General features: G+C 40.9%; 1 protein-coding gene and 2 pseudogenes across 3 annotated transcripts; 2 read left to right on the forward strand and 1 right to left on the reverse strand.

Moving 5' to 3' along the window:
- The first annotated feature begins 1,388 nt into the window (after positions 1-1,388).
- On the forward strand, positions 1,389-107,642 carry CMTM8 (CKLF like MARVEL transmembrane domain containing 8). Of its 3 annotated transcripts, none has more exons than XM_037846554.1 (4): positions 1,408-1,995; positions 94,532-94,705; positions 105,902-106,018; positions 107,213-107,642. In XM_037846554.1, exons 1-4 carry the CDS (start codon positions 1,849-1,851, stop codon positions 107,294-107,296), a joined length of 522 nt encoding a protein of 173 aa, XP_037702482.1. In that variant the 5' UTR covers positions 1,408-1,848; the 3' UTR covers positions 107,297-107,642. The 3 variants fall into 3 exon arrangements, with proteins under 3 accessions (XP_037702490.1, XP_037702482.1, XP_037702472.1); XM_037846544.1 differs by lacking the exon at positions 1,408-1,995 and adding an exon at positions 83,480-83,737; XM_037846562.1 differs by lacking the exon at positions 94,532-94,705 and having other exon boundaries at positions 1,389-1,995.
- On the reverse strand, positions 39,768-50,033 carry LOC119510092 (annotated as a pseudogene).
- LOC119542068 lies at positions 95,559-96,874 on the forward strand (annotated as a pseudogene).
- Positions 107,643-121,353: the final 13,711 nt, after the last annotated feature.

The raw sequence follows: 121,353 nt of genomic DNA on the forward strand, positions 1-121,353 counted from the left end.
GGGGTATGGGAGGTGATTAAATTGACAACTTGTAGTTCTGACAAGTTCCCAGGTGCTGCTGATGCTTCTGGTCCAGAGACCACACTTTAACAACCATTGCTTTAGGGGAAAGTGCTATACTTCTATTTTTATTGTATTTCCCCACATGTCCCAGATATTTATCAAAGACTCACTGACGGAATTTCTCCAAATCTTCACCTGTTGAAGCCTTAGCTTTTAGTCTTGTGGTTCTGCCAGCTAGGCCATAGGCTTAAAAGAAACTAATTTCTTGTTTTATTTTATTAGCTTGTATTTTTTTTTTTTTTTTTCACTCTCTTCCCAGCTCAGCTGGAAGGATGCTGTGGATAAAATGTCCCTTCTGATCTCTTTTTTAACTTGTCTTGGAGCAAATCAGTGGGAATGCCTTAGCTATGACCCCAAAGCAACCCTCTATTTGTGGCTAAGAATTATTTCCTTTTCCTTTGGTGGTTTTCAGATAAAATATAAACTTTCTTACTCCCCTTTTGCAAAACAGAAGGAGGGCCCACCCAGGGATGACCTTTTTTGGTGAAAGGTCGCTCTATCAATTCCCCCAATTTACAGATGGCACCACTGAGGCCCAGAGAGGGGGAGCCACTTGCTCACAGGCATAAAGCTGGTAAGTGCAAGAGCTTATGACTGAGCTCAGCCTAACTTGACCTTATAACAAGCTGCCTCAGTAAATTAGGCTCCCCCATCCTAGGAAACACAACTTTCATGCCATGAGCTTCACTTGGCACAATTCACACCTTTCAAGTTTTTGTTTTTTGTTTTTTGTTTTTTTTTGCAAACATTGTCTTCCCAAGATGACAGGACGGTCACACTGATTCATGTTGCTGAGTAACCTCCTTCCCATCTCCCGCCTAGGTGCCGTCACCCAGGCTCCACAGTTCCCCGCGCCAGAGCCGCTGAGGGCGCCTGAAAGCGTCTCGCCCTCAAAGCCAAGCGATTAAGTTGGTTCCTCAAATTGTTCCCAACAGGAGGGACAGGAAATAACGCCGGAGTCACAGCGGTAGCGGGAGGGGAAGAAGGACAAGCCGCCTCCCGGAGAGTCCTGGCGGCCTCGCATCGATCCCGGGTCTAAGGTCCGGCCGGGTAGTAATTCCAAACTCTCTGTCCCCCCGTCAAGTCACTACTCCACCCTCTGCCCATGTCGTCACTCAGTGGGCTGAGTTCTATAGCCACCGTGCGCCTTCAGACCTCGGCTTCCTTAAGGGTCCCCCTATGGCCGCTGCCCCCGCCCCCGCCAGGTGGAAGGAGACAGGTCAGCTGTGACTGCACGCCCGAGCGAGGCGGGGCCTGAAGCAAACGGGGGTGAGGGCTGGGAGAAGGTGGAGCAGGTGGCCAGAACCCCTGCGCCCTCTCCGGGCGGCCCGCCAGGCTACTCGCCCCGCGACCCTGGGCGCTATCTGCAGCCCTCTCAATTGCACAGTCTCGGACAACAGGTGAAAAAGCCGCGGCATCGCGGCGCCTCCGCGGGGCGGGCTCTCTCCTGCCCGCCTCCCGCCCGCCCCTCTCCACGCCCCCTCCCCTCCTCCGGGCCTCTGCTGCTGTCCTCGGCCGCCGGACGGCCTCCGGTCTTTCTGTCTCCTTTTCTTGGCCCCCAGCGTCAGCCCCGGAGCCCGCGCGCCGAGAGCCGGGGGCGCCGCGCACTCGCGGGACACGCGCGGCGGCTGGACTAGCCCCAGCGGGCGCCCCCTGAACGCCTCCTTCCCCGCTCCGGCCGCGTTCCCCGCCCCCTCGCCGGTGTCCGGGGTGCTCAGGGCCGCGCGTCTACCCGGGACGCGCTGGGGATCCCTTGGAAGGGGCCAGCCCTGCCGGGGCGCGACGATGGAGGATCCGCAGCGCTCCCGTTCGCACACCGTCACCACCACCGCCAGCTCCTTTGCCGAGAACTTCTCCACCACCAGCAGCAGCTTCGCCTACGACCGGGAGTTCCTCCGCACTCTGCCAGGTCTCCTCATCGTGGCCGAGATCGTGAGTGACCAGCGGGCGGGGAGGCCGGGGGCGCAGATGGATCCGGCGCCGGTGCATCCGCCGTGCTCCTTGGGATGGAGCCAGCTACTGGAAACAGAGAGCTTAATCTCTCCTTCTTACCAAAGTCCAAAGCTCAGAGACCCCCTCTCCTAACGAGGTCCAGCCACCCTGTTGTCTTGGGCTCTGCTGGGGGCCGTAACCCTCAGGAGAAACCCACCTTGGAGGCAGGGTGGTTGGTAGCCACTGAGTTTGTGTTGGTGAGTGTCAGGGACACCGGTGGCCTCTCTCACCTGATCTCCATGTGGGCCCCTAGAGTGGCCTCCTCTCTGGAAGCAAAGCTTTCCTAAGAGGTGGGGAGGAGTGTGCCTCTTCTTTTTCCTATTTATCTCCCTGGTACTAAAATTGAGGTGAGTCTGCAGGAAAAGTTCTCTGAATAAGGTCTCTGAGGGCCTCATCCTCTTTGGAGACCAAAAGGTCTCTGGCCTGGTGCTGTGCATATCCTGATTTAGGCCTCAGAACATTCCTGGAGGAGGCAGGGCATGTGCATTCTCCTCTCCATGGTAAAACATAGAGTCTGAGAGCTTAAATGATCTCCCTAAAAGTCCCAGCCAGTCCTTCATGGCTGAGACTTGCAAACAGCTAGTGGTATCCACTGTTTATTGAGCCTTCACCTAGTGCCAGGGTCTTGTCAAGCCCTTTAGATGCCTTCACGCCCTCAGATAATCAGCACAACCCTCCCCTGTGAAGGCAGCTTCAATTATTATCCCCGTTTTACATGTGAAGAAACTAAGGCATAGAGAAGGGAAGTAAGTCACAGCTGTGGGTGGTGGATCTGGAATTTATACCCAGGTATGCCTGTCTCCAGGGCCTTGCTCTCAACTGCTAAGGGGCATCCCTTCCAGTTGTCTAACCAGTGCTCCTTCTGCTGTATCTCATGTACTCTTCTTTAAACATTTGTGGAATTGAAATCTAGTCTCTATGGGGCGTTGAGAATGGGAACCTCCATGATGCAGAAGTGGCTGATAATTCAGGCAATTCCTTTGAGAAACCTTCAGCAAAACCTGTGTACATTAAGTAGTTTTCTTGCTCCTCAGAGTCTCAGACCCCACTGAATCAGTCCCCAGATGGTTCATGTGCACATGAGGTTCACTTAGTCCATCCCCCAGCTGGTTCCCTCAGTTGGTACTGAGGACTGCAGGAGAAGTTGATGCTGGGCCAGGAGACCCAATGAAAAGCTGAAGTTACTGGAACCGCTTTGCAGGGCCTGATCTCGGGAGCTCAACAAATATTTGCTGTGTGAGTGAAGGAGTTGGCAGACTGTCCTGTTCCTGCAGAGTAAACTGAAAGTAAAATGACAGAGATGGAACTTCTACTGTGGGTGGGACTGGACCAGACATGAAGTAGAATGTCTCTTCTTTTCTGATTTATGATCAATATGCTCTACGTTAAATCTTTTCAGAGAATAGACAAGTGGAGGAAGAAAATGTAATCCCACATTCCCATCCCTAGAAATAACCACAGTTGACATATTGGCATGTGTCTTTATGGATTTCAATAATTTTTTTTTTTAAAACATGGAAAGACGTGTAAGCAAAATCACCCTTATCACTCACTACTTTAGCTGAGTTTTTATTTTTGACCAAAGCAGTATATGCACGTTTTAAAAGAGTCAGATAGTCCTACCGACAGAAATGTTTCCTCCCACCATCTCCATACCCAGAGGTACACGTTCAAATCTCTTTAAGAGCTCTAAATAACATACTTACATTGCTATTTTAAAATTATTTTTCAGTTGTAGGCATTAGCCCTCCTGGACCATCTCTTCTCCATCCCCAATTTTACATATACTCTTCCTATCTCCCAGTACATCATAAGGTGATCTGGGTTAGATCAGTAGAGTGTTGTCCTTATGGCTCTGTAAAAATTGTTCATAGATGAGATAGAGGTCTATGAGAGCTTTTCCTCTACTGACCAATTTCTTGTTATCTCTGGAGTTAGTAGTTCTCTCTTTTCCATTTCCTTAGTTCTCTAGAGATTAGTCACTAATTCAACCACAGTTGTAGAAATTTCCTCTCGGGAGGCTGCAAGACATAGGCTGTTCAGTCGTGGTCATCCTTGTGACCAGCCCTCCTTGGGAGTCCTCTGACCTGCTGTCTCCTGACCTGGTTGCCTGGGGCACAGCTGACCACCTGGGGCCTCCTGCCCCACTACTCTGGAGATTCTCTTCCCTTCTTTACATTGGATCCCCTCTTCCCACTTCCAGTGTCCTTCTGTCTTGCCTTACTCCCAGTGGGGAGACGCAAAGCCTCCAGTAGCTTCCTGAGAAAGGATGCACGTGTAAATTGGTACTTTACATCTTAGAAAATTCTGAGTTTACAATTTCACATAATTAATAATTTTGGTTGGGTAAGGAATGTTAGATTGGCAGTGTTTTTCTTCAGAATTTTGAAAATGTTCCCCTGTTATCCTTTAGCTATTTCCATTCTTGATTTATTTTTAAAATTTTTCTGGAAGTCTGTAGAATCTTCTGTCTCCCCAGAGACCTGAACTGCCACAGTGATATATCGTAATATGAGTCTTTTTTCTTCCACTAGACTGGGGATCTGGTTTGTTCTCTCAATCAGGAAATCTCATGTATGTTTAACGGGATTTTCTTGAATGTGATTTTTGTTTTTCTGTTTTCTCAGTTCTTTTGGAAACTCCTTTGTGCTTTTTTTTTATGCATACATTTTCTTTGTTGATGATTTTTCTTACGTGTGTCCCTTCTGTAAGAACAGGGTTATAACCTGTTTTCACTTACTTTATCATGAACATTTTTCAGAGTCTCCTATATCTTGCATTCTTATAGTTTTTCATCATAAGCAAGTACCATACGTGCTTGGTTTCCTCAGTCTTCTATTTTAAAACAAGCACGTTTCCAGGTTTTACTAGTATAGTGAAGTGCCATTCCAATCTTCCTTCTTTGTTCATCTTCCACATTTGTCCATTGATTTTCTGGAGGAGAAGTTCCTTAAAGTGGAATTGTTGAGTCAAAGAATATGCAAATTTAAGGGTTTTGGTACATATCTGAAATTATCCTCCCCCAAAATTCTATTGATTTAAACTGTCATCTGCTGTTTAAGTGTGAGTTTATTTAAACTAAAAACACTTTTTTATAATTAGAACTCTTAAAATTCAAAATCTTTAGGATCACCTTAACTGATAACACTGTTTTTTGATTTTAAGATACTTTTTCATTCATGTTTTAGTATCTGAAATCAGATGCAGCTTATAATGAATGGTTTCTTAGAGGTAATGAAATAGGTTACCACTGATTCTCTATTTGGGGGTGAAGGATTCAAACTACTGTTCTCCCAACCCTGAAATGAAGATACATCTCCCCTCACCCACCCACCCATTCTGCCCCCAGAAAAATGCTTTCAGTTTTGTAAAAGCAAAATCCTGAAATAGAATTACTAAGAGCCCTTTTTCCTACATGAGCTTGGATAAAAGGAAATAATACAGAGAACAAAACATGATGCTTCCCCAAATCACTAGTCAAAATTGCTTGTCCTGGTTTTCTCACAGGGGTAAGAGGGTAGCAGTTATGCCTACTAAAACTGTCTAGGCTTTGCCAGTGTAATATCGTGTTAAACCAAATCATAGTAGTTTCCTTCCTTTTAAAGTTTTACAACAAGCTAGAAGCAATCCAGTACTTGACCTGTGCACTGTAGGATGCTGTGATCTCATAACTATTACAAGTACTTGAAGAATAAAAGTGATTTGTAAGAAGCTGAGTTAATTGCGTCCTTCCTGTTTGGCGACTTCAAAATGAATTATAGCATCCGTGTAATAATGTTCGGTCATTTTTCATTTACTTACTGTGTCATGAACATAGTTTGTTGGTGAAGTTCAAATAGGTTTACTGAGAGCTAGAACCTAAATTATTCTATTCTGCTGAGTTCTTTTTAAAAATAGTGAACATAGTTTCCTTTTCATAAATGCAATAAACTATAAAAAATTAGAAAAATGCAGGTAAGGCAAAAGCTGTAACTCTAGCCCCGACAGTGCCTCCTAGCAGGCATGAAACACTCAATGTCTGGAAATGGGTAGGGTTTAAAATTTTTTTTGGTTATTGTAGACGCTGGGGCGTCAACTGTTGTTTGCGGCCCCAACTGTTGTTTGCGGCCCTGGGCCAGGGATGCTAAATGTCCTGAAATGCATGCGATGGTCCCGAACAATGAAGAATTGCTGCGCCAATTACCAATAGCACCCCTCCCTCTTCAGGAACTCTGAGACAACCACTGTTTACCTGTTGGAGCAAATTGTTCCAGAATTTCTTAAGTAGTTATATATATTTTATCTGTAATTTTTTAAAAAGTTTGGTCACTTATAAACTACTCTTTGGGTTAGTGCTATGACCCTCTCTGCTGGATGTCTTCCATTTGTCCCTGCAGATCCACTCTCCACGTTCCTCTACCCTGCTCTTTACCCCGGGGGCTGATCTACAGGGACTGTCCCAATGGTGGGCACCAGCAGGAGGTGGCAGGGTGAGAGGGGAGTGCGTTTTGGGCATTCGTGCCTGGGATTCGTCCCTGATGGGTCTCAGCTGCTGACAGCCCTTTCCACACAGATACTGTCTCTGGCTCTGCTAACTGTTCCCCCTCCTGCTTACTAGGGCCGGGGCACTGCACTAATCCCATGTGGTTTTCCTGCATCCTGCTTTATAAATAACATCCTTTATTAAACTCTACTCAGATTATCCGGTCTGAATGTTCTGGGTTTCCTGCTGAAACCTGATATTTCACCTTTCTTCATCAATGTTTAATTTCTTATGATATACTTAATGGCCATATAGTATTCCCTAAATATCCAGGCACCTACTGTTCAACCTGTTTATTTCCTTCTTTTAACAAGGTTGTATCAAACATTCTTTAAGCTCAATCTTCCTGGATGTTCTTTCATATTTTCTAAGGACAAGCTCTTAGACTTGAGTAATAGGGTACATGCATCTTCTTTAAATTCAGGTCCATTGAGGTAAACAGTAAAATTAACTCTTTTTAGTGTAGAGTTCTATGAGTTTTGGCATATATGTTTTTTAAACAGGTTTATTGAGATATAGTTCACATACCACACAGTTTTACTATATTCTCAAACAAACATCACCACTATCTAATTCCAGAACATTTTCATCACCCCCAAAAGAAACCCATACTCATTACCAGTCACTTCCCATTTCCCTCTCCCTAAGCTCTTGGCAACCACTAATCTGCTTTTTGTCTCTATAGTGTTGCCTATTCTGGACATTTCTCTTTAAAGGGAATCCTACAATATGTGGTCCTTTGAATCTGGCTTATTTCACTTGGCATAATGTTTTCAAGGGTCATCCATGCGATAGCATATCTCAATACTTTATTCCTTTTATTGCCAGATAACATTGCATTGTATGGATGTATTACATTTTATTTATTCATCAGTTGATGGACATTTGGTTTTTTCTACTTTTTGGCTATTATAAATAATGCTGCTCTGAATCTTTGTGAACAAGTTTTTGTGTGGATATATTTTTAGTTCACTTCAGTGTTTATCGAGGAATGGGATTGCTGGATCATATGGTTAACTTTATGTTTAATATTTTGAGGAACTGCCAGACTATTTTCTAGAGTGATTACACCATTTTACATTTCCACCAACAGCGTAAGGTTTCCAATTTCTCCATATCCTCACCAAGACTTGTTATCATCTGTGTTTTTGATTCTAGCAATCCTAGTGGGTGTGAAGTGGTATTTCATTGTGGTTTTGGTTTGCAGTTTATTAATGATGAATCTGTCAAGCATCTTTTCATGTGCTTATTGGCCATTTGTGTATCTTCTTTGGGGAAGTGTCAGTTCAAATGCTTTGCCTAATTAAAAATTAGATTAGTTTTCCTTTATGATTGTAAGAGACATTAATATAGTCTAGATACAAGTCACTTATCAGATGTGATTTATAAATGTATTTCTCCAATTCTGTGGGTTGTCTTGTCCCTTTCTTAATGGTGTCCTTTGAAGTTTTTGATTTTGATGAAGTCCAAATTAGGTATTCTTGAATTTTGTTAATTGTACTTTTGGTGTCATATCTAAGAAAGCTTTGCCTGGTCCAGCATCATGAAGATTTAAGCCTGTGTTTTCTTCTAGAAAGAGTTTTATAGTTTTAGCTTTACATTTAGGCCTATGATTCTTTTTTAGTTAATTTTTGTGTATGGTGTGAAGCAGAGGTCCAGCTTCATTCTTTTGTCCCAACATCATTTGTTGACAAGACTTTTTCTCCCATTGAATTGTGTTGGCACCCTTGTAGAAAATCAGCTGATTATAGATGTAAGGGTTTATTTCTGGACTCAATTGTATTCCACTGATCTGTATGTCTGTCATTATGTACACATTTTAACACTGCTTTGAATACTGTAAATTTGTAGTAAATTTTGAAATTGGAAGTGAGAGTCTTCTAACGTTCTTCTTCTTTTGCAGATTCTTTTAGCTATTCTGGGTCCCTCACATTTCCATATAAATTTTAAGATTAGCTTGTCAATTTCTGCCAAAGATGCAGCTGGAACTTCTATATGAATTACATTGAATCGGTAGATCAATTTGAGGAGTATTACCATCTGTGGTAGCTTGGAGTTATGTACCCCAGAAAAACATGTTCCTAATGTTAATCCATTCCTATGGGTGTTGAACCCATTGTAAGCAGGAACTTTTGATGAGGTTACTTCAGTTAAGGTGTGGTCCAGCTGACTCAAGATGGTCTTAATCCTACTACTGGAGGCCTTATAGAGAAGGTCATAAAGGGAGAAGCTACAGGAACAACAAGAAGCTAGAAGTCAACAGAACCTGGAAGAGAAAGGAGAAGACGCATCCATGCACTGCCATGTGATGGAAAAGTCAAGGACCAAGGAACACTGCAGCCAGTCTTCTGGGAGAAAGTGTTGCCTTGCTGACATCTCAATTTTGGACTTCTCCAAGCCTCAAAACCGTGAGCCAATAAATCCCCAATGTTTAAGCCAACCTACTCTATAGTATTTGTTTTAGCAACTGGAAAACTGAAATACCACCTAAACAGCATTGTCTTTCAATCCATGAACATAATTATCTTTCCATTTATTTAGGCCTTCTTTAATTTCTTGCAATAATGTTCTATAGTTTTCAGCATTTGTGGTCTTGTACTTGTTTTGTCAAGTTTATTCCTGAGGGTTTTATTCTTTTTGATACTATTGTAAATGGAATTTTTTTTTTAATTTCATTTTTAGATTGCATGTTGCCAACACATAGAAATCTAATTGAGTTTTGCACATTGCTCTTGTATCCTACAACCTTGCTAAACTTGTTTATTAGTTCTGATGGATTTATATGTGTGTTGTTTGGCATATGTGCTTTTCAAGGCTTTTGATATTACTGCCAATTTATACAGAAAAGTTTGTACCAGTTTGCATTTCTCTAGTGGTGTTTCAGTGTGTAATCGCGTTTGTTTCTGCAAATACTTACCACCACTTTCTTTTAATTATCTGCCAATGTGACTGGAATGGGCGATATTAAAAATAATTAAAAACCAGTTTGGCATGGGCACCCACCAGTTGGAGAGGACACCAGCTATGAACAATGTTCAGGAGAGCCCTGGACATGTGAAAAAGAGCAAATGGTTTTTTTTTGTTTTTGTTTTTGTTTTTTTTAATCTTCATTTTATTGAGATATATTCACATACCACGCAGTCATACAAAACAAATCGTACATTCAATTGTTCACAGTACCATTACATAGTTGTACATTCATCACCTAAATCAATCCCTGACACCTTCATTAGCACACACACACAAATAACAAGAATAATAATTAGAGTGAAAAAGAGCAATTGAAGTAAAAAAGAACACTGGGTACCTTTGTCTGTTTGTTTGTTTGTTTCCTTCCCCTATTTTTCTACTCATCCATCCATAAACTAGACAAAGTGGAGTGTGGTCCTTATGGCTTTCCCAATTCCATTGTCACCCCTCATAAGCTACATTTTTATACAATTGTCTTCGAGATTCATGGGTTCTGGGTTGTAGTTTGATAGTTACAGGTATCCACCACCAGCTACCCCAATTCTTTAGAACCTAAAAAGGGTTGTCTAAAGTGTGCATAAGAGTGCCCACCAGAGTGACCTCTCGGCTCCTTTGGGAATCTCTCTGCCACTGAAGCTTATTTCATTTCCTTTCACATCCCCCTTTTGGTCAAGAAGATGTTCTCCATCCTACGATGCCAGGTCTCCATTCCTCCCCGGGAGTCATATTCCATGTTGCCAGGGAGATTCACTCCCCTGGGTGTCTAGAGCAAATGGTTTTTATTCACATTTCTGTAATTATTAAAGTTGAACATGTCAAATAGGCTTTTAGCTATTTATTCCTTCTTTTTGGTAATTGCCTGTTTTTTTCTTCCCTCTACCTATTTAAAAAATGGGGCTTTTTCTTTCTTTTAAAAATATTTTAAAGATATAGAAGGGAAAAACACTTGAATGAAAATTACCCCCAGGAGGAGAATAAGATTGGAGTGGGAGGTATGTTTGAATGGGAATGTGCACCTTGTAACATCATATATTTTGATATAGTTAAAATTTTTATTATAAGGATGTATTTATGAATTGATGTAATTAAAGAAGCTTGTAGCAAAGCAATGTGTTCATTGTAAGAATAAATTTCAGGTTATTTTTATAGATAGTGAAAACTGAAAGTCTCCACCTACCATCTCCTTCACTCCATCCCACATCTTCCCACCTAATGTAGCTACCACTCATTTTCTTTTCAGACCTTTTTAAATATATATGTGAATACAGACAGAGTTTACTACACATGTATGTGAATGACATTATGTGTATTCTACAAATATCTTTATATTTTTCCATATTTTTATTATTGATTTATATGTTTTTTTATATTATGGGTATTAATTTTCTCATGCCACATGTTATAAATCATGCCACTTTTCATTAAAAGATATTTCTAAGTTTTATGAAATCCAAACTGTTATCTTTTCTTATTAAGCCTTCTGGACTCTAGCTTGCTTAAACAGGGATTCCTCACCCTAAGATTATGCAAATATTTGAAGAAAATATCAGGGAATTTTTTCAGAGGGATGAGAATATTTACTTTCATAAGCGGTAAGAAGTTTTTGTGTGTGTATGGTTATAAGGCAAGGATGTAATTTCACTTTTTTTCCAAATGGATATCCAGTTGTCTCACCATTAATCATATTATATTTCTATATATTCATAATGATTTCATGACCCTATTCTGTTCTATTCTCGAGTTGATTCCAGACCCTTTTAATTTCTATAGCTCATAGTGCCTTTTAATATCTAGTAGTGTAAGTATTACAAATTTCTCTATTTCTTTGCTGTTTTCAAACATTTACACTTACAGGTGATTTTTAGAACCAGTGTTCTTTAAATCCCGTTACAACTTTTATTGAAATTGCATTTGATTGATAAATGAATTGGAAGAGATAACTTTATAATATTGAATCTGACCATCAAGGAATAGTGTATCTGTATTTGTTCAGATCATTTTATGCTCTTAAAGTTCTAAGTTTTTCCAGATGAGTCTTGTGCATTTCTTATTAGGTTTAAAAGTCTTTTTAAATTTTTGACAAATGGGATTTGTCAAAAATGAATTGCATTTATCAATTTCTGATTTGTGGTTTATAAGAAAGCTGTTAATTTTCTTATTTTGATCTTGTTTGTAGCCATCTTATTTGACTTATTAGTTCTAATTGTTTTTATTTGTTTTCGACTTTATAAGTAAACTGTAGTAATATTATGACCAATGATGGTTTTCTTTTCTTTTTTATAATTACACTTTTTTCCCCATGATTGCACAGGTAGGACTGCCAGTATGAGTATCCTTGGCTGGCTCATAACTAATTAGAATGTTTCCAACGTTTTAATGATAATACAGGGTGAAGCGTGTAGTCTGTTAGATATTCTTTATTGAATCAATTAGTGGAAATTAACCCTGCACCCATCTTAGTAAGGAATGAGTGTTGAATTTAGGAGATAAGATTGTGGGTCACAGTTTTTGAGGTGATCATATGGTTTTTGTTTCTCTCAGTGTGCTAATAGAGTGAGTTTACATTAGAAAATCTAATGTTGAGTCGTTCTTGCACTCTTGGGATAAACTCTACTTTGTTATAATGTGTTTATTCTTTTAATAAGCTATTAGATTAAAAAATCTGTTTTGTATTCTTGGATTTGATTTGTTAATATCACATTTGGGGTTTCTGCTTCTTTGCTTATATGTAAAACCAGCCTTTTAATTTCTGTGTTCTGTTTTGCCTCATTTTAATATTACTATAACTGCTTTTTGGGTTAGCATTTGTCTGGTATATTCTTGTCCCTCCTTTCTTTTTGACCTTTCCCTGTCATTTTTTATAGGTACATCTTATATAGCTAGATTTTATCTCTATATGTAGTTTAATAGCCTGTCTTTTAATATGGGAATTTGACACATTCATATTGATTCTGCTAACTTACTTACAATTCTTAGTTTTCCTTATTTTTTTCTAGTTTTTGAAAGTTATATGTTTTATTTCCATTTTGTTCGTTGTTACTTTAAAAGTTATATCCAAAATATTTAAACTTACATCTTTCTAACTATCCAGGGAACTAATCAAGATGTATAATCACATAATTTCATTCAAAGGATAATGCTTTCCACCTTACTTATTCCTAGCCATGTGCCTTGTGCTATTAGCCATTTTTTTTTCTGGATTACCTATTTTTAAATAGCTTTATTGAGATATAATTCACATTAAAGTGTACAATGTAGTATTTTTTAATAATTTTACAGAGTTGTGCAGCTGTTACCACAGTACTTTTAAGACATTTTCATCCCTCCGGAAAGAAAAAACCCCCTACCGTTAGAAGTCACCCTCCATTTCCCTCGCTCTCCCTAGCTCTAGGCAACCACTAATCTACTTTCTGTTACTATGGGCTTGCCTACTCTTGAACATTTTGTATAAATGGAATTCTACAATATGTGACCTTTTGTGTATGGCTTCTTCACTTAGCATAATGTTTTCAGGCATCCGTATTGTAGCATGTATCCGTACTTCATTTCTTTTTATTGCCAAGTAATATTCCATTGTATGGCTATACCACATTTCATTTGTTCATCAGTTGATGCACATTTGGGTTGTTGTCACTTTTTGGCTATTGTGAATAATGCTACTATGAACCTTTGCATGCAAGTTTTTACATGGTCATATGTTTTCATTTCTCTTTCATATATACCTAGGAGTGGAATTACTGGATCATGTGGTAACTCTATGTTTAATCTTTTAAGGAACTGCCAGACTGTTTTCCAAAGTCACTGTACCATTTTACCATTACCTTTTTTTAATGCAATTTTATTGAGATACAATCACATAACATACAGTCATTCAAAGTGTACCATCAGTTGTTCACAGTATCGTCATATAGTTGTGCTTTCATCACCACAGCCAAACTTTGAACATTTTCATCACTCCAAAAAATAAAATTAAAATTGAAATAAAAAAAGAACATCCAAAACCTCCCATTTCCCTCCTTCCCCCATTGTTCATTACTTTCTTGAAATACAGTTTAATTGGGATATATTCACACATCCTACAGCCATCCACAGTGTATAATCAGTTATTCACAGCACCATCATACAGTTGTGCATTCATCACCAGAATCCATTTTTGAACCTCTTCCTTACTCCAAAATAAAAATAAAAGCAAAAAAGAGCACCTAAATCTCTTCATCCTCTCCATCCCACCCTATTCTTTGTCTAATTTTTGTCCTCATTTTTCCACTCATCTGTCCATGCACTGGCTAAAGGGAATGCGAGCCACAAGGTTTTTACAGTCACACACTCACACTATGCAGTTTTCATAGTTATACAATCGTCTTCAAGAATCAAGGTCACTGGGTTGCAGTTTGATGGCTTCAGGTGTTTTCCTCTAGCCATTCCAACACACTAAAGACTAAGAGGTGATATCTGTATAGCACACAGGAATACCCTCCAGAGTGACCTCTCGACTCCATTTGACATCTCTCAGCCGCTGGAACCTTATTTTGTTTCATCTCTCTTCCCCCTTTTGGTCAAGAAGATCCTCTCAATCCCACAGTGCTAGGTCCAGGCTCATCTCCAGGAGTCATTTCCTGCATTGCCAGGGAGATTTACACCCCTGGGAATCACGTCCCATGTAAGGGGGAGGGCAGTGAGTTCACCTGCCAAGAGGGCTTAGAGTACAGTTACTTTTTAAAAAATGTTTTCTTAGGAATCATTTCTTGGCAGTTGTCTTAACCTTCCCAGACATATACAGAACAATTATTTAGACTTAACTACAAGTGTAACTTTTTTCACACTATTATTTTTTGTATCCTTTGTTATTTCCTTCCTTGATTTGTATTTCATTTCCTGGAGTACCCCTTGAGCAATTCTTTTAGAAAGCGTTTGAAGGTGATAAACCTTTTAAATCCTTGCACTTCCAGTAACATCTTTATTTCACCTTCATACTTGAATAATTTGGTTGATATGAAATTGTAGGCCTTACAGTTTCCCTTCATTAGATCTTAAAGTTATTGCTTCATTGTTTCTAGCACCTAATGTTAATGAGAGACCTGATGGTGTGGTAGTCCATAGACAGGCTTGTTAGGTTCCGTCCCTCCCAGGCTTTGCAGATATGTGGCTGTGTATTCTCACAGACTTAGTTGCAGCACAACCTTGTATAATTGATGCCTTTGCCCTATTAAATAACCCATGATAATATAGAAAGATGGCACTGGTGGTGAAGCAAGAAATTGTAGGTGGAATGTAGTTATTATATCTGGGTGAAATGGCATGGAAAAGGCAGTTTTGCAACCGTATGAAGTAGTTATGTTGGAATTTCAGGTTCATGTGGTTGGAGTAAAGGAAGATAATTAAACTCCCAGTTGGAGTTTCCTGAGTCCTGGTAGGTTCTGTCTCTGGGCAGGCAGAATGTTCTCACCCCAGCCTGGGAGGAATCAGGGCCTGAAGCCCTCTTTCTCAGGTCAGCCTTGGCCTGACATCCCCTGGTGTTCCCTGATGAGAATATGTCCTTTGCATCTGTGGCAGTAAATTGTAACTTCTGTGATAGTTTCACTAGGCCTCAAATCCATGTCTCTTTGGGAATCAGGTTCTCGTTTCCTTTTAGGTAACCAAATAACTTTTTCTCCCTAGAAGCTTTTGAAATTTTCTCCCAATCTTTGGGGATCATAAACTTCTCCACTGTGTGTCTAGAAGGGCATCTCTTTATTCATCTTCCTCAGCCCTCTTTAGGCACTTTATAACTAAGATTCAAATCTGTCTTCAAGAACACAGGGAAAATTCTCTTATTTCCTGCATCTCTTCCTTCTGTTTTTGCTCTCAAGAAATCTTTATTCATTCCAGGAGAGATTAAACTATCTTCCGTATCTCTTAACTTTCCTTTTATAGTTTGCATGTCTTTGTTCTTTTTAGTTCTAGAGAAATTCCATTTCATGGCCAAATTGAGATTTTCAGTTGAGTATGTTCTGCCCTTCAGCCCATCTGTTGAAGTTTTATTTTGGCATTGATGGTTTTAATTCCCAACAATTTGACACTCTTTTTACTCTGTAGTCTGATACCTCCCTTTTTTTTTTAAATTTAGGAATATTGGGTATATTTAAGCTTCTTGGCTTACTGAGCAAACACTTCTGCTTGTTGAGCCTGTTGCTCCTCACCTGGCTGTTTTTCTCATGCTTATCGGTCTGTGATTTTAGATGAGTGTATTGAGGGGTTAGAGACTGTTTGCACAGCTTAAATGAGAATCCCTGTGCCAGTGTGACAGGTTTTTGTCACATGACCTGCATCTGATGGTTTTTCAGGGGAAGGAAAATTTTAAGAGGGTGAGGGGGGACATTGGGTATAGTATAGCTACATGGGCTTTCCTGTGAGGTGTGCAAACAGCTTATTCAAACATCTGGAAGTCTTGCTTTGTTCTGGGGGCTATTTTTGGATGTAACTGCTGGTAGGAGTGGGGGATGGTGGTGCTGATTATCTTTGCAGCTTCTATGGAGCTAGGGACGGGACACTGGGATTTCAGTTATAGCTACCGCAGAAAAACCAGATGCCTCTTTGGCTGTGACTAGCAATGGGAGCTGCAAAAGCCGCTGACGCATGTCCTCTGCCCCCATGATATGTCTTCTGCTTTGTTAGTTTTGCACAGGTGTGTCTGCCAAAACTAAGTCATATGTGTAATCTGGGTTGTGGTCTTTGGCTTTCCAGCCTCTAGTGGGCAATAGAAGTAAGGTATGCTGCAAGGGGATTTGAGTGTCACCAAGTGGATCCACACGTAGTATATACTGCATCCTCTTTCACTGGGTTCTGTCTAGGTTGCTGTGTTGGAGTTGGAAGACTTTCTTGGATTTTTTTGTGCTTAGGACATTCTCAGGGCTTGTCTTCCAGTTAATAAAGTTGGGCATTTGATTTCTAACTGTATGATCTTGCACAACTAACCTAATATTTCCTGAACTTCTGTCTGTAATAATGAGAAGGATGATAGTGACTTCACAGGTTAGTGGGAGATAAAGTGAGTTAAAATATGTGTTAACCTTGTCCCAGAGGTAAATATTAGTTTATTTCTGTGGTAGATAACTTTCCTCCAAGCTTCCCTCAGTGGGTCCTGGCTTTGTAGATTAATCCCAAATGGGGCTTCATTTGGTACAAGTGAGTAGCCACATCTCAACTTAATGAGGCTCCACACACCCAGCGGTGAGTGTGGGCATGCAATTCACCTCTTTGGTGTTTATTAGGGTTGGGATTAGGATCATACTTTTGACTAAAGAAAGCTTAAAAACTACATTGAGAACAACGAAGTTCTGCTTGTTTTAACTTTAGAACGTTGAGTTCATTCTGACTTTTTGACACTCTAGTAGAGGGATCTAGCTACAACTCTGACTGGGGCCAGCTTTGTAAGTGCAATGGAAAGACCTCATCGATTTGTGTTCCTGTGTAAACTTTATGAAAGAAGGTCTAAAAAGCCAGGGGGTGGGTAACTTTTCCTGAGGTCTGAATTGAATGGCCTGAGTTGGAAAACATGCAAAGCTCTGAGCATGCTCTTTATTTTCCCTGGCCCTTTCCTTCATCTATCCAAAATCTAATTATAAGAAATGCCATTTTCTGTGAGAAAAAGAATTCAGAGGAGAAAGAGATCTTTATTTTTTATTTGTAATCTGCCTTGTTTCCAGAAAGGATTTGAAGCAGGACAGAAATCTTTCAATTGAGGATTTAAAGGTTGCAACAAGAAATCTATATCAGTCAAGGACTGACACGCATCAAAGATCACTGTAGAAAAACTTCATGTGAAGCACTAAACCTTGAGCAGCCTTGAAGTGGCATTCTTGAATAAGATTCTTTAGACAGAATGGAACGGTTGTATTGACAGACACCACTATGTCAGTCAAAAGGAGAAAATATGGTGGATTCGTCAGCTGATCTTCCTTCAACTTTAGTTTTAATTTAGGAAAAAAAAGGTCTGTGTGCTTTGAGGCTCTGGATTTCTTCTGATCTCACAGGCCCAGAAATTTCCTTAGAGGTGGAAATGTTTGAGGAGATCCATAATAGCAATGTTTAATATTGTACTAGCTTATACTTTGGAAATTATGTATGTTTCCCTTAACTGTGACATGAATCTTGAGTGATTTTCCTTTTTATGTTTCTAATCACAAGCTTCTGTTCTTACTGCCCTGGGAAGCTAACATTGGAGATTGGAGTTTTTACCTCCTTTTACTTGATGAAGTTGATTTGGTGAAAGGTGGAAGACCAAAGCTGAGTTAGCTAAGTCACTGTACTACCAGGCTGGCGTAGCTGCTAGACTGTGGAATGAGAGCTCAGAAGGGAGTTCTTGCTTGTTCCTGAGGTCTTGAGGTGCTTGGAAAGGTTAGACCATATTCATTTAGTTGCTGATTTGCATAATTGAGAACTAGGGGGTGTCTTCTGCAGACTTGTACCTCCAAAAATAAAATTGCTTCTTTTTTTAATGGAAACTTTTTTGGTGTGAAATAACAGACAGTATTAAAATCTGTATATGGTTTAAATAATAGTTAAAACAAGTAACCACAAGCCAACCAATGATCTTAAGAAATAGGACATTGCCATATCTTAGAGGGCAGTTGTATACCCAGCTTTCTTTCCCAGAGGTAACCACTGTCTAGTTTTTGTTATTCATTCTCTTGTTTTTCATTAAGTCTGTCTATCTATCTGTCATTTATCTCTCATCAATCAAATATATCTAATATATTCAATGTTCTATAAAGTTCAAAATGAACTGGATATTATTTAGCCTTGGCTCATTTTGAACTTTATAGAATATAGACTCACACTATGTTTTTTTTGGGGACTTGTTATTTTCACTCATCATCAAGAGTTTTCCATGCTGATGCATGTAGCTCTTGCTCATTAATTTGTAAAATTGTGTAAGTATTCCATTATGTGAATGTACCATAATTTGCCCCTTCTATATTAATGGCCACCTCTGTTGCCTTCTTTTGGACTGGTTAATTTTTCCTTTTTATTTGCTCATTCTTTTTTTTTCTCCTGTTTGGAAGTCACACTCTGTCTAATCTTTTAGTGGATTCCCTAGCAATTTTAACATGCATACTTTGTCTGTTATGCAGGTTCAAATTAATCTGTATTTTTATCCTGCTCCTATACAAAAACAAAGCCCTCAGAACTCTAACTCAGATGACATACCTCACAATTTATAGTATTTTCCAGTCGTTTAGCTCTATCCTGTTATACTCCCACAAGTAGGCTTTGTAATTGTTTTATTCGATCAGTGAGTTCACTTTACCCACAATCTACACAGTTCCCCAATGTCATTGCTCATCATTCCTTCTTACATCTCAGACCTTTCACCAGTTTTTGTCTTTCTGAAAATATTTTTCTTTCTCATTCTTGAAAGATAATTATACAGGTTATAGAATCCTAAATTGACAGTGACTTTTGTCTTGGAATATTGAAGGTATCATTCTTCTGTCTTCTGGTTTCCATGGTTGCTGTTGAAGTTGGCGAAGTGTGAATTGTCATTCTTTTTATTTTGGATGCTTTTAAAATGCACTTTGTATTTGTATTCAGCAATTTCATTATGATGTGTCTCTTTGTGGATTTCTTTTTATTTATCCCTGGATTTGGTTTAGCGTCTTGGATCTAATACTTGATCTTTCAACAATATTGGGAGTTTCTTAGCTATTATCTCTTGATTTGTTGGAAATATTGTCTCTTTCCCATTTTATTTCATCTCCTGAAACGCTGATTAAATTTGTGTTAGATCCTCAGATTCTATCCTCCGTGTCTTTTAAATTGATAATTTATAATTATCAATTTACAAATTGAATTACATATTGTATATTATATAATTATATTTTAAAAAAATTTATAATGTTCCTGGGCTACGTTTTATTCCTTCATTCAGTCAGTCATATATTTAGGTTATACTTTCCATTTCAGCAATTCTTTCTTTTTTCTTTTCTTTTTTTTTTAATTAGAAAAGTTGTGGTTTTACAGAGCAATCATGCATAAAACACAGGATTCCCATATACCACCCTATTATTAACATCTTGCATTGGTGTGGTACATTTGTTAAAATTGACAAAGGCACATTTTTATAATTTTACTATTAACTGTAGTCCATGATTTGACTTAGGATTCACTGTGTAGTGCAGTTTCATGGATTTAAAAAAAAAAATCATTCTATTTCCATATATACAACCTAACATTTCTCGTTTTAACCACATTCAGACATATATTTCAGTGCTCATAATTACATTCATAATGTTGTGCTACCATCACCACCATCCATTACCAAAACATTTCCATCATTCCAGATAAGAGCTCTGTACATTTTAAGCCTTTACTCCCTACTCCCTATCCCAACTCTGTCCTCTGGTAACCTATATTTTAAATTCTGACTCATGACTCTATGGGTTTGCTTATTCTAATTATTTCATATCAATGAGACTATAAAATATTTGGCCTTTTTTTGTCTGGCTTGTTTCTAACACAACAGAGTGTCTTCAGGGTTCTTCAGTGATTTCATGTGTATCACAACTTCATTTCTTTTATGGCTAAATAATATTCATTGTTTGCATATAACATATTTTGTTTATCCATTCGTCGTTTGATGGACTTAGTTTGCTTCTGTCTTTTGGCAGTTGTCAATAATGTCATTGTGAACATCAGTGTGCAAATTTGCTGTTTGATTCCCTGCTTTTGATTCTGAAGAACTGCCAAATTGTCTTCCACAGTGGTTGTAACATCTTATGTTCTCACCAGCAATGAATGAGGATTCCTATTTCTCCACATCCTCACCAACACTTATTATTTTCCATTTTTTTAATAGCAGCCATTCCAGTGGATGTGAAATGGTAGCTCATTGTGGTTTTTATTTGCATTTTCCTGATGGCTAACGATGTTGAGCAGCTTTTCATGTGCTTCTTGGCCATTCGTGTATCTTCTTTGGAGAGATATCTATCAAGACTTTTGTCTATTTGTTAATTGGATTGATTAACTTTTTGTTGTTAAGTTGAAGGATTTCTTTATATATTCTTATATTAGACCTTTATTGGATATGTGATTTTAAAATGTTTTCTCCCATGTAATTCTTTAGTTGTTTAATCCATCCATTGAATATTTAATTTCAGTTCTTATGTTTCTAGAAATTCTTTGTTTCAGATCTATTGTGCTCTTCAAAGCCTCCTTTGCTTATTTTCAAATTCTTTTTTGTTCTGAAACATATTAAGCCTACTTATTTTATACTTGATTTGAAATGACAATATCTGAAGTCTCTGAGACTCTGACTCTAACTTCTGTTTGTCCTGGCTTCCATTAGTGGTAACTTGTTTTTTGTGTGGTGCTGGTGGTTTTTGACTGTGAGCTTTTTATTTTCCATGACCCTGACCTGTGACAGTACTTGAGGCCTAGGTAAAAGATAGACCTTCCCAAAGAGGATTTATATTTGCTTCTGCCACTTGCCTGGAATCTCTACCAATGTAGGATCTCTTTAAACTAAATCATCCGCGTGATTTTTCACACTACGTGGATTCAGATCCAAGCCAAATGAGAAAATGAGTGGCTGCAGATTGAAAGGGAGATTCTCATCCCCCATTGCCAAGAATGAGACAGCTAAGTTGTCTTGCTGTTCCCTCTGGGCAGTGAGTTTATTTCTTATCTTCCCTCAGATGGAGAGTTTGGTTATTTGAGACCCCAGCTTTACGTGAGAGGTGTCCTGTTAGACTCTTCACTTTGGGTGGGCTTTTGGCTAATTTCACCATAGGGCATCAAGATAGAAGCTGGGCAAAAGACTTGAGTAGACATTTCTCCAAAGAAGATATGCAAATGATCAGTAAAGCACATGAAAAGACACTCAATATCGTTAGCCATCAGAGAAATGCAACTCGGAAGCACAGTGAGATACCAGTTCACACCCGTTAACTCGAATCAAAAAGTCTGATAACAAGAAGTCTTAGCAAGGATGTGGAGAAGTGAGAACCCTTGTATACTGCTGGTGCAAACATAAAATGGTGCAGTCACTTTGGAGAAGAATCTGACAGTTCCTCAAAATGTTAAACATAGAGTTACCATATGGCCTAGCAATTCTATTCTTAGGTATATTTAGAAGAGAATTGAAAATATATGTGAATATTTATAGCAGCTTTATTTGTAGTATCCAAAAGACGAGAACAACCCAAATGTCCATCAATGGATGAATGGATCAAAAAAATGTAGTATATCCATACAATGGAATAGAATTTGACCATAAAAGGGAATGAAGTACTGACACATGCCACAACATGGATGAGCCTTGAAAACATTATACTAAGTGAGATAAGCCAGACGCAAAAGATCACATATTGTAGGATTCCATTTACATGAAATGTCCAGAATAGGCAAGTCCACAGAAACAGAAAACAGATTAGCAGTTGCCAGGGGGTAGGGTAGGGGCAATAGGAATAAGTGCTAATGGGTAGAGTGTTTCTTTTTGGGATGATGAAAATGTTCTGAAGTTAGATGGTGATGATGGTTGTGCAGCTCTATGAATATACTAAAAATGACTGAATTGTACACTTTAAAAGGATGAGCTTTATGGTATATGAATTATATTTTAATTAAGCTGTTTTTTTTTAAATATGGAATCTCAAGATCCCCACCGTTCACCATACTCTTAGTGTGGAAACAGGCTTTGCCATTCGAGAACTCCCCAGGATTCCTGTTTTATTTCATTTGGCCTCTTAGGATTCCTTCCTTTCATGTTAGCTCTGCAATGTGTTTTAAAATGTTTTATATTTTATCTATACTTGTTTCATTTGGGAGGATACCCAATCCATCATACTACCAGAAATGGGAGGCAGAATCCCTTTAATTTTAAAGACATTCAAGTTCTTAAGAAAAATTGCAAGGACAGTATAAATGAACTTTCTTATCCCTTCACTGTGATTTCTCAAGTGTAAATATCCTGTCTCATTCTCTCTCTCTCTCTCTCCCTCTCTCTCTCTCTCTCTCTCTCTCTCTCTGTCCCTACCCTCTTTCTCAATATCTATCTGTCAACTTAATATTTTTGCTGAATCATTGGAGAGTAGGTTGCAGACATCATGACCCAAGATACCCCAAATATTTGAGCATGCATATTTTAGTGCATGCATAACCATGGGTAACTATCAAGTTCAGCAAATTTAGCCTTGATACTAATGTATACTCCATACTTAAATTTCACCAATAATACCCCCCTCCTGGGTTTGCTGAAATAATTAAATAAAAATTCATGGGAAATTGTTGAGCAGAGTACCTGGCACATAGTAAGAACTCATAGCTTGTTTTAGAGGGAGTTCATGGACCCAAGCCTCTATGGGACTTCCCTATACCTTGAGGTATTGGTGAAATTGCTCAGAATCTCAGTCTTTCTATGTGAGGAGCCTAAAGGCATCCCATACCCTTCCTTTAATTCCCAAAGAGCCAGTGTTCTCTTGGCTTATCTGCCTTTTCATTCACCTCCCCTTTCCCTTCGCTATTGCTCACCTCCATATGAAGCCCACTCACCGCAGGGTTAAGTTGATTTTAGATATTGACTAGTAATGGGGGCAGAGAGTCTTGGTGAGTGCGAGCCTACCTCCCAGTCCACCCTCACCCTGGATTACCCATCCTCCTCCTCAGATCCTCTCTCTCTATGCACAGAAACTCTATCCAACGCCTACCTCCAAACTTGTATATCTCAACCCAGTGAGGAGCCACAGAACAAAGGCTCTTCAGTGAACCAGGAGCCATGCTCCCCAGAAGGCAGATGGCATTTAAATAGGAATTTATTTTTCTATAATACAATTGTTTTTATTCTGTTACTGGTGCTGCTTGTGCAACAGTGATACCTTGGAATTTCTCTTATCTCTGTATTGGCTTGAGAGGATACCACGTGGGTGGTTTGAACCTGTATCAGCAATATACCTGGATGAAGGTGCTGCCCTGTTGGTAGCTGAAATAATTGCCTGTGGCTAACCGGAGACCTGTGCCGAGGCATTTTACCTGGATTCTGGGGAAGAAAGATGGGCTCAGCTGAAGTTATGTCACATAGGACCTTTGTTCTTCAGAAGTGAATCTTTGCTGGGGCCCTGCCCTGTGCCAGTGTCACTTAGCTTGTTTTCTTGTAACCAGTCTCATCAGTTGGGTCCCACAAAATGAGCGTGGGATGATGCACCTGCCTTGTCTTCTTTAAGGCACCTCCTACTCCTTCAAGGAGCTGTCTGTCCAGGTGAACTTGTTTGGTTAGCTTCCAGAACTTTCATATGGAACTGAGGCATGCCTTTTTCCCCTCGGATTTTTAAATATATGGATAACATTATACTACTGTCCAGCCCTATCTCCTGAGAAATTCTTTAATCTTGGAAGAAGAGTGGGGGAAGTGGGGTGGGAGAGAAGGGGACAGTGCTCACCCCCGGTAAGGTCATTGGTATTTAGGCCCCGGGCAGTGGAGCCAAAGACTGGTTAGACCTCATGGTTGTTGCTGCTGCTGATTTTCAAGCTTGGTTAACCAGTCCGCCAGGGAATGGAGCTGCCTGGGGGATTGTATTTGAGTGTGATAAGAGTTTGCACAGCTGTTTTATGTTGCCCAAACTTGCAGGGCTTTGATTTATACTCAAAAATAAATTTTTAATAATTTACCAAGAGATTAGAACTAGTAAAAAATACCAGGAACTTTTATCATCCTGAATTATGCTATTTGTTCTAACGAAGTCTTTGTTTCAGTGAAGCCTATGAAAAAGAAAGCTGACTGACCCCCAGACTAGTTTTGTTGGCCTGCATGGTGTTGAAAATCAGAATTAGTTGCCAATATGAAAGGTCAGGAGATGCTACAAGAAAATCTAGATTTTTAGATTTCTTTTTGAAAAATTGGACACATGTACAACACTGGGTCCATGATCCCTCGCAGTAATAATCCTTTGGAGCCAAGAAGTGGCTCCCTCTTCATGTAAAGTGTGGGTCAAGCTGCATGTTATTATGACAAAGCCCAAATTAAGTGGCTTAAATGAGGTGGAAACTTAAATTTTTTCTCATTCGACAGCCCGAACGCTAATTGCCCAGGGCAGATGTGATGGCTCCACAGTGTCTGAGTTCCAGGCTTCTTCTGTCTTGTTTCTCTTCTGTCCTCTACAGTGGGTTCCATCTTGTGGCCCAAGATGCTGGTATCTCCCACGATGACATCTGCTCCAGCCTACAGCAGAAAGGGAGAAGGGGCAATGGAAGATGCACGCTTTCCCTTTAAAGGCCCGACATGGAAGTTACATGTTTTTTTTCCTCTCACATCCCATTCACCAGAATGTGATGGTGTGGCCACATCTTAGCTGCACATGAGGCTGGAGAAATGTGGTCTCCATCCACGTAACCAAGTATATAGCTAAAATCCAGTTTTTATTAAAGGGAGAAGGTAAGAGTGGACAGTTAGTGTTCTGTTCTGCAACCGGCCATGTGCTCACCTGTTTGCTGCAAGTTCGGCTCTCTCTGGTCTCCCCACCACAGAAGCCATGAGTTATGGCCATTCATTGCCTTTTACCTGATCTGTTTCAGTTATTTATCTTACCTTTTATTCTCACCTGCTTGGTAGACATCTGAGGTTGCATTCTCTGCTCTGGCCTGATAATTTCTTTCAACACACCTTCATGTTTTTATACTTGCTGTTGTTGCCTCTACTTAGAATTTCCTTCTCTCCCTTTTGGCCTGGCAAGCTCCCTCTCAGGATAACTCAGCCTTCTCCGTCCTTTCTCATATTTGGTTCTCTTTGTTCCATCCTAATACATAAATTGTTAATTTTAGTAAGCCTTTGGTTTATTTACGTTTATGGCCGTAAAACCTGGCACAACAGTTGGGATATAATAGACCAACAATTGGTACCATTTACTGAGTGCTTGCTCAGAGAAAAACACTTTCTAGAACTTTTATAAAAGTTTTAAATGCCCCACTGTGAATTAGGTCATGTATTAGTCACAGCCTTTCCAATTTTAGATGATGGAGACTTGACTCAAACTGACTTAAGCAACAACAAAAATGAGAAGCACTTTTTGGCTCATATATCCAAGAAGTCCAGATGTGGGTTTAGCTTCAGGTAAGGTTGGAACCAGGAGCTAAAATGATATCAGAACTCAGTCTCTCTCCGTCTCTTGGCTATGCTTCTTGTGTGTGGACTTCATTCTTAGGAAGTCTTTCTTTACATGGTGACAAAGATACTACCCACCATTCTGCATTATCCTTACAGTTTCTTATTCCAGAAAAAAAAGAGAACATGAATCTATTTCTTCATAATGGCAACCAAATATTGGAGAAAGTTCCTGATTACCTGGCTTGGGTTTTGTCTTGGTCTGCCAGGGCTTTTTTGACAAATACCCCAGGCTGGTTGCCTTAAACAACAGGAACTTTTTGTCTCATGGTTTTGGATGCTAGAAGTCCAATCTCAAGATCTCAACAAGCCATATTTTCTCTGGAAATTTGTAGCATTCTGGCACTGGCTTGCCGCAATCCTTGGGGTTCTTGACGTGCTTCTCCGCCTCTGTCACAGGGTGATCTGTCTCCTTGGTCTCTTCCTGTGGCTTCCTCTGACTGCCTGCATCTGAATTCCCTCTGCCTTAAGAGGATGCCCCAACCTGATTCAATTTGGCCTCATCTACGTAGGATCTTAGAAGATCCTATTCACAGTAAGTCCACACCTTAACTAATAGTAACATCTTCAAAGGGCCTATTTACAAATGGGTTCACACCCACAGGACTGGGGCTTTGGACTTCAACGTGTCTTCTGTGGGGAACATGATTCAACCCCCAAAAGGTCTTATGGCCAACCCTGGTTCAGTCAGTGCAGCCAGGGGATGCAGTGCTCGGGTTACCAGGTCATTTGTCCACTTCTGGCACCAGGGGTGGAGTCACCCTGTTTCAGATTACATTGAAGAGAAGGTAGGTCTCAAAGGAGATGTAAAACAAACCAAACACACACACACACACAAAACCCAAAAAAACCCTGTGCCTACTGTATTTGGAGCTATCCTAACTACATTTTACAGGTAAGGTGACTGAGACCGAAAAGTCACAGTGACCTAAGGTCACAGGTAGTGCCCAGTATCTCTTGAGCTCTACCTGGGTGGCTAGTATTCTGCTGTTACTATGGGAACCGCGATAGGAATTGGGCATGGCTGTGCCTTCAGGAGTCAACATCTTGCGTTTTGTAGAGAGAGATGAGGCTCCCACTCATAGTTGGGGTAAGTCAAGTGACTATGACAGAGTAGAGGAGGCAGCGTCCTTCCTGGTACGAGCTAGAGCCTGTGGAACGTTCTGGGGGAGTTTACCAGGTGCTCCTGTTCATGGGCGCTTGTTGGCATTCTGGGCCGGAGAGTTGTCTGCTGTGTGGGACTGTCTCCTGCGTGGCTGCATGTTGACACCAAAACCATCTTCCACATGTTTCATCCACCACCTCCAGCTCCACTCCTCACCCCCCAGAGCCACTGGCCAAGGGATCAGGAAGGCTCTGAGCAGGAGTCACAGAAGACATGATCAATAGTGAAGAAACAAGTTATTCCACACAGAGACTTGAATAAACTGCTAGTTTTTGTCAGAAAACAATGCTCTAAGCATGTCAAGGTGCCTTTGGTATCTTTTCTGAAACTTTGTAAATATTCATTGGGTGTTTAATTTTTTGCTCACTTCGTTCTGAAAAGGATTTAAAGTAGCTTTATGAGTATATATAAACCCATAGATGAACACACAGTTAAATGAAAGTTAAAATTAAAAAAAAAAAAGAAAGAAAGAAATCTGGCCTGAAAGAAGAGGAGGAAGCAGGTAAATTAGCCTGAGGGTTAAGGCAGGGTTTGTGAAGGAGAATGAGGCAGCCCCAGGCTTTCTGCGAACCAAGTGTGGAGGGAAGGGTGGGGGCATGGAGAGTTCCTTCTGCACACAGCTGTCGTACACCTTGTACCATTATTCCTATATTTTTTCCTCTTTAGTCATCGCTTTGTGTTCTTTTTTGAAAAATCCAAGTAATTGATATATAACATCATTATTAAAGTGTACATATTACTTTCGGTAAACATTCTCGATAGTTCAAGGCTTTTCTGTCACCAGCCTGTGATCCCAGCCCACAGAGGGCATCAGCTGTGTCTGTTCGTCTTTGTACTCCAGTACCTGGAAGATAGAAGGGGCTCAAATGTTTTATTGTTCTCCTTCCTGGAAAGCAAGAAGCCTGTCAATTATTTGGGTTGTTGTGTGGTTTTTTGTGTGTTTTTTGGATTTTTTTTGTTTTTTTTGTTTTTTTGTTTTTCCTGGTTCTATTTTGAGAGTTCTCTCAGGTAGGCAGTTTTATCAGGAATGTTGAGCCATGTCATGGGATTTGTTCCCAAGAAAACTTGGGAGAAATGCAGACACAGGATTCGTGTGGTGAGGAACGTTGAAGGCATCGAAGGGCAATTTGATGGAGGAGAATGTTGGAGGCTGCAGCTAATATAATCAAGGCATGCATCGCACAGTCCTCTGACCCTATCTGAGAATTCAACTCAGAATCCTTAGGGAGGGCAAATAACAGTCCCTATATATTATTCTTCCAGGGGGACATGCTGAAATAGTTTGGTTTGAGACAATGTGATGAAGCAGTTAAAAGCAGGAACTTTGTGTAGAATTATACACAAAGACATACCAAGAAAAGAAATGAGTATATGCAGAAGTGTGTGAAATCCATAGACTAGTTAAGTGCATTGTGCCAATATCAGGTTCCTGGTTTTGATAGAGAACTATAGTTATGTAAGATACCACTATTGGGGAAAGCTGGGTAATGGGTACAGAAGACCTCTCTGTGTGGTTTTTGCAACTTCTCATGAGTCTATAATTCAAAATGAGAAAGTTTTCAAAAAGAAAGAAAAAGCATTGGCAGCAGAGCTAGATTCACTCCCATCCTATCCTATGCTGAGTGATGGCTTTGTTCTCTTAGCACTTACCACAATCAGTAAGTACGTATTGACTTCTTCCCCTTCTCCCCCATGGGAGTATAAACTCCTGGAAGGCAAAAACCATTTATGGCATCACTGCTAAATCCCCAGCACCCAGCACAGTGCCTGGCACTTTTCTTTAATTTTACTCAAGTGTTTGAATAAAGGAATAATTGTGGGCACAGGTGACTTAAATTCTCTAAGGCAGTTGGTTGTATCCGTTTTACAACGAGGATAATGGACGTTGTGAGACTTTGGGAGAATTAAATGTATGTAATGTACCTAGAGTTCAGGGCATGGTAGAGAGCAAAGACTCAACTCCAGGGGTCTACAAATGTTTCCTGTAAAGGTTCAGATAGTAAATATTTTAGGCTTTTTGGGCCAAAGTCCACAATGTAACTCTGCCCTTGAAGCATGAAGGCTGCCGTAGGCAATACGTAAACGAATGAGTGTGGCTTTGTTCCAATGGAATTTTATTTATGAGCACTGAAATTTGAATTTCATATAATATCTGCATTAAGCAATGTTATTAAAATTTTTTTCAGCTATTTAAATATACAAAAGCCATTCTTCGCTTGCGAGCTATGCAAAAATAGGTAGTGGACTAGATTTGGGCCCTGGGCCACAGTTGGCTCACTACAGTAGGCACTGTTGTGGAGCTAGATGCTTAGATGGCCACGTTAACGTTCCCCCAGGAAAGGACATCTGTGTAATGGGTTCCTTCTCTGGGCTGGAGGAAGGGTGCCCTGTGGCCTAAGTAAACCCAACCTGGATTATCCTCGGGAAGCTTTGTAGGAACAGCTCCATTTCCGGTGTCAAGATAGAAGATTGAATCCTGTTATCTAAGAAATGCAGTTTTATTTCTCTCAGCTCTAGGTCTCTTTTGTAGAGTGTTCAGGAACAAAAATAAGGGAAACCAGACAGCTTAAGAGAAATCTTACGTGCTTTATTTAATAGCCATGAGTCATCTGGAATAGTGTCTGGAATGAACATATACTTTTCATTAGTAGAATGCACTAAAAGAGGTGGATTTGCCAGTCCAGTGGTCTCCAAGTGAGTGTGTCTGGTGGATAGGTCAGAAAGATTTGGGTTGAAACCCTGTGACCTTGGGCAGGTCACTTAACCTCTCTGAAACTCAGTTTCGTCTGCTTTAAAATTGAAATGGTGTTATACAGTGAAATCCTGCGTGTGGCTACATAGCATCTTTTTTGGGGGGTTAGGTAATATCTGTTAAATTCCTTTTTCTTTTTAAAGTAGCTAGATCAGCCTAGTACATTAAAAGGTTGCTTTGAGGACTAAAACAAAGCAATATATTAAGACACCTAGCACTTAACTACCATTTTCATTGGATGCCTTCTCTAAAATTTGAACCTGGATGAGGTAAGAGAGTTCCCCACTAGAATGGAGTAAGTCAGATTGTTTCCATTCTTTTATGCACACACACACACACACACACACACACACACATAGCCATTCAGTTCTCTCAACTTAGTTTTTCCTCAGTTTTTCATCTTTATCAGGATAAGCATGTGACAAAGTCATAAATTTAAGTTTTTCAAAATTTTACTTAAGTTTTGTTCCTAACCCAGGTTGGGAACCAGTGTAATAATGCCTTTACTCTTGTTATGAAACACTTCAGCTGTTAATACTACGAATATTGTTACTAGGTGAATTCTTTTCTCAATATTCAGATATATTTTAGCATATAGATTGATTACATGAAGTCCACTAGTAAAGTTTCACATTTTGCCTTTATGTGTGATAGGAATACAAGAATGTGCCAATTCAGAGTTAAGTTAAATTAGAACTTTAGATTTGGGGAAATAAAGCTTGTGCCAGTTTGGATATATTATGTCCCCCCCAAAAAGCCATGTTCTTTAATGCAATCTTGTGGGAGCAGATTTATTAGTCTTTTGATTAGGTTAGAAGCTTTCAATTGAGTGCTTCCATATGGAGATGTGACTTACCCAACTGTGGGTGATACTTTTGATTAGATTATTTCCAAGGAGGTGTGGCCCCGCCCATTCAGGGTGTGTCTTGATTAGTTCACTGGAGTATTTAAGAGAGAAGCTAAGAGCTGACACAGACAGATGCTTGCTGACGCTTGGAGATGCTTGGAGATGCAGACAGAAGGACGTCTGAAGATGCTAAGTTAATAGAAACCCAGAATTATTTTGGAAAATGCCATTTTGAAATGCAACCCAGGAGCAAAGGACCAGCAGACACCAGCCATGTGCCTTTCTAGCTGACAGAGGTGTTCCTGATGCCATCAGCCATTCTTCAGTGAAGGTATCCTCTTCTTGATGCCTTAATTTGGACACTTTTATGGCCACAGAACTGTAAATTTGCAACTTAATAAATCCCCTTTATAAAAGCCAATCCATTTCTGGTATTTTGCATAATGGCAGCATTAGCAAACAGGAACAAAGCTTTAGTAGAATGATTAGAGTATTTATAAATGCCTTTTGGGAGACTTTTAAAAGTTGATTACTTACAACTCTTTGTTGCTCAGATGTGGCCCTCTCTCTCTCTAACTGAGTCATCTCGACAGGTGAACTCGCTGCCCTCCACCCTACGTGGGACCCGACTCCCAGGGTTGTAAATCTCCCTGGCAACGCAGAATATGACTCCCGGGGATGAATGTGGACCCAGCATCGTGGGACTGAGAGTATCTTCTTGACCAGAAGGGGGATGCAAAATGAGACGAAATAGTTTCAGTGGCTGAGAGATTTCAAATGGAGTCGAGAGGTCACTCTGGTGGACATTCTTATTCACTATATAGATAACACATCTTAGGTTTTAATGTATTGGAATAGCTAGAAGTAAATACCTGAAACTACCAAACTCCAACCCAGCAGTCTGGACTCCTGAAGACAATTATATAATAATGTAGATTACAAGGGGTGACAGTGTGATTGTGAAGACCTTGTGGATCACACCCCCTTTATCTAGCATATGGATGAGTAGAAAAATGGGGATAAAAACTAAAGGACAAATGGGGTGGGATGGGGGGATGATTTGGGTGTTCTTTTTTCACTTTTATTTTTTATTCTTGTTCTGGTTCTTTCTGATGTAAGGAAAATGTTCAGAGATAGATTGTGGTGATGAACACGTAACTATGTTATCATACTGTGGACAGTGGATTGAATACCATGGATGATTGTATGGTGTGTGTGAATGTATCTCAATAAAACTGAATTTAATTAAAAAAAAAAGTTGATTACTTAGGTTGAGTATATGGTTCTAGAATAAAAAAAATTTTTTAAGTTCATTGAGCTAATTGTAAACATTTAAAACAGCAGCTAAATAGATGTCAATTTGTTGAAGAATGGATAATGACATATCTCCCATAAGAAATTGAAATTTGCGTTCAATAAACATTATAATAATACATTCTTTTAAAAAAGTTGATTTGATTAACAGAATCATAATAAATATTTTAGAAACTTATTCTTTGAATAAATAACAATCCAGGTAATATTATGTATTTCCTAAACCTTGTAGAAATGGCCAAATCAAGAAAAAGATGGCAGAAGAGATGTTGAGTCAGACTTTAGTTGCGAATGAAGGAGATATGAAAATTATCTACGGGCATTTGGTAGGATTAACCATTTGGGGAAAACCACTAGAGAATCTCAGATTTCGAAGAACATTCATTTGCCAGCTGTCCCTCATAGAGCAGTGTTCTATACTGAAGTATGTCAGTGAAGGGAATGCTCTGTCCATGCCTATTTGAAAATGTATTTATGAAATCCTAAATTAGACAGGTTTTATTGCAGATCATAAAACTAAGGTTCCAGAAGGTTAAGTTACTTGCCAGCTGTCAGGTAGCTAGATTTGGGATCTGAACTCAGATGACCCAACTCTATAACCCATGGCCTTTTACAGCTTCACTTTGTTTCTGTGTCTTCAGGACTGTGCAAAAACAGCACAACAAATAGGTGACAGGTTTTTGCACTCAAAAATCCTAAAATTTAGTGGGAACTGACTCTCATGGTTGACAGTAACTAGATGAAAATATAGTCAATTCTAAAGCATTCTTTTGAATTCCAATGGGTTATCTCATTTGAATGTCCTGTAACTGTGAATTAGCTGAGGCAGGTTCATTAGCTCATCTTAGTAGTGAGGAAACCAAGACCTACCTAAGATCACACCAGCAAGGACAAAGCCGGAGTCCTGATTCTTTGTCTCTTTTGTTTTCTTTTCTATCAGAAGTCACAAAGTCCAATGTATACAGGAGCCAGCAGGCAATGTAAATGAACAAAGGAGGCTGATCATAAGGCAACTGGGAGCAGTGGGTCTGTGGTGAACCAGAGATCGCAACTGCCATCTAATGGGGCACTCCGGCTTGGCTATAGCCGATTGAAGGGTCCCATGATGGTAGATCTGATTTTTCAGAGAAGAAATAAATCTGAGTTTTAATATAAAATCTCTTCAATAACCTTCTCTTAAATTCTCAAAACAACATATTGAGTGTGAGCGTGTGATTGTGAGGGCACTGTGGCTCACATTCCCTTTACCCAGTGTATGGACAGATGAGTGGAAAAATGGTGACAGGGAGTGGATGAATGGTGGGGGGAGGGTGTGTGTGGGATGTTTTGGGTGTTTTACTTTTATTTTTATTCTTATTTTTATTTTTTTGAAGTAATGGAAAATGTTCAAAAATTGATTGTAGTCTTGGGTGCACAACTATGTGATTGTGCTGTGAACAGTTGTACACTTTGGATAATTGTATGGTGTGTGAATATATTTCAATAAAATTGCATTAAAAAAAAGCCAAAACATGTTGACCCATATCATCTGCACTGAACAGAATTGGCCATCGGGCCTCAAGTTTGAGAATAAACTCTGCTATATACTGTATATTGACCTCTAAGACAAATTCTGGTGGCGTTTCCTCAAATGAGTGGGAAGTCAGGGAGCTTCAGAGAGTAATGGTGTCAGGGAAGGCTTCCTTTCTGGAGGAGGTGGGCTATGAAAGGGGTCTTTAAAGATGGGTAGTAGAAAAGAGGGGAGCAGTCCTTCCAAGCGAACAGGGGTGATAAGAGAGGAGGGAGAGAATGTACAAAATATTAGCTAAAGTAATAATGCCAGCAGAGGTAGCAATATGCTGTTAATGGTGTTTTGGCAGCAAGATAAGCCAGTCCAACTAAAATGGATGCATAGAAAATGTGGTACCATCCACCAAACACCTTCAGCCGACATCACACTGGTGATGAAAGTTTGGAAGCATTGTCTTCTAAGATCAAGAACACAAGGGTGCTCACCATCACCAAGTATACTCATCATAGAACTAGAGGCCCTAACCAGTGCTGTAAGACAAGAAAAAGAAACAAGAAGAATAAGGATTGGAAAGAAACCAAACTGTCATTATTCATTGTCAATATTATTGTCTCCCAAGAAAATCCACTATAATCTATAAATTTGTTTAGAATTACAGTTCTCAACAAGGTTACTAGGTAAGATCATAATATAAATGTCAGTTGCATTTTTGTACACAAGCAGCTTTCAAATATAATTTTAACTATGTACATAATTATATATAATATAAATTATATATATAATTTTAATTATATTTATGACCTTTATGGAGAAAAACTATGAAACTTCACTAGAAGGTAAACATATAAATAAATAGAAAGCTATACCATGTTAATGAATGGGATGCATCAGTATTCTAAAGACATCAATTCTCTCCCAAATTAATAAATTCAATATAATTGTGATAAATATAATTATAATCCATATAGAAAAAATCAATATAATTATAATCTATAACACAACAATTCTGTGTGGGTATGTTTAATGTTTGTATAAAATGCTATAAGCAAATTCCAGACATTCTGAATTTGCTCAGGGGCTGCTAGGTGATTTCTGGGCAGGTGTTTGTGTTAGTTTGCAGTCACCTTGGTGCTGAGTATGGTAATTTGCCATGGACTAATGACAAAAGACTGACTATATAAGTGTCTGGGTAGACTAAGTATAGGCCAAATAATGTCACAGCCCAGTAAGAACTTGTGGCAACTAGAATAAAATGGTTAAAGAATTGCATTGTCACACAGGATATGTTAGATGATGTGGGTGTGGTAAACCCAAAAGAAGCTACCCGGCTGCTGTGGGAACCATATTTGAGTTGTAAGCAGTGTCCAGTTTCATCAAAATAATTTAACTTGTTGATTTGAATTTCATTGGGTTTGTGGTTTTGTGCTCTATTTAATTTGCAGATTTGGTTTGGTTTTACTGGTTTGAAGGAACTGTAAATAAAAGATGTATGTTCAGTTTTCTGTTTGTTTATATTGGCATTGTATGACTTAGCCATCACTGGGGATTGCTTTTAAGAACAATTTTCCCTTTAAAGAGACCCATACTTTATTCAAGATTGAGAAATACTGCAGGCGGCCATTAGAAGTGTGAGTAGGTGTGGGCTCTGATGTCATTTTTATGTTCAAGGTCATTCCACCAGCAGTTCACAGGATAAATGTAACATGAGAGGTAGAGTTTGAGTAGAGATTAATATTTATTAAAGGTCAGTTGTTGCCCAGTCATTAGCCATTTCACTTAATCCCCTCAAAACAACCCTGTGAGTTAATTTTCCCTCATCTTAGAAGAGAACGCTTCTCAATTTTCATCACATGTGTGACATTAGCTGGAGGTATTTGCTGGATGGTCCCACATTTTCTATGCATCCATTTTACAGATGAGGAAGCTGAGGCTCAGAAAAGTTAGGTAACTTATCCAAAGCCACAGAGCTGGAAAGTGAAGCAGGTTGGATGTCAGTTTAGACTGCATTCTACCAAGCGATAAAACAGGTACGAGCTGGTAGCCATGCTGGGATAGTCACAGCTGGATACAGAGAAGGGAGTGAATCTGTAAATCTTATTTCTTGAATTGTCCCTTTCCCATCAGATGGCCTGAAGTGTGTGGCACCTGCCTGGTGTATAGGATGAGTTAAGCCAGCAGCCTGGGCTCTCTAAGGCCTGGGCCCCAAACCCTGCTCCTTAAACCCGATTTCTTTTGTGTGAATTTATTGTTAGAGGTGGGAAGGCTTTTGCTCTGTGTACAGCTTCTGCCTGTATTACTCTTGTTTTTTATTACCAGGTGATTGAACATGGATGTAAATTTTTTCTTAGACTTTGAAAAACAAGTTAAGATTATTTCTACTTACATCCTTCCAATATATCTATAGTTGTAATTCTCTCCTATCCAGATTAACTTGTGGTTTGGGTTTTAATAATCTAATCTGGAAAGAGAATATTTCATGTCTTTCCAGGTGATTAACTAGAAAACACAGAACATTCATGAGCCAAGGTTTGTGTGGGATGGAAATGCCTATCTCCCACGTTCGCTCCACTTCATTTTGGATTGTGAAACCCTCATTGTGTAGGGTAGTTTGAAAATGGACTTGCGTTTTCGATTTTGAAGAGACCTTGAGCTCATCTCATATAGATGCGTCATTTCACAGCTGAGAAAACTGGAGTCTGGAGACAGGGACTCATTGTGAGCTCCTAACAGAGTTGGGCCCAGAGCCTGGTTGGATCCTGTGTATATGTTGCTATTTTGTGTTTCTCTTTCCTTAATTAAACTTAATTTATGAATAGACATATACTAGGTTGTATACCTGCATGGTTCAAAAGTCAAATTATGGGAAAGCTGTACACAGAAATCTTGCTGCCCCCTGTTCTCCTTCCCCCTGCCATGACGCCCCACCTCCTATAGGTGACAACTTTAGGTTTCTTGTTTATCCTTCTGTTGTTTCTTGAGGCCCAGGTTTCTTTACCTTGGCTCTGTTGACATTTTGGGTTGGATAATTCTTTGTTGTGGGGCCTGACTTGTGCATTGTGGGATGTTTAGCGGCATTCCTGACCTCTGCTCATTGGATGCCAGTAGCATCCCCCACCCCAAATTATGACGATCAAAAATATCACTAGACAGTGGCAAATGTCCCCTGGGAGACAAAATTGCCGCCAGGTAAGAACCACCACTTTATGCAAACAGTAGCAAATGTAAACATGTATTTTTATTTTCTGCCCCTTTCTTACTAACATAGTAGCAAACTATATACAGAGTTCCTTTTCCTTTTTTTTTTATTGTCATGTGTGTAGATAGCCTAGAGTTCTCTGGATGTCATCCCCACATTGGCACCTGTGTAGGTTTCCATGTGAGGAGGCACCATGGTTGATTCAACCAGCCCGTCTTTGCGGGGCACTTGTTTCTAACCTGCTGCTATTAAACTGTGCCTCAGTGAGAACCTCATTCGTGGGTCATTCTTCCTTGTGCAGGTATATCTGTGGGATAGATCATGGGGCTGCTGGATCAAGGGTAAATACCTCTCATTTTGGTGGCTATTGCCAGATTCTCCTCCACGAAGCCCATGCCCTTGACACCCCCGCCAGCGATATCTGAGAAGCCTGTTTCCCCGTGGTCTCACCAAGTGTTAGGAAACTTGGATTCTTGCCAATCCTATAGGGGCTAAATGCCTCATGTTTCCTAACAGAATAACATACCCTTTATTAAAATATTCCTTTTCATCTTGAACAAGCAGTCAAGTGCAGCACAGCCTTGTCTGCCTGTCCCTGAGTGGCAGGTGCCGCCAGCTGGTCTGCTGCAGCCTTCCCCGCGCTCTGCCTTCCGCCCGCGGTGCTCCTCCCCTTGCCCCACATGCTGAAATCTCCCTGCCCTTGGAGGCTTTCAAATGCCATCTCCTCTGAGAAACCTTTCCCGATTCTGCTGCACACCCCCCTTGCTACTCACTTCTTCCTCCTTTGCATTTCCTCTTGCTTACTGCACACTGCTTTTTGTTGTTGCCAGTCGTGGAGTTGTCTCGTTGCCAGGAGCTAGGTGGGTGTTTGGAGTCTGACAGGTCTGGTTTTGAATTCCAGCTTTGCTTCTTACCATCTGCAGGTCCATGGTCAAATTCCTTAACCTCTCTGAGACTCAGTTTGTGAAATAGGGACAATATTTCCCTCATAGGATTATAAGAAAAAGAATAAAGGCAAGAACCGACATGAAGTGTGCAGCAGCTGATAGGCATTTAATAAATATCAGCCCCTTGTGGACAGATCACTCCATTTGTTTTCTGCAGCATCTCTCATGTTCCCTTGCACACACTAAATAAAGGTATCATTTCCATTCTTTAAAAATCAAAGCTGTTTCTATAAAGTTTATGGTGATTTATTCAGCAAGTATTTGAGCACCTACTCTGTTCCCAGCAATGATCTAAGAACTGAGGATTTAGCATGAAAAGTGACAAAATCCTTGTCCCTATAGAGCTTGCATGCAGTAGGGGTGGCACAATTCTAGGAGTGAACAATAGGGTAGTAAGTACAGATTTATGTATCTCATCTCTGAAATCCCTGTAGCACCATCTTTTTTGTTAATTGTTTTAAGCATTATTTATTTTTTCTTTATTACACTGTAAGTTTCTCAGGGGCAGGAATGATGACTACTTTTTGTGGAATCTCCTCAAAGCCTAGTGAGATGCAAGAAACCCAAATCCAAATCTACCATCCACTTCAGCCCCTCAGAAGTTTCTCACAGCCTTTGGTGTAAGGTCCAGCCTCCTTCCGTGGCCTGCAAGGCCCTGTGTGGTCTGGACCCTGCCTTTCTCTCTGGCCTCATCTCTTGCCTGTCAGTCTACCCACCCCAACACCCTACGCTCCAGCTGCACTGGACCTCCTGGTTCTAAAACGCCCTGAGCTATCTCGTCGCTGCTTCTTTGCACATGCTGTTCCATCTGCCTGGAATGTTTTCCTTGCTTACCTCACCTGGCTATTATCTGTACATGTTCTTGGTCCCTCTTAGGTATCATTTCCTTCAGGAGGCCATTCTTGATCTCCCCAACCCTGGTCTGAGTCATGGACCTCGCCTCTGAGCTTCAGTAACAATCAGTACTTCCTTCTCTTCAGACTTCTACCACGTTAAATTTAAATGGTGGTTTATTTATCTGAATCTCCCTAATAGTTAAGCCCCCCTAGGAGTAGGGACATTGCTCATTTCATCTAGTGATGTATCTGCAAGGAGTACCTGGCATGCTGGGTGATCAATAAGTTTTTTTTTTTTATTTCCAATTGCTTTTATTATTATTGCATATATAGTGTGTGGTACTTATTAGTACTATCCATTGATAATTCTGGTTTTCCTTGTGGATGCACGACTGCATTGTATTTCCAAAACTCTAGAAGTTAGGTGTAGCCATGTGAATTGCTTTAGTCAAGAAAATGTGATAGGAAATAATGAATGCTACCTTCATGTGGAAGCTTTGGGGGCTAATGCATGATTGGAAATGCTTGCCTTTCCCTCTGCCATGGTGGCTGCTTGGTCAACCTGGTTCCCTTAATGAGGACAACATTGGGCAGAGCCTCCAACCAGCCACCATATGATGGTCAGATCAATAAGTATTTGCTGGATAGATGGATGAATGGATTCACATATGGCAGATGGATAGTTGAAGCACAGAATGCTTCATGGGTGCATGTTCTGACTTGGCTTTATATTCATGCTAGCCCAAGTGGAAACTGTGTCCCTTGTAGGAACCTGGTTTTCCTTTGCTGCACCCTCTAGACAGGCAACAGGTTCTGCTGGCCCCATCACTGGCCTGATGACCCTGGAGATATCACTTACTCATATGAAGCATCCTTTAAATGACCCACTGGGGCTGCAGGGTTGCTTCACTCTGGGGGCTTTGTTGACATTGTATTCCAAGGGACTGGCATCTCTTAGAGTTAAATGTGCCTGTGCTGTTTCAGATGTTCTACCTGCTCTGAGGTTCCATGGGTGGGGCCCCTTGCCTTTCACACCCAGATCTTTCTCAGGAAGAGCAGTGCCTAATTCATCACGGAGAAAAGAAGTTTGTATGGGTGTGCCGTGCATGTGTGTGCACATGTGTGCAGTACACGTGTGCATGTGTGTGCGTGTGTTTTGTCGATGCTTGGCCTAGCCAGTACAGGGCAGCAGGGCCACCTGCCACAATGCCCACCTTTAATCGTTTTAATAATTATTCATGAGGATTCCTTTTCAACTCCCGTGTGTTTGCTCCCAAAAGATGGTAGTTTTTCTGGAAGATTGTGGTCTGGTCACTGAACAGATAGAGTAAGTCCCCTTTACTCCCACCATGTGTGTTAAAGTAAAAAGATGGAAAAGAGAAAATTGCCCTCTGGTTTTTTTGTTTGTTTGTTTGTTTTCCCCACACATTATCTTATTTATTCAGATAGCAGCCTGATCACACATGGTCCAAGAACACTCAAATAATAAACCAAATATAATCAGATGGTAAAGATTTGTCTTCAAACATCATATCCAATGATGCCACATTTGCCTATAATCTTGCTGATATAAAACCACATCCACACCTCAGTGGCCACCAAACCATTCAGCAGAGCTTCCTTAACTGTGAGCTGTTTGAAGCTACCAGTTTGAGCACTATTGACAATTTTTTTAGGCTCTGAATAGCTGTGGGGATCTCAGCAGGGGTTGGAGGAACCAGCTCAACTTTGGCGTAATGCCAAAATGTGGCTAGTCAAGGCTTCAAGTAAGTCACAGCAGCATTGACCAGCACTGCGGCCTTCCCCGTGAGGTTTCGGACAAACTGGGCCACGACTCTAGGATGGAAAGTCTGTTGGCCCCAACAGCCCACTGAATGTCACCTCCAGGAAGCCCTCTGGTTTTGGGTGTCATACCATTTCCTCACCTTGAATCCACATAAACTGTACTTAAACTTTTAACTGGGCCATTCTCTTCTATGAACCAACATTTGTGACTAAAATTCACCTTATTTATGTTTGGTGGATATGGAGTATGTGTAAATTAAAAAAAAACAAAACACCTTGTGGAATAAAATGGTTGCTTTACACTGAGAATGCTGTCTCTAGTAACAGTCCTATTTCTTGCTGGGGTGAGTGAACATTTCAGGTTGCTGTGTCTGTCTGAAATCCCAGTAGCTGGGCTTACTGAAACCCGAGAGTGTCATCATAGCATCTTGTGCAACACATTGATGGTGAAAGATAACAATTTATTCTATTGTTCACCAGCCTTATCTGGAGGAACATTTAATTATCAGCTGTAGGAAAAATAAAGTTAAGGAAAAAAAAACTGAAGGAGATTTGACAGTTTAAAATAAAGGCCTGTATGTGGGAAAATAAGGTTCTGTGTGGGAAGGATTTGAGGAAACGGTTTGGGTACTAATTTAAGAACTTGAAGTGTTTGTTTATGAGAAATCTCTGAATAAGAATAACAATTTAAAAAATCAAAGTTGATGGGAAACTCAAGGACAAAGGTAAAGAAGTGAGAATTGTGTTCTCCAGTAGGTTTCAAGGTCATTAGCAGTGTTCATTGCTCATAGAAGTCCAACAAAATCTGTACGTAATTCTGTAGCTAAAAGCTTTCTAGGAACATTTGAAGATGTAAAATATTTTTTTAAAATGCTATAAAATATGACTATTTTGGCTTTCTGAAATCTTGCCTTCTCTTCATCAGATTTCAGAATAAGAACTGTAGGTCTGTTTCCAGGGAGACGCTGGATAGGTATTATCCCTACACGCAACTTCTGCTTATTAAATTAAAACAAACCTGATTTCATAGTTCATTTGGTTTTTTCTCATCCAGCCCCACATCAAATTCTTAGTTTAAAACCCTCTTGGGTTCACACCTGTAGAGTCCTGATGAATTCATATAAAGAACTGTTCTTGTACCTAGAGCCTTATTGTCATGCACTGTGAGATGAGAGGATGCTAAGACGTCATTTAACTATTTCTCCCTTCTACCTCTCATTTTAGGAGAAGAAGAATTTAAAAGTGAGAATTGGTTTGGATCAATGAAACATTGGCTTTGGTTACTCTAATCCATAGACATGCTAGAAAGTACTTTGGTTTAACCATAGGAATGCCAGAATTCTAGCTCAGCTATCCCAACACCAGAGTTAGGCTTTCTTTCTATAAGGGCAGTTGACTTAAGGGGGAAACATAATGAACTGGTAGAAAATCACTTTTAAGGAAAAAAAATCTAAAACTTAGAAATAAGGCAAAAAACATTTCTGACTGTCTTTCCAATGTCCTACTAGAACATTGACAGACAAGTCCACCAAAAGTCATCTGTTATTCTAGGGCAGAAGTTGGCAATTTTTTTTTTCTATAAAGTGCTAAATGGTAAACATTTTAGGCTTTATAGGCAATATGATCTCTGTGATAACTGCTTAACTCTGCCTTTGTAGTGTGACAGCAGGCGTAAGATAATATGTAAATGAATGTGTGTGACTATGTGCCAATAAAACTTTGTTTTTGGATACTGAAATTTGAATTTTATGTAATTTTCGTGTGTCATATGAAATATTCTTTTGGTTTAGTTCAACCATTTAGAAATGTAAAAACCATCCTTCACTCGTGATCCCTTCGAAACAGGTGGTGGAGATTAATAAATTGGAAATGACTTTTGCCCAGTAAAGATGCAGATGCTTTCTCTCAGGCAGAGAAGGACCATGGAGGATACTGTTTTATGCCCTGTAGGACGTTTAACCAGTTTTGTATCTCAGTTTGCAGTCTTATTCCGGCATTATTTTTTCTACAGTTTCCATTTCCCCCCTGTATTTTTTTGTACCCTCCTTTGAATCACCTTTGTCATCCAGCTGGTTCCTGCATCAGTAAATTAAATAAATCTTTGACACGTGCTCACTCTCTATTGATGAGAGACAAGTGTTTAACTTTCTGAAAATTATACTTGGACAGCCAAGTATATTAAAAATATGAGACTTTTAAAATAGCATAAATTTATGTCTGGTTTTTAAAACCAAGAACAGGGAAATTCAATAAGCATTTAACAGAATGATAAGAGATTTACACCTTGTCATTCCATCCTGCTGGCTGAGCCAGGAAATGGTCAAGGGAGAGTGAAGTGAGTGAAGAGGGGCTCTTGGCTGTGTCTGCTGAGCCTCAGTTGAGGTGCGTGCAGTTTTTTGCTACTTCAGTGGGGAAACTGCACTGAGGGGTCCTGAAATCTCAGAATGTTTTCCAAGGATGATTTTGGTTTCCATCCAGAAGTTCTTATCATTGGTGGTATTTTGAAAGAAAGAGAGAGAAAAATTATTTTTTTCGGAAGGCATTCATGTGGAGAAGGCACATGTTGTCACAGAGAACACTGGACTGGGCATGCAGGGGTTCCCAGTTTTGAATCTGTGACCAACTAGCCAGGTAACTTTGGGCAAATCACAGTACTTTTGTTTTTGCAAATGGTAAAGTGAAAAGCTCAGACTCTACAGTCATGAATTGTCTTTCTGGGGCTGAAAATTTTATAAGGAAAGTAGATTCAAATTCCTTTTTGTGGAAATAAGAGTGTTCACTGATTCCTGATTATTTTTTTCTAAATAAGATGAGCATGGTCTGTGTTCAGAAGCTAATATTTCCCCCAGATTTTCATGCCTGTCTTATTTAAAAGCTAAAATACCACTTTTGTATTAATCCTTATTTGGAACAAATAGCTGTGATAGAAAAATATAAAGTGGAATTGTGTGCCTTTGTTTTCCATTCAGTTTGTGGTGCCAGGTGCATTTCACGGGAGCTTTCTGTTCCCTATACCTTAGGGTCACTTCCCTGTTCAAAGCTGAGAGTACAGATTTCGTTGACTAAAGGAACATGGGATGAACCGAGGCTTCTAAAAGGTGGTTGGGAGAAACCAAGATGGCGGCTAGGTGAGACAGGGCTAAGGAACACCTCCATGGAAAACACTAGATAAGGACCAGAGAGTGACCCAGAATACCGGTTACAGCGATGTGCAGCTGGACGAGATCTGCTAGTTCCCAGGGGCCGTATACTTGGTGAAACTGAGAGTCTGCGTTCTGAAATGAGTGAGTAAGCTGGCTGGAAGTCCCGCAGCCGTGCAGGGATCCGGGCAAGCCAGGGTTTGGCATCTGGAGACCAACAGGCTCTTTTAATAAAAAAAAAAAAAAGATAAAAGGGGAAAAGCCAGGAGCAGCTGCAGGTGCGATCATGGGAAACACGCAGTAAAACACAGCAAGAGGGGGCTGGGCTGGCCTCTTGGTGTCTGGCCTGGAAGATAGCCCGCTGCAGATATCCCTGGGGCCGGGGAAACGGAGCGGAGAGCCAGAAGCCGAAAGAATCCCCGTGGCTAGCAGCTCGCTCACGGGAGGGCTGGATAAACTCCTGCCTGGGGCCGTGCCCACAGCCCAGAGCCCCGCCAGTTGTCCCGGAGCTGGGAAGGAGGAACTGTGCGAGGATAGGGGTGTGGAGACGCCCCGTTCAGCCATTTTTGCATAAGGCTGAAAGCGAGACGGCTCGGCCCGGCGGCCTGGGGCTTCCCTTGAGGGACAGCGCGCGCTGATGACGTAGCACAGCATTACCTCAGCAGAGGTCCTGGAGGATCGCGGCTGGGCGGGGGGGACCTGCTCGGAGATCCCAGAGACACTACGCCAAGGCCGGTGGTTTGTGGGACATCTAGAGAGAGGGGCTGGGGCTGAAATGAAATGAAGGCTTGGACTCTTGCGGTGGCCTTGAATCTCTGGGAACCAGGGGGTTTTGAATATTGAGGCTTTTCTTGCTCCCTGACCACCCGTACAAGTGCCCCGCATTCAGGGCGGACAGCTCCAGCAACACACCCAGGCTGTGTTCTCCGGCTGGACCCCACAAGAATCGTTTCCCCATATAATGCGGGGACAAGGTGGAGAACTGACTTGAGAGGTATAGGTGACTCACAGACACCATCTGCTGGTTAGTTAGAGAAAGTGTATGTCACCAAACAGTGTTTCTGAAAAATTAGATAGGTTTTTTTTTTTTTTTTACAAATTAAAAGAACCCTGTTGAGCAGAGCAAATGCCAAGAGGCCAAAAACAACAGAAAATCTCAATGCATATGATAAAACCAGACAATACAGAGAATCCAACTCCAAACACACAAATCACGTTATCAGAAAAAACGAAGTTCCTCGCAGAATTAATCAAAGAAACACAATCAAGGAACGAAAGCATGGCAAAGGATTTAAAGGACATCAAGAAGACCATGGCCCAGGATATAAGCTACATAAAGAAGACCCTAGAAGAGCATAAAGAAGACATTGCAAGGCTAAAAAAAAAAATAGAAGTTCTTATGAAAATAAAAGAAACTGTTGGCCAAATTAAAAAGACTCTGGATATTCACAATACAAGACTAGAGGAAGCTGAACAACACCTCAGTGTCCTAGAAGTCCACAGAACAGAAAATGAAAGAACAAAAGCAAGAATGGAGGAAAAAATAAAAAAAATCAAAATGGATCTCAGGGAAACAATAGATAAAATAAAACGTCCAAACTTAAGACTCATTGATGTCCCAGAAGGGGAAAAGAAGGGTAAAGGTCTAGAAAGAGTATTCAAAGAAATTGTTGGGGAAAACTTCCCCAACCTTCTACACAATATAAATACACAAAGCATAAATGCCCAGCGAACTCCAAATAGAATAAATCCAAACAAACCCACTCCAAGACATATTCTGATCAGACTCTCAAATACTGAAGAGAAGGAGCAAGTTCTGAAAGCAGCAAGAGAAAAGCAATTCACCACATACAAAGGAAACAACATAAGACTAAGTTGTGACTACTCAGTGGCCACTATGGAGGTGAGGAGGCAGTGGCATGACATATTTAAAATTCTGAGAGAAAAAAATTTCCAACCAAGAACACTTTATCCAGCAAAACTCTCCTTCAAATTCGAGGGAGAGCTTAAATTTTTCACAAACAAATCCTGAGAGACTTTGCCAATAAAAGACCTGCCCTACTTCAGATTCTAAAGGGAACCCTACCAACAGAGAAACAACAGAAAGAAGAAAGAGATATAGAGAATTTTAACAGAAATATATAGTACCTTACATCCCAAAGCACCAGGACACTCATTTTTCTCTAGTGATCATGGATCTTTCTCCAGAAGGGACCATAAACTGGGACATAAAACAAGCCTCAAGATATTAAAAAAAAAAAAAAATGAATATACTCAAAGCACATTCTCCAACCACAATGGAATACAAATAGAAGTCAATAATTTTTGAACTGTAACTCCATTATTTACTTCCTACATGATATAAATTACACAAACCCTAATGACAAATCAGTGGTTTTGAACTCAATGTAAAATACGTGATTTTAGACAACTATATAAAGGTAGGGGAATGGAGAAGTATAGGAATATAGTTTATGTGTCCTATTGAAGTGGAGGTGGTATCAAAGAAAAACAAGATTGTTATGGATATAAGAGGTTAATTTTAACCCCCACAGCAAACACAAAGAAACTATCAGAGAATGTAACCATAGAGATGAATTGTAGAGTTCGGGTTAAGAGAAATGGGGGACAGTGCAATGGGGAGTTAAGAAATGAGGGTGGAGTTGCTGTTTGAGGTGAAGGGAAATTTCTAGTAATGGACGGTGGGAAAGAGCATTACAACATTCTAAAGGTGATTAATCCCACTAATGGAAGGCTAGGGAGGGGGTAGAATGGGAAGATTTAGGCTGTATATATGTTCCCACAACTGAAAAAAAAAAAAAAAAGACTGCCAAGGATGAACTTGGATGGAATTAGAGGAGAGAGGACAGGTGGCTCAAAGGGACACAGTTGAGACATAAGGTAAAGGAAATATAGAATGTAAGCTTTGTATCATTGTTGAATCTGTTGTACTTCTTAGCTGCGCTTAATGGGATTGCATAAAAGAATGTTCTTGTTCATGGGAAGTGTATACGTGAATTATAGTGTATGTTCAAGGGTGTGTGCAGCTAGCTCTCATATGTTCAGAAGACAGAGCAATAGATGATGGATGATAGATAGGGAGGGAGGGAAAGAAACAGTGATGTGACAGCATGTTAAGGTTGGTGGATTGAGCTATCAGGGGAGGGGGGTCAGGGTATGATGGAATTCTGTGTATGGGATTAGTATTGTTTTTACAACTGTTCCTATAACTTTGAATTTATTTCAAAATAAAAAAAAAATTTTTTTTAAAAATGGTGTTTGGCACTGAACTGAGGCCTCAGAAAGGTGGCTGGCAACCCGACAAGCCAGAACAATAGAAGAGATGGAAATGGAAGATAAGGAATCAGAGGCCCTTTTGAATTTGAAAGTACACTTGCTTGAAATTCTCTGGGTAGTTCAGGCCCAGACAAGAGATTACAGCAAATATCATAAGGCTTGGTCCTTCACCTTTTGGGGCAGGTCAGTGATCTGTCAAGGACCTGAGGAAAGCTAAGGTCCCTCTCATAGATGTGTGCATATACACACCAGGTTTTGTCTGTAACTTCAGGAATTTTTGAGACCCCTGACATTAATAGATTGACTTGCTAACGTTGAACAAAAGAAAGAGGAATGTTTGGTGTAGAATCTTGTTGTCTTTGAAGAGGAATTTGGTGGTCTTGAGTTTAAACACCCAAATGGACCAATTTAGCTACATTAAACTAATATTCTCTAACTCCCAACCAATTGTGCAGTTTTCCACCTACTGCAGCAAACTATTCTTGATCACCATTAAATTATCTCTTAAATGAATATCTGAGTTGTACAATTTGGATCAAGGATACAATATAAATGCTGCTTGTGATTAAGTAAATTTTTCTAAAGAAACATCTTTGTCTTCTGCGCTTTTCATAGTCACCATTTTGAGCCGCATCCGCTTGCAGGGAAGTGGAGGCTTTTCCTGGAAAGATTTCTCCATATTCCCTTGAGAGCAGTTACCTCAACAAGTTACAAAGCTCACTTTAATGCTGTGTTGGGAATTCATCAAGTATATGCATAAATCTTTAAGCACATTATCATATCGGTGGGGAATTTCTGGGATTTTTGAGAACTCTGATGTATCAAAACTTCTGACTTCAGCTCATTCTTAATGTGGTGACATCATGATGAATTGGATTCAGGGCGTTGGGTTATTTGCTTTTTTGTTTCTTAATCTTGTGCTTCCAAACACTTAAAATAACTCAGCCTCCTTATCTTCATATTTGAGGCAGAAACTATTACTTGGCTCTTCAGATATTTTTTGTCCTGTGTGATGTATTTCTGAAGCATTCTGACTTGATTACATATTGATGTTAACAGATATATACCTAGCTTTCTTTTCCAACTTTAATTTTGAAAAATTTCATATCTATAAGAAAATTGAAAGGATACAGTATTTATATACTCCACCTAAATTTACCAGTCAACATTTTTGCCACATTTGCTTTATCTCTCCATGTTTATGTGTATTATTGTTGTTTATTTGTTGCTCAACCATTTGAAACTAAGTTGCAGGCATGGCGTTTAACTCCCTAAATACTATTTTTCTCCTAAGAACAAAGATATTCCCTTGCATAACTGCACATACCTTCATCACACTCAAGGAATTGAGCGAGTCAATAATATGTATAATAAAGTTCATATTCACATTTCCCAAGTTGTCCCAATAATGTCCTTGATAGCTGCAATCAGAGCCATGCCTCTTAAGTTACCTTTAATCTAGAAAGGTCCCCAGCTCTTTCTGTCTTATGACATTGACATTTTTGAAAAGTCCAGGCCAGTGGTCTTCTAGAAATTTCCAACAGCCTGATTTGTCTGTTTGTTCGTGGTGAGATTCAGCTTAAACAGTTTAGGCAAGAATACAACCTAGGTTGTGCCCGTTTCTGATCGCATCTCATGGGGAGGCACATGATAATGGGTTGTTCCAATTTGATGTTGCTACATTTGGTGACTTGGTTACATAGGTATCTGCCAAATCTTGTAGAAAGATCTTTTTCCCTTGTAATAAGTCTGCGGGGTGATGTTTTGAGACCATGTGATATACTTTTCCTCAACAGCCTTTCACCCATTGATGTTAGCATCCACTGATGTTCCCCCCTTTATTTTGATTTGTTGTTGGGGTGGTATAGGGGGCTAGCAAAGGGATAAAGAACAGGTATACAACCAATTATTTCTATAATTACAGGAAATGAATGCTGTGAGTGCCCTGTGTTTTACAGATTATTATGCTCAATCTATCTGAACAAAAGAAACTTGTTTTCCCTTTGTCTCTCCTCAGAGAGACCTCCAAAGCAAGTATCTGTCTGCGGTCCACAGCCTATGATGATTATAAAGGTCTGGATGAGATCATTAAAGTGCTGGGTGTCTGCCCTGGGAGCACACACAAGACAAATGAGGCAGAATTCTTTTAGCTTGGTTACGGGTTGGTTTTTCTTGTGTTAGTTAATAGTACAGAGCAGGGCCATTAGCGTCAGCAGCACCAGCTAGATAAACAGTCTCTGCAGTGTGGAGAGAGAAATCAGCAGCACATACATTGACTTAAGGAAGCAGATTTAAGCTTTGTAAATGAAAGGTTTGACTAAAACTGATGAGGAGAAATATTTCTGTATGGATGTGGGAACTCAAGTGAATTTTGTATTTAATCTTTCCCTGGAGGGGAGTAAACTAAAGCAGTTAGTGTTGGGTTAGTGGATGAGAACCTGTCACTAAGAAGGAAAAATGTTGGCAATCTAAATCCTCTTCGAGAAGTATTCTAGAGAGAGAATAATTAAATAATCTCAAACATGATTTGTTTCAAACATTTTTAATATTTCTACAAAGCATCTTGGAATTTTAGCATTGTTCTCTATGTCAGTGGTTCTCAACCAAGGCCAATTTTGCCCCCGAGAGACATTTGGCAGTATCTAGAGACATTTTTGAATGTCACAACTGGGAAGGTGCTACTAGCATCTGGTTGGTAGAAACCAGTGATGCTGCTAAACGTTGTACAATGCACAGGACAGTCCCCAAAGCAAAAAATTACCTGGTCAAAATGTCGTTGGTGACAAGGTTAAGAAAACCTGCTTAATGGGATGGTAGGTTTCTTTTATTGACAAATGTTTGCAGTATACTAGTCACTGGATATTCCAAAAAAAAATTACGGCTTTGACCCTGCCCTCAAAGCCTCACCATCTCATGAGGAAGATGGACAGACAATCACAAAACTATGATAAAGTACTTCTTAATGTTTGAAGGAAGATGGTGCAGCAAGCTAAATAGAGCTTCATTGGTAAGCTCTTACAGGGTAAGTAGACCTACCAGGTGCAGAAGGCTTAGAAATCACACTCCTCGGTTCATAGAGCATTTTCATAGATCCATGCAAGGCCTCTCTCTCTGTTTATTGATTCCCAGTTTATCACTCCTTCCCCTCCACACCATTGGCAACCGTTTTCATGGGTTAAATGTAAATCTTTGATTTTGCATTTTTTAAAAAAGTAAAATGTGTATTGTTGACTTGTGTGGCTATTTTAACACAATTCCATTTGCATAAATGATCTCATTTAGTTTCTTGTCCAGTTAGCTCTGTGCTATGGGTGTGTCTATTCCATTGCTTCTGATTGCTGCTTGGTACTCCCTAGGGTGTATATCAGTAGTTATGCTCCATAATAAATCATCCCAAATTTATGGCTTAAATAACTGTCACTCATTTTTCATGAGTCAGTGGGTTGGTTGAGTGACTTGGCTGATTTGTGCCTGGCTCTGCTGATCTCAGCTGGTGTTACTTATTCATCCGTGGTCTGCTGGGGGCTGGATGATCTCTGGAAGGGTCTTGGCACGTTGTCGTCATCGTCCATCAGGCTAGCCCAAGCTTGTTGATGTCATGGCAGGGCAGAAGTCCAAGAGTGGGGAAAGGCTCAAGGGCTACACTTGGAAAAAGCTCACAGTCATTTCCTGTTCTAGTTTGCTAATGCTGCCAGAATGCAAAACACCAAAAATGGATTGGCTTTTATAAAGAGGGTTTACTTGGTTACACAGCTACAGTCTTAAGACCATAAAGTGTCCAAGGTAATGCATCAACAATCGGGTACCTTCACTGGAGGATGGCCAATGGCGTCCAGAAAACCTCTGTTAGCTGGGAAGGCACGTGGCTGGCATCTGCTCCAAAGTTCTGGTTCCAAAATGGCTTTGTCCCAGGATGTTCTTCTCTAGGCTGCAATTCCTCAAAAATGTCTCTCTCAGTTGCACTTGGGGTATTTGTCCTCTCTTAGCTTCTCTGGAGCAAGAGTCTGCTTTCAACAGCCGTCTTCAAACTGTCTCTCATCTGCAGGTACTCTCTCAGCTTCTGTGGATTCTTCAAAGTGTCCCTCTTGGCTGTAGCAAGCTTGATCCTTCTGTCTGAGCTTATATAGTGCTCCAGTAATTTAATTCAGACCCAGCCTGAATGGGTGGGGCAACACCTCCATGGAAATTAGCCAACCAAAGGTCTTGTCCTCATTTGACTGAATCACATCTCCATGGAAACACCCAAAGGATTCCAAAATCTAATCAACACTGTGTCTGCCCACACAAGAGTGCATCAAAGATAATGGCATTTATGGGGACAAAATACATCAAACTGGCACATCCTCTATGTTCTATTGGCCAAAACCAGTCATAAGTCCAACCCAGATTCACAGTGTGGGGAAATAGACTCTATCTCTTGATGGGAGGTGCTGAAAAGTCACATTGCAAAGGGTGTGGATATAGGTAACTTAATTGGTGCAATCAGTGTACAGAGTATACATCCGTTGCTTTCTACCCAGGCACTCTCTTGGTATTGGATGCCCAAGTTGCTTCCAACTCTGGGTGTTGTGATAAGCATCTTTGTTCATGTCACCTTATGGACCAGTAGGAGAATTTGGGGGGATATATTCCCAGGAATAACATTGCCGAGGCATAGGGTATGTCTATCGTTGTTTGCATATATGCATTCTCCAAAATGCCTGCTATCTTCACTCACAGCACCAGAGGTCCTTATATTCCCGTGTTGCAACTCTTAGTATTGTCCAGGGTTTTAATATTGGCCACTTTAATTAGTGTAAAGTGATATCTTATTATCATGTTTTATTTGCATTTCTCTGATTGCAAACGAGTTGGGGTATCTCTTTATATGATTCTTAGTCTTTTGGGTTCCTGGGCAAAGAGGCTGAAGAGGCAAGCAGCATGTGGCAGGTGGTTATATCCCCCTGGAAGGGCTGCAAGAACAGCAGGAGGAGAGGCTGCGGGCTGAAGCAGGACTCCCTTGTTGAGAAGTTGGGACTTGGTGCTGAGGGTGGTGGGCAGCTGTGGGTCTTAGAGCTTTTGCATTTAGATTCCTGTTTTAGAGGGATTCTCTTGGTGACTGTGTGGAGGATTGAAAGGGACGACTATTATGTTAGAGGCTGGAGTGTGTCACCCAAAGCTAAGAAATAAGGAGCTTGATAACATCCTAGGAATGCAGAGAGGTAAGAGTTAGAATCCATCAGACCTGGTATCTGATTGGATGAGGAGGCTGAAAGGAAAGCAGTAATCTAGGGTGACTTTGTGGTTTCTGGCTTGGGTGTGTGGGGAATTGGTGTTGGCATGAGTTGTTGCAGAATATAGGAGGAAGAACAGATCCTGGGGGAGATGAGAATTCCTTTGAGGACCATGTTGAGTTTGAGAAACCTGTTGAGTGGTAAGGTAGAGCTGTCCAGAGGGCACACTTGCATATGTGGATATACAGCTTGCAAATAAGTTGAGGTTGAAGATAAGGATATGGGAATTGCCAGACAATGGAAGAAGGTGACTTCTGGGGATAGGATTATTAAGGGAAGTGGTGCTCAATATTTAGCATGCATTGAAATCACCTGGATGGTTGCTAAATCACTTTCAATTCTTTGGGGGTATATACTTATGGTAGTTGGGAGGCTGTATGTACCCCACAAAGGATCACATTCTTTTAAAACATTCCTATGGGTGCAGACCTATTGTAGGTAGGACCTTTTGTTTAGGTTATTTCAGTTGAGGCCTGCCCCAGGGTGGGTCTTAATCCTTTTACTGGAGTCCTTTTATGAGATAAAAGACAAAAAAAGTCCAGAGAAGTTTAGAGAAAAGCCCTGAAGAAACTAAAAGAGGGCCCACAGAAAACAGAGAGGGAGCCTCTGAAGCCAAAATCTGAAAGCAAAGAAATCCGGGAGAGAAGGACCAGCAGACCCTGGCTGTGTGCCTTCCCATGTGACAGAGGTGTCCCAGATGCCAGCAGCCTGTCTCCAGAGTCCATTGTCCTGTTGATGCCTTGAGTTGGACATTTTCACAGCCTAAGAACTGTAAATTGGACATTAATAAATCCCCATTGTAAAAGCCAACCCATTTCTGGTATATTGCATCCCAGCAGCTTTAGCAAATCAAAACAATACCTAAGAGTAGAATTTCTGGGTCAGATAGTAATTCTATGTTTAACGTCTTGAAGAACCACCAAACTGTTTTCCACAGTGGCTGTACCCAGAGTGTACAGATTGGGGTCAGAGCAGCCCCACATATTATAGATGTCTTCCTCCAAATGCCATTTTATGCAAAATTGTCATGATAGCTCTATAATTGACAACAAATAGAGGTGAGCAGCACCCATCTGTGATAGTGGGTGCCAGGCAGATACCGTCACCACCTGTGGGGTTATGGTATTGGGGTTGGGAGATTTAGGAGGTTTGAGAAGGCTAATGAATGTTCTTATGTGTCCTGCAGAGTACTTGAGTATTGGCCATATGTACTGAGTTGCTTATCTCTAGACAAACATCCTTAAACAGAAATGTTGGGCTGTGGCAAGACTAGTTGATTTGGGTTTAGATTTGTAAGGTACACTCTAGGGCTTAAAACAAATTTCTTCCTTTGCTCTTGTGCTGGACTTCCATCCCCACAAAGTGCTCCAAACCTAGAGCATCTTATATCTCATTATTCTTCAAAGGCCAGCCCAATGAGACCCCAGACTTGTTTTTGGTAATTCAGCTGTTCTAATCAAGCCTTTGGTCCATTCAGGAAGTCCAGGGTGAATGTTTAAATCCGGCTCTAGCCTTATCTCTTCTCTGGGGTTTGGGACTTCCCAAGTCACCATAGGTTAAGGGGAGCTTTGTGTGGGTGTCTTTGCGTTTGTGATGGGAGACTCATTCCCTCCACCCACGCAGCTGACTATAGTCAATTGCTCTTGACCTCGCTTGGTCAGCCTTGCCATCTGCAGTATAATTTGCGGTTCTCACAACCAGTCTGTATTTTCCTAGCTCAGTCCTTAAGGGAGAAGAGAAGAAGCGTAAGGACATTTCACAATAAGACTAAGAGAAAATGGAATAGGAAATTCATCCACTCTAATTTTTGCTATATTGTGTGTATAATTTTATATATATATACACACATACACACACATACACATACAGACACACAGACCCACAAACACACACTTGTTGAAAGCGATGGTGGCGTTCTCGAGGATTTTTAAAAATGTGTGTGTGTTCTCAATAAATCAAATACCTCAAGGCTAATATATGGCTTTGAAATTAGGTACCATTCTGTGGGGGATGAATTGGGAGACAAGCTTCCCTGGAAAGAAGGCCCCATTGGAATTCAGTCATGGCAGTATGGTAGAGCAAAGGGATTTTGCTAGCACCATCAGGCAGCAGCTTGAATTTATAGTTCAGGACAATTTTTGTTCGAAATAAAAATACCCCTGGGTGGTAGATATGCTGTCTGGAGGTCCTTTGGAAATCTCCCATCCAGGAAGTAACATCTTAATAGGAGGTCTTGTCCTTGCCTTCAGGGGTGCCGAAGGAAGAATGAGTTTAATGAAAATAGGTGGGACTTGAGAGCAGCTCTTCACCCCTCTCTTTTAGTTATTTTCCTGCAATGTAAGGAATAAAGTATACTGCTATGTGCGACACTGCAGTCGTGTATGTTTCCTCCCAGGATATGGACACAGACTTCAAATGGTGACCCTGTGATTTGAGTACAGTACAGGCAATATCTCATTTTACTACTTTTTGCTTCACTGCACATCACAGATACTGTGTTTTTACAAACTGAAGGTTTGTGGCAACCCTGTGTTGAGCAAGTCTTTGATGTTCCTATTGTAATTGTTTTGGTGTGCCAAGAATTGTGCCTATGTAAGACAGTGAATTTTAATCAATAAATGTTGTGGATGTTCTGACTGTTCTACCAACTGGCTGTTCCCCCATCTCTCTCCCTATCCTCGGGCCTCCCCATTCGCTGACACACAACAATATTGAAGTTAGGCCAATTAATAACCCTACAGTAGCCTCTAAGTGTTCAAGTGCAAGGAAGATTTGCACATCTCTCACTTTTAGTCAAAAGCTAGAAATGCTAAAATTGATCCTGGGATGTATGCATAGCTATGATGATACTGTGAGCCAGCAGTTGTATACTTCAGATGGTTTTTATGGTGTGTGAATATATCTCAATAAAATAGTACTTTTTAAAAAAAGGCTAGAAATTATTAAGTTTAGTGAGAAAGCATATCCAAAGCTGACATAGGCTGAAAGCTAGGCCTCTTGGACCAGTTAGCCAAGTTGTGACTGCAAAGGAAAAGTTCTAGAAGGAAATGAAAGGTGCTACTCCAGTGAACACATGAATGATAAGAAAGTGAAACAGCCTTATTGCTGATATGGAGAAAGTTTTAGTGGTCTGGATAGAAAATCAAACCAGCCACAACATTCCCTTAAGCCAAATCCTAATCCAGAGCAAGGCCCTGACTCTTCAATTTTTTGAAAGCTGAGAGATGTGAGGAAGCTGCTGAAGAAAATGTTGAAGCTAGCAGAGGTTGGTTCATGAGGTTTAAAGAAGGAAGCCATGTCTATAACATGAAAGTGCAAAGTGAAGCAGCAAGTGTGGATGTAGAAGCTGCAGCAAACTTTCCAGAATATCTAGCTAAGATCATTGATGAAGTAAACAACAGATTTTCAATGTAGATGAAACAGCCTTCTATTAGAAGAAGACGTCATCTAGGCCTTTCATAGCTAGACGGGAGAAGTCAATACCTGGATTTGAAATTTCAAAGGACAGGCAGACTCTCTTGTTAGGGGCTACAGCATCTGGTGACTTTACATTGAAGCCAGTGCTCATTACCATTCTGAAAATCCTAGTGCTCTTAAGAATTATGCTAAATCTACTCTGCCTGTGCTCTATAAATGAAACAACAAAGCCTAGATGACAGCCCATCTGTTTACAACATGTTTTACTGAATATTTTAAGTCTACTATTGAGACTAACTGCTCAGAAAAAAAGGTTCCTTTCGAAATATTACTGCTCATTGACAATGCACCTGGTCACCCAAGAGCTCTAATGGAGATGTACAAGGAAATTAATGTTTTCTTGCCTGCTAATAATACAACATCCATTCTGCAGCCCATGGATCAAGGAGTCATTTTGACTTTCAAGTCTTATTATTGAAGAAATATATTTTGAAAATCTATAGCTGCCATAGATAGTGATCTGGGCAAAATAAATTGAAAACCTTCTGGAAAGGATTTGCCATTCTAGATACCACTGAGAACATTTGTGATTCATGGGAGGAGGTCTAAATATCAACATGAGCAGGAGTTTGGAAGAAATTGATTCCAGCCCTCATGGATGACTTTGTGGAGTTCAAGACTTCAGTGGAGACAGTCAAATATTTCTATGTGGTAGAAACAGCAAAAGAACTAGAATTAGGAGTAGAGCTGAAAGATGTGACTGACTTGCAGCAATCTCATGAAAACACTTGAATGGGTGAGGAGTTGCTTCTTATATGGATGAGCAAAGAAAGTGGTTTCTTGAGATGGAATCCACTCCTGGTGAAGATGCTGTGAACATTGTTGAAATAACAATGAATGATTTAGAACATTACATCAAGTTAGTTGATAAAGCAGCAGGGTTTGAGAGGATTGACTCCAATTTTGAAACAAGTTCTACTGTGGGTAAAATGCTATCAAACATCATCATGTGCTGCAGAGAAATCTTTTGTGAAGGGAAGAGTCAATCAATGTGGCAAACTTCATTGTTGTCTTATTTTCAGAAACTGTCACCTCTACCCCAACCTTTAGCAGCCACCCCCAAATCAGTCAGCAGCCCTCAATATTGAGGCAAGACCCTCCACCAGCAAAAAGATCATGACTCGCTGAGAGCTCAGATGATGGTTAGTATTTTTTAGCAATAAAGTGGTTTTTAATTAAGATATGTACATTTTTTAGACACAGTGTTATTGTGTACTTAATAGTCTACAGTATAGTATAAAGATAACTTTTATATGCACTGGGAAACCAAAACATTTGTGTGACTCACTTTATTGCAATACTTGCTTTATTGTGATAGTCTGGAACTGAGCCTGCAATATCTTTGAAGTAGGCCTGTACTTAGGTTTATTGAGGTCATTTGTGTGGCCAGGTATCTGGTCTACCTCTGAACTTCTAAACAAACTATTTTGGAAATATCCTGGCTATATATAGGATTAGTTTGCATTCTCAATATATAATATAAAGAATTGTATAAAGTTGGAAAAAATTATAGAAATATGGAAATAAAGTAAGTTGGAACATTGGGGGAAAAGTTAGAAAAATACCCAAGCTGGAATAACTATGATTATTGCTTTTCATTCTGGACATTTTATAGAGCATATCCTTAAATCTTTAATTGTTAAAACATTATGATTGGGAGGAGCTAAGATGGTGGCATAGAGAGGAGTGAAAGACTGTTAGTCCCCCCCGGAACAACCCATAAATGACCAAAAAGCTAGTAAATAACCTGGAATAACTTCGGGGAGACAAACATGACTGTCCACTCATCATCCATCAACCTGAATTGGGAGGAATGCCCGAGATCGCAGCATAGAATCTGTAAGTAAAACTGTGGACCCGCACCGAGAGCCGAGAGCCACTTCCTCACAGAAGCCTCGCGGTGCTAGAGAGCAGCACTCTCTCAACCCAGCTCCAACTGGGGTTTTAATGTTAACTGCTCAATACAGACAGCGAATCCTCAACAAGCAGACAGAAGCTTTTGGTGACAATTGACCTGGGGAGAGTTGGGGGACATATCTGTCTCAGGACGGGGAGCCCAGAGGATCAGGTGCTATCTCTGGCTGACAGGTGAACCTGGGAGCTTTTCTGTCCTTTCTCTCTGTGTGGAGAAAACCTCATCCGTTTTCAGCCCACAGCACTTTGCAGTAAAGACAGCCTCAGCCATTTTTAAATCAAAACACCTTGATCAGCAGAGTCAGAGAAACAAAGAACTTATTGATATGCAGATGACCTCTCTGGAGGGGGCATAGCTTCCCAAGAGAAAAAGGAGGGGACCAGCTCTACTGCCCACCTTTCTGGAACCAGACCCCAAAGCCTGGGGGAGGAGAGCCACAGGCCACACCCTCTTACACCAGCCGGTGACAGGCTGACAGGTGCACCTGCCAGACAGAAAAGCACAGGTGTATCCTCTAAGAAAAACCATCAGGGAAACCAGATACTGAATATTTCCTCCTTCTGTGACCTGAGCCTGTTCTCATCTGGGAAAACCTGATTAGGGTGGCCTAGGGGGTCAGATGCCTAGACAACAGAAAACTACAACCTACACTAAGAAAAATGAAGCTATGGCCCAGTCTAAGGAACAAACGTACACTTCAACTGAGATACAGGAATTTAAACAACTAATGCTAAATCAATTCAAAAAGTTTAGAGATGATTTCACAAAAGAGATAGAGGCTGTAAAGAAAACACTGGGCTTACATAAGGCAGAAATTGAAAGTTCAAAAAGACAACTAGTAAAATCTATGGAAATGAAAGGCACAACACAAGAGATGAAAGACATAATGGAAACATACAACAGAAGATCTCAAGAGGCAGAAGAAAACACTAAAGAACTGGAAAACACCTGAAAGCCTACATGCAAAGGAGCAGATGGAGAAAAGAATGAAAAAATATGAGCAACGTCTCCGGGAACTTAGGATGAAACAAAGTACAAGAATGTACATATCATTGGTGTCCCAGAAGGAGAAGAGAAGGGAAAAGGGGCAGAGGCAATAATAGAGGAAATAATCAATGAAAATTTCCCATCTCTTACGAAAGACATAAAATTACAGATCCAAGAAGCGCAGTGTACTCCAAACAGGATAGATCTGAATAGGCCTATGCCGAGACACTTAATAATCAGATTATCAAATGTCAAAGACAAAGAGAGAATCCTGAAAGCAGCACGAGAAGAGCAATTCATCACATACAAAGGAAGCTTAATAAGACTATGTGCGGATCTCTCAGCAGAAACCATGGAGGCAAGAAGGAAGTGGTGTGATATATTTAAGATGCTGAAAGAGAAAAACCACCAACCAAGAATCCTATATCCAGCAAAGCTGTCCTTCAAATATGAGGGAGAGCTCAAAATATTTTCTGACAAACAGACAATGAGAGACTTTGTGAACAAGACACCCGCCCTACAGGAAATACTAAAGAGAGCACTACAAAGTGATAGGAGAAGACAGCAGTGTGTGGTTTGGAACACAATTTTGGAAGATGGTAGCACAGCAATGTAAGTACACTGAACAAAGATAACTATGAATACGGTTGAGAGAGGAAGGTTGGGAGCATGTGAGACACCAGAAGAAAGGAGGAAGGATAAAGAATGGGACTGTGTAACTTGGTGAAATCTAGAGTGTTCAACAACTGTGATAAAATGTACAAATATGTCCTTTTATGAGGGAGATCAAGCAAAGGTCAATCTTGCAAGGTGTTAAAAATGGGGAGGCATTGGGGGAGGGATGCAATCAACGTAAACTAGAGATTGTAATTAACAGAATCATTGTATTATGCTTCCTTTAATGTAACAAAGGCGATATACCAAAGTAAATGCAGATAATAGGGGGGATAGGGAAGGCATGTTAGACACTTGACATTGGTGGTGTTGTCTGACTCTTTACTCTACTTTGATTTAAGGTTACTTTTCCTTTTGCTACTTTCTAGCTGTCATTTTTTTTCCTCTTTCTTTTGCCTCTCTACCTTCTTTGACTCTCCCTCCTGCCTTGTGGAAGAAATGTAGATGCCCTTATATAGTGGTGAAGGTGGTGAACACTTAAATATGTGAACATACAAGAACCATCGATTGTTTACTTAGGATGGAATGTATGGTGTGTGAACAAAACCATCTTAAATAAAAAATGGGTTGATGACAAAACCTCACGGGCAATATACTGAGTGAAATAATCCAGACACATAAGGACAAATACTGCACTGATAAGAACTAATTATAATATATAAACTCATAGACATGAAATATAAGGTACCAAAATATAGGACAAGGCTTAAGAATGGGGAGCAGTTACTTAGTATGAGCAGAATGTTCAACTAGGATGAACTTAAATGTTTGGAAATGAACAGAGGTGTCGGAAGCAAGATGTGAGAATAACTAACAGTGCCGAATGGTATGTGAATAAGATGGAAAGGGGAAGCTCAGAGTCATATATGTCACCAGAAGGAAAGTTGGAGGTCAAAAGATGGGAATGTATAAAACTGAATCCTATGGTGGGCAATGTCCATGATTAACTGTACAAATATTAGAAAACTCTTCCATGAACTAGAACAAAAGTATGACAATACAATTAGAAGTTAGTAATAGAGGGGCATATAGGGAAGAAATATATACCTATTGCAAACTATATACTACAGTTAGTAGTATTTCAACGTTCTTGCATAAACAGTAACAAATGTACTATACCAACACTACGAATCAACAATTGAGAGGGGTTGGTTAGGGATATGGGAGGATTGGAGTTTCCTTTTCTTTTTTTTTCTTTTTTCATCTTTCACTTTATTTCTTGTCTGGAGTAATGGAAAGTTTCTAAAAATTGAACAAAAATTCAGTGTGGTGATAGATGCACAGCTGTATGAGGGTACCAGGGGCAACCGATTGTACACGTTGGATCTTTGGATAATTGTATGGTATCTGAACAATCCCAATAAAAATTAAAAAGAAAAAAAAATTTTGATTAAGAAAATGTAAATACATAGTAATATGGATGAATCTCAGATATTATGCCAGGGGGAGGGAACTCAAGTCTCCCATCACTAACACAAAGACCCACGGCATGTGGTTCTGCCCATACAAAGCTCCCGTTCCCTGTTGTGGCTTCGGGAATCCTAAACCCCAGAGGACAGAGACAAGGCTAGCACTGGATTTGAGCTTCCTCTCTGGGCTTCCTGAATGGACCAAGGGCTCAGTTAGAACCGCTGAATTATCAAAAACAAGGCTGGGCTCTTAGTAGGCTGGTCTTAGAGGAAAACTGAGGTACAAGATGCTCAAAGTTTGAAGCACTTTGTGGACATGTAAGTCTAGCATGGGAGCAAAAGAAGGAACGGGCAAGAGCTATGAAAGGATTTCCCGAAGTAGGAATCTGGAAAGTTATATTTAAAAGGAAAGGCCCATGGCCAAGTAAGCTTAGAAGAGGCTGGGTTAAACAAGGTTAATTTTATTACTGTGAGATTTTTTTAGAGATTTTAATAGGTTACATTTCCAAGAGCTTTTGGCTAGAGTTTAGTCCTCCCCAAACTAATTTGATTGTGAAGCCTTTTTATCTGAGAACATACTTTGAAATATGCAGGTGGCATAATTTTGGTGGATCGTAGTGTTAAATTTTAATTCCCAAACTTTATGGAGTTAACCCTGTATTTCATTCCTTTTAAGGAAGCCAAATGCCCTTTAGTCTTTTTTGTTCTTCTTCTTTTTTTTTCTTTTTCTTTTTTTTTTTTTTTTTAATGAGTCAAGTCTGTTTTGAGGAATTCTTGACATTCATTGAAATAACTAAACCTTCTCAGGGTTGTTACAAAAGAAAATTATTGAAATCTTATATTTTACCTGATACTTTCTGTGATTCCAGGAAATTTTTACTTGGTTGGGTCCATCCATTGCATAAAGCAGACTTGATGAAGTTTTGGCCATTGTCTTTTAAAAAAAAATTCCTCTGAGATTAACTCAGACTTTTCCAGATGCCCAGTGTTTACACTTTGGGTCTCCCGTCTTGACTGATGGGCAAATTTTTCAGAGCAGCTTAGAAGAGGGTTGACAGAAGGCATGACGAGAATGTGACCTTTATTGTTAAGAGATTGTGACTAAATGTGTAGGGCCTTGTGGAGATGCTGAATCAACTGATGAGCTCTAAGCTACCTGAGTATGAAAGGAATGCTTTCTAGTTTTTTGGTTTTTTTTTTTCCAACACAGCCAATATTTCAATTGAGATTCAAGATTCATTGCAGGGAATGATGTTTGGAGGTGAGAGGGAGAATGTGAGTTGAATGACTTGAATTGAAAGCTAAATTTTTCAGTAAAGTTTTTAGAGATCAGTTAGTTATATGGTGAGAAAACCTCTCAGGGCTAAGTTACAAATCTTTTTTTCTAAGTCATAGACTATATGAATTGTGGGTTTTTTTATGTGAAACATTCTTATATGTATAAATATTGTAGGGGTTCAACACTCAGATCAAATCCCGGACTGTGAATCCTGATTTGAGAGTCTATTTATCAATATGGTAGATATTTTCCAATGATGGGAAAATGCTTTTGCATCTAGTTGATTTCTAAAATTGTAGGACAAGCCAGAGTTTGAAAACTGAACACTAGGCTTACTTATTATGAAGTGGACCCATTTCTAGAGAACTGAACATTGAGAAATGGTTTGGGATCTAAGTGTGTACATTTTCTAACCTGGAGGGCTATGCACAGACAGACGTTAGATGACGAGGGTGAAACGTGTGGCATCAGCTTGTCACAAGCTGTGTGACCTAGGGACGGTTACTCCTCTTTGTGCCTCTCTCCTCATCTGAAATCACAATTGGTAACAGGAGGGACCTCGAGGCTGTGCAAGGATTAAGTGTGTCAATTCATAGAAAGGGCACGAGGCACTGCCTGGCCCATCCTGGCTGCTCAGTAAATGTTAGTTTATTATTTACTTGAGTACTTAGAGCATAGATTAAACAGAAAGTATGGGCAATCGTGATTACTTTTCTAAAGTAAATTCTTCTTGTGTGACTTGGTCCATCTTGCTTGGAATGACATTTAGAAGGAAAATAAATTTTAATGTTGGAAGAAAGACTTCCTGCTAAAGGGAAGACGGTAAGAAATGGTCATAACTTCGTTCCGGTTTTAATTGTAAATTGTCACAGATTGTTGGTGGGAAAGTAAAGCGGTCTAACCTTTATGAATGGCAATTTAACAGCAGGTATCAGAAGACAAATACAGGTACTCTTGGATCCAGTAGCTGTGCTTCAGTATAAATTGATCTTACTGTGGACCCTGCACACATACAAAATGGTGTGAGTACAAGGTGATACTCTGTGGTACAGTTTGCAATAGCAGAAGACTGGAAACAACTAGAAATGCCCAGCAACAGGGGAATAATAAAGATGCAGGTGAACTCAGAAACACTGTGTAGCAGTTTAAAAAGAAATGATTGTTTCAAAGTGCTTAAAGATCTCCAAGATGCATTAAGTCAGGAAAGCAAGGGTGTGCGTGTGTGTGTGGTTGTGTGTGTGGGGTGGAGTAAGTATAACTTTGGAGAGCTGCTCAAGAAACTAACAACGGTGTTTTCCTCTAGGAGGTAGGCAGGAATGCTGAGGCAAGGGAAAGCCTAAAGAGGAATCCTGGGTAGCAAGAAGACTTCTCCCCGCCAAACTTCTTATACTTTTAAATTTTGAACCATATTGATGTATTACCTATTAGGAGAATGAAAATAATCAGAAGGAAGTTCAACCTAACCTTCTTTGATAAGGTGTCTGCAGCAAGCAGTACCTGTTAACCATGCTGAGGCCCTGGGAGTTTCTCTCTTTTAGATCTCAGGAATGTGTGGTTTGATCTCTATCTTATTATGGGAAACTTTCTACTTATATGACAATAGGGAGAAAAGCATAATAAATTCCCATCTATCCACCACCCAGCTATAGTAATAACTTGGGGTCAACCTTGTTTCATCTATACCCCTCTACCCATTCTTCCTCCAGGAGGACTTTGAAGAAAATCCTAGTTGACATATTTCATCTATAAATATTTTAATAAGAAGCACTAAAAGAGATTTCCTTTGAATATTTTTTGAAAATACTATATTTTAAAGTATAAATTTTTAAAATTAAATTTGACTTGCCTCTTTCTTTCCAAGTGTGTGCATGCACTCACACACACACAAGCACAAATTGACCATGCTGGATTATGTTATTAAATACTAATCCTCAATCCATACGTTTAAAGGTTTCTCCACTTCACACTTCACCTTGCTTTTCATATGCTCTTGAGAAGGATACTGCCAGCATTTCCTACAAGTTTTATTTGTTTTTCTCAATTGAACAGTCTAGTCCCTTTCATCCCATGAACATGTAGTTAAAGAAATTGATCACTAGCATCAACAGTTCTACTTTTCCATTTTCCACTCACTTTAATAGGCTAATAAGGTAAAAAGCAACAAAATATTCAGATATCTTTGCAAACCGGTGTGGCTGTGAAGACAGGCATGGCAAAGCAGTTAGGACAGCCTTTGTAAAAACAGCCCTTGATTGAAATACTGGTTTGCCAGCTGATGTTAGATACTCAACATAAAAGACATTGGGAGTTGCAATCAGTAACGTGCAAAATTTGAACTCAAAAGTTGAGGCCCATGTATATCTCCTCAGGCAGATAAGCTCTGCTCTGAGCTGCAACATAGAAAAGGGAGGACTAGGATAAACCTCCAGTCCTTCTGATTAGAGACCCAGTGATGCTGTTACCTAAAAATCCAAACTGACTCCAAACTGGGCCACTCCCTCAGCTCCTTAGCAAGCTTCCCTCGTGTATTTAAAATAGGATTTGATTTAAGAAAAACGAAACATATGTCTCTGCAAAGCCTTGTATATGAATGTTCATGATAGCTAGTAGCCCAAAATGGAAACAACCTAAATGACTATAAAAAGGATTGAAGTCCTGATCCACTCTCCAGCATGGATGGACCCTAAAAACATGGTGCTATGTAAAAGAAGCCAGTCACAAAAGGCCACATATTGTAGGATTCCATTCATATAAAATATCCGGAGTAGGCAACTCCATAGAGACAGAGAATAGATTAGTGGTAGCCCAGGGGTGAGGCTGAAGGGGGTGGGGAAGTGGGAGTGACTGCAAAAAAAAAAAAAAAAAAGTGACCTTTTTAGGGTGATGAAAATTGTCTAAAATTGATTGTAGTAATGGCTGTACAATCTGTGAATATAGTAAAACCTAGTGAATTGTACACTTGAAAGGGGTAATGTATGATAAATGAATTATATCTCAATAAAGCTGTTACAAAAAATATTTATGTACAATACTGCAAGATATACCTGTATCACTTCATTGACATTTTCCCCCTGGAATTAAGGAGTTGGGGTGTGATGCAGCAGGAAGGGGTGCTAAGGAAAATGAGGGAGAAAGGAGAGAGACTTCTTTTCACCTTTGAAACTCTCTATAAGCTTAGTTCCTGCCCCCCCCCAAAAAAAAAAAGAAAAATCACCCATAAAATAGTAGTGACTATTTGACCCTGTGATAGTATTTTACTTCCAGTTCTTTATTTGGGGTTATGACAGTTGTTCCTTTAACAGATAATAACTTCCTTTCTTCTCCACCCCCCTAAACTTATTGTTCAGCATCTTTGTACTTCTTGGGGCAACAGTCAATGACTTTCCTTTTCTGGAGTTTTTCTTTGTTGGAAATTGCTTTGATCTTCAAAAAAACAGTGCTGGTATTGGCTAAAGATAGGCCCTCTTATTTATATGACCCAACAGGAAGACAGGCTTTAAAAATAACAGTCAGGATGTACTTTCCTACTGGTGAAACAGCTGTGCCAGCATTGTTTCCCAGGGAAACGCAGCACCATTTAAACCTTGTGGACTCAAATGCAGCTCAGATCAGACACCAGCTTGTTCTCTTGAAAAGCTGCTGAATATAGAGAATTGTAGTGGAAAGAGGGCGAAGAACACACAGATAGCAAAAGTGCATGCGTGTGCATGTGTGTGTGTGTGAGTGAATCGAAGCCACAGAACCTCCGTGGAACCTGGGAGGAGAAAGGGAAGGCAAATCCTGTCTTTTTCAGTGAAATTTTATGGGACGGAGGGATGTTCCCTTCTGGGTGGGGAGCCACCACCATGTCACCAAACTTCACTTGATAAGGGAAATTATGGCTGTGATTTGCTAAGTTAGGAGTTGGCACACTGCAGCCCTGGGGCCAAATCTGGTCTGCTGCCTGTTGTAAATTTTTGTTCAATCACAGCCATGTTCATTTGTTTACGTATTGGCTTCTTGTAGGCCTCAACAGCAGAAATGAGTAGTTGAAACCATCTGTCCTGTAAAGCCTAAAATATTTACTATCTGTCCCTTTACAGGAAAAGTTTGCTGATTGCAGGTCTAAATGATGGTACTCCCTTTCCATGGGAGTCAGTAGTCCCGGAAGAGGCCCTTATTGGTGGTCCTTGGAATTTGAACCTAGTATGTTTTTGAGAGGAAAGCTACAGCTACCAGAACCGTACATCTGGGGTTTCGAGAACCTGAGTTAACATGAATCCAATTTGGGATTCTTCTTACTTGGTGTATTCGCTGCCTGTTAATCAGATGGCTTGTGTTTTGTTTTGTTTTCTCCTTCGAGCAGTCAGAGTCCAAGGAAGGCAATTATTTGGTCACCCCTCAAATGGATTCTTTAGTGATATGTTTATCACTTATTAGGCACATTTGGAGTCAGTGAAAAGCAGGCAGGGTACCAATTTATATTTTGCTTCTAATGGAAGAGGTTGCATAACCAAGTTTAATATTTTTTCCAGTAAAGTTTTAACCTTCCCATGGATTGGTACTCCAAGTAGCTTCCTGGCTGATCCACTTTTTTTTTTTTTTTTTTAAATTCAGTTTTATTGAAATATATTCACATACCATACAATCATCCATGGTATACAATCAGCTGTTTACAGTATGATCATACAGTTATGTGTTCATCACCACAATCTATTTCTGAAGATTTTCCTTACTTCAGAAAGAATCAGAATAAGAATAAAAAATAAAAGTGAAAAAAGAACACCCAAACCATTCCTCCCATCCCACCCTATGTGTCATTTAGTTTTTATCCCCATTTTTCTACTCATCCATCCATACACTAGATAAAGGGGTATGATCCACAAGGTTTTCACAATCACACTGTCACCCCTTGTAATCTACATTATTATATAATTGTCTTCAGGAGTCCAGACTGCTGGGTTGGAGTTTGATAGTTTCAGGTATTTACTTCTAGCTATTCCAATACATTAAAACCTAAGACGTGTTATCTATATAGTGCATAAGAATGTCCACCAGAGTGACCTCTCGACTCCATTTGAAATCTGTCAGCCACTGAAACTATTTCGTCTCATTTTGCATCCCCCTTTTGGTCAAGAAGATACTCTCAGTCCCACGATGCCGGGTCCAGATTCATCCCCAGGAGTCATATCCTGCATTGCCAGGGAGATTTACACCCCTGGGAGTCAGGTCCCGTGTAGGGGGGAGGGCAGTGAGTTCACCCGTTGAGGTGGCTCAGTTAGAGAGACAGAGGGCCACATCTGAGCAACAAAGAGGTACTCAGGGGGAGACTCTTAGGCACAACCATATGCAAGTTTAGCCTCTCCTTTGCAGTAACGAGCCCCATAAGGGCAAGTCCCATGATCGAGGGCTCAGCACATCAAACCGCCAGCCCCAATGTTTGTGACAACATCAACACCAGTCCAGGTGAGGAAGTCCAACACCTCTGCACCTTCCTCCAGCTCCTCAGGGCTGGGGGGGGGGGGGCTGTAAATATATTTTTTATTATCTGCCCAAATTACTTTGGGATGTGTCACTATTTCACTCTAGCCTATACTAACCTACTGTATCTCACTTCCTATTCAAAGTTCCATGTAATTGTGGTGTTTGAACAAACCGACTGTAGGGTTGTACTGTTTAGAAAATATAGATCCTGTACCAAGTAGACATCTCTTCCCTTGGTCTCATATGGAAGTTGAAGTTTTAAAACACAGTCAATTTTGACCTTTACCCTTTGGCCTGGTTTGCCCTAGTCTTAACCAGATCTGCTTCATTCATATCGCTAGTTGAAGTCTGGGCTCTTTTTCAGCTTTTTTTTTTTATTTTAACAGTGGCTGTATGCACTAATACTTACATTCATATCTGCCGAGCTCTAGCTCTGAGTTTCAGGTGTCTCAGAGTTACATATTGTTCCAGAGACCAATCAGGTTATACACTAAGGGAGGCTGATCCACTTTTAATGCTGCTTTGGTCACGGCTTGAGTGACTTGCTCACACTGTTTCCAGGAATTGGCAGTCCTTCTCTCCATGTAAGCTGGCAGTAGGAATGGCTGTATTCACCACCCCCTACTGTGGCTACAGATGATTGGTCCAGATGTGGGCACATGGCCCAAGCTGGGCCAATCATTGTGTTCCCCAGGAATTTGGGCTTGAGACAGAGTGCTACAGTCTCTCTCTGAGTGGCCTTTTTCGTCCATGTGAACCGGGATGGGATATAAAGAAATTCAGAGACACACACAGCAGAGGGTGACTTCTTGTGTTGCCCACAGCTCTTGGTAGTCTGGGTTTCTGCTTCTCCAAAGTGGATGTTTTAAAGGTGGGGGCAGGGCAGGGGAGGGCTTGGACCTCATGAAGAACTTCAGGGCTCTCACCATACACCTTGGCCCAGATGTCAGTCCTGAGGCCTGGTCTTGCCTATCAGCAGAGAGGCTGTGAGGCCCAGCATATCAGCTGCCAGCTGACCCAGGGGATTCGGAGTCGAATGGGACAGGATAGTCAGATGCTTTGAGGGCAAGACGGAGTGAGTCTTCCCAGCTGCACATCTGGCAGCTCCTGAGGCCAGGCTGACTGGGGTGGCAGAGACGGGACAACTGGGCAGCTCTTGTGGTCCTGTTCTGATAGTTTCCCACCTGCTGCCCCTCTGTTGGGCTTCTTGTCTCCAGGTCATTGCCTTGAGATGCATTCATGAGCTTCTGGGAACGAGCAGCAGCCATGAAACAACCATTTCTGCATTTTCCTGAGTCTCCATCTCCATCTTAGGTAGTTCACAAAATCAAGCTTGTTTTACTCTCTTTACATATAAAATCCACATTTTAAAATTAATGCCAGTGCAGCTGTACTTTGACTCTCTGGGTAAATTTTACCCAGAATAGTCTTTGTACATAAATATTTCCCTATTGTTCCTGAACTAGAGATTGAGTCATTATAAGCTTTTCTAGCAGTCCAAGAGACTTCCTGAGCGCTTTGTAAAAAAAAAAAAAAAAAATCCCCATCCTACTCAAGCTCGCCCAGAAGGGTGCTTGCTACTGAAAGAGTCTCAACTATTACAGCCCTTTCTGGCTGTTTTGAACATAACTTATGAACAAGTAGAGTGACTGGGTGCAGACCCTGCCAATGCCCACCACATGGCTTTGGGCAAGTTGCCCTCTTAACCTCTATTTCTCTAGTCTAAAAAAGTGAGTAAAATTATTGACATTATCAAGTTGTCGCAGGATTGTTGGTGAAACTTAGGAAGTCCCTAGGCGGTAACTAGAACTCAAGGAATGCTGTTTCTTTTTTCTCCCTTGTAAAATGAGGCAGACTAAGGCCCAGACTGACCAGTTCTGCTAGTCACTAACAGCCCTTAAAAAATATGGGTAGAATAAACCACAAATGGCGTTGAAACTGTTGAAGTGAATTTTGAGATTTCTGGTAAACTTTGACTTTGCTATGCCAGCCCCTGTATTTCAACACCTAATTGAATCAGCTGAGCTTTATTTTTCTATGAAATTCATTTTTATATGTTTCACAATTCTCAGACTTGTGATTCCACCAGTAGTTTACTTAAGGTCAACCAAGTGTGGTGTTATGAGTCTAGTTGCAAAGCTGTAGGCTTATAACGTAGAAACATTTTTTCCTCTCTGGTAGCTGTACCTGGTGAATTCTGAAAAACCACTTCTCTCCAAAAATGCTTTCAAGTTATCCCCGGAGAAAAGCATTCTCTGGACCTCTCCTTCCAAAAGGGAATATGGATTTGTCATAAATATTGTAAACACTTTTATGTTAAAATCCGAGTAGGAAGTTAGGTGATACAGTGGGCAAGCTGCCAATTTAGTATAATCATCTCAGGTTTATTGTCTTGTTGTGGAATTATCCTTCCCTTACATAATACCATGCCATCCTTCTCCGAGAGGAGTGAAGAAGGTAATAGACAGCCTCATTTTCCTCATTTAGGAAATTATCACTGTTAACCTTGTCTGAGGAATAAAGGAGACTGGGGTCTCTTGGCATTGCCTTGCCCATGAGGAGCTTGGTGAACTATTGAAAATTTCAATGCAGTTGGTAGCAGCATCGTAATCCAATTTTAATGGAAACACTGATTTATGACTGTCCCCAGTGGATCATTATATGCCTGTATATAAATTGTGAAATAGACCAAGGGGTACTTAGGTGTAACTTAGCTAAAGAAAAAAAAGTTTCAGTGATAGAGATGCATACTTATTAGAGGCAAAGTTTAAAAAAAAAACTCCATGATCATCTGTTCTTCGGGTAAAAGGAGATGCTGAGCCATGAATAATATGTTTGCTCCTAGGGTAGGGGAGGAGGCCTCTCTTTTTAAGACTTAACGGAAGGGAAATTTCACAGTAGTCATCTATATTAACTATTAATGAGTTTTGTTAATATAAGCCTGGGCTTATAATTTTTCCACCAAAATATCCCATACCTCACACAGTGAACACATTCTCTCAGGACTCTGAGAATGATGTTTGAAGCTGCCCTGGTTAATTTTTTTTTTTTAAGTCTAATGTTTTTAAAATTCCTATGAGCTGTGTCCTCCACCATAACATTTATAGTTTTGTATTGCAAAGAAAAAGTAATTACTTATCTGTGATAGTAGATTTATGTTTTCTGTCTTACCCCCAATCATTGAATAAAATTGATGCTCTGAGATAATGTGGCTTTCCACACTCCCACACAGTGCCGGGTCCTCCCCAGGCTTATTTGTGCACCGTGCAACATTCCTCCTCATCAACTGAGAGTCTCAGAGGAAGTGCCCAGGACCCAGTGGCTGACTATAAATTGCCAGTTGAACGTTCGAACCACCAAGCAGAGGGATGTCACTCCCCCAGGAGCAGAAGTAGTCGGTGGCACCAAACGAGAAGGAGGCGCTAACAGGACGTGTGATATAAGCCAACTTGGGACCTCTGGCTTGGAACCTTCTCTCAGGAATGCAGGTTCCACTCCCAAGATGTATCAATGACAGGCAGCCAGGAGACGTGTAGAACCTTCCTGACAACTAGCTCGATTCCCTGACCGTTTCTCCCCATACTCCCATTTCCTCAGATACTGAAGATGTGCCAACTCTGAAATGCTGGTGCCAGAAGAGTTATCCAGAAATACTCCTGGTGTTTCTCCCTCCCTGCCTGCCCATGGAGTAGAATCTGAGCTCCTTCACCTGCCATTTCAAGGTCTCCACAGTATGGCCCCAACCACCCTCTGTCTCCCCATCTCTCACTCCCATTCCATGCATGGCCAGTTCTCTGGACTTCTGCCCCCGTCTCCCGGCAGATAGGTGCCAAGTGCCCTCCTGGTTCCTGCCTGGAGAGCAGCTGCTCATCTGGAACCATTTTTTGCTTGCTCCACCTGAACCAATCTCATAGCATTTCTTGACAGGATTCCATTTCCTTGGCACTTACCAGTGGCTGCATTGCAGTGTTAGCTTTCGGCTTGTTTTATTTCCCTGACCACACAGAACAGTCTCCAAGGGGAGGGGCTGGGTCCTCATTCTTTTATGTATTGACCTTGTGCACAGCCTGTCTCTTTGGTTGTCCTGGTGCCCAGTAACCTTACTGACCCTCATTCAACTGCTGGAAGGATGAAAAATTGGAGTTTCAAGTTTGCATGAAAGCTAAATTAAAAAGTGATTATTCTCTCAAATAGGATTTTATGCATCCTCTTGTGAATAGCACTAATCTAAGATTTTTAAAATAGTTTTTGATGTACAGCAACTTGATAACATCTTTTAGGAAAAGAGCTCTTAAAATGGTGGGGCTCACCTATATTTAAAAACGTAATCGTTGATGCATTTGACAAAGATTTTATAAGGAAAATATTGATGGCCATTACATTTATAAATAAAACATACTTGGATTGAACGGTTTGTGAATTTATCTCAGCAAAATGCTTTAAAAATAATAAAAATAAAACGTACTCTTACAACTCAATAATAAAAAGGCAACCCAATTTAAAAATGAGCAAAGGATCTTAACACACATTTCTCCAAAAAGGTACACAAATAACCAATATGTGCATGAAAGGATGATCAACATCATTAGCTATCAAGGGAATGCAAATCAAAATCACAGTGAAATACCACTTCACACCCCCTAAGATGACTATAATTAAAAAGACAGATAATGGCAAGTGCTAAGGAGGATGTGGAAAATTGGAACATTTGTGCATTGCTGTTGGGAGTGTAAATGGTGCTGTAATCATGGAAAACAAACTGGCAGTTCCTGAAAAGGTTAAACATAGAGCCTTCATGTGACCCAGGATTCCCATTCCTAGGCATGTGCTCAAGGGAATTGAAAACGTATGTCCACACAAAAACTTGTATTCATAGCATCATTATTCATACTAGCCAAAAAATGGAAACAACCTAATGTCCATCAACTAATGATTGGATTTAAAAAATGTGGTACATCTATACAACGGAATATTATTTGGCCATAAAAAGGAATGAAGTACAGATACATGCTTCAACATGGTAAACTTTGAAAACATTATGCTAAGAGAAAGAAGCTGGATGTAAAAACCATTTATTATGTGATTCCATTTATATGAAATGTTCAGAATAGACAAATCTATAGAGACAGAAAGTAGACTAATGGTTCCTTAGGGCTGGGGGTAGGGTGGGTTTGAGGGGAAATGGGGTACAGAGTTTCCTTTTGGAGTAATGAAAATGTTCTAAAATTGTGATGATGGTTTACAATTCTGTGAATATACTAAAATCCATTGAATTGTACACTGTAAATGGATGAATTCTGTGATATGAGAATTATCTTAGAGCTGTTATTTAAAATTTTTTATAAAAACAGTTATTTATACCCAGTTAGGATATAAATTAAGTAAAAAGGCAAAATAGACACCTTTAGATAAAGATCTTTGTTAGGAAACTACCGACAGTAACTTGCAATAGCAGCCCTGAATGCTGAATGCTTCAAATTACCTGATTATAAGGATCACTTGGGGAGTTTCTTAAAGTACAGATTCCCAGGCCCTCTTCAGAAATGCAGCTTTAGTCTAGTCTTGGTGAGGCCCAGGGATCTTTATTTTTAGCAAGTGCCCCAGATTGTCTTCTTGCAAGTCTGTGTGACACTCACTGTGCTGAACACAGTTCCAAGAGCTCTGCAAATACCAACCCTTATCGCAATGCCAATTTTCAGTAGGAAGTATTATGTACATAATTTTTAAAAGCTTTACTGAGATATAATTCACACACCATACTATTCATCTATTTAAAGTGTACAATTAAGTGGTTTTTTGTATAATCATAGATATGTGCAACCAATACCACATTCAATTTTAGAACATTTTCATAACCTCAAAAAGAAACACTGCGCCTTCAGCTCTCACCCTTCTCTCCCCAGTCCACCCTGGCCCTAAGCAACCACAAATCGACTTTCTGTCTCTTGTTCATAATGTTTAAAGTTGGAAAAAAATCACAAATATTTGAAATGCCTTCACCAAAGTGCTTCTCCTGGGTTACAGAAGAATATGAATTATTTTGTTGTTGTTGTTTTCTTAATGCTTCTTTTTTTAAGTTTCTGAAAAATAAACTTAGTGAGTGAAACTTTTATAGAGCCTCTGTTAGGGATCTGGGTATTCTTTAAGGTTTGGGGGACTATTGTTGACTTGAGCTTATCATACTGTGGTCATTTGGCATAGTTTTCTTAATGCTTTTCTTGATTTTCCAAGTTTTCTATCACAGATGTACTGCCTTTGTTATTAAAAACCAAGTTATCAAACTTCTTCAAGTTGTTGGACTGCACACACTTGAATCTGACAAATTACAACTCTGAGAAAACCTTGACCAAATGATTGGGGATCACCTGGAGTCAAGGTCCCAGCAGAGAAAAGCTGGACCAGTGTGTCATAAGGACAGTCATGCTGGTTTGGATGTCTTATGGTCCCCAAAACACCATTGTCTTTGACGCAATCTTGTGGAGGCAGACGTATTAGTGTTGATGAAGTTGGAACCTATTGATTGAGTGTTTCTGTGGAGATGTGACTCAGTCAGCTATGAGCAAGACTTTTGATTGGATAATTCCCATGGAGGTGTTATCCCACCCATTCAGGGTGGGTCTGAATTAAATCACTGGAGCCAAATAAGGACAGACAGGAGGAGCTCAGAGCAACTGAGAGTAACATTTTGAAGACCAGCTGCAGCTAAGAGAGGACAGAATGCCCCAAGAGCAACATTTTGGAGAATGCCGTTTTGAAACACCACCTGGGAGCAAGCAGATGCCAGCCATGTGCCTTTCTAGCTAACAGATGTTTTCCGGACACCAATGGCCATCCTTCAGTGAAGGTACCCTGTTGTTGATGCCTTACCTTGGACACTTTCTGGCCTTCAGACTGTACCTTTGTAACCAAATAAACCCCCTTTATGAAAGCCAATCCATTTCTGTTGTTTTGCTTAATGGCAGCATTAGCAAACTGGAACAGATTTTGGTACTAGGATTGGGGTGCTGCTGAGTTTGCAAATACCAAACATGTTGGAATGGCTTTTTAAATGGATAAGGGGAAGTTTCTGGAAGAATTGTGAGGAGCTTGATAGAAAAGGCCTATACTCCTTTCAAGAGACTGTTGATAGAAATATGGACTCTAAAGATACTTCTTATGAAGCCTTGAACAGAAATGTTTGATGTGTTATTGCTAACTGGAAGAAAGCTAATCCTTGTTTTAAAGTGGCAGAGACTTTGGCAAAATTGTCTCTTTGTGCTGGTTGGAAGGCAGAATTTGAAAGTGAGGAGCTGGGATTCTTAGCTGAGGAGATCTGCAGACTACCTGTGGGGATATAGCCTGGCTTCTACTTGCAGCTTATAGTAAAATGCAAAAGGACAGAGATAAACTAAGAAATGAACTCTTGGGTTCAAAGAAACCAGGAACTGATAGTTTGGAAAATTCTGGGCTTCCAAAAGGTGAGACCCCGGAAGGTGCAGCCCCACTTGAGGATTTAACCAAACATGGAACCTGACCACCACTTCAGTATAAGCCAGGATTAAAGATGAGTTATCCAGAAAAGGATTTGTGGAAAGGCCTATTGTCTGACATTTTCAACCCCTTTGTGCTTCATGCCAAGCCAATGAGATTTTTGCAACATCTGTATAGACGGAGCCACTGCTGGTCTGGACTGGAGGTAATGGAAATGAACAAATTGAAGGAAACATTTCTTCCAAAACAGAACAATGGAAATTGAGATCTATAGTCAAGAAATCTCGGGCAAGACGAGCAGAGCAACCCAGGCACATGGAAAGGGTGTTTCCCCAGAGATCAATGGTGGGCCTTCTGCCTCAATGCTCAGGAGAGTGCTGCCACCCCAGGCCTCAGAGATGGTAGAGCACATTCCCCGGGGATTGGGGAGAGCCTGGATGTCAACCCACTGTTTGGAGAGGGGAGAGCCTTTGCCCTGGAGAGGCAGAGTCCAGGTGGCACCCCGATGTTTGAGGAGGGTGGAGCTGAGAAAAAGGTGGTCTGCCCAGTGTGTGGATATGTTGGAGCACTCGCCCCAGCATTTGGAAAAAAATGAGCTGCTGTGTAAAAGCTTTTGGAAAGCATGGGACTGCCGCTCTCTCAAGCCCCAAGGATAAAATGTTCTGTAAATGACTCTCAGACTTTGAAATCTAATGGAGTTTGCCCTGTGGGTTTTAGGAATTGTTTTGGTCCTTTAAATCCTGTTTTCCTTTCAGTTTCTCCTTATAGTAATGGGAATGTTTATCCTGTGACTGTCCCTCCTTTGTATATTGGAAGCAGATAACTTGTTCTAAGTTTCACAGGTCCAGAGCCAGAGGGGAATTTTGTTTTAGGACAGACCATACCTGTAACTGATTTTGATAGGATCTCATTCTTACCTATTACTACTGAATACTGTGATGGGCTGAATGTATTTTCTATATGGAAAGATCATGTCATTTTGGGTCCAGGGAATGGAATGTGCCAGTTTGGATGTATTATGATCCCAAAATGCCATTATCTTTAATACAGTATTGTGGAGAGATGTATTAGTGTTGATTAAGTTGGAATCTATTGATTGTTTCCATGGAGATGTGACTCAGTCAACTGTGGGCAAGACCTTTGATTGGATAACTTCCATGGAGGTTTATCCCACCCATTCAGGGTGGGTCTGAATTAAATCACTGGAGCCATATAAAAAGCTGACAGATAGAAGGAGCTCAGAGCAACTGAGAGTGACATTTTGAAGAACAGCTGCAGCTAAGAGGACAAAATGCCCCAAGAGCAACATTTTGAGAACGCTGTTTTGAAATGCCACCAGGGAGCAAGCAGATGCCAGCCACATTCCTTCCCAGCTAACAGAGGTTTTCAGGATGCCAGTGGCCATCCTTCAGTGAAGGATTGTTGATGCCTTACCTTGGACACTTTATGGCCTTCAGACTGTAACTTTGTAACCAAATAAACCCCCTTTATAAAAGCCAATCCATTTCTGGTGTTTTGCTTTAACAGCAGCATTAGCAAACCAAATAAGTGTTTCTGCCAAAAGACTCAGCTGTTGGAGAAGCTGTTTGAGCCGTCGCTCTCCGCAGCGGTGGCTCTTTTGGCTTCTTCATCAGAGACAAGGCTTGTCTGAGCTTCTGAATGCTGGTTGGAATATGAAGCACATGAAGAGGGCTACATGGGTACAAATTCTAGCTCATCGCAGCCTGAGACTGGGGTCAGCATGTTTGGAGAGAATGCTGTAGTCATACATCACATTCTGGACACCTTGGTGTGATCCCTACTCAGCCCTTGATTAATCAGCTTCTTGTTGGAATTCTCTATTGAAGCTGTGGGAGCCATGGAAGGTAGAATTTTATCTATGGCTGTTTCTGGGGAAGTGGGGGGTGGGTGGTATTTAAGTTAACTCTTTGAGACTGAAAAATGGCTAGTTTGTTTTAGAATTCATTTATTTTCCAAGGGCCATTTATTTTTTTAACATTTTTCATTGTGAAATTTAACATATATGCAAAAAAAGTGACAAGTTTCAAGGTACAGTTTAACAAGTAGTTATAAAGGAAATTTCAAAGTATGGTATGGGTTACAGTTCCACAATTTCAGGTGTTTTCTTCTAGCTGTTCCAATACATTAGAGACTAAAAAGAAATATATAATGATTCAGTAGTCATAATCAGTTGGTAAATCCTATCCTCTCTGTTACAACTTCTGTCTCTCATTTGATCCTTCTTTCAAACTTCAGGGATATTTGGGCAGTGACCATTGTAACTTTTTCATGTTGAAAAGAGATGTCGACATTAAAGGGTAGGGGAATGCAACTGGTTGATATTCTTGGAAAGTCTGGTACCCCTGGGTTTCTAGGCTTATCTGGTATAGGAACAATCTGGAGGTTTTACGTTTCTGCAAAATAAACCTAGTGAGTGAAAGTTTTATAGAGTCTCAGATAGAGCCCTAAGTATACTTTAGGAATACTGTTGGTTGGGGCTTGGCATACCATGGCAATTTGCAATATCTAGCTGAAACTTGCACAAGGGTAACTTCCGGAGTAGCCTCTGAACTATATTTGAAATCTTGCCACTGAAACCATATTTTGTTACATTTCTTTTCCTCCTTTTGGTCAAGAAGGCATTGTCAATCCCATGATGCCAGTGCCAGGCTCATCCCTGGGAGTCATGTCCCATGTTGCCAGGAGACCTACATCCCTGGAAGTCGAGGACATTTATTTTTGAGAAATTTTCTACTTTGAATGCCTAAAGGTTTTAGTTTTTCACTTCCTGGGATGAAGTTTGAATTTGAGACTCCGAAGCAAAATTGCAGAAATTATCCCCATGTATTTTTTAGTTCTGAAATGACAGATTCAGCAGACGAGGTGCTGCCAGAAGATTCCATTGTTGTCTGTTAAATTGTATAAGCTGTACTGCAGTCTCTCCTAGTCTTTACTGCAGGTAGACATTACATTTTTTATATGTCAGGGCAAATAGACTGAAATGTGGAATGTATCAGTAGGGGAAATTGCCTTGACAATTTTTAGTAATATGGCAAATTGACATTCTTTTTCTTTCCAAGCTAACACGTAAACTTATAATCAGTGAATAATAGAACCTCTGTGTGTGTATCCGTAAGCTTTGATGTTATGTGATCCCTGCCATCCATCAAGAAAATGACAAGCAAATTTTGGATGATAAAGTTCAAATCCTACAGAAGTACATGGAATCAGAAAAGCAAAGAGTTGTCCATGCAGGGCCAGGTTAGAAGCTGCCTGTCACAGTGGACAAAGCCCAGGGTGCTGAGACACTGGGTTCTAGTCCTCCTGCCACAGTCCAGCCATGGGGACAGCTACCCCTGTGGATAGCAGTGTCCTCACACATGCAGTGAGGAAGCTGAGCTCTGCCATGTGAGACCCAACTGGAAGAGAGCGGAGGCAACAAAGGGGAGATGATAACAGAAATCTGGGCACTAGAGGGAAAGATACTTAGCGAGACCGCCTCGGTCACTTTTTCTCTAGCTCTATTGGACCTTGGGGTAAGAGTTGAGTTAATTTTGTCCCCCAGTTCCTGGCACCGAAGCCTCATTGATCTTTGAGAGGCCCCTGTTGTTTTATTTGTTGCTTTTTATCCCCCTTTCCCCATGGGTTACCATTAATATGCATTTGATGTATATGTTTGTATATATTCTTATAAAACAGGAAGGTTTGGAATGTGTGTGTGTTTTAATTTACATAGATGCTAATGGTCTAGATGAGGGGGCAAACTTTTTCTGTAAAGGACCGGATAGTAAATACCTTCATCTTTGTGGATCGTGGAGTGTCTGTTGCAATTACTCACCACCTCTGCCACGTTCGCACAAAAGCAGCCGAGGACATACATAAATGAATCGAGCATGACCGTATTCCAATAAAACTTTATTTGTGGCTGTGACATTTGAAGTCCATATAATTTTCAAGTGTCACAGACTATTACTCTTCTTTTTATTTTTTCAGCCATTTAAAGATATAAAACCATTTTTTAGCTTCTGGACCGTATTAAAAAACAGGTGGTGGGCCGGATTTGGCCCCAGGGTGGTAATTTGCTGACCTCGTGTCCGGGTCCTTGTTACTCAGTTTGGTACATGGATCTGCAGCGTTGGGGAGCTTGTTAGAAATGCAGACTTTCAGGCACTACCCAGACCTGGTGAATCAAAACCCACATTTAACAAGATACCCAAGACCATGAATCTTGAAGACGATTGTATAAAAATGTAGCTTATGAGGGGTGACAGTGGGATTGGGAATGCCATAAGGACCAAACTCCACTTTGTCTAGTTTATGGATGGATGTGTAGAAAAGTAGGGGAAGCAAACAAACAGATAAAGGTACCCAGTGTTCTTTTTTACTTCAATTGCTCTTTTTCACTCTAATTATTATTCTTGTTATTTGTGTGTGTGTGCTAATGAAGGTGTCAGGGATTGATTTAGGTGATGAATGTACAACTATGTAATGGTACTGTAAACAATCGAAAGTACAATTTGTTTTGTATGACTGCGTGGTATGTGAATACATCTCAATAAAATGATGATTAAAAAAAAAAAAAAAAAAAAAAAAAAACAGGTGGTGGGCCGGATTTGGCCCCAGGGTGGTAATTTGCTGACCTCGTGTCCGGGTCCTTGTTACTCAGTTTGGTACATGGATCTGCAGCGTTGGGGAGCTTGTTAGAAATGCAGACTTTCAGGCACTACCCAGACCTGGTGAATCAAAACCCACATTTAACAAGATACCCAAGACCATGAATCTTGAAGACGATTGTATAAAAATGTAGCTTATGAGGGGTGACAGTGTGATTGGGAAAGCCGTATGGACCAAACTCCCTTTTGTCCGGTGTATGGATGGATGAGTAGTAAAATGGGGGCAAAAAAAAAAAAAAAAGGCACCCAGTGTTCTTTTTTACTTTAATTGTTCTTTTTCACTTTAATTTTTATTCTCATTATTTTTGTGTATGTGGTAATGAAAATGTTCAAAAATTAATTTTGGTGGTGAACACACAACTATATAATGGTACTGTGAACAACTGAATGTATGCTTTGTATGACTGAATGGTATGTGAATATATCTTAATAAAAATGAATTTTAAAAAAGAAGAAGAAAAAACAAGATACCCAAGTGATTTGTGTGCACATTGACATTGGGGAAATTCTGGGCTATGACTCACTTTTTCCTTTCTCATTTAGCACTGTTTTGAAGACCTAACTGTGTGTCTGGGTGTACATCTAATACATTGCTTCTAATTGTAGTGTAGTATTTCATTTTCACTCTTCCACCAAAAACCCCATGAGGGCAAAGGAGCTTGTCCCAGAGGCCCCCCACTCAGCAGGACTTAAATTTGACACTAGCTCATGTTTTTAAAATACATCTAAATTTGCATTCTGTAAATCTGTAAAAATCAGATTTAAATTCCTCCCCAATTAAAATTCATTTTCTCTCCCTGTGGCAAGAAAAGGAAACTTTGCCTAAAGTGGAAGCTGCAGGAAGCTGTGTTGTGGCTGCCCTGTGGCTGCCCCTACTCACTGCCTGCCCAGCTGGGTGCTGGGTGCCCCCCTCTGCCTCAGTTGGGGACCACAGTCTGGGCTGACCCTGTCTTCCGGAAGGGGAAGTCAAGGGTCTCCTGGGCTCTCTTGGGAGGGGGTGGAGAGTTTGCTGCCACATTTGGGGGCCTCATCTCTCCTTATGTGCCTGCCTGCTCCCTGAGTGTGAGCACACCTCTGCCCAAGTGGGAAGGGTTGAGGCCTAGCCAAGGGCGAGAACTCTGTCCTACCAGAGCTTCTGTGTCTGAGATGGGAGGAAGGGAAGAGCCTGACTGTACCTCCAGAGACACCCAGGCATCTGCTCAGCTGCTTTTCTGAGAGAGCCAGGAGAGCACAATACCTTCCCAAAGAGGCCCTTCTTCCTCCCTTGAGTGTGTTTGTGCTCACCTCCTGACAGGCGCAGACAACCAAGGACCATTCTGGCATATTTGGTTCAGGGGCAGCAGCTGGCAATTGGTATGAGCCTCCCATCGGAAGCAGACCAGCTTGCCTGGGAAAAAGGCCACATGAAAATGTGGACATCAGACTCACCTTAATGGGGGCTTGACACTCCCAAACTTGTTCCTTGGGGTCAGGAGGTTACCTTTCTCCAAGTCTGCAGCTGGGACCTCAACTGGCCATGGCTCTGGACCCCACTAAGCCTGGTCCAGCTGGTGGCCAAGGGTGCCAAGGCTAAGTGAGTAGAACAGATGTGTTGAGGTTGCCTGTTCCCAGGTGTTTCCTGGGCTGACAGACATGATTTATGGCTCCCCCCAAATTTCCTTTTTTTGTTGTTAGAAACAAAAAAGCCTGGTAACCTGGGAACGACAGAATTAAAAATGGACATGACATACAAACACTCTACAACCATACCCAGATTTACTTATTTTATTAAAAAAAAAAAAAAGCCTTGAGAAATTTGTAGATCAGATTAAGAGGCAATTAAGTGTACATTGTTGAATAAAAATTTTAAAGGAAAAAATAATAGACATGACAAAGAACATAGATTCTTAAGAGGCATATATTTCTGCTAGGGCCCTTTCAGCTACACAGAAGCAGAGAGACCTATAAGTGGAGGAAGAGCAGAACTCTTGCTCGGAGATGAAGCCCTGTCTTATTTCCTGCACTTGGAGACAGTTAAGCCTCAAGAGGGCGAGTGACCAAGCAAGTGACAGACTATAGGAAACAGCAGCCCAGGCAGCGAGTGGAGGGCCTCCCACCTGGCAGCTGTGGGCAAGCACTAAGCATCTTTGGTGGAAGGAAGCATTTCATAATCCTCATTATTTGAGTTTTATTTCAGATCTTTTGGGATTCACATCAAGGGATGACCATGGGACTTTTGGTCCCCAGATATCCACATGAGCTTACAACAGTGTCTCAGCCTTTTAATCTGATCTCCTTCCTACCTGGTGCCTAAAAGTAGGAAGACAGAGTGGGGGTCCCAGTTGTGAACAGTCCCTTCAGGGGATCTCTGATACAGTGGAATCGCACAAAGGAAGGCAAGCACCTGTAAGCTTTTACTTTGGTCTCAGACAAGAGCTGTGGACCTGTGGTAGTGGCAGGAGCCAGGTCTTCCAGCAGAAAGGAGTTGAGTTGTCTTCAGACCTGACCTGGATCTGTGGACCCTGCCAGCTTTGTAGAATATGGCTTTGGGCATAGCTTCTCACTGCTTTAAGCCTCAATTCCATCTCTGAAATGGGCGTTATAATATTTATATCATATGACCAGCATGTGGCTAAGTAAGATGCAACTGTGCTTCAGAGATAGATTGTGGTGATGAACGCATAACTATGTTATCATACTGTGGACAGTGGATTGTATATCATGGATGATTGTATGGTGTGTGAATGTATTTCAATAAAACTGAATTTAATTAAAAAAAAAAAAAAAGATTGACTGGGGGATCACCTCTTCCAGGAAGCTCTCTCTAACTGCTACATCACTCTGCTTGTATCCTACTCTTGTTTCTCAAACTTAACACTTACCATGCTGTGTTGAAATGATACGTTTTTTATTTTCTCTCTATTTAGACTGAGTTTATTGACCATGTTTTGCTTGTGTGTGTGTAAAATATAATCTACATTGGACCTTGAAAAAAAAAAAAAAAGATGCAACTTTGCTATAACTGGTAATATCCTAGGCAGATACTAATGGCAGCAGTTAGGGACAAGACAGCTATTGTCATCACGGGAAGGAGTGTCCCTTTCCAACAGAAGTGGAAGAAGTTTTATATTGACTCTCACCTCCCCCTCATTCCTTTCTTATCCTCTTTCATACTGCTTCTTTCCTATAAACCTTTAAGCTCTCTTCTATACCTTAAAGGTATCCTTTTTCCTTCTCTTTGCCTTTTATAACCCCATGCTTCACCAAAATGGAAAGAAAACAGCCTCCAGAAAGGAATCAAAGTTAAAAGAAGCAAGTAGAGCTTAGCACAAAATTGGCGTTTGACAACAAAAGGCTCCATCCAGAGCTGCACGGACAGAGGCTGCCTTGGGGTATCACCTAATCCAGTCTCTTTGCTTGAAGAGTGGTTTTGTTGTTGTTCTTTCTTTCTTTAAAAAAGACACTTTAAGCTATTTGGCTAGGACTGGCTGCTGCTTTGTTTATTGGGTGATCCAGTATCATGAATTAGATGTTTTTCACTGATCTGTGGAGAGTATTGAGGGGATGTCTGTTCAGTGTGAGGCCCGTGAAGGCCTTTGATGAGGTCTTTGGCATCGGAGACCATGGTAAGTCCTGGGGGCATGGAGCGCTCTGTGGAAGGAGAGAAGGAAGGCAGGGCTTCTCAAACTTGAGCTGCTTGGAGGCCTTGTCAAAACGTGCTGCTGGCTCCCACCCCGCCAAAGATGCTAACTTAAATAGGTCTTGGGTTGGGCCTGAGGGTCTGCCTTTTTAACAGACTCCTGGGTGAATCTGATCCTGGTGCTCCCAGAGCACACACTTTGAGAAGCCAGGCTTCAGAGCACACATGGGTCAGCAAATTATGGCCCTCCAGCCAAATCCATCCTGCCTCCTGTTTTTTTTTTTTGTAAATACGGTTTTATTGGAACACAGCTACTCCCATTTATTTACATATTGCCTATGACTGCTTTCATGTTACAATGGCAGAGTTGAGTAATTGCAACAGAGATCACATGGCCCCAAATATTTACTATTTAGCCTGTTACAGAAAAAGTGTGGCAACTCTTGCTCAGAGGTTTCTTGGCACCCTGAGCCCAGTTATTCCAATTATGGATACAGACCTCAGCCCTTAGAGTCTGCAGCAAGTTAGATGATGCTGTGCCCATCTTATAGAGGTACCAACTGAGGCTCAGAGGGGAAATAATTTACCTGGGGGCACACAGCAAGTTAGTGACTGTAGTAGTTTGAAGCTGTTATGTACCCTAGAAAATCGTGTTCTTAAATTTAATCCATTTCTGTGGAAGTAGACTTATTGTGGGTAGGACCTTTTGATTAGGTTATTTCAATTGCGATATTACCATCTTCTTAATCCTCTTAATGGAGTCCTTTTTAAGAGGATTAAAGGCTGAAAAAGCCCAGAGAAGCTAAGAAAGACAGAAGCTAAAAGAGAAATGCTCAAAGAAGTTTAGGAAAAAAGTCTCTGGACTTGATGAGAGAGGACACACAAGAAACAGAGAGGAAGCCACTGAAGCCACTGAAGCCAGAGGCTAAAGCAATGCAACCAGGAGAGAAGGACCAGCAGACTTCACCATGTGCCTGGCCAGGTGAACAAGAGGAGTCCCAGATCGCCAGCAGCCTTTCTTCAGAGAAGGTATTGTCCTGGTGATGCCTTAATTTGGACACTTTGTTGGCTTAAGATCTGTAAACTTATAAACTAATAAGTCCCCATTGTTAAAAGCCAGTCTGTTTCTGATATACTGCATGTCATCAGCTTTGGTAAACCAAAACAGTGACAAACCAAGGTCTCCTGGTTTCTTATTTTGATGCCCTTTCTACCTACCTTAATACCTCTTGTATACAAGCCAAAACTGGATGGCACTTACTGTATAAGTCACCTACTGCTGTGTAACAAATTACCCTCAAAACTTAAAACAGCAGTAAACATTTAATTTCACTCACAGTTTCTACAGGTCAAGAATTTGAAATCAAGTTGGTCATGCAGCTCTGGCTCAGGTATTTTCATGAAGCTCAGTCAGATGTCAGGTGGGGCTTTAGCCATTTAAGCCTTGACAGGGGCTGGAGGATCTGCTTCCTAGGTACTTCTCCCATGGGTAGCAAATTGGTGCTGGCTGTTGGTGGGCAGCCTCAGTTCCTCTCCACATGGACTTCCCCACAAGACTGCTTGAGTGTCCTCACAACATGGCTGCTAACTTCCCCCGAGCAAGTGAGCCAAGAGCAAGATAGCCAGGGGTGAGCTGTGTCCTTTCTATGATTCCAGTCTCCAAGTCACAGTGTTATTTCCGCCACATTCCATTCATCAGAAGTGAGATAGTATGTCCAGTTCACCTTCAAGAGGAGGGCAGTTAGATGCCATCTTTTTAGGAAAGAGTGTCAAAGGATCTGTGACATATTTGAAAGTGACCACACATGGTTAGCCCAGTATGCAGATTTCTATTCCATGGCCTGCTAGGAGTAGCAGGGGTCCTGTGGTATTGCCTCAGTGAAGGTCTTTTGTTGACCATCCAGTGTCAAACTAAAGGCCTAAGCAAGAGCAGGACTTTAAGGTATTAGCTGGTCACAAATTTCTAGCGACACCTGGCTTCAAGCTTTGTCTTGTCTCAGAGCAACCAAGGGAGAGATCAGGGAGGGCCAGAGAGAGGCACCCATTTTCATGGCATGTTTGAAAGTGGGAAAAAGATCATAAAAGTCCCTAAGGTGATTCTTCTTCTGGGTCCGGTCTCACTCCCATTCGAGAATTGCTGGTCTAACCTCGCCCTCCCATTTCCCATACTGGCCAGTGCTCCACTGTCTGTCTTGTACTGGACTGAACACACTTCTGTAAAAACTTTGCAGAGACACAAGAAGGAGGCTATGAACTTGTGAACTAAATGTACCCTTCCATGTGTATATCTCAGCCAGCCAACTATATTTCTTATCAGATCTGTTTCCCAGGCAACGTCTGGTTCTAATGGGTGAGAGTCGAGTTTATTCTTCCACTCCCTGCCACCTCTTTGGAATGTGTGTGTCTGTGTATGTGTGTTTTAAGTGTGGGAACTAATCCAGACAGATGGTAAATTCTGGTCTCTACATTGAACAATGTTCTGTCTGTAGCTCCATAATCTCTCCTAAGCAGTGTTTGGACACCCTCTAGTGGGTAAAGGAAAAGGTCGCCGTGCTTGCTGAGCAGAAGAGCTACTGACCAGCAAGGGGAGAGGAGCTGACTGGCTTAAAGGGCCCCTTGACTCTCTAAAGAAAATATCCAGCAGATGTAGGGAGAGGTCAGCTTGAGGATAATGTGGTTCTTTGATGGTCCAGGGATGGGATAGACTTTTAATGTTATCTTTTCTGACTCATGTTAATAACCTGACTTGTTTGAAAAATGCAAGTAACAAAACTCTAAGTATGTGTATTTGTACATGTGAGTATAGATGCTGGCATAGAGAGTATATGAAATGGTAAAAAAACAGGAATCATCAAATTTTTCTGTAAAGGGCCAGATTGTAAATATTTTAAGTTTTGCAGACAAGAGGCCACATACTCTGCTGCTGTAGCAGGAAAACAAGCAAAGATAGTACGTAAACAAATGAGCATGGCTGTGTTCCCTAGCTGTATAAAACAGGCCACACCCGGCCGTGGGCTGTAGTTTGTCAACCTCGGTGAAGAAGAAAGAACTGAATTTTGTCGTCTCTCGCACTAGATGGTAAAGGCCTCAGGGGCAAAGACTCCAGAACTTACCCACTTTGTAACCTGAGTGCCAGCACCTGGTGCAGGAGGCGCTCCCAGTGTTTGCTGACCAGAAAAGCTCTTCTGTCAACCTCTGTAATACATGAACTTTCTTCTAGGACTTCCTGGAATTCGTGAAGAGCAGCATACTCCCTGAACTGGAGTATCAGAGCGAATAGGATTAGCTGCCATCTCTGTTTTCTTTCTGGACGTTTGTTTCTACACGAGAGAACAGTAGACAAGAAGGTGTTGTGCTGGTTGGCCCCATGCCACCCTGACGACGATACTCCTTGGTGGCCTGCATCAGTGGGCTGTGGCTGGGAAGGAAGCTTTTGAGACAGAACCAAGGATGGGTTTGCATGGAGGCTTCTGGAACTTACCAGGAACTTCTTAGGCCCCAGAGGCTTGTACAGAGGCTGGCAGCATCCAAGGCAATGCTACAGCTATAACATAAGCAAGGAAACAGCAGGAGCCAGCATTCTTGTGTCAAACAATGGCCCTTTCAGCATTGTACCTAGCTATTCCTTTAGGGTGGCTTTATAGTCTGCCAAATTGCTCTGTTTCTGCAGTTATTGATCATAATAGTAGCTGTCATTTATAGAGCATATTGTCTTATCATGTGGATTTTAGATAATAAGCATTATCCCTATATTATAGATGAAGAAACTGAGGCACAGGAAAGTTAAATGATTTGAGGCATGATATTGAAATTATTTAGCACAATTGTTAAAAGCTTGGACTAACTTTTACTTAACTCTCTGTGCCCGAGTGTCCCCATGTGTGAAATAGTGGTAATAAAATCAGAGGGGTGCTGTGTAGGTTAAATGGGGTAAGGCAGGTGAAGCACTTCCTAACTCTGTAGTAGATATTATGCTATTACTATTATCCTCAGTCTTGGCACATAGTAGGTGCTCAGTAATTATTGGTTAAGTGATTGAAAGTGATTTGCACAGTCACAAAGCTGGCAAGAATCCAAAGTCCGAACCTTTCTACTAGGTCAAGTGGGCTCAGCATTACACCATTTAACCAAGTTAGAACAGAGGGCATGGTAACCGTAGTGATGAGGTGGGCCTTGTGACTTTGAAGGTGTCCACACTGGACAAGGAGAACAGATGTTAAGGGTCATATACTCCCAGGCCACTTAGCCTGACATCTTGGTGATATGAATTGCTCACAAGAACATCCTGAAGTTTGGTCCATAAGTCCAGGAGCTGAAAATAACAGACAAGACTCCTTGGCTCCATTCAAGTGTAAAAATCTTGGTTGACAGAGAAAAGGAAATTTTTTTTTTTTGCCTGAAAACTGAGTGGGGGAAGGGTGCCTCCTAAGAATCATAAACCCTGTTAATGATATTAGCTTGATAGTACAGCTGACCAGCACCTAGCTTGTACTAAGTACCATTGGGCATACATTATTTATTAACTCATTTTGTCCTGTCAGAATCCTGAGGAGAGTTTCTATTTACCCATTTTATAGATGAGAAACCTGAGGCTGAGGTTAGTGACTTGTCCAAGGGCAGCAAGTAGAGCACAGGCAGGATGATTCCAGGGTCCATGTGTTTTCACTAAGCAAACTGCCTTTCAGCCTGCCTTTACCATGAGCAGTAGCAGCACCCAGCCTGAGGGGAGAAGGAGGGAAAGGGGGAATCAAGAATTCAAGACTCTATAATGTGAATTAAAATAGTACCAGACTAGACATTGCAGCTCAATGCTAGCTCTGCTTTGACCGCTGTGACTCTGGGCCAGTTGCTGCATCTCCTGAACTTCTCTTGACTCAGTTTCTCCATCTGTAAAATGAGGAATTGATCAACTCCAGCACTAATGGTCTGTGGCCCTCAAACCACTACAGAATGAGTTTCAACTTTGAGAAAAGGTGCCTTCCTTGGAGATTGGTGTCCAATGTCAGGCCACGGGTCAGCCTTCTCTGGAGCAGGGCTGCCATCTGGTCTTTGTGTATAAGATCAGGGCCAACCTGAGACTCACTTGAAGGGTGTCTGTTTCAGAGCCTTTTGCATTCCCTCCATCACCCAAAGTTTGCCTGACTAACTCCTAGTCATCCATTTAAGTCTCAAACTTCCTCCGACCATCTAGACCTGGTCAGGTCCTTGGACTTTACTTTCTCATCTTAGCCTAATTTACTCTCATAAGAGTTATCACAGTTTATGGTTAAATGTTAACGTAACATCTCAGGAGACAGAGACCACCATGGTATCTCCAGTAAGAACTCAGTGAGGCTTTTGAATGAATGAATGTTATCGCATGTGTGCCATATCAAACAAATGTCAAGAGAAGAGCAGTCAGACATAGTAATATTGTGTGATTCTCTCACAGCAGGGTACATAAGAGTAAATCTACAACAGCTGATTTCCAGCTCCACTTCATTGCAAAGAACTCATAGGGTAAATAACATAAAGCAAGTGAGGTATTTCAGAGGTATGCTGAGCTTGCACCTGGAATAACGCAGCTAACCTGGTCAAAGCCGGCTGGGAACTGCTGGTCCATTGCTCCAGGGATGGCCTGGTTAACCATCAAAGTCACCTGTCTGTTTTCAAGACTGAAGTACAGATGCACTAAGGGTGCTCTAAAGCCAAAAATAAATCATCCAGCTTGTGTGCTCTAGCAGTATAGCATGCTCTGCTCCCCACTGGTGCCCAGAATGGCCCCGCAGTCCCAGTAGATGCACAGTAAGTATTTGAAAAATTGAGACCCTTTAACAGAGCCAGGAGATAATTCCTCTGAGCAGCAGAATAGCTGTAACAGCGCTCATGGACTTGACTCCATGGGAGAGGTCCTCCCTGACAAGCTTACGGCACCTTTTGGTATGATTTTAAAAAATCTAAGGCATCTGTTTTCTTAGTCCATAGGGTATTGGAATCAAGATGTGCATGGGGTGTGTACAGACAGAGGGCAGAGGAGGGCTGTTGGAATCAACTTACTGAGAGACACACGAGGTAACGGTTAGTGATTTTCAACTTTAAAAACTTTGTCCGTAGCCACTCACAGATGCCTGGGACCACTCAGAGCAGGGCAAGCAGTCTCATTGCACAGCACAGACCTGTAATTGAAGTAGTTGAGGTTTGTGAAGACCCTATTAGGAACACTGTATTTAATTTTAAAAGGAAGATTCAGAAAATATATTTGATTACACTCATTACCTTATTTTTCTTGGGGAAGGAGGGAAAAGAAAAGTCTTAGTTCACTAAAAAAGTATAGAAATCTTAACCTTGAAGGGTATCCATCAGCTATCAAGAACCAAAAGCAAACATCATATAAATGTGAAACACCAAAACAAATAAAAGCATTAGAATGTGTATATACAATGGAATATATTCAGTCTTAAAAGGAATGAAGTTCTGGTACATGCTATTACACAGATGAACCTTGAAGACATCATGTTGAGTGATATGTCAGACACAAAGGGACAAATATTGTATTATTCCATTTAAATGAAATGGCTAGAATGTGCAAATTCTTCAAGGTGGAAAGTAGAGTACAGGTTACCAGGGGCAGGGTATGGAGTGGGGAGGCGAGAGGTTGGGGGGTTAATGCGTAATGGGTACAGGGTTTCTGTTTGGGGTAACGGGAAACTTCTGGTAATGGATGAAGGTGAGGAAAGCACAGCATTGGGTGCTTGAGCCCGCTGAATGGTGTGCTTGGGAGTGGTCGAGATGGAAAATTTATGTTGCAAATTTATGTTGTATGTATGTTTTCACAATTAAAAAAAAGAGAGGAAGATTGAAGAGACAGTAACAACTAAAGACAGTACAAGATTCTGGACTGGATTTAATCATGGAGGAGAAAATGCCCAAAAGGACAGTATTGGGACATATGAAAAAAAATGGAATATAGACTGTAAGCTTTATATCAGTTTTAGCTTGGTCTTGATAACCTGTATTTAAGATGGGTTACATAAGTGAATGTCCTTATTCTTAGGAAATGTACGTGGAAGTATTAAGTGTTCAAGAAGCGTGATGTATACAGCGTACTCTCAAATGTTTAGAAAATAGATAAATAGAAAGATAGAATGATAAAGCAAATGTGGCAAAATGTTAAAAAGTTGGTGGAACTGACTATCTGGGTGAGGGGTATGTCAGGGTTCTATCGTAATTTGTGTTATATTTGCAACTGTCATATAAGTTTGAAATTATTTCAAAATAAAAAATCTTTTTTTAAGTTAAAAAAAAAAAAAGGCCAGATAAGAAATATACTTGCTGTGTATCTAGTTAGGTTACTCTCCCTCTCACATAAAGACCTCATACAACTCAATAAGAAAATGATTTTTTAAAACCTATCAATAGATAAGGAAAGAAGTATAAGTAGCTAGTAAGCATTTGAAAAAGATGCTCTACAGTCATCATCACTGGTCAGGAAAATGCAAATTAAAATAGATACAAGAAGAATGTGTTTCTTAACATATAGTCTCTTGACCAACACATCAGCATCACCTCGGAACTTGTGAGAAATGCAAATTCTCAGGACCCATCCTAGAACTACTGAATCAGAAACTAGAAATGGAGGGTAGGACCCATCTCTCTATTTAACAAGCCCTCCAGGTGATTCTGATGCTCACCCAAGTCTGAGAGCCACTGCTATGACCAGGAGAATGAACGAACTACATTCAATGTCACAGTCGAGGAAAAGAAGCCAGACATGAGTACATACTATATGATACCATTCATATGAAGCTCAGATACGAGCAAAAGGAATCTAGGGCACTAGAGGTCAGCATAGTTGTTATCCTTGGAGGGGGGTAGGAGTAACTGGAAGTAGCAAGTGGAGCTTCCAGGGTACCAGTCACATTCAGTTTCTTGATCTAGATGCTGGATGCACAGGTTTATTCAGTCTATGAAAATTCATGGAGCTGTTCACTTATGCTTGCACACTTTTCTCTGTGCCGTATTTCAGTAAAGCAGTGAAAGGCACAGCATGGAATCTCTTTTTTATTGGGTTTTTAATCATTTAAAATAGGGATTTATTCTGATGAGCATGAAAGGAAGAAGCACACATACACTGATGAGAGGGTAAACTAATACGTGGTTTTTTTGTTTGTTTTGTTTTGTTTTTTGTTTTTTTCTTTTTTGCTTCTAGTACAAGATTTTTGGAGAGCAACTTGGCAATACTCTACAGCTTAAAATATCCTGGAAACTCTCCTTCTATGAATTTACCCATTAATTCAGATATGCACAGATATATAAGAATGTTCCCTGGGCATTTTTGTACAAGCAAAAAGGCAAGGAGACTGGTTTCACAAGTTATGGAAAACTGGGCAATTGTTAAAATTGGCGTCTGTGTATAGTAGAGTGGAAGGATGTTTTCCACGGCATTGCTAACTGAAAAAAAGGAAGTTACAAGCAATGTATGCAGAGTGATCCATATTTATAAAGGGAAAAAAAGGATATACAAGTGAGTGGTTAGAAACGCAAAGAGGTTGGGAAGGATAGATACAAAATTGTTAGTATTGGTTTCTCTTGAGAATTTAAAACTGGTGGGTAGGGATGGGGAGGCTGTTGTTTCTCTATATACTTCTATGTTAATTTTTTACCTAAATTTGTCATTTAAGAATTTTAAAAAAGCTTTCCCATTCAGAAAAAAAGTCTTAGCGTTAAACAAATGCTTATCAGGGAAAAAATGAACAGTATTTTTGTAGTCTAAGCAAATAAAGGGCTAGGATTTGTCTTAAACACACACATACACACACACAAAACAGGAGATGAATAGCATTTTTGTAGAATTATTTTCATTGGTATTGGTTATAGTGGGAGATAGAAGGTTTGCTGCTGGATATATTCCAGTTACCTAGGAAATTCCCCTGAGTAGAACAATTCTTTTCTTGATAGGGGCATTCTTTTTACTGTGTTTGCTAGTGAGGTCATGGACCAAGAGTTCCTGCTCTTTAAGAGATGAGTCAGTTGACAGTATTGCCCCTGTGTATAAAAGATGACCACTGCTAGCACATTAACTGTGGGCTCTGCTTGCTTTAATAATGAAAAACGTTTTCACATTCAGAGCCAAGAGCTGTTATTTGACCCTGTCTAGTGGACAAAAGTTAGTGCTGGAGGCTCTTACACCCTTGCACTCCTATGGAGAAGCCATAAACCCATTTATAGTGTCTCTCCACTCAATCGTTATGTTTTCTGTATGAATCATCAGTGGGGATTCTCAGACCCTTTCCATTTGAATCAAGAGGACTGAGATGTTGTTTCAGAGACTGCCATGCCTAATTACACTTATTTCCAGTCTTACTGCTGCAAGTGAATGTCAAAAACACATGCAGAGGTTTACCTGTCAGGATGAATTTGAGCAAAAAACAAACAAACAAAAAAAAACAACAAAAAAACAAAAAAACAACAACACCCATTACTGTGAAGCGTAGAGCTTACAGGAATTCTGTCCTGTTTTGTATATCTTCACTTTAGATCAATTTTTGTTGCCACAGAGGTAAACACAAAAATACATCTCCATTAAGCATCTTTTCTTTGGAATTCATATATGATATCAAGCAGATAAAAGAATGTGAACTACCTAGTTTAAAGAGGAGAAAACAGCAACAGTTAGTCCGTTACCAGGTCCCCAGCGCAGCCGTTCAAACCATTACAGAGATAGGCTTCTCTCAGGGAACAGGTTAAGATGTCCCTCAGACACCTTTGTCTGAGGACTTAACGCTCTTGGCAGTAAGTATTCCTTCTCACAAGGGGCCCAAACTCTTCTTCTTGCAGCATCTGCCGCTTCTAATCTCTGTCTGGAGATCCCAGCCACATCAAACTGGGTAGATTGAAAACTGAGCTCCTGAACAACCACCTCCTTAACCTGCTCCTCCTCATTGTTCCAGTTGAATACATCACACCCTAATCCACTAAGTGAAGCTTCCTAGAAAACTGGAGGTTATTCTGCTTTATCTTGTGCCTCCCATCCTTGTATTGAATCTATTAAAGTCTTGTCTACTTCTGAAATTTGTCTTGAATTAATCCACTTCTCAATATTCTCTGCCACCATATTGGTCTTAAAGACCTCATCTTCTCCCACTTGAATTATTGTGACGATCTCTGAACTTATCTTCTCGCACCCACCCACTTAACCCCTCCGCATGTCCACCCTTCACATGCAGCCCGAGTGGGCTTATAAAAATTTAAACTGATTTTATCATTCTCTTGCTTAAAACCCTCCCCACTGCCCTTAGGATAAAGCACAAAATCCTTAGGCCTCCTAGGCCCATGTAATCTGACCCTAACCAATCTCTTTAACACCTTGCATCAATATCCTGTCTAACTACACCTTCTTACAGGTTCTAGAAAGCTGCAAAGCCCTTCCTACCTCCAGACCTTTGCCCATGCTGCGCTCTGTTAGAAGGCTGTTTTCCTGCCAGTCTCACTAGCTCCTAGTCTTCAGGTCCAGCTTACATGTCATTCTTCAGTACGGCCCTCCCTGATGCTTCTTGCTCCCACCAACAGGGTTAGGCCCCCTATTATGGACCCTTATCATACCCTTTACTCCCCCCCCCATAGCATTTTTTCACCATTGTAATTAGTCAAATGTTTCTCACCCCCACTAGACTTTTAACTTATATATGAGAAGGGTCTATTCAATCTGTTCACCATTTCATCCCCAGGGCCTGATAGCAGGAAGCTTGGTATATTGTAGGTGCTCAAATATTAAAGAAATGAGTGAAATCTATCTTCCTAGCTTTGGGACTAGAACTACTTTAGTATTGTATTCCGCATACCACAAGGAAAGCTAAAGCAGAAATGAAATAACTTGTCCTGAGTCATAAAGCACCAGGACATGCAACCAGAACCTCCTTTAATCATGTTGCCGTCTCCTGGTGATGTGGTTCAGATGCTTTTTCATGACTTAGGAATAAATGCTCCTTGGTCCCTGGAAGGCTCAGGAATGTGAGATGCACACTTGGCTCTGGCCTTCCTTTCTTTGGGACTAAAGACATAATTTAGATTGGTTTCTCTTTCCTTGAAGGTTCCCATTTAAACAATGAATGGCATTGATAGGGCTTTGGATTTAGTCTTACTCAGCCATGCCGTAGACTTGGACAACTGCTGCTGGGATAGATGAGCGACTTTTAATAAAACACTGAGTGACTGTATCTGGCCTGGGCCCTTTCTCACTCTCCTTCCTGAAAGCTCTCTCAGGCCACCGTGGGTTTGCCATCTTCGAGGAGGGCAGCACTAGCAGATGGGAGTGCCCAGAGGTTCATCCCTTGAGGGCAGGGCAGGCCTGGGACTAGCTCTGAATGGACTATATAGTCTTGTTCTTTTGACAGGTATAAGCTTGTGAGTGAAATCCAGCCACAATGTGTGTTGTTTTGTTCCACAGGGTGTTCTTAAGACTCTTAACTAGTCGCAACATTTAAAAATCAAGATGATCTTGTGTAGACTTGAGTTTTTGTGTTTGGAAGAAATGGAAGAACTTGCCCCCAATGTAGCAACAATTGGCTGGAATTGAGTAGAGACTGCCCCCTTAAGATAAGACATAGTTTTCTTGTTTGCCACAGTCCATGCCCAGCCTACTATGTTCATTTATCTTAACTTTCCTGGAATCTGTTGGCACATAAGTTTGTATCCCCCATTATATTTTTAAGCCACATGTTTGTGTATATGTGCCTGAAAGTTGTCAATAGTATCCTAATTATTTTTTCTCTGCCCCCATTTCCTTCTTCTTCATTTTCTCCTTTTACCTCCCTTTTCTTTTTCACCATCTGTATCATTTGACAGATTCTGGGACTGCTGGTATGGACACTTATTGCTGGAACTGAGTACTTCCGGGTCCCTGCATTTGGCTGGGTCATGTTCGTAGCTGTGTTTTACTGGGTCCTCACCGTCTTCTTCCTCATCATCTACATAACAATGACCTACACCAGGATTCCCCAGGTGCCCTGGACAGCAGTGGTAAGGAAGACTTGGATGATGTTCTTGTCCATTGCCCACTCAATAGGAGGGAGCTTAGTCCTTCTCGAGTCAATTCTAGATTGTCTTTCTGCAAACAGAGGGTGAGGCAAGCCATGGAGACCCCAACACAGCCAATTCTCTCAGCATTGTCCAATTGCCTCTCAAGTGTCTTATGCTTATGTATGAAACTGGACATGTTGGAAGTCCCAGGAATTCCTTTCAGGCAAAATAGCAAACCATTCCTCTAAAGACTGAATCAAGGGGAGTTCAGTTCTCTCATGTAGACTGTTGTTTATTAGTTCCCTGTAACTGATGTCAACCAGCCTTCCTTCATATCCTCCTGGAGCTGGGACTTTAACTTGTTGGATTATAGAGCACTTTGATGTTGGGATGTACCCATACACAAAGAGCTAGAACTGAAAGTGAAAACTTCTGTTAAAACAAATAGGTGCCCTCACATTTGGAAATAGGACTAGTCCAAGGTGACTGGATTCTTGTCCTGGCTCTGGGCACCGTGCTAGATGTGGGACAAATGGATATGGGATCAACAAAGGTGAATCCACATTATAGAGGGAAATAGATAAGAAAATGCATGTATACAGTATACCATGATGCAGGCTGAAGTGGGGGTATATACATTGTGTAATGGAAGTTACCACCTCAACTTGGGTCACCTGGGAAATCTTCAGAGAAGAGATGACATTTAGCTTCACCTGGAAGATTGAATGCACAGGTCCTAAGTGGGAATTCACAGACACAGAAAGTGAGGTTCCCCTTGCCCTGGAACATTTACAATCTTATTGGGGTATTTGCAGTGACCATATGATTTTTTTTTAATCCAAGTGGTGTCACATGAACATATGTATAAAATGGAGCTTTGAAGTGATAGCAATTTTTTTGTTCTCAACCAATCTATCAGAAAAATATCCAGTTCCAAATAACTGACTTAACCAAGTTTGAAATATAGCCTACTTGTGGATTGTAGACTAGAGTTAAATTTTCAGGCAACGTATCCTTTCAAACAGTGCTATCATCTCTCAAAATACATCTGGCTTGCTTTTTTCTGAGTTGCCTTCAGAGCTAAGTTAAGCCCTACAAGGAAATTCCTCATTTGAGGTCACAAAACTGATTGAGTGACTTCTGACTGTTTACCCACATCCAAAAGTGAGGACTCTACATTATTGATTTCAGGAATGTGTCACAGGCTCTGAAAGTAATTCCAAACACGGTGTACGTAAATGTCTAGAACCTTGTAAGAAATGTACCCTGTATCCCTGGGTGGGCAGTGGGAAGGAGAGACTCATTTGGATGTTGGATTCAAACAAAGCACCTTGAAGTAACAGTATCTGTGGGAACATAGGATGGGGAATACAGTGAAGTGGGGAAATTTAAGGAATGCTGTTTTGGAGAAAGTTGTCTTTGAATAGGTCTTGAAGAAAATGACTTTGGACTTGAAAGAAGAGGAACTCAGAAAATGTAACAGGGTTAAAAATCATTGGGATGTAGGAATAAATAGAACCTTTGCTTCCGCTTTTGCCTGAGTCTCAACTTCTAATTAGGTGGTCTAAATTGGGGGTTGTCACGCTTTCTCTGTAAAGGGCCAGGTAGTAAATATTTTTGGCTTTGCTGGCTATACAGTCCCTCACACAATTTGTTGCACAAAAAGCAGCCACAGACAATTTGTAAGTGAATGTGTATGTGGCTGGCTCTGATCCAGTAAAACTTTATAAAAATAGGCAGTGGGAGCCATCTCCTACCTGGCATCATGGCTGCCCTCAGACCCCTCGTAAAGCTCAAGATCATCAAAAAGAGGACCAAGAAGTTCATCCAGCACCAGTCAGACCGATCAAAATTAAGTGTAACTGGAAGAAACCCAGAGGCATTGACAACAGGGTGCAGAGAAAATTCAAGGATCAGATCCTGATGCCCAACATTGGTTATGGGAGCAACAAGAAAACGAAGCACATGCTGCCCTGTGGCTTCCGAAAGTTCCTGGTTCACAATGTCAAGGAGCTGGAAGTGCTGCTGATGTGCAACAAATCTTACTGTGCTGAGATTTCTCACAACATTTCTTCCAAGAACCGTAAAGCCATCATGGAAAGAGCAGCCCAGCTGGCCATCAGAGTCACCAACCCCAATGCCTGACTGCGCAGCAAAGAAAACAAATAGACAGCTGGTGTGCAAGTTGTATTTGTGTGAAATAAAACCATAAAAAGTCTGCCACGTGGTAAAAAAAAAAAAAAAAAAGGCAGTGGGCTAAAGGGCTAAATTTGGTCTTCAGCCTATAGTTTGCTGACCTCTGGTATAGATCATATATAAGCTCTCTCTTCTCCAAGCCTTAAACTCCTAAATTTAGAGCATTTTAATATTGCCTTTAATGGTACATTAAAAAAAATTAACAACACTTCCTTCTGGCCCTCCCTAGTTTTTACAGTGATTTCACTTGTTATCTGAATTTATCATCATGAGGTGTGTCCCTGTGTCATAGGTGAGAAAACTGAGGTCTGGAACCGTGTGACTTTGCACAGATTCATGCACAGCTGGAGTCCATGTCTCCTGACTTCCCTCCTGCATCTCTTTTCTGATCTCATCCTGCTTCAGGTGCTCCTCTGCCTGTGCAGTAAATAAGGGTACCAGCAAGAAGTCAGACCTGCACTTCTATTCCCATCATAATTATCCATCCAGGATTGCATACTCACATGACAGACCATGCAAACGATGAAACTGAACTTGGTTTTCAATTTTTGCCACCCAGACATACTTTCTTAGCATATCAGACAACTTGAGAATATTCTTTACTTCACCAAGAAATGCTCTGAAAATGTGGTCCCAGGATTGCCAGATCTTCTGTTTGGTTCTTTTTGTTTTTTTAGAATCCAGATATCTAAATTGTTGCATGAACTCCCCAGTTTAAAATGTTTGCAGCCAAATTTTTTTAGACATCATTTGGTGCCTACTGATGCTGCAGGTCAAACATATCTGGCTTCTGGTAGGGGTTTTTATTTACTATTCCAACCAAAGAGCCCCTTTGGTAACCCCTCAAAGCATTTGCAAGTTGGGTAAATGGTGTTTACTGAATATCCAGAGTGGGGTCTGGAAAAGGTTTCCATCTGTAACGACTAAAGCCCTCAGACTAAACTTCTGTATTCCCTGCTGCCCAACACAACATCTTACAGAACAGCCTGGGGATCAGATGCCAGCCTTCCTGGCCAGGTCCCAGCACTGACAAGAGCATGGCAAAGTCGGCTGACTGGGATGTGGCCAAGCAACTGATAGGCTCCTGGTGCTGAGCAGGCCTCCGAGAACTCTGACACTCGAAGTGTGATTCCTGGACCAGTAGCTTCAGTTATCACCTGGGAGCTTGTTACAAATATGGAATCTTAGGCCCTGCCCCCCGACTTGCTGAATTAGAACTTCCAGACAGGGCTTGGGAATCTCTATTATTATAAGCTTTCCAGATGATTGTCGTGTACCCGAAGAGTAAGAAGTACCGGTTTAGAGAAAGTGATAGGTGCATAATTCCTTACCTAAAACCCTTGGGCCAGGTGTATCACGTCAATGTTTCTGTAAGACTACATGAATTTTCCTACTAAGAGGGATAATAAAGACTACATTGCCACATATTAATTCAGGTCAGCTTTTGCTGCCTTGTGAGTTTTTAATTTACTCTTGGTTTTCCGAACATGTGGGAATCCAAGATTGCACATTAGGGATAGATGGATATGATTTTAGTCCCCGGGGAACTTGACTGGGAGCCCATCCATGGAACACTGCAAAAACCAGAACTGCATAATCTTGTGCATAACTCCCCAGTTGACAAGGAATGAGCATTGCATTGGAGCCCTGTTTTAACAGTAGGTCACTCCCATAATGCATCAGGGAGAATACAGGCACAAAGTTACCTGCTGTCTTTAAGATGCAGCAGAAAACATAGCTGGTTCCTGCTAGCCCCTCTGAGCTCCTAGGCTCCAAATGCTATGATACTGTTTACCTAGGGAATCTTGGATGTGATTTCTGACAAATCTGACTTGAGCTGAAATTATTAAGCAATAAAATTTGCCCTATTCATAGCATTAAGCACCATAGCCTAAAGAAATGCATTCTCTGAGATTTGATCTCCTGTAGCTCATCCCTCTCAACCTCTTTGCAAGCCCTGTAAGCTACACAGAGCAGGGGTGTTAGACTCCTTTTACTGATAATAGCAGCTGCCATTTATTAAGCACCTACTCTGTGCTGGGTATCATACTTACTATTTTACATCATTTAATTTAATCCTCACAATAGCTGTGCAAAGGCGGAATGGATTATTTCCATTTGGGGGTGAAGAAACTGAGACACCAAGAGGATTTTGATAGCCAGGAATGGAATGCCAACCCACAGCTGTCAGTCCTGGAGTCTGTTGGTTCCCAGTGCATGCATATTCATTTTTTTCTTGCCCTTGGAAGTGGCCATTTTCATTGTGCCATTTTGTGTAGGAAGTACCAGTCCACATATTGTATCTTGGTGGTCTGTTCAGCAGCACCTCTGAAGAGTCCAAATCTTCCCATAAGACTCTTCCACAAAAAGTGCTGGTCGCAGGTTGGATCACGTCCCTCCAAAAAATATATTTTCAAGCCCTAACCTCCAGTGCCATGAACCTGGCCCAATTTGGGAATAGAATCTTTGAAAATGTGATTAGTTAAGATGAAGCCAAACTGTATTAGAGGGACCCTTATCCAATATGACATGTGGCCTTACAAAAAGGGGGAGATTTGACACATTAAGACACACAAGGGAGAAGGTCATGTAATACAGAGATAATGATTGGAGTTATGCTGCCGCAAGCCAAGAAATGCAAGAATTGTTGGTAACCAACAGAAGCCAGGAGAGGGGCGTGGAACAGATTCTTCCCTAGAGATGTCAGAGGGAGCATGGCCCTGCCAACAACTTGATTTTGGACCTCCAGCCTCCAGAGCTATGAGAATACGTTTCTGTGTTAAGTCACCTCATTTTTGGTACTTTGATATGGCAGTGCTAGCACATGATTTGTTAAACCAGGGATGAGAGGTATGAAATGCTCACCCTCCTGTTGGCTCTGCCTCAGGCCAGTGTACTTGAACCTGAGAGGTTAGGTCCCTACTGTCACCTGGTCAGTTCATGTCTTCACCAGGATCCCACTGAGTCATCCTATTTCTCATTAACCAGTCAAGCCAAGGGACTTAGTCTGAAGGGTACCATCGAATTCTAAAGGACTGCCTTTGACTGGCCTCTAGCTGATATATCATTAAGCAGGAATAAGAAAAGTAAATGATGCAAGCTGAGTACTTTACAGTTTACGTAACTTGAGGTAGATTGAATTACGTACCCCAACATAGACACAATCTTAATCTTCATTCCTATGGGTGCAAACCCACTGTAAATAGGGTCTCTTGAATATGTTATTTTTAACTGAGGTGGGCCCAACTGAATGAGAGTGGGCTTCATCCAGAGTACTGGAGGACTTAGAGAGAACTGAGGAGTCCCAGAATTGAGAAACGTGAAGACATTGCCATGGTGTGCAGGCAGAGACAAAAGCCAAGGAACCCCAAGAATTGCCAGCAGGCAGCCAGCACCAGAACGCACAGAATCTGGGAGAAACCAAGTCTTGCTGATATCTTGATTTTGTATTCCTTTGGCCTCAAAACCGAAAGTCAATAAATTCCTGTTGTTGAAGCCAACCCATCGTGTGGTATTTGTCATAACAGATCAGGCAACTAGACACAGATCCTTAAAAATATTACATGGTTTCTCCCATTTTGTAGATTAGATCTGTAATCAGTTAGGTTATAGGTTGATCGGTATGATGGAGAGATCTATGATAACATCAGCTTAAAATTTACTTCTCTCTCCTGTAACAGCCCAGATATAGGTCACCTGTTCCTCAAGTTCAACCAGTGATCCAGGTTTCTTCCATCTTGTGGCTTTACCATCTTTAACATTTGGCTTCTGGTCTGTGGTCCAAGTTGGCTGCTTCAGTACCCACCATCACATCTGCATTCCAGCCAGGGGAACAAAAGGGGAAAAAGGGGTAAAGGGGAAGGTATACTCTTCCCTTTTAAGGCATGATACAGAAATTGTATCCATTACTTCTGCTTACATTCTGTTATCCTACACATGGTCATTTGGCTACACCTCCTTCTTAGAAAGGCTGGGAAATAGAACCTTTATTCTGAGTGACCCTGTGTTCAGCTAGAAACTCTATCACCATGTAAAAAGAGAGAAGAGATATCAGGGAACAGCTAACAGCTTCTGTCACAGGCCTTAAAGAGGTTATTCGTTCAAAGGCACATAGCTAGTGAGTGGTAAACTGAGGACCAGGAGTCAGGCAGTCCAAGTCCTTGTTCACTGGTCCTCCTGTACCCTGAAGCCTCTCACCCAGTTGCTTATCACATGCTCTCTTTTTGCCTATGGATTCAAAATAGAACTTTCTTCATATAGCTGGAAATGTGTCCTACATGAAATTTCTGACAGACCTGATTCAGGAGGTCTGGGGTGCAGCCTGAGAAAGTGCTTTTCTGACAATTTTCCAGGTAATGCTGATGTTCGTGGACCATGGGCCACATTTTGAGTAGCATTGAGCTCCTCTAATAGCTAGTTACAGATAGGGTAGGGAGTGAAGAGGGAATTTTTGCACAGTATATCCTGATCCCTTTTCTCAGCCTTTGCCCAGACCAAATCCCAGCCTTTTATTCTTCCATCAAATATTTGAGTGTCCTTCCCATTCATCATGCTTGGCTTTAGAGGCTGGAGATCTAGCAAGACAGAAGTACAGAGATGAATAGGACATTCCCGCTGCCTTCCAGAAACAAACTCTGATAGGAACAATAGACATGTACGGCACTAAAGCAGACTGAGAGTAAATTCTAAAAAAAGAGGCAGGCAAAATCCAAGGGGAGCAAGAGGAAAGGACTCATTCTTTCTGACTGCTCACTTAAACTTGGGAAAATGTGGAGAAATGCCAGGTGGTAGATCCCAGTAGCTCCATGTCTTCCTTTAAACTCTCAAGACCCAACTTCAGACTCCAGCCTGAAAATTTACATTCTTAGCCATTGGAATAGATTCAGAACAGATGGTAGGAGCCATTCATTATCTTCTTCCACAGTAATAGAATTTTCTTCTACAGTAATAGAATTTTCAGTTGGCCCCTCGGCCACCCAGCTGGTCTACATTTTCCAGCTAGCCTGCCTGCCGCCGGGTGGGCCATAGGACTGAGTTCTGGCTAATGGGATTTGAGAAGTGATGTGTGAAACTTATCCGTCATCTCTTAGGAAGGGTCAGGCTTCCCCCTTTCCCCCTTCTCTTCCTATTAGCTGGTGTGTAGATGGGGGGGGGGGCTCCATCTTGAGCCGGGTGAAGAGTGGTACAGCGTAGAGATGGCAGACTAACACAAAGCTCTGGCTGCTTACCCCGTTCTGTTACGTGAGATAGGAATACACCATCTTACTTAAGTCGCTCATTGAGGGTCATGTTACAGCAATCAAATCCGTACACTAACTGTACATCATTTTGGGGTTTCTTCCCACTGTCCTCAGACCTGAAATTTCTCTTGATGGGTAGAGAAGTTGTAAGTAGGCTTCCTCTGAGTACCGTTTGTGATCCGGAGTTGAAGGAGAGTTGGAAAAAAACAGGTAAACCAGAAGGTTCTGTGCATGGCTGCCTAAAAATGAGCCAGTTTAAAGCTTAATTCTAATCCTTTGAATTCAGTAAGTATTGAATTGGTATATTTACTTTGTATTGCTCTTGGGTACATCGGCCTTTTTTTTTCATCTGCCTGGCAGTGGATTGGCCACTTCAGAGCCTGGGTTATTATCCAGGACAGAGAGGTTGTGCAGGCTGGACTGGAGGCTTAAAGTCACTTGTAATAAACTCTACTCTGAAATTCTGTTATCTGGTTCTAACCTGCAGGAAATCTCTGTGGCATTAAAACAACCTACCTCTGCTTTACTGGGAAAGGAATAGGCATGACTAGCAGCAGTTCAGTCTTTTAAACTGTATATACCAATAATACATTATGGAAGATCAACCAAGGACTACCTGCAATTCGAGGTTTTTGGTCTGTGCGTAAAAGGACATTTTTATACCAAAAAGGGATAGAATTTCAGAAAAGAATTGTCTTTTTCCCCTCCTCTCTCCACTCCCCCCGAAAGGAACAGTTGGAAGTCTTTTGTAAGATACTCTATTTCCTAGTTGCTCCCACTTCACTGTGGCCACGGATGCTTCAAAAATTGACATTTGAGTTGGAGGAGCTTTTAAGGTCTATCAGCTTGAATAGTCTTTGATTCAGGGCCTATTTCTCTATAGCAACAAGACCTTATGTTGCTGTGAAATTTAGTGATATTTCTAGAGCCTTCTGAAGCTTCGTGTAACCCTCCTTCACTTCTGTAGCCACCCAGATCTTCTTTTTTAATCTTCCCGCTAATCGCAGATCCTGGTTTCTTTGCCCTTACTTCTTTTTCTTTCATCTTTCCACTTATTTTCACTACAGCTTCCTGGCCCAGGCATCTTCAGGGACACATTTATTTTGGGAAGTGCCAAGTAGAATAAGACTGGGGAAGCCAAAAAGTTAGATGCTATGAGATAGTATCACTGGAGCTTATAATAAACTGCCAGGGCACCCAAGGGGGTGGTGTATGGGGGAACGATGTTCCTACCTTCTACTTGCCTCTCTTCCCCATTTATCTCCAAGGGAAATAAAAGTTTCTGATTTCCTTAGAGTTCAGAAAAATAGATTGAGGCACATTTACTGAGGGACTGGGTCACTGCATGTAACAGGTCATATACTCAGGGAGTCTTTTCCCCATTTCTTCTCTGCTCCCCCACCTCCCCTCCCCTCCTTCCGCATCCCTGCTGCAGAGAAAAGGCCCAGGACCTATGTCAGGTTGCGGCCAGGTTGAGCGCTCTCTCATTTGTCTTCATCCCTTATATGGGGAACTAGTCATGCATGGGTGCCCCAAAATACATGTTCAAAGATAATCATTGTAAGACTCTATAACAGTTTCACTCACTACATTTATTTTTCAGAAAGAAACTTAAAATCTCCAGATTGTTCCTATACCGGATAAGCCCAGAAACCCAGGGGTACCAGTCTCTCCAAGAACATCAACCAGTTGCATCCCCTTACCCCATAATGTCGACACCCTTTTTCAACATGAAGAAGTTACAATAGTCATTTCCCAAATATCCCTGAAGTTTGAGAGAATGATCAAATGAGAGGGAGGAGTTGTAACAGAGAAAATAGTATTTAATAATTGATCATGACTATTGAATCATTATATAGATATTTCTTTTTAATCTCTAATGTATTGGAACAGCTGGAAGGAGACACCTGAAATTGTGGAACTGTAACCTATACCATACTTTGAAATTGGCTTTATAACTGCTTGTTAAACTGTACCTTGAAATTTATCACTTTTCTGCATATATGTTATATTTCACAATAAGAATGTTAAAAAAAGATATTCATTGCAGCAGTTTATAATAGTGGGAAAATTCTTAACATTTAAATGCCCATAAATATGGAAAAAGTTAAATTACAGGGTATCAGTACAATGGAATGCACACAGCCATGATAAGAAATGAAGTCAGTCTGTTTTGAATAACATATAAAGATGCCTTTGAAATCTTTTAAACGATAAACAAAAACCAAGTTGCGTAACTGTATGTGGTTCCATTTGTATAAAAGTAGATGTTTGCCTGTAGCCCGAAGGAATGAACAGAGGTGAAAGGGGAGACACTGACTTTTTAACTCCAATTTGTTAGGTCCAGTTTGGATTTTGCTTGGTTACAATGAATATGTGTTGCTATTTTAGCATGTTAATATTTTTAAAGTAATACACAGCTAGTTTATTAAAGCAAAATAATTTTAACTCCCACTATTAAAGGGTACAAAATATAACTAAAGTTGCCCACTCCTCTGAGATAACTAAATTTAAATTTAACAGTTTCTGTTTTTTGCTTTTATTTTTAAGAAGGGAGAGTGTCCTTTACTTGGCAAATAGTAAACATATAAAACTCTATGTTCCAAGAGTTTATGTGGCAATAAAAAGAAAATGCCAGTAAGGTTTTTTTAAAATGCACAGATGTGTTCCTGGACCAAAAAAACACAACCAGGGAGCATAGCAAGTCATCCACGGAAACCAGGGCTTCTTGGGGACACGATTCTAATGACAGGTGAGCGTCCCGGGCGGGCGGAACCCTGCGTCTGTCCCCCTTGGATGCCCCTAGCTTAAATGTTAATCTCCCTAACCCAGGAGCAGTGTGAGCAAAGTAGAGAGGTGGTGACAGGCAGACATGCCCCACTCCAGAACACTAGAGTCTGCATCTGGAAAATTCTATGTACTGTCTTTCCTCTGAGAAGAAAAATATTGCCCTTTCCTTTCCATTGCCCATTCTTCTGTGTCTCTGAATTACTGAGGGAGAGATGTTAGTGGCCAGGGGCGACCTCTTCCTTGAGAGTCATCCCTCTTCCTTCCTGTATAAAGCATTGCTTTCTGCTGTTGGTTCTGTCCCCCACGTCCGCCACCCTTATTCAGACAGAAACAAGTTTTGCACATTTCAGAATATGATTTCCTAGAGTTTAAATATAGTTGAAAACCACATACTTGCTTGGATTTACATATCTCTCTTCTCTAAGAACAGGAAAAAATAAGACGAAGCCAAAGATGAGATTAGTTCCCAAAAGGCTATATTAATATATAATCTTTTTTTATTTTTAAGAACTTGTGGCAAGTGCAGTTGCTCGTTAAAATGCCCTTCTGTGCTTAGAGTGCCAGGGTTAGAAAATCAGCTGGGCCTGTTTTGAGAAAGGCTCTCTCCCAGCTCTGTTGTGTGCAGGCACATGTTCTGAAGCACTGTAGCTGCCGTGGGGAGCCCTGGCTGAGGCATAGCTCACTGTGTGGCATCTAGTGCTGGCTTCCTTCCTCAGCCAATATCTTACCAAGTCAAATCTGGATGCAGTGAGGGTCAAGAGCAAACTGAGGGAGAGAAGCGGCCGAATGGGGCATCATGCAGCCGGGCGTGCTGCATACGAGCTGGCGTAAACCCTCTCCTCCTGTTCTCACTGCCTCCTTGAGGCACTGACAGCTGCCTTCTCACAGCGCTCACCTCCCATGCTCCCCCCACTGTCCATTTGCACCCCTTACCATATCTGGACCCAGACCTTCTCTCTGTCGCCCCCAGGGCCTGTGGTTTAATGGAAGTGCCTTCGTCTTGTACCTCTCGGCCGCTGTGGTGGATGCATCTTCTGTCTCCCCAGAGAGGGACAGCCACAACTTCAACAGCTGGGCGGCCTCGTCGGTGAGTCCTCTCCTCCCCCATGAGCCGCTGCGTCCTCCCCAAGGCCCACCTGGGTTCAGGGAAGGGTCAAGGCGATCTGCGGGAACAACTGCCATTTGCAGGGTGACTCGGTGGCAGCTGGCTTGTTGATTTGAGAAGCATCAGAAAATTGGTGGGGCCTTCTGTTGGCCTGAAGTGCAAAGAGGCTGACAGTACTTGAGTGAAAGTCAGAAGGATGGAACAAAATAAGTATCTGAGGGAGAAAAACATTATTAGAGGCATTCTAAGAATAATTCTGCCTACTGTCTATTAAGTGGGGAACAAGTGGCAGAAAATGGGCACAATATGACTCTGTTTTTAATGCATTGAAAATGCCTAGAAAAATATCCACCAACAGAGGTTCTTTCTAGGGACTGGGACTGGGAGATGAGAGGAGTGGAATGAGGGCTTCCTACTTTTTAATTTATATACTTCTTTACTGTTCGCATTTTTTCAACCATACATGTATATTATTTTTCTAATTTTTTTAAAAAAAAAAAAACACTAATTTTAACAGTTTCTGCAAGATTGGTCTTAAAATATTCCAGCCCCAAAAGAAGTAGGGGAGGGAGGGAGTATATAAGAATGACAAAATGATAATCATGGAGAATCTGGCTAATGAGTACATGGGGTTTGTTACATTCTTATTTATATTTGAAAATGTCTAAAGCTGGAGAGCATGGGTGCATGCAAGATTAAAAATCACAAGCTTTGGCAACAAGTGGGCCCAAGTTCACACGTAGCAACCAGTGGCTGGACATGAGTGGTGGCAGCCCCTAAAGATGGGCACTCACCGCTGACTTGGGCCCACCTGGCTCGTTTGTGTTAACTGACCGGGTAGCTGACTGAGATTGAGCCCTGGTTTAAAATCACCTACACTGAAGTAGAAATACATGGACCTCTCTCAGATGCTCCACCATCATGTTCCTTCCTAAGTAAACTCCCTGGATTTGAGCATAACTATTGGCTTTCCAGACATGTTCCAAAAAATAAAAACAGCATAGCCAGAAATAGTCTGAGAATGGAGGTAATTGAACCAATAAGGTATTTTTAGACGAGAAAGCCTGGAGTCAAAAGAACAGTGGGAGTGCATTAATCTGTGGAGGTAAAACAGTAAGATTTTATTAATTAGAATGTGCCCTAAACCCCCTTTCTGTTATGCTTTGTTTTCTCCAGTTTTTTGCCTTCCTGGTCACCATCTGCTACGCTGGAAACACGTATTTCAGTTTTATAGCTTGGAGATCCAGGACCATACAGTGATTTGCCATTTTGATAATTCAAAGAGGAAAAAATAAATAGGAAGAATCTCACTGTAAAAACAGCTGTAGGTATAATGTATATTTCCAGAGAATTGTATTTAACTAATGTTTTTATATATTTAGTTAAATTTGCTGGCAATGCTTTGTTAAAATTAAACTGGGAAACTTATTTGCAAGGTGCTGTATCCTTATAATGAACTCTTAGGTATATTGTGGATGTCTTCATAGACCTTATTTTCTTAGATATGTATAAGCAGATAAACTGCTAATATTAAGAATGTGTCAAGTTTGTAAACCTGACTCTTAAAACATCAGACTCTTTTTTGATTAAATATTTCAGAATCACAGGTAATGTTGTGTCTGATTTGGGAAAGGAAGCTGATGCTGAAGCCTGAGGCTGGGTGCTGTAGTAAAATCTTCATCCTCAGAGCTGCTCAGGTTGACAGTGTCATGAGACACTTGTCCACAGTCCCCAGCACGGGGCAGATGGAGGGATTCATCTCCCCAGGTCTGGGGATCGTTGGTGTTCAGGTGTCTCACATGCTAACAAGTTGGGCCAGAAAGTATCTAATGAGACACTGGCCTTGGAGATCGAGACGGAGCCAATCCTAAGGGATGCTCCTGGGCAAAGTGATTGCTGTGCCAGGTATATGTTTCTTAATACATATTAAAATAAATGCATAATGGTTACAATGATATTTGCAGACACCTTAAAACCATCTTTACACCACAAGTGACATGCATACCATATTTTATGGGAAATACTGGACCCAAAGGTCTCAGTCTCTCAAATCTCCAGTGCTACTATTTTGTCACATCTTTATTAAGTAATATCAGAGGATAGGAAGAACCCAAATCAGCAAAGCAGATGTGTACTTGGGAGGAAATGTTAGGCAGAAAAGTTCTTGCTGGTACAGCAGTGTGTCTTCAACAAGAGCTCCTTTTGAAAAACAAGAAACCACAGCAACGTTGCTATGCTTGCTGACAGGGACAGTTGAATTGCACTCCTTTGATAGGGCTCCCTGTGGTCTGCACCTCTTGTTCGTCAGTGCTGTTTCTTTCAGTTGTTTTTTGTTTGACTTGGTCTTCCTGTTTATCTGATTCCAATTATGTATCCAAGCTGTTTATGGGAGAGTTGTGGTTTCTTCAATGTATGATGATACCCCAGACCTTGGAGAGTAACAACGAAGAATGTTCTTAGGCTGTAGACTAAGCCCGAAGGAGGGGGAGAAGTTCACCAAAAATGACAGGTAGGTGGGTGTTAGCAGGCACACAGGTCACTCCAGCATTTAGCAAGCCATAGCTGAGCCTCAGCAGCTCAGACCTACAGGAGCCTGGAGCCACAATGTTTTTGGAGGCTGCATCTCCAGTTATCACCAGGACAGCCTCCAACTGGCTGATTCACAAGAAAAACTGAAATAACTAGTCTGAGTTTGTGCACTCTGCCCCTCTGTCTGTCCGTCTTTTTCACACACACTCACGCCGCCTTCTGCCTACCCTGTGGGGTTTTTTTTAAAGTACTTTATATTGCAGTCAGGGTGCCATAAAGGACATAACAACATTACCTCTAGAGAGGTCTGTTTCTGGAAACAGACATAAAGAAAGAAGCCTGCTTTTATGTTCTCTGTGTAGTGTGCGTGCTATTTCTATAATCATGGCACATTTAGAGGAAGCAACTTCTTGGGTGAAAAGTACCACAAACCACACTTTAAAATGTTCCCCAAATAGACTACCACTTTAGGTCTTTCTTGAACCAGTAGCTAAGTGATCTATTTCAAGAGAACAATGACTCTGTTGTGCCCATGCAGGGGCAGTTGCTGTCTTGTCTTTGTGGTTTTTTAGGACCATGGCCCTTTCTGTGCCCAAGAGTTCACAATTAAAAAAAAAAAAGAGCATTTGTTTTATTTTTAACTGGGAGGAAATTCTTTCCTTTTTTGAATACTGAGAGACGTTCATGACTAATTTTTAAGTGTGAGATTTCAGCTGATAAAATGAGTCTTCATCTTTCAGATGAGCATGAGTTTTGAACTGGATTTGCTTTAATTTTCTCCCTTAAGAAAGAAAAAAGCAAGAACACAAAGTCACAAACCACACAGCCAATGGAACAAGAATAGGTTTCTGAGGGTTTGAAAAATATTATTACAGGGATAGCATATAGTGTGCTTAAACTCTTGTCTGCCATCTGTGCTTGCCATCTGCATTCATCTCCCAGCCCTTCCAAAACTATTATGTCTTCTTTGATGGAGCTGGGTGGATTTTAATTTGATGTATTTACCCACTCAAGGCAAATCAGTAAAATGCTTTAGGCAAGTAATGTCTCTCCTTTGTTATTTCCAACTCATACCCACAAAAGATAAACATTTAGCCAATATTTGAAACTAGAGACAGGGATACTCAAAATCAATTAAATTTTTTTTTTTGGTAGATTTTTAAATTCATAGGAGAATCCCTTCAGATTATCACCACCTACACACAAAGATTTTAAGTGCATAAAATATCTCTGTGGGGCACAGGCATTCAGAAACTCGCAGCCCTGGGTAGAAAATCAGTTTAAACTCTGTATTCCTATTCCCTGGATAATTATTTTAATTAAAAAGATGGGTTTTCACAGAAAAAAAAAATAATCCTGGCCCATACACACACACCTAAGAGGTGTTTGTTAACTTGGCCTTACATGTGTTCAGGCAACATTCTGCTGCCAAAATGAACTGTAAGTAGGCAGCTTTGAATGATGAGATTACTATTCCAGTGTTGATGATTTAGGAACATAGGGAAGATGAGAATATATCTTGTTATAAGTTAGCGAGCATATAAGAATTTAGTTATTTAGCATATATAAAAGAGTTAGGGTTGGGGAAAAATGTGTGGCATCAAAGAAACGGTGATTTTTCATAGAAACTTAGGAGGATGACAGGCAAGAAAATTGTTGACAGAGGAGACATTTCCGTTGAGAAGTTTCACTTCAATGGCAGAATATTCTTTTGCTAGATTATTTGAAATAGCTAAATTTAATCCTAGACATAGCAGACTTTGTGGCTGTCTCCCCAACACCTTTTTTTCACTCTTCTTGGTATCTATTCAGCATCCACGCTACCTACCCCCACACAGCTCAGGTACTTTGGGGAAAGCTAATTCCATGGTGACTGGAAATGGGGCATGTGGCTCTACCCAAGCTAATCAGCGTAAAACCATACCCTGGACTCAATGCTTGGTTCAGGAATAGGCACATTACCCAGGTCTTGCTTGGGGGTTCTGGGAAAGAGCAAACTTACTCTTTTAAGAGAGCTTCTAAACTAGAACAAATGTAAAAAAAAAAGAAAGAAAAAGAAAAATGAAAAATTTAAAGAAAAGCAAGGATGTGGGTGAATGTCGTTTATGCCAGCCAGTGCTATGGTGCAATATTAGCAAGAGCTTTTTTGTTATGTTTGATTTTTGTTTGCTTGAGATTAATTTATTTTCTGAAGCGCTAACTCACCCACGTAGCTCAAAATTCAAATGGCAAAAAAGAGCATACGGTGAAAAATTTCTTTCCCACCTTAGCTACAGGCAACCAATGTTATAAGATTATTGAATATAATGGAAGTTTTTAGACATTTACAATTTAAAATGTATTTGTTGTAATTTCAGGAGGGGTTATACTGGAGTGGTTTTAGTAAGTCAGGTCTCTTATTAAAATTAACTTTCTGGGGCAATGGAAAAGTTTTGGCAGTGGCTGATGGGGATGGAGGCACAACTTTGTGCAGGAAATTAACACCACTTGTGCCAGTTTGGATTTATTATGTCCCCCCAGACGCCATGTTCTTTAATGTAATCTTGTGAGGGCAGACTATTAGTGTTGATTAGGTTGGAATCCTTTGCTTGAGTGTTTCTATGGAGATGTGACTCAGTCAACTGTGGGTGAAACTTCGGATTAAATTATTTCCATGGAAACTATCAAACTACAACCCAGAACCCATGAATCTCGAAGACAGATGTATAAAAATGTAGCTTATGAGGGGTGACAATGGGATTGGGAAAGCCATAAGGACCACACTCCACTTTGTCTAGTTTATGGATGGATGAGTAGAAAAATAGGGGAAGGAAACAAACAGACAAAGGTACCCAGTGTTCTTTTTTACTTCAATTGCTCTTTTTCACTCTAATTATTATTCTTGTTATTTTTGTGTGTGTGCTAATGAAGGTGTCAGGGATTGATTTAGGTGATGAATGTACAACTATGTAATGGTACTGTAAACAATCGAAGGTACGATTTGTTTTGTATGACTGCGTGGTATGTGAATATATCTCAATAAAATGATTAAAAAAAATTATTTCCATGGAGATATGGACCCCACCCATTCAGAGTGGTCTTGATTTAATCCCTGGATCCCTATAAAAGAGCTCACAAACAGAAGGACCCCAGAGAGCAGCTGAGAGGGACGTTTTGGAGAGAAAAGATCTGCTGATGGAGCTAAGAGAGGAATCCAGACACTTAGATGTACAGGCGCTGGAGAAGCTAAGAGAGGACAAAACACCCCAAAAGCAACATTTTGAAGAATGCACAGCAGCTGAGAGAGGAGCTGGAAGACAATCCAGGATCAGCAGACACGAGCCTGGTATACTTGTGTTGATGCCTTAATTTGGATATTTTCATGGCGTTCAGACTATAAATTTGTAACCAAATAAACCCCCATATAAAAGCCAATCCATTTCTAGTATTTTGTGTAACAGCAGCATTAGCAAACCGGAACACCACTGAATTGTATATTTGAAAAGGGAAAAAAGGGGAAAATTTAGGTTGTATATGAGTAACCACACACACACTCAAAACCATAGAACTGTACAACACAATGTAAATGGTGCACTAAAGTTAATAGCATAATTATAATATTGATTCATGAATTGTAACAAAGATACTACACTAAAGCAAAATGTTAATAGGAAAAACTGTGTGTGGGGGTGGGTGGGTGGTTTATAGAAACTCTGTACTTCCCTCATGATGTTTCTGTAAACCCCTACAACTGCGTTCATTTAAAAAAAAAAAAAAAAAAAGCTAACTGAAGAAATATGTAGCTAGGGAGTTGCTGGCAAATATTTTTAACCAAAAGGGGAAGCCAGTCATAGGATGAAGGTAACTAAAAGACAGTACAAAGAGATGGAAAGAAACTTCATCAATGATCACATCATTGAGCCACTGAATCAGTTCAGCTCTGAATGCCACTAAACTCTGGACTTTGCAATTACATGAGCAATTCTGTCCACTTTGCTTAAACTAATTTCTGTTACTTACAACAGCATGCATCCCAACCGATACACAGGACATCTGGCAAATGGCTTTCAAGCAAAGATGATTTGGTTCTGATTTATTTTCTAAATAATGATGAAATGTTTAGCAACTTTAGCAACAGTTCCAAAGTCACATTAGCCATGGATGGGTAGAAAAGGAGATTTGGAGAGTCCACTTGAGAGAGTGACTCAGACTTCCTGAGGCTATTATTGTTTAAGGATGGCAATAGCCCAGGACAATCCTAGAAAGAGAAACAGCAGGGAAGAGGGATACTCAAAGGAGCTCTTATGACCTGACTTTGGTCATTGCAATAAGGAAGTATGATGGAGGAAGTTGAATAATCTGGCTTCTAACCATTTTAACTTATAATAGGAGTGCCACCTTATTGTGTCTCAAAAACAAATAGTCACTCTTGAGAGGTAGCTTCCCTTTCTGCCATTCAATGCCAGAGGACATAGATTGACCCTGTAGGAGTGAGGAATTGGCCTAAACACCTGGCATTTAAGAAAAAGAGCTTAGATATCAGAGGTGGTGCCTTTTTTTCAAATTAAAACCATGAGGTACCACTTCACACACTTTCAATTGGCTAAAATTTAAGACTGACTGTACCAAGGAATTCTGGAATTCTCATACATTGCTGGTGGGAATGGAAAATGGTACAATTACTTCAGTAGTTTCTCATAAAGTTAAATATACACTTACATGACCCAGCAATTTCATTCCTAGATTTCACACATGGGAAGTATGTCTACAAAAAGACTTTGCAAGAATATGCATAGTAGCTTGTATCCATTATTGCCCCAAACTGGAAACAACCCAAATGTCTATCAACAGGTGAATAGATAAACAAATTGTGATGTATTTATACAATGGCTGTGCTGGTTTGAATGTATTATGTCCTCCAAAACACCATTATCTTTGATGTAATTGTGTGTGGGCAGACGTATCAGTGTTGACTAGATTATAATTCTTTGAGTGTTTCCATGGAGATGCACCCCACCCAACTGTGGGTGATGACTCTGATTGGATCATTTCCATGGCGGCATGGCCCTGCCCATTCCGCATGGGCCTTGATTAGTTTACTGGAGCAATATAAAAGCTCAGACAGAAGGAGCGAGCTTGCTACAGCCAAGAGGGACACTTTGAAGAATGCACAGGAACTGAGAGAGGAGCTTCAGCTTACAGAGACATTTTGGAGATAGCCTTTGAAAGCAGACTTTTCCTCTGGAGAAGCTAAGAGAGCTCAAATGCCCCAAAAGCAACTAAGAATGACATTTTTGAGGAGCTGAAGCCTAGAGAGGAATGTCCTGGGAGAAAGGCATTTTGAAACCAGAACTTTGGAGCAGATGCCGGCCACATGCCTTCCCAGCTAACAGAGGTATTTTGGACGCCATTGGCCATCCTCCAGTGAAGGTACCCGATTGCTGATGTGTTACCTTGGACACTTTATGGCCTTAAGACTGTAACTGTGTAACCAAATAAACCCCCTTTTATAAAAGCCAATCCATCTGTGGTGTTTTGCATTCCAGCAGCATTAACAGACTAGAACAATGGCATACTACTGTTACACACAACATGATTGACATCACCAAAACATCAAGCTGAATGAATAAAGACAGACAAAAAAGATAATGGTTGATTCCATTTATATGAAATTCTAGAACAGGCAAAACAAAGCTATAATGACAGGAAACCAATCAGTGGTCTCCTTGGGTTGGAGGGATTGACTGGAAAACGTTCTGAGGCAATGGAAATATTCCACATATTGATTGTGGTGGTGGTTGCATGGGTGTCTGTGTATGTCAAAATTCACAAACTGTTTAATTAAAATGCATTTCATTTTTATGTAAATTAAATTTATGTAAATTATACCTTGATAAGTTTATTTAAAAAGAAAAAAAAGGTGGGGCATTTAAAAATGTCCATTGTAACCCTTATCCTAATCTGCCATGCTGTCGAATAATCTGAGTACCATCTGCTTCCCATTTGGTTTGTGATGTTTTGGAGAGCCGTGATGGTGGATTGTTCTTCTCCATCTTTGCTCTGGTGCTCAGCACAGTGCCTGGAACATACTTAGTGTTCAGTAAATGTCTGCTGATGTCAAGAGACTGGGAAATTAATTCAGAGTCCTGAAGAACACTGAAGGACTAGCAACTTAGAAGAAAAAGAAGATGAAGTAAGCCAATAGAGGGCAGCAAACCTGAGAGTGGCCTGCAAATCTAGCACTGTCAGAACTGGGATACTGCAGAGATATGGTGAGTGAGGGCTCTGTGCACTACAGGGGAGCCCTGCTCTGAGAAGACCTGGGAGGGATTTTGGGTTTTAGATTTTGAGGTGTGGATATATTTATAATGCTTGGAAATAGATGGCCAGAAGAGTGCTTAATAAATGAAAACTACCAGGTGGTTAGTGAGCTGGCTACCCTGGGTGTTTTAGTTTCGAGGCTGCTAGAACAAATACCATACAATGGGTTGGCTTAGACAATGGGAATTTATTGGCTCACAGTTCTGATGCTAGGAGTCGTCCAAAATTGAGGCATTAGCTAGGTGTTGCTTTCTTCCCAAAGACTGTGGTATTCTGGGGCTGGCTGCTGGTGATCCTTGGTCCTTGGCTTTTCTGTCACATAGCAGGGCACATGGCAGTGTCTCCTGCCTTCTCTCCCTGTCTGATTGTCACTCTGCTTTATTATAAAAGAATCCAGTAATCTGGATTAAAGCCCAACCTGATTCAATGCAACCATACCTTAACTGAAGTAACATTTTGAAGAGATCTTATTTATAATAGGTCCACACCTACTAGAATGTGGACCAAAATCAAGAACATGTCCAAACTGGGTTCCAGAATTCAATCCATCACACTGGGGAAATACAACTAGCTGATGGGTTTCTGGAACATATCAATGGCTACTTGCTTATGAACTGTGGGACCTAACTACATCCAACCATTTAAATGATACAGTATTAGCTTGAACCAGGAGAAACTACCAATATTCATCTCTCTTTAACCTATAAAAATGGCAATTTCAAATGATTCAACCTACAACTTTACACTTGATAAGCAGCTTTCACAAATGATGTCAGTTGGTCCTCTTGTGCCATAGATAGGGCAGGTGTGCACAGTCCATTTATCTGCTGGGGACAACTGAGGCTCCATTAAGTGAACCGTGACTTCCCCAAGATTACATGGTGAGTAATTAGAATCATTGGGTCTGAACTGAAATTTTCTTACTCCGGGTCCCCAGCTCCTCCAGGCTTATCTGAAAACATCTGTACTGTGAAGAAAGGAACCAAATGAAACTATAAAGGGTGTGGGGATAAAATGGTAGAACGCTTTCAGAAAGCTATTTGGCAATATGTATGGAGAGCCTTAAAACCTTAAAAACATTTATTACCTTGGACTTGGGGATGCATCTCTTAGGAGTCTAAGATTCATGCACAAAGATGTTAATCCTGGCCTTTTGTACAGTGGGGAAAAAAAAAAAAAAACTGGAGTCAGCCTAAAAACCTAACCATAGGGGAATGGTTAACTAACATGTTAAATCCATTCAGTGAGCCTTTAGAAGTTAATGCATTCTCCCTTTACCCAATGCCACTTTGCCCCAGAAGCTCTCTCAGTTCCTCAGATTGCCTGAAATTCTATTACATATCCAAATAGTACTTTATCTCTGCCTTAAAGGTGGCCTGTGATGTTTACGGTTATGGAAACAACAAACCACTGGTGATGGGGGGGGGGCGGTTCTTGTTCAGATACATGGGGACATAAGGAAAAATGGTAAAACAGATATTCATTACTATCGGTCATACAGTATTCTAGGCACCATGTGTATTATTCCATTATATCCCATAGTTACCCTGTGAAGTCAGTTCTCTCATTGTCCCAATTTACAGATTAGGAAATGGAGACTCAGACTGGGGGCAGTAATTTGCCCTTTTGGAAGTAGTTAGGTCCCACAGTTCATAAGCAACTAGCCATTGATATGTTCCAGAAACCAATCAGCTAGTTGTGTTTTCCCAGTGTGATGGATTGAATTCTGGAACCCAGTTTGGACATGTTCTTGGTTTTGGTCCACATACTGGTAGGTGTGGCTCTATTTATTGTAAATCAGATCTCTTCAAAACGTTACTTCACACATCCAGCAACTGCTGGAGCCGGGAGCTGAACCCAGGTGGTCTGGTCGCAGGGTCCTGTCCCTCAGCCACACAGGCAGCACTGAAACAGATTTTGCAGCCCCCTATGGCACCAGGAACCAGGTTCCCTAGTTGATCCCTCAGCAGTGAGCACATACTGCTCTCCATTTACCGTGCCTCAGCCACTCTGCTCTGTTCAATCTCTCCCTATTTCCTCTCATGACCCCTCCAGCCCAAGGCCCCTGTCTTCTCTCTAGGTGCTCTTTGGCTTCTTTGACATTTACCTCCCAACTGCTAAATCCCTCCCACTGCCTCACATTCAGACCTCCAAGAGAGAGGATCTGATTGGTTCTGATAGAAACTCCTACTCCTATTGGGCAAAGCTCTCCCATCAGACCACTCCAAATGCTGCTCACCAATCCACTGATTGGCTGCTCTTGGCTCATGGCCAGCCCTGGTCCAATCAGCTGTGGCCCAGAGATAGGGCCATTGTTCCTCAGAAGAGGCAGGGAGTATGGCTGTCTCTCAGAGCCTAATAAACTTCTTGAAATGCCCTGGAAAAGGGTTTAAAACTCAGATATGGGAAGAGGGTCATGGGCACTTGCTACTTTTGCCTGCCTAATATTCATTCCCTGTCTTGGTACCTACCTTCTGATTTTCCTTTGGGGAACCTCCCCACCCCAGCTCTTTGGGTAGCTAGCATTTGACCTGTCCAATAAAAATGTTCCACCCCACTGGTTTTAATGATTGGTTGAAAGATGAAGCTATGAGCCATATTTGGACCAATGAAAGTTAGTGCCAGAACCACTGGGAAAGATGTACCCTTATAAAGAATTAGATTATTCACTGAGAGGAAATGTAAACATGAGAGCCAGTGGTTGCAACATGAAGAGGGTCTGCCTGGCAGTAAAACCAACACAGAGGAGAGTGAAGAGATGGAGAGTCTGACCAGATTTGATTTGAGTACCTGGATCCAGTCATGCCTGAAAGGGAATTCACCGCTACACATCCCAGTTACAAGAGTCAGTGGATTCTTCTTTTAAAGTTGAGTTTTGTTTCTGTCACTTGCAATCAAAAACACTGTGAAAAACATTGGGGACTGAAGGCTTGATGTGCTGAGCCCTCTGTCTTGGGGCTGGACCCTATGAAGTTTGTTGCTGCAAGAGGCTAAACCTGCTTATAATTGTGCCTAAGGGTCTCCCCCTGGGTACCTCTTTGTTGCTCAGATGTGGCCCTCTCTCTCTAGCTAAGCCACCTTGACAGGTGATCTAATTGCCCTCCCCCCTACGTGGGACCTGACTCCCAGGGGTGTAAATCTCCCTGGCAACGCAGGATATGACTCCCGAGGATGAATCTGGACCCAGCATCATGGGATTGAGAACATCTTCTTGACCAAAAGGGGGATGCAAAATAAAACGAAATAAAAGTTTCAGTGGCTGAAAGATTTCAAGTGGAGTCAAGAGGTCACTCTGGTGGACATTCTTATGCACTATATAGATAGCACTTTTTAGGTTTTAATATGTTGGAATAGCTAGAAGTAAATACCTGAAACTGCCAAACTCCAACCCAGTAACCTTGACTCTTAAAGATGATTGTATAACATTGTAGCTTACAATGGGTGACAGTGTGATTGTGAAAACCCTGTGGCTTGCACTCCCTTTATCCAGTGTATGGATGGATGAGTAGAAAAATGGGGACAAAGCCTAAATGAAAAATAGGGCAGGATGGGGGGAAGGGTGATCTGGGTGGGTTTTTTTTTAATTTTTTTAAATTTTTATTTTTATTTTTTATTCTGATTCTGATTCTTTCTGGTGTAAGGAAAATGTTCAAAAATAGATTGGGGTGATGAATGCACACAACTATAAGACGGTACTGTGAACAGTTGATTGTATACCATGGATGACTGTATGGTATATGAATATTTCTCAATAAAACTGAATTAAAAAAACAAAGCAAAACAAAACAAAAACACTGTGAATAACACAGAGGTAGTTGTCATTGTGCTATTTCTTCATTACATCTGACCAGCTATATCATAATAATCATGTTGGTATAAACAAGTCGTAGTCGGTTGATAAAAGATGTCACCAGAACAACAACAAAAAAAAACAAACAACCTAACTGAAAAATGGGTAAAGGACTTCCAAAGAAGATATAAAAATGGTCAATAAGCACATGAAGGGTGCTCACTATAGTTAGTCATTAGGGAAATGCAAATCAAAAGCACAATGACCTCATTGTCCATTTCACACCCACGAGGATGGCTATTACTAAAAACAAAAACAAAAACAGAAAAGAATAAGTGCTGGTAAGTATGCAAAGAAAATGGTACCCTCATGCATTGCTGGTGGGAATGTAAAATGGTGCAGCCACTGTGGAAAACAGTTTTGCAGGTCCTCAAAAAGTTAAACATAGAATTACTATTTTACCTGGCAATCCCACTTCCAGATGTATAACCCATAGAATTGTAAACAGGGACACAAACAGAAACTTGTATACCAATGTTCACATCACCAGCATTATCCACAATAGCCAAAGAGTGGGAAAAACCCAAGTATTCATCAACAGATGAATGGATAAACAAAATATAGTGTATCCATACAATGGAATATTATTCAGCCATAAAAAGGATTGAAGTTCTGATTCATGCAACAACATGGATGTACCTTGAAAACACTATGCTAAGTAAATAAGCCAGACACAAAAGGACAGATATTGTATGATCCCTCTTATATGAAATATCAGGAAATAGCATATTCATGGAGACAGAGAGGAGATTAGAGGTCACCATGGATGAGGGACAGAGAGGGGGAATTGGGAGTTACTACTTAATGAGCACAGGAGTTTTTGTTTGGGATAATGAAGTTTTGGTATTGGATGGTGTGCTGGTTTGGATGTATTATGTTCCCCCAAACGCCATTATCTTTGATGCAGTCTTGTGTGGGCAGGAAACGTATTGGTGTTCTTTGGGTTGGAGACTTTGGGTGTTTCCGTGGAGATGTGATCATCAGTTGAGGGCGAGTTCTTTCATTGGATAATTTTCATGGAGATGTGGCCCCGCCCATTCAGCTTGGGCCTTGATTAGTTTACTGGGGCCCTATATAAGCTCAGACAAAAGAAGTGAGCTTGCTACAGCCAAGAGGGACACTTTGAAGAATGCAAAGAAGCTGAGAGAGCAGCTGCAGATGAGAGACAGTTTGAAGATGGCCGTTGAAAGCAGACTCTTTCTGTGGAGAAGCTAAAAGAGGATAAACATCCCCAAAGTAACTAAGAGTGACATTTTTGAGGAACTGCAGCCTAGAGAGGAATGTCCTGGGAGAAAGCCATTTTGAAACCAGAACTTTGGAGCAGACGCCAGCCACGGGCCTTCCCAGCTAACGGGTTTACTGGACACCATTGGCCATCCTCCAGTGAAGGTACCCCATTGCTGATGTGTTACTTTGGACACTTTATGGCCTTAAGACTGTAACTGTGTAACCAAATAAACCCTCTTTTATAAAAGCCAATCATCTCTGGTGTTTTGCATTCTGGCAGCATTAGCAAACTGGAACAGATGGTGATGGTGGTAGCACAAAATTGTAAACATAATTTATGCCACTGAATTGTACATTTAAAATGGTTAAAATGGCAAATTTTATGTTTTATACATTTTACCACAATGAAAAATAAAAGATGCCCCCAAATGTTCTTTTTCCTATAAGGAAAAACAGCTGAAATAGGGAAGGGGGTATTCTACCTGGGTAAGTGTATATGTGGGGTGAGGCAAACTGGGGAAGATACAAGGAAAAAAGTCACCTGTCCATTCCAAGAGCCCCCAGCAATCACCTTGCTGAAGGCAGGTGGGAAAGATGGAAGACCCTCTATATCCTTGGGTTCTCCTCTGAGCCCAAGGCTCAAGTATGGCTTTCCTGGAGAATTTGGTATCTCCAGGTACTCTCTCTCCTAGGGTCAATCAGACAAAGATATCAGGATATCATCTGTATGTGGAACCAGTTATGTAATTTATGGAGCCCAGAGAAAAATGAAAATCTGAGGCTCCTTGTTCAAAAAATTAAAAATTCAAGATGGCGACAGCAGAGCATTAAACTAAGTCCGGGGCCCTTCTGGATGTGGCCCTGTGCAAACACGCAGGTCACACGCCCATGAGGCCAGCCCTGCCTGGGTAGCTGCTGCCCATCTCCCTTCCTCTCCAAGGACCTACTGAGGATGAAATGTCCTCTGTTGACTACCTGGGGCCAAATTCTTCCCTGAGCCTCCTTGGCCCCTCCTGAGAAAAGACAATGACACTAACTGAAGACTTGGAACAGTCAACAAGCCATCTGCAATGGAATGTCTGTGTCCATAAAGAGAAAAGAGTGGTGACAAACTTGAAAATTCTCAAATTCTCACCAGCTACTCAGGGACTGCCCATCTGTTTCCCAGTGGACTGTGAAATCATTAAAGATATGAAGCCCTTTGCCTATCCTTTGCTCTCCCCACCCCCACTCCAGGAGCAGCAATTCCCACCCAGCCCATCAGTGTAGAACCTGGCAGCAGTCTGATTTGTGGAAGAGATCAAGTCTATCAGGTCACCACACAGCCCTTGCACTGCCAAGAGTCTTGCTCAAGGTCTTAAGTGATCATGCTAAAGTGATTATACAGCATAACCAGCAGCAGCAATTACTT

Source organism: Choloepus didactylus, chromosome 1, assembly GCF_015220235.1.
Source record: "Choloepus didactylus isolate mChoDid1 chromosome 1, mChoDid1.pri, whole genome shotgun sequence".
NCBI lineage: Eukaryota > Metazoa > Chordata > Mammalia > Pilosa > Megalonychidae > Choloepus > Choloepus didactylus.

Coding starts and splice junctions, on each gene's coding strand:
- CMTM8 (XM_037846544.1), top strand. CDS start 83,576: ATGAGAGAGGACACACAAGAAACAGAGAGGAAGCCACTGAAGCCACTG. Junction 83,738..94,531: donor GCAGCCTTTCTTCAGAGAAG/GTATTGTCCTGG, acceptor ATCATTTGACAG/ATTCTGGGACTGCTGGTATG. Junction 106,019..107,212: donor ACAGCTGGGCGGCCTCGTCG/GTGAGTCCTCTC, acceptor TGTTTTCTCCAG/TTTTTTGCCTTCCTGGTCAC.